This window comes from Malaya genurostris, chromosome 3 (genome assembly GCF_030247185.1).
Source record: "Malaya genurostris strain Urasoe2022 chromosome 3, Malgen_1.1, whole genome shotgun sequence".
Taxonomy (NCBI): Eukaryota; Metazoa; Arthropoda; class Insecta; order Diptera; family Culicidae; genus Malaya; species Malaya genurostris.
Window position 1 is genome coordinate 42,666,324 of NC_080572.1, and position 144,179 is coordinate 42,810,502.

Consider the following 144,179-nt stretch of genomic DNA (forward strand, 5'->3'; position numbering starts at 1 on the left):
CGGAGCTGTTCACCAAAATGAGCTGTTTTGCACGCCTCTAATGCCGATTGGGTACAAACCAGAGATGCCATTTATACAGTTTTTTACATCCTCATACAGATCTAATACAGAATACAGATTTTATACAGATTCCCTAAATTTAATACAGATTTATACAGATTTCACAAGAAGTAATGAAGAAAAATTAAACTGTTTTCGTCTGAGCTATCTTTGTTATGAAGTTTATTAATCAACGGACAAATCACAAATTAAAGTAAAAATTTGTGTGCATATGTTTGATGATCAACACAAAAAATAAAACATTTATATTACAATTTGAAGCTTTATTGTTAGGCTAAGGCCGCAGCCAGAGTGAGCACGAGAAAGCAGAGCCAAACTTGGTACTGACCAAAGCGAGTAATGTACTTACAGAAAATTAAAGGGACCTTGTCAGAGGGAGAGCTGAGCAGATTTATCGCTTTATTCTGTCTGCGGCCTGAGAGTTGTATGATCTGACTAGAAGTTGCATATTAAGTCAACTTCTAAATCTAGAAAAGTATATGGAATTGAAAATAAATTGTGGTTAGAAAAACATTCATATTAAATTTCGTCTTTACATATTTTTGTGAACTACGAAGATATGAAAATTAAATGCTCATTGAAACTCTCATTCTTTTTGCTGTAAGAATTTCACATTGATTGGAAGTGCGATGCGCTTCAATCGAAGATTGTCCACGTAGCGCAAAACATAACCCACCGTACGCAATAATCTGGTCCATCGCGAAAACCTGTCCCATGAAATAAGCTTTACTGTTTTCATATGCTGAATTACACAAACTCGCCGTTCCTCTATGGTACCGGAAATCACTTCCGGTTGTTTTGGCCATCGGTTCTGAGAATCATATAGAATACTGGACCCTCGAAACCATCGACTGTCGGGTTCTAAATTAGGGCCGGTTCCCCATTTCGTTGCCTCGTCCGCCACGTTCTGCATACTAGCGATCCATCTCCATTCCGCCGGGCTCGTCAGAGTGAGAATTTCACCTACGCGGACCGAGACAAACTGACGGTAGATACGTTGATCAGATACAATCCACGAAAGCACTGTACGCGAATCGGTCCAGACAAACCTCTGATGGATGGGTAAAGTGTGAGTGGAACAGATACTTTTAAGCAACCGCGCACCTATCACTGCCGCTTGCAGCTCCAACTTTGGAATCGTCAAACTCTTGAGAGGGGCTACTTTCGATTTGCCCGCCACGAGTGAACGTTGGATTTTTCCCGAAACAATAGCACGAAAGTATGCAGCACAAGCATACGCTGATTCGCTCGCGTCCACAAACACGTGCAGCTGAATAGACTCGATTTCTGGCGATATTTTATCGGGAAAATAACAACGTGGAATCCGAACTAAATACAGCTTACGAAGCAGCTCTGTCCATTTTTGCCATCGAGCCGTTAAGGCTTCCGGTACGGGATCATCCCATCCAGTATTACTACGCCAAATGTCTTGTATGAGAACTTTCCCATGAACAATGAGATGCGAAAGTAAGCCCAAAGGGTCGAATATTTTCATAACGGTTGACAAGACCTCTCGTTTCGTCGGCCAAACTGGCACTGGATCGGACGCCGCTGTATATGTGAAAACGTCCTCCGTTGGGATCCATTGCATTCCCAACACTCGCTCCATCCCGTGCGGATTACTGGATACCGCAAGACTTTTCTCTGTGACGGGCTTAGTATCTCCGACCCGTTTCCGAAACTCCTCACTGTTCGATAACCAAAAGTGTATCTCAAAACCTCCGCGGGAGTGGATGTATTTTACTTCCTCCGCTCTCTTGATGGCATCCGCTACGCTGTCTACGCTGTCCAAATAGTCATCCACATAGTGCTTGCGTTCAATCGCATCTGCCGCATGTGGAAACTGATTTGCAAATTCTCGGGCGTTAATGTTTTTAACATATTGAGCCGAGCAGGGCGAACTAGTCGACCCAAACGTCGCAACATCCATGAGGTAAACTTGATGTATCATGGATGAGTCGTTTCTCCAAAGGATTCGCTGAGCATGTCTGTCCTCCTTTTTCATCAAGATCTGGTGGAACATTTCCCGAATGTCGGCGCAAATGGCCACCTTGCGCTCTCGAAAACCGCTGAGTACGCCGGAAAGAGAAGTGAGAAGATCGGGGCCCTTAATTAACATAGTATTAAGGGAAATACCATCTACGGTAGCCGCTGCGTCGCAAAAAATCCGTATTTTCCCAGGCTTTTTTGGATTTAGTGCTACCCCAAGTGGAAGATACCAAATCCTCCGCGGATCGGCGTCATTCAATTCTTCTGCGGTAGCCAAATGGATATAACCTTTGTGCCGATATTCATCCATTTGCTTTGTAACACTTCTTCCAATCTCAGGATTCTCTTTCATTCGTCGTTCAAAACATATCAGTCTTCGGAAGGCCATGGCGTAACTATCTGGCAATTCAAATTCGTCGTATCTCCATAATAAACCGGTTTCATACCGTGTTCCGACGCGCTTCGTGGTTGTCTGTAGAAGGTGTAGGGCGCGTTGATTTTCTCTGGAGTCGGGAGCTTCTTGCAGCGATATTCCCAACAATTCCACCGAAAAATAGTGCTTGACAAGCTCGTGCAAAGTCGCCATATCCTCCGCACTCTCACGTATGTACAAATTGTAATCGTTTTTCACACCTAATGTAGCAGTTCCGTGCACTGAACATCCTAATCGTGTCTTTGTAGCGACGGGATCACCCATATTTCCCTCGCGCGTCTTGAGCGGAACAGCCAAATGAGCGTTGTCGATTCCAATCAGAACCCGTGGCGTAATATTTACGTAACTTTCGATAGGCAATCCTTGCAGATGCGGATACCGTTGAAGCAAATCACCATAATTGAGTGACTGCTTTGGTAAAGCGAGATTATGCACAGTTCGTGCATTCGAAAGTTTATAAACTCGTGATGAGTTAGACCCGGATATATGACAGTCGATTTTCAGCGACGCCTCTTCAACCCTTTTGACGCTCGCAGTCCAAGTAAGACACAAATCTTCACTTTCGCCTTTCACGCCTAACTGGTCGGCAATACTCTTCTCCATGAGTGTTATCGAAGAGCCATCGTCGAGGAATGCGAACGTCTTTACTACACGGTCTCTTGCTTGCAAAATTACAGGCACAATCAGGGTTGCTGAAATTCGCCTCACGCAACTCATTAACGTTCATCGCCTGCGAACGATTCAAGAACGGAGACAGCAAAGCATGTAATGCCGGACGAGGCAAAAGCTATGCTCAATATGTGACTGCCTGAGCGACTCGCAAGAGAGAAGAGATCTTGCTTTTCATGCTTGTTGCTATTCCGCCGTGAGCCATTCTCTACCATTTCAAGAGCAGGTATCATCAGGCACGAGTAGCGCTTACATTGAGTCAATTTTTGACTCACTGCGAGTCAAAATGCCAGCAATCATGAATGCAAGTGTACGAAAAAAATTGAAGACAAAAATTAGCGATGCGATGGAAGCAATTTTTTATTTTGCTTAGTTTATTTGTCTCGTAGATATTGCCCTGATAAAAAGTGTGCGTTGAACATCACAAATTAGCTTGGAAAACTTTAAACGTAATATCATTACTTATTATTGGAAGATGGCGAAACGATTGGGGTGGATAAAAATTAAACTGATAAATAAAACTGATAGTCTACTTCAAAACGTCGTTTAAAATCGTATACTAATGTACATATAATGTACTTCCTACTGCAATAAAACTAATGAAACAGTTTATTCAGATTTCACCGAATACTATTCTCACGTTCGTACTCCGTGCTGTTGAAATTTTGCGGCAAGTAATGGCAGATAGATTTTAAAAAAGCTGGAGTTGAATCACCTGAGGGCAATCACTTTTGTAAAGTGAAAATTTTGCAGTTTATATGGCTTATATAAGAAATAAAATAAAAGGAATTATTTTCCACATATAACTGTAGCAACACTTTTGATTCTCTTTCGGGTTGGTTTGATATTTATTTTATTTATGATTTTGAAAATGGACTGAAATATCTACAGTGATATTTTTTAAATCACATATGATTATGAATGATCAAGTCCAATACGCAATATCAATATGCAATGCAAATAGAGTGACAAAAATATATTCTGAATATTGATTATAGAGGCAAGTCTAATCTTTTAATTCCAGGGATGATTTATTTTCTCATGTTTTTATTATATTAAACACAATTTAACGCTTCTTCGCATAGATTTGATTTATAGAAGTAATAGGAGTGCAGGGTTTTCCACAACGTTTGAACCTACTGAGACGCCATGTAACTGCTTGCTCTGCAAAAATCAAAGAAATTAAGAAGAATGGCTAACAAAGAAATAGTCATTACTAACTAAATTCTCATTCAGCATCTTTTACCATACATCTACGCAAATTATCGATTAGAATAACTGTACTACGATCAGGAAATTAAGACTTTTAAATTGAGAATCACGGTTGTGGTTCCGGCCAACTGCCACAGGATGTCGAAGCATTTTGTAAAACGCAACATAAAATTGGAGGAATAGATGTTCCATTGAAATTTACTTTTGCATTTTTGTATCGCCTTATTAACTTAGTCCTATTTTAATGCATTCATTAAATTTTTGCATTTAATATTATCATTTTTGGAGTTTCACAAAACTATTGCCTCGTAAGTTTTGCTTCCAAAAGCAAACAGCAAAATAATAACGTAATGTGATATCAGTTGAGAAATTGATGAGCTGAAATCAAATTAAGATTACAATCTGATATTGCTGTCAAAAATGTATTGAAAATAAAATGTTCTACAATTGACTCCCGAAGTGATCGGTTTAGCTTTTTTTTAAAAAAGAACATCCGCTAGAAGAAATTGTAAATTCAATTTCATAACATTTTACAATATTCATATTACAGAGGAAACGATTTCAATTTGAAAAATAACACAATCCGCGTGGTTTATCGATTTGTCAGATAGTGCGATTTAGAATTTTTGTTACTCATATCACACATTCAGTTTTGAAACTACTCATTGTATTATTTACCTTAAAACTGTGTTGAGCAAAAAAATTTTTACGTGAATACTTCAAGGATCACATACAAAGAGTCCAAATGAAATATAATTCTGTTATCACATAATCAGGAGATAGTAGGAGAATATAGGATCAAGAAAAAAAATATGCATTTAATTCCACTTTATTTAACGTCACTAATGTCACGAGACAGATAATTTTGTTGTGTTTGATTGTATGATACTTGATTTTTAGATATTTATTTCGTTATTGGAAACTGCGGAAGGTCTTCATTGCACGATTATCAATGGCACAGTTTCCAACAAGTAACTGTAGAGAGTTTGTTTGTTTTTGATAATAATAGAAATATCATTCTTCAGTAAAATCTTATGTTGGCCTCCAAATTAGTGCCTTATACAAAATTATAGAAGTTCTATTTCGGTTTTAGTTTCTATTATATTGTAGCTCTAACGCCCTGTATATTGAATGTGACGGAATTATTTGGTGTTTATGGTTCTTCTAGTGTTTGTACGAACTGATAGTGTTTATCATCAAAGTTGGTCTCAACTTTTTTGGTAGTTGACTTGGTTCGACACAACTTGTCTCGAAGTCAATACAAATACTATTAGTTTATTATGAATGATTAACATGAAATTAAAAGCAATCATCACATATGTTTATAATTATTAAGGAAACGATCGTCGAATGGCTTTGTAATCGGTATATAAATAGTTTCACGATCATGAGAAACAATAATAATTGACAAAAACTTGGGACTATTACTTCTCAGGCATAATAAACAACCCTACATTCGACCGAATGAAAAATACCAATTTGGCATTTCGAATGAGGTATAATTTGTTTGGAAAAGTCGAACTCGATCGAAACACAAAATGAATTTATTATAGAACTACGGAATAGGAGTGAAAGTTACATATTTACGACACACAAAAACGCTCCATTAATAACCCTTTACAGTTTGATGTTTAATCAATAACATATTCTGGTAGGTATCAAAGTTGTCCCTAACGCTACAAATCACGATTAAAGTATAGCAAACACCGAAGAAATGTGCAGTGAAGACAATTCAAAAAGATTCGACATCTTTCTTATAAGCTTTATACAGGAATAAAATTTTATCCTGGGCGGTCATTCAGTTGTACCGCCATACGTCGCAGAGAACGAATCACCGTGAGTAGAAAATTCGACTCAACGCGAGTCATCATCACCACCGAATAGCTTTCTACCTAAATGCTTCGAAACGAACTCACTGTGAGTCAACAGAGTGCATATAAGATGCTTGCTTGCTTTGCCAAGCGGTTCAATTCTCTGAGTGGAAGAAAAGAATGAATAAAGCAGACACGGAATATATACAAACTGCTCGCCGCACGGGTAGAGCATCGCCGGTGAAGAGAATAGTTCACGAGTAATGTTTCATTGATAGGATCAGCAACCTTGGGCACAATGCGGAATAATGGTGAAAATCCTTCCCGATTGTGATTGTTAACATTAGCATACCCGCTCAACTTCGCACGCATTACGTTCGTCGAATGCAGTAACGGGTGATGCTCGTATTCGCAGCCGCCAATGCCACAACGCGTTTTCATCTTACAGGGACGACGTCCATGCGAAAACAAGCAACATCTACAGAGAGAGTGCTTCTGAATTGTTTTCCATCGTTCGTCTATATCTAATTTCCGAAAAACCTCACATTCTCTGATTCTATGGTTGGGGTCATGACAAACTAGACATTGTTTACCTACTACCTCGGGTGTAGTAGGAAGCCTAACCGTTTTGGTAAATTCCTCGTTGTGTGTGAATACAACATTCTTCTTCTCCGTCCTGTCGTGTTTACTGACCGGTTTAGAGTCAATAACGAGAGTGACGTCCGATGCGGCAGACACTATAGTTGTCATATACTGCGCAAAAACCCGAAGATCGACGACCGAATACTGCCTTTTATACAATGCCCGGTTGAGTTTTAGATGCGCTGGAAGTTTCTTGACCAATTCGAAAAGCAATGTCGGATTACTCAAGTGATCATTTTGATTACAAGCCGTAAGATGATCACATAGATTTTGGACCGCCATGCCAAAAGAAATAAGCGTCTCTAATTTTTCGGGTTCGGGAGTTGGAATATCTCTTAACCGTTTTAACAAAGTGTGTATTAAAAGTTCCGGTCGCCCGTATAATGTTTGAAGGGTATCAATTACATGCGGCACTGAGGACGGCAGCAGAAGTCTACTGCGCACCGCCTCCAACGCAGGCCCACGTAAGCAACGCTGTAAACGAACTAAATTTTCGGCATTCGTGTAGCCACATGCTTGGGTTGAGTTAGAAAATGAACTAACGAATAGAGGCCAATCCTCCGGATGGCCAGTGAAGATCGGCAGATCTTTCGGCATAACCTGACGCGCAGCAAGTTGCTGCGGTCCGAGATCCCGTCCCTGAGACAAGGTTGTTCAAAAAGTGCATGTCGTGCTGGCAAAGCAAATGGTGGATCATAATGAGGCTTCGGGAAATTGCTGCGTTGCCACTATCAGTTGCAGAATAAGGATTGGTACGCGGAAGGTTCGAATATTGGTATTCGTCATACAATCTCGGCATCTGTGGTGGATAGGATATATGCTTCTCCCCTAAGTACTTATCTGATCCAGCTGGACGCGTAGAGGCAAATTGCATATTCGCTCTAGGGTCATTAATCTCGACAGCATCTTCCTGTTTCTCTCCCATCCGAAAGGGTACAGTTGTCGAAGTCGTCATTTGGCGAGGTGCTGTATCTTGGCTAGTTGGAACCATAGAACTGGTCTGTCCTCCAGCGGGTTGCTTCCATCCCCACCATCTGCGTTGGCTTAGTCGTGACATCCATTGCTGGTAGAGTACATCTGGTTCCCCTAAAGGCTGGCATTGTCCAGGAGGACGAGTAGATTGCATATTTCCAATAAGCTCTGAGTTTGCGATTGATCGCAGCGGAAAAGTTCTGACAGCTCCTTCAGCAGTCATTTGCCAGTGAATGTAGCTAAAAGCTAAAATTTTATTTAATTTTATACTTTGTTTTATGAAATCAATAATACTTTTGCTTACATTATATATAACCTCAAAGTTTTAATTGCAGTACATCCCAACAATTCAGTCAAGTAATATTTAGCTATAAATGTACGATAGTTTAGGTGTTTAACTTAGAAATACAAATTTAGTTTACTCACTGTTACAATAAATTCAGTTCACTTCGTAGTAAATTATTAAATTAAATCTAACCGAATTCACGCGTCTTACCGTAATGAAAGTTCAACGTATTTTTTCTTTCGTTATTTATCCGATCTGCCAACTAATCTTACTCTTACAACTAAGTCACCTTTTGAGCTAACACTTCCCACATTATCAGAACAAATTGGCTCAAATGGCACGTTCCCCTTGATATTTGGAGTTTGGTTCTTTTTGTTTTGTGAATCAATTCCGAATCGGGGAGAAATTTTCATTCGGAATTTCATGTGGAAATCATAATGAATTCCGAATCAATTCCAACTCCAGTGCAACAACCGATTCCGAATGAATTTCGCCTACAACCGGTTGATTCGGAAATCAGTCGGAATTGAGTGAGAAGATGCGGACTGAATTGTCAATTTGTCTTCTTCTTCTTCTTCTTTCCCGATTTTGCACGTTTTCGTGCTGACTTTCAGTTTATTTTTAAATGAAAACATTACATAACTGATTATACACATTGAAATCTTCATGTTTTTCGGATATACAGAACTAGTAAATAACCAGTTCTCCTTAGAATTCCAACCTAAACTGTTGAAATTCGCTGGAAATTAACAAAACGGCCTACCTCAGTCAGCATCATCCATTCCTCTAGCTGGAGTGTAATGAAATTGCTTAAGTCGCCTAAATTTTACACTAACACATTCATAAAATGAGCGAATATTCAATGACATTTATAATGTCACTGTCAATCAGGTTGATCGAGCAGCCAACTCAGGCGAAAATTCTAGCACTGAACCGATCGAGCACTGAAAAATCATGCAGTCGAGTAAGAATTCATTACGCATTCCGTCATTTCGATAATGTGGGTTCTTGTTCTCGCTCGCTTGAAAACTCAACAGACCGAGGGGGCTCGTTGGGACCGGCCGCGCAAACCGTAACACAGATTTTTCATACAGGGTAATACAGATTTTCTCTGAAAATATTTGGCATCTCTGGTACAAACGTACTATAACCCACATTATCAGATCCGAATGAATTCCGAATGGATTCCGAATCGGCGAGAAATTTTCATTCGGAATTTCATGTGGAAATCATAATGAATTCCGAATCAATTCCAACTCCAGTGCAACAACCGATTCCGAATGAAATATCTCCAATAACCGGTTCGTTTGGAAATCATTCAAAATCGAGTAAGAAAAGCTAAATGAATTGACGTTTAAGATTCTTCTTCTTTCTTTTCTTTTTGTTTTGTTTTAGATATATATATATATATATATATATATATATATATATATATATATATATATATATATATATATATATATATATATATATATATATATATATATATATATATATATATATATATATACATATATATATATATATATATATATATATATATATATATATATATATATATATATATATATATATATATATATATATAATACAAATAGAGCAAAAGGTTGTATTTAAACGATATTTATTTATACATAAATTCACAATAACTGCAAAATAACATGTTGAGTTCATCTTCCCATTTATATTTTTATTTAACACGGCTCTACGTTGATCGAGTTAGGTAAAGAAGGGCAAATACCTTGGCGAAACCATTTCAATAGATCATTTACTGCTATTGTTGATATATTGTAATGTGAAGACCACGATATGAGTTTGTTGGCTACATCATACACTTCTACAGTAGCAGATTCATCATCCGAATCACTGTCCATTACGTATTCATTCTCTTCATCCCGATCCAATAATTGATCCATAACATTATTATCATCTTCTAACGGTCCAGTCTCGTACAATTCCACTGTTTCGTTCCGAAAATCCATAGAATCACCGAAATTTTCATCGTAGACAACAATGTCGTCCATTAGCACAGATCTTTCGTCATTACGTTGTCTAATTAGTAGAACCCCACTTTCCTGTAAACGTACGGCTCTATCGATTTCACGTTGCACTCTTCTATATCGGGTGCTTCTCGACATTTTTATAACTAATATAGAGTTTTATAATCATAATAATAGTAAAAATCAAAATTTACCTTCGAAGCTGAACGAACACAATCTTTTTTTTTACTTTTTTCACGTTTTTCACATGTAGTTAATGACGTTTAATACAGTGGTGTCAGACGAAAATTCTAGCACTGAACCGATCGAGCACTGAAAAATCATGCAGTCGAGTAAGAATTCATTGCTCATTCCGTCATTTCGATAATGTGGGAATGATTGGACAGTGTGTTCTGGTACACTAAAAAAAATCCACACGTTAACCTTATGTGAAAAAACACGTAGATTCCAAAAATGGCGTTGTCATCGAAGTTTACGTGATCTTCTTTTCAACCAGAGGATCATGATTGGATATGTTGTCACACATATATTTTATGTGACACGCACTTACTTGAATTCATTTTGTCATGTTCATTTTGTGCTCGCAATATGGCGTCAGTTGAACCTAGCTAATTTTTATTATACTTTCAGATCTAATATTAGTACCAAGCAGTGTATATATATATATATATATATATATATATATATATATATATATATATATATATATATATATATATATATATATATATATATATATATATATATATATATATATATATATATATATATATATATATATATAAGCGCGGTGCGCTGCATCGAGCGTATGAAATGTCCAACAAAGTGTGATAGCTTACAAAGTTTACAATTTTTTTTTATTCAATATTATAATATAATTTTTAGGCACACTGCTTAAGCTCTAAGATGCCAAGGGTATTTACTAATCTTAATTACGACTAACTTAACACTAGAATAGTATCATTATGTAATGTAGCGGTAGCGGATTCTCGAGAAGCGATCGGTAGTGGCCGGTGAATTGAATATTGCATGAGGGTCTTCCATATGCCGTTGGCGAAGATCCATGTTGGCCGCATCCTTCGGTCCGTGGGGGTCCTACAAAGTTTACAATGGTCTCTATTTTCTTCATTTACATAAACGCAACTGGAATTTTGAACACTTCTGTTCGCATTATCTGCAAAAACCAGATTTTTTTGGTGAGTTTTCATAATATTTTTGTGAATATAAAAAATTAGGTATAGGATTCGCTCGAATTTTGGGAAAATTACCCGATACCCGGAAGGCCAACCGATTCAGCACGACGAACTGAGCAAATGACCATGTGTGTGGTTAGTTATGTGTTGTTCACAAAGAGGTCAAGATCTCAGAGATGGCGAGACTAGTCACAAATGAAAGGTCTTTTCGTCAGCCAATACGCAACTGATTGGTTTTGCGATTTGATGTTTAAAATTTTCAGTTTTTTGTATTTGCAATAATTGGATTGCATAGTTTGAAGTCATAGATTGTAAAAATCCATTCACTTTTAACAGAGTGCTCAGTGGTCCCAACCACATCAAAATACGTTTTCTGTTTGAGTTTCAGAGATTGATTTTGGGACTTCATTGCATTCAGAAAAATTTTTGTTTGGAACTGTCTTCTTCATTGAATAAAATCAAAGTTATCATTAATCCACTTAGAAGTGAGTTATAAGTTTTAATTTGCATACTTTGCGTGGTAGAGAATTCAAGCCTTTTGAAGAACATGTTACTACAAGAAAATATGCCGAACACTTGGGCCCTTTAAAATGCATCGGTGTCGATATAAGGAGCATAATTGATATGAGGCTCCCAAAATGTAGTTTTTTCATCATAACTTTCTTAAACACACAGATGAAAAAGGGAATTGAGGGAACCACGTGGTATATTCACAATTTATACGCGACCCACTGTGCTCAGGCCTTAAATAAATATGAAAATACACTTTTAGAAATGAGTGTCTTAAGATTCGTTACTAAACGTAGCACTCTAATATGCGTTAGTTGTTTTCAAAACCTGTTGGGAGGTGTAAAAATGTTCCTTCATTATTTGTATCTAAAACAAATGATAACGAACGAGTCTAAAATAAAACAATCACTGGTAGATAAAAACTGACTCGTTGTTTACGTCACTTATATCATCATATCTCTGGAACTGGTAAGGATAGCCACTTGATCTTCAAACTTCACCAATAACTCAATAGTAGATTTCAAACGAACCTAAGTTTGTTTCAACTGATTCAGGATTCTACACACACAAACACACATATACACACAGAGAAACATTTTCCGATCTCGTCGAGCTGGTCGTCTGATCGAACTCGATCAAAAGTCGTTTTTTTCAGCAATTCTATTACCCTTTATAGAAGAAGGAAGAAACAGAATATTCAAATGTATGTAGTGAGATATCGACAAGTAGTAAAGATACCTAAAAAACGGGATAATACAAACTTTCGCCTTTTAGCGAACTATTGGTGCGCAAAACAGTTCCCTGGAGAAACTCATTGTCATTTCGCTCTTCCTTATTTTATTCCCTTCCTCAACGATTTATGACGAAAACTAGAAAATTTTACGGTTTGAAAGATATTTTCAATAACCTTGCTCGTATTTCATCTGTTTATGCAAAAAATATTAATTAAAATAGTCGAGTTTAGCTTGTAAAACCAAGGCTAAGGATATTAAAGAGTACCGCGCTGACGACGCCAGCCCTCACAAGGTGTCGCTTTAATCGCTATTTCGAGATATGCAGTTAGCCTATAAGATTAATATCTGAAGAATTCCCGGCTAGTCAAGAATGGTGACTTTTTTCCTTCCTAAATACGTTGATAAACGTATAAAACAGTGGAATAACTGTTAAACCATTTTTATATCGTGGGAAGTAACAACAACATTTCAGAGTAATATTAATTTTTCAGCATTGGTTTAATAATTTGATCAGGGACTGTAGTTGGGGTCTCAATCATAACCTCAACATTGTTCAAATTTTGTGGATTTTATTAGGTTTTTTACCGTCACTGCTAACCTCAATCGGATGAACACATTTTTATCAAGGATGAATACTTGTTCATTTGTGTCGTCACGATAAAAAAGCTAATGGATTAGGACATATCACGAAACAGCGACAAGGCAAACAGTTTCTAAGTTGATGTTTATTTTCTTTCGTTTCTTTCTTTTGAGACGTCAGGGAGGGCCTTTCATCTCGGTGCAAACAAATAACTTGTAAATAGTAAGTACTCTACGTTTGCTTAACGAATTATGTTGATGCGCGACGCAGCATTAGCAGATCAACATAATCTGCTAATGAACTGATGAGACGGAGGCGAAACGAAAAAAATGATGTTTGATTATTTGTTTCGATTATTTTCTGTTGTATGAAATGGGGTTTCACGACTGGACCATTAATCAAAAATAAGAATAAACGAAGAAAGGTTTCCATTAGTTAGGCTATGTGTGAGTACAAACTAATATATAATAATCAATGCATTTACCATTGCGGTGGGACAACAACTTTAGATCAATTTGTGTCGTCTTCGCTTGATGCCAAATCTAACCCAGTTACCGCCCTTACTGCTATCAAACCGTTTGTTAGAAGCCATTTTCGAGCCTAATTTCAACGTCGTAGAACTGAAAACTGAGTAATTTTCAATCCTGATTGTTAATCGGTCCATACACGATGATTTAAAGTGTCATTACTAAAAATAAATGTCATATTTAATGAACGTATAAGGGCAGCAATGACGAATTCTTCATACAAAATTGGAATGTCATTACTTAGTAATCATTATAAATGGCATTAATGATTCTCGTGTAAGGGCCGTTTTATATCGTGTTTGTTCACACCCTCCGCTTGTATGTGCCTTGCAGATTTCCCCCAGGTACCTGGTAGCGTCTGCCAGAAAATTTTACCGGAATGCTGGCAGAATAACGGCAAGAGTCTGGCAACAATGCAACAACCGTTTACGACAGAGAACCCACTTAGAAAAAAACGTTCAACGGTGGTCCTTCATTGGTCCAATACGTTGAATCATTGGTCCAATGAAAGTCCAATCAATCGTTCAACGGGAGGCCAACACGGGACCTTCGTTTGCCGATTTTGAAACAGACCGTTGAACCGAATGCCATTTTTTTCGTTCAACAAACCCGGCAGACAGAGGTCCATTGTTGAGCCATTTTTAACATGAGGAGTTGGAGCCCCGTTGGACTAGTTTTACTGCAGAATTTCTGAAGTTTTTTCCACTTATTTGTTTAAACTAACAATACATACCTGCACAATACTTCTACTTCACGTAGAATAACAACAAATTTTCTTTCTATGGAAAGCTAACACTTAATTTTCACGCTATTTTTGCAAGAGAAAAAACAACAACAAACCGTTCCAGCAAATTGAACGAATATTTCGTGCAATATATCGTTCAACAAGCGCTCAAAAATCAACAAAATTGAACGGCCTGCTGAGAGGGAATTTCGCCTAGCGGTAACAAGACTTCATTTTTGGATGCACACTTTTCGTGCAGTCGGGCAATCAAAACAGGTGCACTGTGTTTCAATGATTTGCACCGCACGAAAAAAAATGCACTTTCGGGGCAATTCTCGGGCAACTATTTTGCACCCGTTTTCTTTTCAGAGCAGCAAGCGTGCAAACCAAACTTTACAAAACCGTTTCATTGATCAACTGTCAGGGCAAAACACTGGCACCGAGCGAGTGGAATCAATGAAAAACGACATAAGTTTGATGAAACTACCTACTTCCGGTAAAACCTTCAACGACTGATAATTCGATCTTCGAAGACTGTACTCAGAAGATCGATCGTAGCGGTGTCCAAGTCTTCCTCTTCAAGTAACGGGAAGAACCAATCGCTAATCATGGCGCGGTTGCACTCGCCATTGACCGTGGCGGCGGCTCCTGCCTCATTTTCGAAGAAAAATGGCCCAATGATGCCGCCAGACCAAAATCCGCACGAAACCGTCACTCTCTGAAGATGCATAGGCTTTTCCAAGATAACGTGCGGGTTTTCCTTCCCCCAGATACGACAATTTTTCTTATTAACATACCCGCCGAGATTCTGGCACATATTCCGCAACATTACCATGATTTTCAAAGTAAAACTGCACTATTTTCACGCGTTCTTCAAGCGTATACACAACCATTTTCGTTCAGCGGAAGGATAAAACTAAGTGTCTGTCAAATCAGAAGTGACATTAAGGTTAAAAATGTCGAAATAGCCGCTAGTTAAAAAAAATTGGATGGCGGACCCTGTAGTAAGTATCTAATATAGTATACAAATTAAAACAGTTTTGAGCCAACCCTCAAAGAACTTTACCCTTTTTTTGCATCGTCGCTCTAAATGACGGTACGCGATTTCAAATATGTAGACTATAGAAAACATAATAAATATGTAGACTATCGAAAACATGAAAAAACTGCAAGAAAAATGCAACCATATTTTTCGTAGATACTAGATATTTATTTATTATGTAGCATTCGTCACTTCCTTGAAGCTTGGAATCTTAAAAAAACTACCTGTGCGGCCGATCCTTCTTTTGCTCAGGGATTGCGTTCGTACACATTCGAGTGAAAACAATAATGGCTTGTTGGCATTCGTTCGAAAGTATGTGTTCGTCAAATAGTTGATACGGACGTAAAGAAGCAAGATGATCAACATGGAAACAACTTGACACATTAGCGTCCCTTACACGAGTCATTAAAAATGTCATTACTAAAAAATAATATCATTTTAATGAACGTGTAATGGTGCAATGGACAATAATAATGCTCGTGTCAGTCGGTGTTGAACAGTCGTTCGCACCGCACGCGTATAGCTCTTGGCTCCTGGAATTTTTTTCTGGCTACCTAGAGTTTCATTGATTCAAGGCTTCAGTCTTTTTCAAGGCTACCTGAATCACTAACTAAGTGACTAAGTGATACAAAGAGTGACTAAGTGATACAAAGAGTGATATTAGAGTGACTAAGAAATTAATCAGCCTTTTTTAAGGCTAGCTAGGAGTCTAATCGAAGACTAATTTAGCCTAGTTAATTTAATTTAAAATTTCATTAATTTCAAAAATGCCTGCGTCCAACCGGAAAGGCAACAAGCCTAAGGCTAAAAATAATTCAATACGGAATAAATCACAATCCGTTATTCAACATTTTTCTAATAACATTCACGATCTTATAGAATCTGAATGTAAAAATAAAAGACAACGGACGGATTTCCCTTCCGTTGATCCTATGCCGTCTAACAATATTTACGAGATTCTTCCTGAATCCGATTGTAGCGACATAGAAGAAAATTCTTCAAAAATTCCCAAAATGGACGCTTGTCGTTCTGGGAAGAAACATCAATCTATGCCACCAGTGACGGTGATGATTTCCGACTTCAAAGCATTCCGTACTGAGCTTTCTACTTTTCTCCCGGAAGTAAAAGTCTCATTTCAAATCGGACGAAGAGGAGAATGTCGAGTCTTGGTGGATGGATTGGAAGATTACGAACGTCTTATTCGATATTTGTCCGAAAAACTTCATAAATTTTATTCATATGATATAAAATCAGACAGACCCTTCAAGGCTGTCTTGAAAGGATTATCAAATGATCAAAGTATTGATGAAATTAAAAATGAAATAAAAGAATTGCTTGGAATGGTACTTCTAAACCACGCTCTGGAATTTCCCATGAACTTTACCTAATACACTTCAATCGAAGTGATGTAAACAATTTGAAAACTTTAGAAAAAGTACGTTTCATTTCCCACATTAAAATTCATTGGGAACATTATAAACGGCATAATCGTATTGCAAACTTAACGCAATGTCGTCGTTGCCAAGGCTTCGGCCATGGAACCAAAAATTGTCATATGGATATACGGTGTTTGAATTGTGGTAAATCGCATTCGAAAGACGTTTGTCCAATGAATGAAACCACTGATAAATTTTCATGTTCAAATTGCAATGGAAATCATAAATCCAATTATTTGAAATGTCCTGTCAGGGAAAAAATTTTAAACGCTCGTTCGCTTAGACAACAAGTCAAATCAACGACCTTAAATTTACAGAACATACCTGAAAATTCTTCTAAGGCACCTGCCAATTCGTCTTCTAACGAAAACAATTTATTGACAGGTAGATCGACCTCGTCATCATCTTCTTCTAATGTCAGTTATGCTGGTATATTAGGTAGAAATCGATCTCCTATTTCTTCTAATGTAAATAATCAAAACACAGGACCGCCTTGCAGTTCTTCTTCTAACGAAAACAATTTATTAATAGGTAGACCGGCCAAATCATCTTCTTCTAATGGCAGTCTACCTACAAATATTCCTTCAATGCCATTCGCTTCTTTAAATGAAGTCGATTTAGGCGATATAACTGAAAATAAAATGATCTACCTACAAGATCAACTTTTTCAAATGATCATCCAAATGAATTCGACTTCATCACTTTTTGAAGCATTTCAAATCGGATGGAAATTTGCAAATAATATTATAATGAATTTAAAATTTAACAGTGATGTTAAATAATTATTTGAATATTTTAAATTGGAATGCTCGATCTTTGAAATCGAGTGAAGATGAATTTTATAATTTTCTCAAAGTTCACAAAATTCATATTGCCATTGTGACAGAAACTTTTCTTAAACCAAATGTAAAATTGAAAAGTAATCCACATTATGTGGTTCATTGATTTGACAGGTTTACTGGAATTGGTGGTGGAGTTGCCATTTTTGTCCAACGCCAAATTAAACATCGAATTTTACCTTCTTTCAATACTAAAGTTATTGAAAGCTTGGGAATCGAAGTTGAAACCATTCATGGAATTTATTTCATCGCTGGAGCATATTTGCCATTCCAATGCACCGGCGAACAATTAAATTTCTTTAACGGCGATTTGCAAAAACTTACAAGATATCGATCGAAATTTTTCGTAATAGGGGACTTAAATGCTAAGCATGTCCAGTGGAATTGTAGGCAAAATAACAGTATTGGTAATATACTTCATAATCAACTCTCAGCTGGTTACTTTACAGTTCTTCATCCCAGTAATCCTACTTGTTTCTCTTCCGTGAAAAACCCGTCTACAATTGATCTGGTTCTAACAGATCAAAGTCACATTTGTAGTGAACCGATTACTCATGCTGATTTTGACTCAGATCATCTTCCTGTAACATTCAGACTTTCCAACGAAGCTATAATTAATCCAATTAGTTCTATTTTCAACTATCATAGAGCTAATTGGTTGGATTACAGATCTCACATTGAAAATCATGTGGATCATGAAACTATTTTAGAAAATTCTGCGGACATCGACACAGCAATTGATAATTTGAATCATTATATTATCGAAGCTAGAAATCTTTCAGTTCCCAAAGCTCAAACTAAATTAAATTCTCCTATCATCGATGACAATCTTCAACTGCTCATTCGGTTGAAGAATGTTCGTCGACGACAATATCAACGTTCTCGTGATCCTGCTATGAAAAACATAGTTAAGGATTTACAAAAAGAAATTAAACATAGATTTACTCTTTTGCGAAATGAAAATTTCGCTAAAGAAGTTGAACAAATTAAACCATAATCTAAACCTTTCTGGAAACTTTCTAAGGTTCTTAAGAAACCTCAGAAACCAATTCCTGCTCTCAAGGAAGGAAATCAAATACTTCTTACAAATGGTGAAAAAGCTCAAAAGCTAGCTCAGCAGTTCGAGAGTGTCCACAATTTCAATTTAAACGTTGTGAGTCCTATTGAAAATGAAGTCTCACTGAAGTATGATCATATTTCAACCCAAGTGTTATCACACGATGACATTATTGAGACGAATTTTGATGAAATTAAATCAATTATTAGGAAACTCAAAAACATGAAGGCTCCTGGTAATGATGGAATTTTTAATATTCTTATTAAAAATCTTCCCGATGTTGCCTTGAGACTCCTGGTTAAAATTTTCAACAAGTGTTTTTCATTAGCTTACTTCCCAAAAAGATGGAAAAACGCTAAAGTAATTCCTATCCTAAAACCTGATAAAAACCCAGCAGAAACATCAAGTTATCGCCCAATTAGCTTACTTTCTTCAATCAGTAAACTTTTTGAAAAAATTATCTTGTTAAGAATGATGACTCATATAAATGAGAATTCAATTTTTTTACCAGAGCAGTTTGGATTTCGTCATGAACATTCAACTACTCATCAACTTGTCAGAGTAACGAACATGATAAAATCAAATAAATCTTCTGGGTTATCCACTGGAGTTGCTCTTCTAGACATAGAAAAAGCATTCGACAGTGTTTGGCACAAAGGTTTAATAGCAAAAATGTCTGATTTCCAGTTTCCTATTTATTTGATCAAAATGATTCAAAATTATTTAACTGATCGTACTCTTCAGGTTAGCTATCAGAATTGTAAATCTGAATTGCTACCCGTACGAGCCGGTGTTCCGCAGGGTTCGAGTGTAGCTCCAATCTTGTATAATATTTTCACTTCTGATCTTCCAAATCTACCCGTTGGTTGTCAGAAATCGCTATTCTGTGACGACACAAGTCTGTTAGCCACAGGTAGAAATCTAAGAGTGATCTGCAGTCGCCTACAAAGAAGTTTAAATATTTTCAGTGATTATCTGTCAAAATGGAAAATTAAACCAAATGCAGCAAAAACGCAATTAATTATCTTTCCTCACAAGCCAAGAGCTTCTTTTCTTAAACCAAACAATAATCACATTCTCAAATTGAATGGCTTGGAATTGACATGGTCTGATCAAGCTAAATACTTAGGTTTAACGTATGACAAAAAACTCACTTTCAAGGATCACATTGAAGGAATCCAGGCAAAGTGTAATAAATATATTAAATGTTTATATCCTCTTATAAACAGAAATTCTAAGCTCTGTCTAAAAAACAAATTGTTAATTTATAAACAAATTTTCAGACCAGCCATGCTTTATGCGGTACCAATTTGGTCAAGCTGTTGTTCCACCAGGAAGAAAACGCTTCAAAGGATTCAGAATAAAATTCTGAAAATGATTCTGAAGCGTCCTCCCTGGTTTAGTACAAATGAGTTACACAGACTCACAAATATAGAACCATTAGATGTAATGTCACATAATATTATAAGCAAATTCCGACAAAAATCGATGCAATCTTCAATTGAATCGATTCGCTCTCTGTATTAGTTAGTAAGTTAGTATATAAGTTCCTTTTCCCCATTACACAATACAAGTAGGTTTAGAATTTTCCCTACACAAAAATCTCAGAATTGCGGAAGCAAATGATGTCTTCATGGTAATAACCAAATCATATATATATATATATATAACAGGGCTGAAAAGTCACCACTTGTGGCTGAACACCCAATTTAAATCTTAATAATTTAATTTTAACTCATATTCCAATAAATAGTTATTTATAAAAAAAAAAATGCTCGTGTAAGGGCCGCTATTAGCTGAGTTTCGCGTAACCACTTTAAAATTGTAGATGTCGCGTCTGAAACTGTTGTTTACTTATATAATGGAACGCCCATTGAGCACGTGTTTCGTGGAATTTCAGGGGCAAACAGTTGTTGATGAGCGCAACATCTAACTAACAAAATGAATTGTTTGAAACTAAAGCATTATGTTCGGTAAGACTTTGGGAATTACCTATGCATTTTTAACTACATAACTATTCAGTCAGCTGTCCGGTCAGCCTGTTACGATTATACATTATACTATATTAAAAACTGTGCTAGAGAGCGAGAGCAAAATCTATAATAAATGTGTCATTCATTTCGATCGCAAATTTTTCTCGGTAATGCTTGGTCAAAGTTGTTTACAAGTCACATTATGTTATGATGATTTTGTCCTCAACCATACTATATCGTGTATAGTAGTGGATGCCAAAAACAATTATTACAAAACATCAAATACGAAGATTGCCTATCCGAAATTATCAACGATACTAAAACATGGGAGCTCATGCAGGAATAGTATCAGTCTGGAAATTAACGGAAATGGAATTAAAAGTTTTATCCATCACAAAAGGCAGCATCAATATCGGTAACTTCTATGATTTTCTGATGAGCAGATCGCTATTCCGACCCTCTTAGAAAAAAAACGGTGGTCTTTCGTTGGTCCAATACGTTGTATCGTTGTATGCTGAGTGGGGAGTGTTGAACCACGTTCCTGATGTGTTTAATGGTATGTCCGAACCCATATTGGACCAAAATACAGTGAACAATCATCGTAATGTTTTACTAAAACTATGTTTCGATCATTTTTCAAAACTTTGCATGGAACAACTCGCAAGATATTTGAACTGTGCGCAGCAATCAATGCGAAAGAAACTCACGAATCTGATTTTGTTCCGAAATGAATCAATTTGGAGATGTTCTTAAAACATATTTTTACTCTAATCATAAAAACTCCCTTTTGAAATGTAATAAATCGTTTGACAGAACCAGAGAGCTAAAATTTTTGCAACGTTTGAAAACAATGGGAGCTGTCAAGTTGTTCCCCGGTTGATGATGATATAAAATCAGCGAAAAAACAAGTCAAATAACAAATGGTATTGTTTTTATGCATGTACCATGATTAAACGTGTGATCGATTCGAACGTAAACGGGAATACGAATTTGATATACTTTCGAACGTATCACATATGGCCGTAAACAGGAATGAGGGTGTATGAGATTTTTTATTTGAGCCTAGGTTTGTGAAAATCGGTCAAGCTACATACACACAAACATTGCTCAGCTCGATGAACTGTGTCGAATGGTATAGGACAATTAGCCCTTCGGGTCAGTGAAACTAGTCAATTTTTATAATTTTCCTATATGAGAAAGGCAATAAGTATTCTTTTACGAAATAGAATCGTTATCATGACTTTGTGATAATACTAACAAGTAGGTACAAATTAAATTAAAGCGAATATCAAAGATGGTAGACACTACAAGTGGTTCTTATCATTTTCGTAAACAGATTTTCAATACAGAATTTTGATCCTCCGATACAGATTTACAACATTTGCTCCTGAAAAACTCATCGACATATAATTTCGGAACTGGAAATCGGATCTGGATGAAATTGTACAGTAACTTTTTAGACAATGAGAATTTTAATTAGAATCTAACACTAACTAACAATATCTACCAACTAGATGAATTTACCAGTAGGTTTTATAAAAATTTTCACCTCGTTTCGCCATCGCTTGTGGAAAGAGATCCATTTCCAGCTTTATACTACAACTGTTCCATTTCACTTACCTGTTAGGAATACTTGGTACTCAGCAATTGTTATAAATTTCGGGCGACACTGTTGATATTAGTAATGATTCAAAAACTCAATTAATTATGTAATTGTTCAATGTAGACAACAAAAAACGATGTATTTGTGTGTGTGTTTTTTTTTATTTGCCGTAATATTCGGGGGACAATTATTGTTATATAAAATCAATTCGAAAAAACACCATGATGTGGTTCACAGTGAATCAGTGCTGATTATTTAAAATCAATTGTTAACCTATTGGATTTTCACGTTCATATACGGCCCGACGCTATGCCATTCACTAATGCGCTTCACTAATTTAGTTGCTATCCTACTGTTTTACCGTATGTTATGGTTATGTTTTTGTTTATCTTTCAATAGTATTATGTTTTAGGGATGACAGCAGAGTATGCCTTTTTCTGCCTACTAACTATGGGGTTTGAAATCAGTTTGTTTCAACTGTCTTTTGTTAGTTTGGGCTTTATATTTTAAAACTTATTGTTGCTGATTAGTTGCACTTTCTATAGTTAATGAATAATTTATTATCCTAGTTGGTTTATGTGTAAATTTTAAAGTCTTAACGTGTGTGTTATTGGTTGTTGATGCTACAAAATCGTGGACAATAGGATGCGTGAATAATACTTTGAGTTTTTCTTGCGTGTGGTACAGTTTTAATATTCAATATGAGAGATTATTAGTTAATGTTCAATATAGGCATTTTCTTTTTGGAGGAGAGTTATTTAGGTGATGTAACAAATTGTAACGTTTTCCTGTGCAATCTGTGACGATAATCGGAGTATGTCCTGTGTTCTAGTTCGGTCATTCAAATTGTTTAAAAGACTTTCTCAGACCGACGATAACTAGTCGTGTTTTCTAGTTGCAAAACTCACAAGGTTTTTTTCTCTATAGATTGGGTTGAAATGCTAAACTACACTGTCAATTTTCTACTGAAATGTGGTAATTTAAAGGATTTACGTGACATCGCTCAAACACAGCTGATACCGAACATAGATACAGTTTTTTTTGTTTCAGCCAAGCTCACTTTTGATGAGAGAATAATGGAGTATTAGGTTGAGTTTACGGTAATTGAAGATATAATATACAAAATTACATCATTCCTGTTCATAGTTCATAGAGAACTGCTATTATATAATTGAATATTGAGTTAGATCCTATTCTCTGTAATTTTATTTAATGAACTAATTTACCATTTTCAATGCAAATGTACTACCTCTTAGCAAAGACATCATATGAACAAGCTCCAGCTGTCACATTTCCCGAGAAAATCATTGGTAACATCCTGTTTTGCCCTCAAGTGAGTCCGCATCGAATCTCGTACATAGAAGTAGGGGAGAGAAATGTCAAATTCGTGCGCATTAAAAATAGCAGCACTGCACACCCATACAATTAGCATGATATGTTGAATGTGATGCCATGTCATATCATTAATTTCACAGTTAATTTAGCTGAATATTACATTGATACAGACGCAAAATTTATTTTTACATGTTGAAAGATGTAATACTCTGGCACAGGGCCGCTTTCACAGAGGGGCAACGGAGGCACGTGCCCCCGGACCCACGGTCTTAAGGGGCACTTGACGAAACTTAGCGAGCAAAAAAAAAGGTCATTCAGTCTGTTCTGAGCACCCAAATAAATTTTGCTCTCGGGCCCATCAATACGTGAAAGTAAGGCTGCTCTGGCATAACCCAAGAAATTACAGTATGCTTGACAGCACAGCAAATCATCTTAATGAAACGAAATACAGAAATTAGTGTTCCAGTTGGCACCGACAGTAAAAACAAGCTCTCGCTCTTCAGAAGAAGCGTTCTGTTCAAATCCTCTAGGGATACAGTTTTTAACTGAACAAAAATGAAATCTGAAAAAAGTGTGCGAAAAGCGATAATCCTACGTGCTGCGAATCAACGGTATTATGCAGATCGAGAAAACAGATTGACATTGTTCCTCTTTGATTTGCTGTATCGCTATGTATATAATAAAGTCATCTTTTTTCTTCACTCTCGCGCTCGCCCTGACACCGGACTTAGCCAATTGAGCTTGATCCTGACGCAGTCGAAAAGTAGAATTTACTTAAAGAATATCGACTACTGCTTTGTTCTGTACTTTTGTGGTTGCTCGCGTCGAGCACAGTTGGTTTTAAGTCATCGACATTTTTGACACCTCGAATCACTGGACTTACTTAGCAAGAAATGTTTAAGAAGTTTTTTTTATTATGCGGCCGATAAGTGTGAAAATTGGGTCCGTTTTTTTTTGTTTATAGAGAATATGATTGCACTTCAATCGAGTTATACCTGTTGCTCTCCGTTGTTATGTTCACTTTCTTATAAAAAAGACTGCAATGATAGGTGCGTAAGTTTCATGGCTGCACTGAGGATGCAACCGTCGAACACCGCACAAAAAGGAAAGTGCACTTATGCTCAGTGTCCAATAGACAGATTTTAGGTGTGAGCTTGCGGCTAAAAAAGTCAGTCATTTAGGAGTTAGCCAAGTTTTGTGCTAGGGCACATAACCGTTTTTATTATTTTTATGTTTCGTCTTTGACTCATCAGTGCAGGGCAGTTCAAATTGAACTTAACAGACTTAAAGATTCTGCTGTTTACAGAACACTTTTTGTTTTGCAACGAAATGCAATGCCATTTCTGAGGTGCACGTAACCTTTTCTGTAAATAGCAAAAACTTTACGTCTGCTTAGCGGTTCAAATTGAACTGCCGAGTTTAGCTCTAAGTTCTGCACTGATGAGTCAAAGACGAAACGTAAAAATAATTTAAAAAAGTCAGTTCGAGAGAATCATATTCTCTTCGCCAGAATCGCTCGCTCGTGCTCTCGCCTAAATACAGCCATGTGTACACCGGTATACGCACTAGCGCGCGTTTAGTGATTTTTAATGATTCGTAGAAAATAGAGTTAGCCTAGCTCTGATAATTTTCATCACAATAGCAAAAATCTAGAATTCAACAATAAGTTGTATTTTCGTTGAACATGCGAAGCCCCCAAAAACTTGTTCGCTCCTTGGGGAACCAATTCAGAGTAAACTGCAAATGAATGCTGTATGTGCAACGGTATCCGTTTCCGAAAAAAAACTTTTTTTCAGGTTTAAAACTAGCTTTCTATTTTCTCCGAGGTCGTCTCTACTTCTCGTGTTCACTCTGATAGCAGCTTAAGAGCTCTAGCAACCAAAAGTTCCACAATTACAGGAAAAATCCATTTTCTTGTTGCTTAAAAGTACACACAGAAATTTTGACACCTTGCTAGTACAGATAAATTCTGTGTGCACTCTTTCGCTGCATAGAAACTGAAAAATTTATTCTAGAAGGACCCGGTGATCGTCCGCAACTAGGTTAAAGCCAGGTTAAAATAAACAATATAAATGAATATATTATAGAAGCTGTTTAGTAAATAATTACTTAATAAAAATGGGTTGCTCAGAGTTTTGTTTCATGAAGGCTGCCTAAGCAAAATCATCAAATTTTATTCGGAGTTTTGGTTAGTTGGGTTTTATCCGGAGTTTTGGTTAGTTGGGAGAGAACATTTTGTGATTACTAACACGAGTCAACTACAAATGTGAAATACCAACCTGCGACCTTGAAACCACTGCTATGTCGTAGTCACGTGAGAAAATGCAACGACCGAGCTGAAGGAAACGAAGTTCGTCATTGAACCAAAGTTGTTTTTTTTCGATGAGGCAACTTTTTGGGTGTGGGTTTGTCTGAAGCGTGCTTGGTTCACCCGCGGTATACGTTTCACCATAAATCAAGTAAACCTAGATTTCTCACTGTAAGGAGACACTGACAGCACCTCTAGTGAGAAACGGGTGTACTTTTCTTCCCATTAGCTACTGTCATAAATAAAATAAACCTAGATTCTCCAGTGTAATAGTACTGTAGTTGAGCAACCCGTGACACCAAAAGCGCCGTCTGGTGTAGAATGGGTGCGTAAATGCTCCTTAAATGAATGTACAAAGTTACCTGCGCATTTAACACAACCACAGTAGCTAATCGAAAAAAGTACACCCGTTTCTCACTTGAAGTGCTGTCAGTGTCACCGTACAGTAGGAAATCTAGGTTTACTCAATTTATGCTACTGTGGTTGTGTTAAATGCGCAGGCAACTTTATACACAGTCACGTACCCAGAGGGGGTGCCCGAGGGGCCCGGGCCCCTCCTGAAATCAAAAACAGATATATAATTATTTAGAAGGTCTAAGGCATGTGTTGCAGAGATAACAAGACAGTAAACGTAAAGAAATGTAATACAATAACAGATCCAGTGGAAAAGTTTAAAGTGTCTTTTAAAAACACCCGTAAGAGGCACACCGAGAATTAGGTACATAAGCAGTCTTCAGTAACATAATTTTTTTTACCTTGGGCCCCTCCCGAAACGAAATCCTGGGTACAGGCCTGTTTATACATACATTTTAGGAGCATTCACGCACCCATTTTTCACCATACAGCGCTTTTGGTGTCATGGGTTGCTCAACTACATTACTATTACACTGGGGAATCTAGATTTATTTTATTTATGGTTTCATCTAGCGTTTCTGCAACTGACTCCTGTAGTAGGTTGTGAAAATATTCAAGATCTACTATAAGTGTTTGTTCTTATGAATGGTGGCGATTTTGTTCAAATAATAGCGGCTTCCTTTTTTTAAGTCCTTTAATTCTAAAATGAATATTATACGTATTTAAATGTAAAATCGTATAAACTATTTTCGTAAACAGACGATAGTCATCAAATCAATAGTTAGTAGATCAACATTAATATATAGTTTCTCAGATTTTACTGGTTTTTTGTTTCGTGATTTCTTGTAGTATTTTCTAGCCGATCGCGCTCAACATCTTATGAATCCGGAACTGTTGGTTTCAATAGCGTTATGATGGGTTGAGCAACCTTTAATTTGAATTAGTTTACACGTAGATCAGTAATTCCTGCAACTGATACATGATAAATGGCAACACCAAAACAAAATCTGTATTATTTATTCAGTGCCAACTTAAAAAATTACCTGTCCAAATTTCATGACATTCTGATGTTTGGCCCGCAAGTTACAGTGATTTAATTGACGCTATTCTCCATATTCCTCAAACAATGGATTCGGAACAATTTCGTGTGTTGATTTATCATTTCTTTTTGATAAAAAACAGGACATGCTTGAAAGGTGCTACAGGGACTCTGTCTCATCAAAAACAACCATCTGTCGGTGGTATGCTGAGTTTAAACGTACTCGTACTACCACTGAATATACCGAAAACCGTGAAAAATGTCCACCAAATCATTTTAGAAAACCGTAAATCGAAATTGCGTGAGATAGCTGACGTCTTAAAGATATCTTACTAAAGCTGTTGTCAGAGTGGGTGCAGCGTTTGTTCACGGTGAACCAAAATCGACAAGGGGATAGATGAAAATTAAGGCATTTGTGATTGAGAACGATCTGACAGAAACCTCAATAATGTAATAAAATTTGGCATTTATTAAGTTACTCATCAATAAATGATATAGGTTAACACTGTTCGATTGAACAAATTATGAAACGTCCATCGAACAGCAGGATCAAGAGAGATTATCAATTAAAGTCCATTTGAGCACTTCTTTACTGAGTGACAATCGTACATTCTGGAATTCGATAATTTAAGGACACTTATGTAGTTTTCGCTAGATAAACCTGGAACTGACCGAGAATAGATTCATTCAGATTCAGTAGAGGTTCGGAATTGACTAGAACCGGAAATTTTGCGCCCGGAGCAAAATAAGATCGTTCGTTTAGTGAGTAAAAAAAGGCTAAACTCCATCTCCGGAAAAATGAGATGACATGGCCACTGGACTCGAATTTCATTTCATTTGGCTTCGAACAAACGGTTTGACAGCAGTAAGGCTCTTAACTGGGTAAGGTTTTGCATCAAACAAAAAAGAGTGTGTTTATGCGATTTGTTTGGCAACCCTTAGCGAGAGTAAACACATAAATAAACTTTGCATTACCGGTTCTAATTATCACTGCAATCTCATTAATATAGTTTTAGCAATCTCCCTTTATCCTTTTATTTTTTCAGCCAAAAACCTTCTATATTATTCCATTAAGTGCCTCACTTCGTCCTCAACTCAATCCGAACCGAGCCGTGATGGGAGTGAGTGGAAAAACATTCTAATTGTAAAAGGTCACACCCATTTCCAGTATCGCCCTTTGCATGTAGTGACGGAAACGAGATGAAAAGGTAAATAAAACGTCAAAAATGTCGAGAGGCCAGTAAAACATGTCCAAATATGTCGAGGCAGGAATATTAATGGATTTCTGCACCGTTGCACTGTTTGGCACAAAGCCTAGATATCGCCCGTCTAGATCGGTGAGTGAATCAATGGAAGAAGGGGTGGAAAATGCTTCGGAAGAAAGCGAGTTGACGCCAGTATCTATTTTGTATAAACTAATAAGCTCATCATTCGGGATGAGATGGGGGGTTGTGGGATAGAATGGGCTTCAATAACTTTTGATCAGAACGGCTTACTGGCTTCAGTGAAAAGCTGCATCTGTGTTCGTCTGCTGTATGTCAATGTTGCTGAATTCATTTCCCATATACATTTACTCAACTAAATTAAGGCAATTTGTATGGGCAGAGATTATTTGCATTTTCGTTACATTCTCTGTGCTGTATTGCATCTATCAGTAACCGTTGTTATGGCCATAAAACTTTTGATTCTGATTAACATTATTCTGAAAAAAATTTATCAATGATTCCGCCTTCCTGTAATTAGGTGATATCACACGGTTCAATAACCAACAACAATAGCTACAAAAGATTTGCACAATTGATTCACAATCGATGGTTGAAACAATTTTACTTCTGGCAGAAATTAATCTGATAAACCAAATATCAAATGTTCGATGTATCGTCTTTATTGGAATTGTCCGTCGACGCGTCACTACGATCAGCTACCGTTGTTGCGACCACTGAAGACGCGGAATTTCCTGAAGCGTTCGTACTAATTTGCTGTTGAAATGTGGCTAGTGTTTGGGGATCCAGTTCAAGTGTGATTTGCTTACCACTGTTGCTGTTGCTGCCTCGCCTCGCACTATCCAGCTCGTCTGTCGCCGGTGTAAGGTAACGGACGATGCCAACACCACCACCTAAGCTACCCTCCACGCAGTCATTACGGTCATCTTCATCATTATCATCGTTGTTGGTGGGCTCACCCCCGGGGATGTTGTGTACGATGTTCGGGATGGAAGCCTTCTGTTTAGCGATCAGCTTTAACAGCTCAATTGCGTCAAGAGCCTGTCGCTTTTCATGCAGGATTCTGTTCGAGAAAGATGGAATATACAGACAGGGAGAAGAATGTGAATGTTGGCGAAATAGCATCGCTATCAGCAACGTTCGAACTACAACGGTTAGCAAAACACCTGAGTTAATGCATATATTGTGTGGGCAATTGTTAATTTTTGAAGCATTAGTACAAATTCCAAAATTAGCACTATTTTAATCAACAACAGAAAAAATCATTAATTGGGATAATTATGATACACAACGTAACAGAAGTCATAAACTCAATTCAACGAGAGATTTTCGCATGATTTCCGTCGCATTGATTACTACTGATATGTAAACAAGAATCACCCAAAAAATATATTATCACTACACACAACAATTTGTCGCTAGTGATCTATAATTAGTATGTACAAGATAAGACATCTGTCAACAAAACTGACGAAATTGTTTTCATTCTCTGCAACTGTCAAAAGATGTATTGAAAATGGTAGGTGGGTAATGTCAGAGACATGACATGAATGTGAATAAAACTGGCATGCTTCATTCACACATCCGAGTATAGAAAGTCGTTCTCATTAGTTGATTTATTGTGTGATTTGTGTAGGCTTTCATTTCTTTATTTCCAGAATTGTATCGGTGCACCTATCCTAAAGCACATAGAACAAACTTCCATTTTAAATATTCAATTTGTGTAAGAAATTCAGCTGCCGTTTCATCAAATAGCAATTCGCCTACTCAAAAATTTAAACTCAAATTTTTATGTTCGATTTTTTTTTACATTAATAAATTGAAACTTAATAAATCTAAACTACCATTAGAAAAATCTGAGTTTTGTTTTTCACGCTGATGCTTATTAATTGTATTATTTTAATTCAAATAGGAAGTTTTGTATTATTCAAAAATTCCAAAATTTGTATTTTCACAATTTATTCATAAAATTCACCAAACTTCAATATTAAGTGATAAACCAGTCTGTAAATTTTGACAGTTCAGTTGAGTTGAGATGAATTTTACAAGTGATTCAGTAAAACGAACTGTTACTGAACTGTTTACTGACTGTTTAGTTGTTTGAAAGTCAGTAAAATTTTACCGACATCCGTAAATATGATTTGGTGAGTCGAGCAGTCGATTAAGTTGCTCTCGTGTGTTTACTATTCTAATACACAATTGAATGTAGCGGGGCAAAATATAGTAACGACTTCCGGTGAAACTCTCAACGGGTGAGCACGTTGCATCGTGATAGTCCGGAGAAAATTCGTGTATTTCGCAAGAAAGGATTTTCAGCCGTACTTTGACGATTCGATGCAGCCACACAGCGAGATTTTCGCTTGTAGTCCAGTGAAAAGAAAGTCCATTGGACTATAAACGAAAATTAACTGGCAATATAGCCTTAGTTGCTGTGCCATCAAATCGGTTTCATCTCAAGTAAGGTGACGCCAACCAGAAAAGGAGAAGAAGAGAAAATATAGTAAAAACTTGCCCGGTCAACTGTATACGATGCGAATTAATTAAATACTGACACCAGCTGTTTTAATCCACCTAGTGGTATGTTTTGTCGGACATAAACTAGCATAGCATAACCTACTATAGTTTTGAGCCAAATTTAGCAGAATTTTTCTCATTGTCGCTCTAAATGAGGGTTTGCAAGTTCAAATACCCTTCACTTTGTGAATCCGGAAGTCCGATCTGGATGAAAATCAATGGCTGTCTATGGGATCGTAAAACCTATCATTAGAACCTAAGTGATTCAAAATACCTATTCTGAACAAAAGAATCTTTAATTATGATATTTCGAGTTACGTGACAGCAAATATACAAACTGTTAGATAACTTTGAGATTTTCGTATAGTCTTAAATTTTACTCCATGTATTGGAAATTGCATTACTACATGCAAATGCCAATTCATAACACAAAAGTGAATCGAACCAAACGAACTATATCACATTGTGAATATCGATATTAAGCTTGTGCAATTAATTCAACAGCAGTAAATAATGTTCATTTACAACAATTTACAGCGCTAGATTTTTTTTTTGCGCAACTAATTAGCCACGTAATCTCGAAAGCGATGCGAATAAAGGGTGATTCGATAATTATTGCGACCATTCAAAGCTTGTGTAATAAAAATTAACGATATTTTACCAAGTTTTTGTTTGGAGTGTATTAAGTAGATAGTTGGTGCAGATGAAACAAAAATCCGCTAACCGTTCGCGAACGGAATTTATTCACACACATTTCAAAGTAAGGAATGATATGTGGTTAGTTCTGTGAAAGTTGTTCCAAACTCGAACCCGACCTCCCGTACCCGATGAAAAACAAAAATCTTTACCCGAACCCGAAAAAATACCCAAATACCCAAAACTCGACCAAATTTAAAACCCGTTAAAAATGAAAAAAATCGTGACCTGTACCGGACCCGAACCCAACAAACAAAATTTTTCCTGAACACGAACCTGACCAGTACTCCATCTCTAATATTAATAATCGATTTAATAAATACTTTCAAGTGTCACAAAAATGATCAACCTACCCTGTAGTGTCATATCATTCCCAGTAAAAACAATTCTACAATATATTCGAACCATTCGCTTTTCGATGCGTACAAATAACTCTAGCAACATGCTGTAATCCCAGCAATGTAAATAAACGAATAAAAAAATAGTGATCTACATAACTGAGGTTAAGCCGCCATCAAACCAAAAACTGCAACTATAAATTCTACCGTCCAAAATCCAACTCAAACAACACAAAAACAAACGTCATCGAAATGACCGGAAAATATATCCCAAGAGAGACGGTAGGTAGATGGGGGGTTTCTAGAAACCAGAACCTCATCCGGTCTCCTGGCCCCCTAACCTGCCTGATGCTTCCTTGAGCTGCTCAATGAAATCTCGTCCGGTAATGTCGGCAACCGAGTTGGGGTCCATGTTTGACAGCAGTTCCAGATCCGGCTCACTTAGCACCGACACATTGCACAGGTTAGACTTCATCTGGGCCACCAGTTTCTTTAGGTGTATTCGTTCCACTTCGGGGCTATCGGTGATGTCACCCGATTCCTTATGGGTCGCTATAGTTACGTAATGTGTGGGCTGCAGAAGAAACGAGAATAGACGAAAAACTAGAATGAGAACCATAAATTTTGTTTTTTTATTAAGGAGGCATTTTACACAAGAACGGTTCATTAAAGGAGTTTGATTGTACAGTAGAATTATTCATATTCTTGGATTATAGTAGGATGTTTCCTGTGGATCGGTTTATCTAGATCCAAGCCATGTCATATCTACTATCATCTAATATATTTGAATCATTGGTTAGAGTGAGTTTTGGGGCCGATTCGAAAATATTGGCCTCGATCCGAGCATTTTTGGCTGAGTAATCAACAAAATCATGCGTCGACTGGTGCTCCAATTAATTATTAAACTACTAGCTGAATTACCCGGCGAATTCTAGACATTGTCCTGCTCATTAAAATACTCTACTTAAAGTGAAAGATAACTTAGACGGGAACTCCGTACATGTTCAGATTACGCCCTTAGTAAAAAACCCTCCCTAATCCACCTAGTGGTGTTATAATGCCTTTTTCTTCCTTCATAACAGCACAGACTAACAGACATGACAGTATGAGTAAATTCTTATAAAAATAATTTTTCGTGATGCACTAGTTCCACCTATATTGTACTGCGCGAACTATTTACTATCTGTACACCCCTTGTGTTATGTACAAGTTTTTTTACTAGTTGGTTTCCCCTCGTTTGTCAACACCGATCAGCTGCTTGCAGGGATGCCTGATTTCATCAACATATACGAGAATGAATCGACACAATAAATTATTGGATTATTATCTACATTTAACTTTTTCGCGAAGATAACCATTTATTTGACTCAACGTTGTTCATCAAGACAATTTTTTAGTGTGTTGGTAGTTTTCACCCGAAATTAAGTGGCGGCACACCAGAAGCAAGTAAATATTGTAACAAAACGGGTTCGATTTTGTATTCCGTTGGAGGATGAGAAGTAGGCACAATTATGTATATAGTTTTGGCAATATGTATTAAATCTGTATCCTGCATGAAATTCGCATGGACGTAAACAAATCAATACATTACAGGTAATTCTGTATGAATGGCAACTCTGTTGGTAAATGAAAAAATAAACACAGTCTAGATGACAGACAGGATGTTTTTGATAGGGTAACGTGGCGCCATCATGACACATGTGAGTACTGTCCCAAATAAAGGAATATTCGAAATGACCGTTAAAATGATTGAAGAATCTAATTTGAGTGTCCTGTCTGTTAGTCTGTGATAACAGTCTCATGAAAATATTTTTTATCATTTTAATAAATAATTTTGGATACTAATTTTGACACCAATTGATTCAGATTGATTCGAGTAGTTTACAAAAGCATGCTCCAGTGTTTATGTCACATAGTCGGCATCATTTTTTCAGCCTAGTGCTTAACTTGCAAATAGTCCAAATTAATAAATCATATATATATATACAGCTCTAAAAAATCTCATAAGACGAACATAAATGGAGCGTCGTATTTAACGCAAACTTATATTCAATAACATGTAAAATTGAATGATTTGAAAATTACATGGCTTGAAATCGAATGAAATAAATAACAAAAGATCGATAGCAATAGCGCGACTTGAACCGAGAAACATTAGAACACAAAGCACGCCATTTAATCGACTGAGCCACAACTTTTGATGTCTTTTTTTTGGAAAGCACGAATATTCATATTTAACAGAAAAACAATTTTTTCCTGAAATAATAATTAAAGTCAAACAAGTGCACCGTGCATATGAAACATCATTTGGTTGCAAAAAATCGAATTTCTCCAGAAGGGAAGAATGAACTCGACGCAACGAATGTTTTTGATTTTTGAATTTATTTTTACACCGCGATTTTAACTGAAATGTTGCTAACAATAAACTGTCCAAATTAGGATTCGATCAGTGATCGACAAGTTAAGCCCGTATTCGAGAGAGTTGCGCTGCGGTACACTCCGCGCGTGTGGGTCGTGATTGGAAAATTCACTGGTCCGAAAGTATTAATTTTTCAACTCTGAAACTTTGCCATTTTTGAATTCATTTTTACACCGCGATCTTAACTGAAACGTTACCTTACCTTACCTAACAGCTATAGGCCTGGGGTGTCCTTTGCTGTATCAAGAATACGTCTCCACATAACTCGGTCCATGGCTGCTCGTCGCCAGCCACTCAAGGCACGGACGCTTCTGAGATCACCCTCCCCTTGATCGATCCACCTTGATCGCTGCGCTCATATTCTTTTTGTACCAGTCGGATTAGATTCAAGAACCATTTTCACTGGGCTGTCGTCCGACATCCTTATGACAGCTCATCGTAGACGTCCGATTTTAGCTGTCCGTACGATGGGTGGTTCCCCTAGCAGCTGTTGCAATTCGTGATTCATACACCGTCTCCACGTTCCGTCTTCCATCTGCAACCCTGCCATAGATGGTCCTCAGTACCTTTCTTTCGAAAACACTGAGGGCGTGTTGGTCCTCTGCCAACATAGTCCAGGTTTTGTGGCCATAGAGAACAACCGGTCTAATGAGCGTTTAGTAGATGGTCAAATTTCGTGCGGTTGCGTACTTTTCTCGATCGAAGGGTTTTTCTGACTCCAAATTACGCACGATTCTCTGCCAAAATACGTCTCTGTATTTCTCTGCTGGTGTCATTGTCGGCGGTCACCAGTGAGCCCAAATACACAAACTCGTCAACGACCTCGATTTCGTCACCGTCTATTAATATTCGTGGTGGGAGGCGTAGTGTTTCTTCTCTTGAACCTCTTCCTCTCATGTATTTTGTTTTTGACGCATTTACGGTCAGTCCGATACGCCTAGCTTCAGCTTTCAGTCCGATGTAGGTTTACGTCATCTTCTCAAGGTTACGTGTTACAATATCAATATCGTCAGCGGAGCCAAAAAGTAGTACGGACTTTCGGAAGACCGTGCCACTCGTGTCGATCATCGCTCCTCGAATCACACCTTTCAAGGCAATATTGAACAAGATATAAGAGAGCCCATCACCTTGCCGTTGCCCTCTCTGAGATTCGAAGGGACTAGAGAGTGTCCCAGATACTCGGACGTAGCACATCACTCTATCCATAGTTGCTTCGACCAATCGCGTCAGTTTATCCGGGAAACCGTATTCGTGCATGATCTGCCATAGCTGTTCTCGACCGTTTTGAAGTCAATGAATAGGTGATGCGTGGGTACGTTGTATTCACGACACTTCTGGAGTACTTGTCTTATCGCGAATATGTGATCCGTAGTTGCGCGGGCTCCAGTAAATCCCGCTTGGTACGGCCCTACGAATTCCTTAGCTATTGGTGATAGACGACGGCAAAGGATTTGGGAGAGTACCTTGTAGGCGGCGTTCAGCAATGTGATTGCGCGGTAATTGCAACAATCCAGCTTATCGCCCTTTTTGTAGACGGAACATACCACTCCATCCTGCGGTAGAATCTCCTCCTCCCAAATCTCAGAAATCATCCATTACAGCGGTCTAGCCAGTGCCTCTTTTCCATGTTTGAGCAGCTCGCCTGGTAACTGGTCACTGCCCGCGGCTTTGTTGTTCCTCAGCTTGCCGATCTCCGTGCCTGTCTGTATCGTTCCTCGTTCGCTCTAGTGCGGTGTTGCAGCATCCTCGCCCTTGCTGCATTCTTCTCTTCGGCCAACTGCTGACATTCGCCGTTAAACCAGTCATTTCCTCGATTCGATAACCTCGTACCTAGTACGGTTGAAGCAGTGCAACTCACGGCGGACCTAGTATTCCTCCAGCCGTCTTCAAGAGTCGCCGCGCCAAGCTGCTTTTCCGTTGGAAGCACTTGCTCCAGTTGTTGTGCATATTCCTCTGCAGTACGAACGCTACGTAGCTGCTCGAGATTGAGTCCCGGCGTTCCTGTGCGACGAGTGTTGTGCACCGTCGATAGTTTTGAGCGCATACAAACCGCGACAAGGTAGTGGTTAGAATCAATGTTGGCACTGCGGTAGGTGCGGACATGGATGACCTCGTAGAAGAATCGTCCGTCGATGACAATGTGGTCGATTTGATTTACCGTATGTTGATCAGGTGATCTCCAGATCTCCAGGATCTTTGCGGGGGGAGAAAGTGCTTCGAACTGCCATTCCTCGGGAGGTTGCAAAGTGCACGCATCGTTGACCGTTGTCGTTTGTTACCGCGTGCAGGCTCTCCAGTCCGATCACGGGCCTGTACATTGCCTCCCGGCCTACCTGAGCATTCATGTCGCCGATGACGAGATTTACATCCCGCCGTGGACAGCTGTCGTAGGTTCGTTCCAGCTGCGCGTAAAATACTTCCTTCTCGTCATCGGGTCTCGTCTCATATGGGCAGTGCACATTGATGATGCTGTAATTGAAGAATCACTATCACTGATTGGCTGCCACCCAATCACGCGCTGGCGCATCTTTCCCAACACTACAAATCCCGTTCCTAGAACGCTGGTTGTCCCACAGCTCTGGTAGAAGGTAGCCGCTCGATGCCCACTTTTCCACACCTTCTGTCCCGTCCAAAAAAGTTCCTACAGTGCTACGACATCAAAGCAGCGGATTTGAAGCTCATCATGCAGCATTCGGTCGTATCTTTGGAATCCAAGCGATTTGCAGTTCCATGTGCCAAGCTTCCAATCGTAGTCCTTATTTCGTCGCGTAGGTCTTTGCCGATTATTCCGAGTCGTATTTCTTCCTTGATTATGCGTAACAAGTGTTTTCCAGGTGACTTGTTAGGCCTGCACCAACCTCCTGTTTCGCCGGAGGGCCATCGTGTCAGCACTGTTTAGAGTCCCACACTGACACAATGACGGTAATCAGCCGCTCCTAACATGGAGAACAGACACTGTTTCGAGCCGCCCCAACATGGGGAACAGACGCTCGGGTAGGCTTGCTATTTGTAAAGAGAAAGCAAGCCCCCCCTTCCCTGTCAGCATACGACCAAGGTCCCACCGGGGTAGGTAACCCGATATTTCCTATGGTTACTCGTACCCCAGCCGGCACCGCGGGGAGGTAGGGATAGGAGTTACTGGACAAGAGGTTATAAACCACATTGCGCATTGTCCAGTCGTTTACCAACCGTTGAAACGTTGCTAACAATAAACTGACAAAGTTAGGATTCGATCAGTGGCGCGACAGGTGTCGACAAGTTAAGCTCGTATTCGAGCGAGTTGTTCTGCGATACACTCTGCGCGTGCGAGTCGTGATTGAAACATTCACTGCTCCGAAAGTATTATTTTTTCACTCTAAAACTTTGCCAAGATTGAGTTAAACCCCAAAGGCTTCTTTTTTCAACAAAAAAAAATAGGCTCAAGTTTGATTTGTTTTATTTGTTTATTAGTTTTTGACTTTTTTCATTACATAAACTATAAAGGTTGTTTTATGAAAACGCTTATTTGAAAGTTGAGGAAAAGACACACTTTTCATGTCTTGGACGATTTTTTGTATCTTTATTAGATTTTACAGTATAGGCAGTTGAAAAAAGGCTCTTTTTAATAAAAGCGAAACTTCAAAAAATCATATCTTGAAAATTCCACATACCATATTGAAATGAAAAAAAAAACGTGTCGAATATTTTCGGGTTTTTTACCGAAAAACATAGTTAGATGATAAAAAATTTTGGGTGGCTGATTTTGCGTGGAATGCCTTATATATATATATATATATATATATATATATATATATATATATATATATATATATATATATATATATATATATATATATATATATATATATATATATATATATATATATATATATATATATATATATATATATATATATATATATAAATAAATATATGATTATATAAAGACAATTAAAATTAAACATCAAATTACCGGGGCAAAGCTGGGACATTTTGATTTAACGATTATTTTTACATTTTAAATGAGATATTTGTTGCGTATTCAAGTTTGCGCTGCCTTTGGTATTTAAAAATCCGATAAGAAACTATTTTCATATTGAATTTTCGTTACGTTCAGTGATTATTCAGAACAACTTAAAAAATAAGATTAACTGCCCCGGTTTACCCCTCGTAGCGGTTTTACGCGGGGTACTCTAAAAAATCTCACGATAATGTCGTTTACATTAACAAATTATAATGAATGTTTATGAAGTCAATATTCCATCAACAGTCATCCCCCCGGTGAACGACCACAAGGTTAAAACCGGGGTAAAATAAATAATATTAATATTAATAATAATCCATCTACAGTTGATGGCTACAAAATCATTTATTTTATTTGTACAACACAAATTAGTATAGTTACGTACAATTTTGTCGACAAAAGATCAATGCATACAATGAGTTTTATATTTTTATCTGCGCATACAAATTGAATCAAAAGGTTTGTTTGAAAGTTTTCATCCACTCAGGTAAAGTGAGCGCTGTGCAATGTCCCGCTTTGTCCTAAAGAACATTTTTCACTTCGAATCGCAATACGAGCACCATGAAATATTACGAAACTTGGATTGAGATAACTTACGCGCGATTGAAAATTTCGAACGATTATAACGACACACCAAGCCAAAGGCTCATGTCCTGAACTTAATACTTGTGCAAGAAAACGGACGAAAACGCATGGTAAATTTCAAGAGGGTTTCAAAACGAAATTCCTTATTTTTTCGGTAGAAAAGATATCAGACATACCCCGCTTTACCCCGCGTTCCCCTAGTCTTAATTATTTTTCTACATAAAAACATCATACAATTTTAATTACCATTTGATTTGCTCCAATAATTTTAATCTCAATATCAGATAGAATCTTTCGAAATGTTTCTCTATATATTTTCAAGGTGAACGATGACCTTAGTTACGACAATATTGAACTACACAAAAATATTGCTAGCTGCACATACACCTTTTCATAACATAATGGATGAATTGGTTAGTTCCTCATATTATAGCACTGGACTAATGGCCGTTATGGCACCTATTATTTAAACTTATTTCTATAGTTTTCCTCGTTTTTGCTCCTCTAGAAGGCATTTTAGATTGTCCGATGTCAGCACCACTGTTGAATGAACTTGGAAATAATGCGGAAAAAACAGACTGAAAGTTTTTCTTCCATCCACCTAGCATGACTGCACTTGAGCCGATGAAGCCAGATTGTGAAAATTGGAATTGCGAAGTATTTTTGTTCCTACGAAAGGTGAATGAAAAAGAGCCGGTGAAGGTTAACAGCTGGAGAACCTCTCAACAGCAAACGTTTTTCCGGGTGGGCACTTACATACCTATTCCACCGTACCACAATAGTGAATGTTAGCCACTCTTGGAAGCGCCAGATGACATTCGAAGGATATTTGTGGGTTTATGACGATAGCACAATTTTCATTCGTACATTAAAAATGTAGAGAAATTTAAATAAAACAAAATTTAACCTAGATAAAAAATTAATTATAATTAGTTTTAACTCATAATTGTAACGATTAGAAAAATGAATCGCAGTCATTAACTAAACAAGACCCATAATACGATCGCAGAAGCTGTACCTGAGGGTGTTGGCGAGGTTTGACCTACGTCAAGACTTAAACAGTTTCCTAAACAGCAATATTATACAACAATTGGATAAGATAGAGATTTTCAAATATATTCAGTCGTCGAAGTTAAGTTAAGTTAAGTTAAGTTCCGATCTCATGCCTCTTCTCGTGTCTATGATGACGTTTGTTCAATAGTACCTGTCGACTGGGTGCTATCTCTTTATGCGTTAGTAGCAGAATGAGAGGGTGCGGAATAGCTTAAAAGTTATAGCTATCTTACATTGTAATATATCATAGTACAGGGTCCGCCATGTAACTTTGTTTTTTAAACATGCAATAAAACACAAACGGTTCATCCGATTTCAAACTTTTTTTTTCATATTAAAGTACAATCCTTCCGGTTAATTGTGGAACATAATTTCATTTAAATGGCTGCCTCGATTGGCCATGCAGTACGCCATACGGTCGGTTCAGTTTTTTAATACATTTTCGATTGTATGCAGCTTTATTTCAGCTATGGCTGCACGAATGTTGTCCTTCAAGGCTTGAATTGTCTCTGGCTTGTCCACATAACACTTATCTTTGACAGCCCCCCGAAGATAATAGTCTAACGGCGTCAAATCACAGCTGACGGCCAAACGACATCCGAATTTCGACTGAGCCGGCCAAACGACATCCGAATTTCGACTGATAATTCGATATTCGAAGACTGTGCGCAGAAGATCGATCGTAGCGTTGGCTGTGTGGCACGGAGCGCCGTCTTGTTGGAACCAAATGGTGTCCAAGTCTTCCTCTTCAAGTAACGGGAAGAACCAATCGCTAATCATGACGCGGTAGCGCTCGCCATTGACCATGGCGGCGGCTCCTGCCTCATTTTCGAAGAAAAATGGACCAATGATGCAGTCAGACCAAAATCCGCACCAAACCGTCACTCTCTGAGGATGCATCGGCTTCTCTATGATAACGTGCGGGTTTTCCGTCCCCAGATGCGACAATTTTGCTTATTAACATACCTGCCGAGATGAAAATGTGCCTCATCCGAGAAGATGATTTTTTGCACATATTCCGCAACATTACCATGATTTTCAAAGTAAAACTGCACTATTTTCACGCGTTCCTCAAGCGTATACACAACCATTTTCGTTCAGCGGAAGGATAAAACTAAGTTTCTGTCAAATCAGAAGGTGAAGGCAACTCGATGACTAACTTCGAGGCAACGGTAAGCCTAGTCGCATTCCTTGCTAAATCCTTGAACTGATGGTAGCTTCTCATCCATACATACATATATACATACATACACACATACATACATACATACATACATACATACATACATACATACATACATACATACATACATACATACATACATACATACATACATACATACATACATACATACATACATACATACATACATACATACATACATACATACATACATACATACATACATACATACATACATACATACATACATACATACATACATACATACATACATACATACATACATACATACATACATACATACATACATACATACATACATACATACATACATACATACATACATACATACATACATACATACATACATACATACATACATACATACATACATACATACATATACACATAACAGTTCGGCTGAAAAGTTCGTATCGTTTAATAGAAACACACATTTTTTTGCCAAAATTCGTTTTTATTATTGAACATAATTGCCATCAGAGGCGATACAGCGATTATAGCGATCTTCAAACCTTTCGATACCATTTTTGTAGTACGATTTGTCCTTTGCCTCAAAATAGGCCTCAGTTTCAGCGATTTTAGAATCCGAATCCCAAAATACAGACGCCATAACCTTACCGGCCGATAGTTGAGTCTTTCCACGCTTTGGGTTCGGTACATCGCGTGCAGTCCACTCAGCTGACTGTCGATTGGACTCCGGAGTGAAGTGATGGAGCCATGTTTCGTCCATTGTTATATATCGACGAAAAAAATCGGTTTTATTTCGATATAACAGCTCCAAACACTGCTCAGAATCATCAATTCGTTGTTGTTTTTGATCGATTGTGAGCTCACGCGGCACCCATTTTGCACAAAGCTTTCTCATATCCAAATATTCGTGAATAATATGTCCAACACGTTCCTTTGATATCTTTAGGGTGTCAGCTATCTCGATCAACTTCACTTTACGGTCATTGAAAATCATTTTGTGGATTTTTTTCACGTTTTCATCGGTAACAGCCTCTTTTGGACGTCCACTGCGTTCATCGTCTTCGGTGCTCATATGACCAGTACGAAATTTTGCAAACCACTTACGAATTGTTGCTTCGCCCGGTGCAGAGTCTGGATAACACTCATCAAGCCATTTTTTGGTATCGGCGGCACTTTTTTTCATCAAAAAGTAGTGTTTCATCAACACACGAAATTCCTTTTTTTTTCATTTTTTTCACAATAACAAAAGTAGCTTCACTCAAAATGCAATATCTCACAAACTAATAATCAGACAGCTGTCAAATTTATACACGTATCTTTTGAAGGTTGGTACTAACTGAAAATGGTATGGATTTAATTCTAGTGGCGCCCTCTCATAGAAACGATACGAACTTTTCAGCCGATCTGTTAGTGCCTAAAATATGATAAATCAAAGTAATCCCGATCAGATGCACATAACAAAATCATTACACAAGTATATCAACAGTTGATATTTATAACAATTTCTGTTATTTTAAGATGTTTAACAAATGAAAACAGTTGAAAGTTAAAACTTATGATAACAATATAATAACAAAATCAGTTATGATGTTTTATTTTCGTTTGCAGAACTCATGAAAATCAACTTCAAAAAACTAAAACAAGAAACCAGATCTCTAAATGAATTATTCATTTAATAAAAAAATCATTCAACAATTTTGGATTGAAACGATGCTAAACCAAAACTACCATGGATACGAGCACATACAGGTAAAAAGTATTGTGTAACATTTTCTGTCATTACCTATTCTCGAAGCTTTGGTTAAATATCAATACTGCACAGTAAACGATTTTCACTGAAAATGATTGAACACAGTTTTGAAACTACTATTTCGCGTTTGTCGTTGAACATGAATCTCGTTCTCAAAACTTGAAAGCGGAGGTAAGAGTGATATCTACACATTTCTCTATCATTTTCGTCTATTTTGCATAAATGAAAATTATTTCAATTAGATCTGGTACACGATGCATTTTGAAGCTCAAATTATCATTTCAATCGGCTGCTGAATTAGTCAAAAAAAGTTTTTGGTTGCGAATGGGGTCCTTGATGCGAGTAACTACAACACAAAATAACGAATCGTTACACGGTGACGAATCGTTACACGGTGAGGAAAGAAAATTTAGTAAAATTTTCTTTCTTTTCTACCCCAAAACTTCAGTTACACCTACTTCCGGATTCTGAATGGAGGCTCGATTTGTAGAACGGTAGAAAACGTTAAAAAGTAGATTACAAATTTATTCAACACGAATAATGTTTTTCCGTATTGCGATTGAAACAAAGATGATTTTTCCTTAGCAGCAATTTTTTATGCGGGAGCTCTCCTGAAGGTACATGTTTCAACTGGGTTACCTTAAAACACCCCCGGTTTCTCGTAATAGAATTATTGCGCGATAATAAGAAGTTACTACAGTACGCATTAATTTTATAAAACCTAACCTAAAACCAAACTAACTTTGTGCTGGTAATTTCTCCTTGCACCGTAAGTAAATTTACAATTTTAAATTAAACGAAATGTCGTTCTATCGCTCAAAATGACATGGCAGTCACTAAGACTGTGTGGGAATTTCCCGAGAGTTGTTCACTTTAAAATCAAAACTTCAGTATAAAATAATCACGAATCGTGTGACTATTGGGAACCGCTGGAATTTAGTCAAAACATGTGCTGTAAATGGTTTTTTCAGGAACAGTTTCAAATCAGTATAATGATTTCATTGAACTCACATCGATCCACTGCTCGCCAGGGAAGACTACTATCAGTTCAGCATTTGCTTCCAATGTCTGGAAGTAATCCTCGTCATCCACTTCGGTTCCGTCCGAGTCTAGGTGGATGTTTGGCAGCTCGGCACGGCCAAACTTCTCTGCCGCCTTGGCCCGAACTTCGTCTAGTGTACCGGCGACCACAGCTTTTTTGATAGCTCGGGTGATGTCTTTAATCTGAAGAAAGGAAAAAGTAGAGAATGTTGTTATCATGATGCTAGCAACCTCAAAACAGAAATAAAAAATTTGAATTCGAGCAACGACGGGTAGAAGTTTTGGTGCTTTGGGAGAAGTCTTGGAACGATCTTCTGCTAAAACAAGTTTCCAGGGGTTGTTATGTAGAAGACATTTCAACACAAAATTCAAATTCATTCAAAAGGTTTGATTTATTGGAACACGTTTAAAAAAAAGATTTATTGTTCCATCCCATCATGAAAAAGTGACAAAATAAACAGTTTTATGTGTGTTGTTAAATATTGAAAGATGGCTTTTTGGAAAAATGTCTAAAACGGGAACGGCTCATATACAACCGACACATCCCACCACGCACATCAATCATCAATGTTCCATCAGGATTGATGTGCGAGGGAAGTTTCTGTAGTAGAAATTCGCCCTCGGTGAAAGACCTTAAGGTTACTATCGAAGTGAAATAAATTTATATACAATACACGTTTTCGAACATTTTCAATGTTAGAATTAACTTTTCGGGAAATATTCGCAGTCGTTTTACTCCGGAGATGAAGATATATTCCTTCGAAACATCAGCCTGTAATACAAAAACATTTGACCAAAAAACCATATGTATTTAAATGAATAATTATGAGAGAATGTTTTTTTTTCAACAAGTTACTGTGCAAATACTAATATTAGTTTCATTATAAATGTTATAAAGTGTAACTCTTAGTAAGGGTAAAATCTGTTATCTCTATTCAATAATGGGTGTAATTTCGAGGGATTGCATATCCACAACAGATTTATTGATCGAATCACAAATTGCAGGACAGAAGCCCAAATCTTATTTTCCATTACGACGGAATCCGTTGAAGGTTGACCGAGTGATTCGCAAATCAATAATATGACTATTGGTACAATTACCCTACACAATTTTTCAAATTATACCGACCAGTGTCGTGCTTCATCAGTGAACAGATGTTTCATTTTGTATACCTGGGGTGGAATCATGTAAGGTGATAAGTGACTATCACCTCCAGGTGATAACGAGGTGATCACCAGAATGTTTGGAATCACCGAAGGTGATCACTTTTACTATCACCATCACCGGTGATTGAGCCAACTTCACTCCATTTATCACCTGTCAAGAAACGTCAATTTTTCAGGAGTAAAATATGAATGTGGCGTATACCGTTGATATTAGGAGGAGTAACATATGAAAGTGGCGTATACCCATATAATATTTTAAAATCTAAAGTTTTATTCCTTTAGAATAATTTGAATTCCCTTTGGGGGCAGATTTCACATGCTTATCCTGCTATAGCCTTTGACATACATTCATCGCTCATGGCCGTAAACAAGAATGAGAGTGACAATTTTATAGATCACGTAACCGACGATTCGAGTGTTTTTAAATGAGCCAAATTTTTTCTTAGATGCCCTAATTAAGTTTTGAAGTCTTAGACACGTTTGAAAGCTACTATTAGGCTATTCAGAATCCTCGCAATGATAATGGCAAACACTTTTTGTTTCGAAGATACAATCGTATGAACGCTTCAATGATACTATTTCGATGGCAAAAGGAAGGTATTATCATACCAACAGGTGGACGAGGAAGATGTTTTTTTTCTGTTTAGTTTATTGAATTTCAAGCCATCTAATTTTCAGACTGCATGCAAATTTTTTTTATACAAAATAGACGCCTTTTGTTGCAGCTTTTTATTCGAATTATGTAGGTATCAAACGACTTAGATGGGTACTTGTCTGAAGCATATGTAATAATAACTAGACTTCTTATAGCGCATACGCAACACTTGTACACCATACAAATAAGTAAAAATGACCTACGTTTTTTGCATCGACCATTCCTCTAACTGAATTTGGATGAAATAGCGTATATCCACAACAAGAGCGAAAACTAAACTTCAATTCGCATTTCCCTGGTCGTACGAATCGGATAGGAAACTTAAATTTGCGCTTGAATCCAGTTTGATGTTAAAATTGTGTGTCGTTAGATCAAAAGAAGGTAGCAAAACGATGCGATTTAAGGTTTACGCGGTTGATGCAAATGGTGCAAAATAGTCCGATAACGGCCCGAAAACAGCGCTCACCTACATTACCCAGTCCGTAATATAGACAATGTGGGATGGTTTGCACGGTTTTCGTAATTAACGCGATATTTTTTGCATTGATTAAGGAATTAACACAATGTTTACACCATTTGCTTTTGCAGGATGCGTACTTCCGTAGAGATCAGAGTAAGTGTGAGACGATAGTACATACTTCGTAAATTTCAACATTAAATGAAAATATTTGTGCATGCCGCGTGCTGAAATGCTGCTACGTATAAATTTTATGCGAACCGCAAATTTGCACGTATCTGCACAGGGGCAATAGCTGTCGGGTAAGTGGAAGACGTATCGCTCCGGTATGATGGCGGTTTTGGAACATAGATTTGCCGGAATTGGGCTGACGGTTTGACGCACACGAGTGTGTATATGACTTGTTTTTTCAGCATTAGTTAGGCGAAAATTGAGCGCCCGAATTATACACACCTTGTTCACAGGCGAAATTTCCGAGCCAAATGTTTAAATACGATTGCGTGCATGATGGCAGTGGATTATGTAGCTTTTAAAATCTATCCGCACTATGCAGGGACGGCCAATCCGGGACTATCTGGGACGTGCATGCACCGATATTCCTCGCCGAGTTTTTCCCGGTGCCGACGGTGCGAATAAAGGACTATTCACACATTTCAGTTCCGTGACGGTTCAGTGAAAGTGCCTTCAGTGCGCCGTCAGTGTTCTTTTTTATCGGAGCCCTTCCGTTCCGTTTCCGTACTGTTTCCGTTCCGGCACAGCCAATGTAATAACATACCGACTTCAGTGAAAATAAAAAATATCGGTGACGACGAATTTGAGTTTGCCGGACGGACACTACACTGACGGCGAGCTGCACTGAAACGGCACGGTGCCGGATAGGTGTAAATGCGCGTATAGAAAACGAATGAAATAATATCAGTATCCGTGCACGGTGTCGTGCCGGCACTGAACCGGACCGGATATGTGTGAATAGTCCTTAACTCGGTGAGGAATATCGGTGGCAACCAAATGGATTTTATGCCGGATCCGGTTCTCCAATACATGCACTCGCCGGCAGCTCAGTCATCGCCGATGAGGAAAAAAACGTCTCGGATAGTCCCGGATCGGCCGTCCCGGCATAGTGCGAATAGACTTTAATGCTGCTAAAATAAACATTGCTGGCGAATCATGACTGTCCAAATATTTTTGTCAGTTGGAAGCGGCATCTCTGTGCTTGGAATATATAATGTTGCAAATCAAACTATGTAAAAGTGTGTATGTGCAGTATCACCACATTTTGCCCAATGGTCCGCATTTTTCCCAATGATCTTGTCAGTAAATAAGGCAAAAGTAGATCCGGCCCAATTTATCTAGATATCGCAAAGTAAATAAACAAATATTAAAATGACAACAAAACCAGGCCAGAAGGCGGAAAACGTTGTTCCCATCAATCTTCCATTTTTCGCATCATGATAGAAGCTTTTTCGGATGACATCGCTAAAACACTTCAAGAGACACAGTTTTCCTTTCACTTATTCAATTACACGATAATGACAAGACACTATCACGCTAGTCAGATGTGACGGTGAATTGACTTATGTTCTTGAGATTTGACCGCATGACAGAGAATCCATTATAGGAGCAGCTTAAATGTCATAGTGAAATATCATAAATAATATCAATATCGCGCTTTGAATCCTCCTACATGAAGTATCGCAAATCCATCTTTCTCAGTATGCAACACCTTAACATCCGCTGCTACGGTGCAAAATTTGATTTTCAATTTATACTAAATATAATCGCAACTCAGAGTGGACTCCACAATTGCATTGCTAACAAACCGACACTTCGAATCAGCGGAATACAAACCTCAGCACCTCGTATATGTGCCATCAAGCTACGGAAATAGAAACAGTGTTTTACTTAACTCAGGGTGAAATCGGAAATATAAAATGGATTACGAATGGAGGATGAATAAATTTCTAATAAAATCATATTTATAAACAAACAAAATGTTTTTATCGGTAAGCTACAGTTGGCCACATATTTCTGCTGTATTATTTGATTATAAAGCTGGTATGGGGCGAATGTACAACTGTGCTAAAAGAGTGATATTTATAGACACACGCAAACTATTTCCTCAATACCAGGGCTGTCCTTACAGAACTTGGTTGTATGGATACGCCCAGTACTTTGCTTGTGCTTTTTGAAAACTTGAACTACTTGAAGCTATTGTGCTTTTTGAAAACTTGAACTACTAATTTTAATTAGAGGCACGATAAATGGAAAAACTTTTCCATTACAAATTTTATAAGTTTGTGGTTTCTCTGAGCATTTTCTAGTTCTGTATATAGGCTTACAAATTATTTTCGATCGATTGTACACATGGCTAAGCTATGGTCTTCAATGTTCCCTATCCCGGAATTTCGTATCGTACAGCAAGGCAAGACTTTGAAAGTTGCTGCTTGGCGAAAAGAGATAATTTTTCTCGAGTGGCTTGGAGGTCATATGGCGTTGTGCTGATGATATTGCATAAAGGTGTCAAATATCGTTACCTAAAGATGAAAATGAAATATAGGTTCACGGTACCCACATTCATCTCAGCTCCAGTTGTCATCTCATATACGGAAACCATTAGTTTTAGTGATATTTGCATTCCCTGTTCGATAGATGAACTTTAAGAGTAAGAAGAAATTAGGTGCATTCGCTTCGAGTTTTCGTATCGTTATAATATCAGTATTGAACCATTTTCGATCAATTTTTTTCTGCTGTGTTGCTTCTTAGAGCCGAAGCAAAGATATTGTTCACGAATTTATCACAATTCATTGATTGGAAGTTGAGTAATCGACAAAATAGCATGGCGACTGTACTAATGAGATGACTACACGAGCCCTACGCGAAATAAAATAAATCTGCTTTTGTCTGCCTAGCTACGACGTTGTGGTGCTGAGCTTTGTCGTTTAGAACTAATACTTAGTAGTCTCCAAATACATTTTTTTGCGAATTTGATTTTTCCGTGTGTATAAGGCTAATTAAGATGGAACCATCCGCGATAGAAATACAACTACAATACGGGAGGTTTTTCGGAATCAAATTTGGATTTGGTATAACTAATTGATTGTTGTTTTTTCATAAACTGCCATATGAGGAATTCCAGAAATTAACGGCAGAAGGCATTGTAAAATCACATGGAAAACTCTCTGATCATAAAATTGCGATATCGCTGTTGTTGATTTTTGCGATAAATGATTCAACTAATTTCTTTTTGATTCAACCAATATAGTTTTTGATTTGCCTTTATTCAAGTAGTTGAAAAATGTGTTGTTTTGAATGCTGTCAAATGCCGGAGACAGCTGAAAGCAAAACAATAATTGCAATGGAAAATCGACATTTTTTTTAGTTGAAATCTGTTCGCGTCGCTTCAAAATGGCAATGAAAACAACAACGATGATTAAAGCGTTTGAGAAAATTATGTTCATTCGATTTGAAAAAAATTATGATTCCATAACAAGTGTTTATCGAACAGCGGTGTGGTGATAAAATCAACCTTGTTTAAGATGGAAAATATTTGGTGACAAATTAGAAAACGTTTACTGATTTGGTGTTACAAAAATCAAACAATTCACACACTTTTTTACAGAGATATTGAAATTAAAAAGATGGCTAATATTGAAATGTCCCCAATAAAATGTATATTCGGGTCGTGCGTAGAGTACCGTGACGCCAGGTCGAAGCTACTGGAATCCCTTAGGGCTCGAGGTAGACCGCCTGAGGTTCCGGTTCGGGATGTGTTGGCGAGTCGGGATAGTTTATATATGTTTCTCATATACCAGTACCTTAAACACATTGATATACAAGTGTAATGTGTTATTCCTCGCTCAGAAAGTATAAACTCCACCTACAGGTTCGACACTAACATCCGCCCGATTCTCACGATCCCCGTCCCTGTCCACCATTTTCATTGGAACTAACAAGATCTTTTTTTTGTCACTAACTTTTTCGTTCCCCCTTCCCTGTCTCTTCACTATCTCCATGGCAACTAATTAGATCTCTGTCGTTTTAAGACATTTTGTTCTCACATCCCTTTTTTACCACGTTTTCCACAATATTTACTTCTCTTCCATTCTCTTCGGCAATATCATCATCACCGCCCACGGAAGACCGCTCCAGTCGATGACCACCATGCGGGCCACCCGCCAGGCCTTCGTAGCCTGGGGGTGTTTCCCGCGGACCCACACGGACCGAAGGATGCGGCCAACATAGAAAATTACCAACGCCATCTGGAATCATCTCATCCTAAATTCAATTCACCGGCCACTACCGATCGCCAGCTGAAAGCTGGATTCTCGAGAATCCGCGACCTCGATACTACATTACATAATGATACTATTCTAGTTTTAAGTTAGTCGTAATTAATATTAGTAAATACCCTTGGCATCTTAGAGCTTAAGCAGTGTGCCTTAAAAATTATATTATAATATTGAAAAAAAAATGTATATTCGTTCGTCTATACCAAACCGTTTTTGTTAAATCTATGTTAATGAATGATCAACTCGTAATCTTTCAGGTATGCGGAAAAATTTTATGATTCAAGCGACTGGTTCAATGTTAAAAGAAAAATGTCCATCTTCTTTCATGATTTATAAAAAAAACAGTTGCTTCGCTCCAAAAAATGAAAACAAAGGTTCTAATACGTAGAAGCTCTACGCGCAGAATTAGACATGAGCGCACATTAACATATAGTTGATAACATGTCCCGGGTTGGCGGTTCAATGCATAGGACGCTGGTCTTACAAGCCAGTTGCCGTTTGTTCGAGCCCCGATCTGGAAGGATTTTTAGTGTCAGTAGGATCCATAGTACTAGCCATGCAATGATTCTGTACACTAAGAATCGGCTGCGAAGTCTGTTGAAACAGAAAGGCCAAATTCCACAAAAGGAATGTAATGCCAAGACTTTGCTTTTTGATAACAGTTAAGAATGCATTTATTGATAGCCTGGGCTGGAAAAGTAAGATTAAAAAATCGTCCTATCGAGATCATTGCTAAAGAAGATCACTTGTAATTTTTTCCAATAAGGATCACTACTGATCTGATCTTTTTAAAATCAGTTGATCATTAATCTTCAAATCACATCGATCAAAATCGGTACTCATTTTTCATCACACAAAATCGGTAGTCATTTTGAGCTAAAATGATTATTGATTTATTAAAGATCATAGGATGATTCGATCAGCTTTGATCTTTGTGAAAGAGAATCACATATGAATCAATCAGATTTTCAAAATCATGGGAAATTGTGAATTTTGTATCTTTGGAGAATGCTCCTCTAACACTATTTATCACCAGAGTTGGGAAAAATACCGGTTTCGTTACGGCACGGCTTATGTAGTTTCCACATATGTTCTCGTTTGATGCACTCCGTGTTCGAATTCACAACCGATTGTTTGATTCACTATAAGAAGAATGCTAGATAAAGAGAAATGAATGCTAGATGAAGGTTTCATGAAAATAATAATTTTTAATCGTAATCACATTGTTAATTCGGCAGCATTCACTTCGCAATAACAATACCCAATGCGAAATTAGTAAAAAAAAATAAAAAAATTCACACCACGTATATTCATTAGAGCGACAAAAGATAATGTTCATGCACTGACAATAAAACGCTTTTTGACATGAATTTAATTTATAGAAGTATCAGGAGCGAAGGGTTTCATAACCACAAAGCACGCGCAGCGTTTGAATGGCGCGTTTGAATTGCCGTAGCAAAACCTGCACTCCTGTTTCTTCTGCGTATGATATTCAAATAATAAAATAAATTCATAACATGCTTTGTGATTGTTATTTTAAATATTATTAATCACAGCATATATGTTATTAGCTGGATTCAAATTCTTTCAGCCATCCTTCTAGTACAGAGGCTATGATTTTTCTCAATCGTACCGGCACTGCGATTCTGTTTGTTTTTCAATACGGTTGAAAACTCGTGTTTTCAAAACCAAGCTTCGGTATCGGTTATAGTTTTCATTACCGCGTGTACGAAATCGCTTTCCTTAACATTATCAACACATGTAACACATGGATCAATAAGTCCCGAGACTAACAATGGAAACAACATTTTTTTTGCAAATTTTTTTTTTATTCATCAACATAATCACCTTTTAGGGTGATACAATGGTTCCAACGTTTTTCCAATATTTCAATACCATGTTTATAAAAAAAAATATCTTTTGCTTCAAAATAAGCTTAAGTTTCAGCGATGACCTCCTCATTTGAGCCAAATCTTTTTCCCTGGAGCATTTTTTTAAGATCAACAAAGAGCCAGTAGTCACTGGGGCCTAAATCTGGTGAGTATGGAGCGTGGGGAAGCAGATCAAAGCCCAATTCGTTCAATTTCGCCATTGTTTTCATTGTTTTGTTCATTGCTGTTTTTGTTCCATCGAAAGCAACCGCGGCACCCACTTGGAAAACAACCTTTTTCATGCTCAATTTTTCATGAAGGATATTAAATACACTTCCATATGATATCTATGTCATCTCAGCAATCTCACGGAGCTTCACTTTACGATCTTTCATTATAATTTTTGTCACTTCACTCACATTTTCCGGTGTAACGGCTTCCACAGGTCTACCCGAGCGTTCCGCGTCATTTGTGTCGGTACGACCACGTTTAAACTCGGCGAACCACCGACAAATCGTTGCTTTTGATGGACAAGAGTCCGGATAACATTTTTCAATCCATTGTTTCGCTTGCACGGTGTTTTTACCCATTTAAAAACAATGTTTTATCAAAACACGAAACTCGTTTTTTTCCATTTTTTAAATAAACTACAAAACGACTTTACTCCAACCTCGATAACTCAGCTGTTTCTGGTCGGATCGACTTAAAATTTTGACCCGTTTCAAGCAAAGGTTAGTACTCTAGAAAGACGTGGTTATTGGTTTACTACGAGCGCCATCTATGCTTTAGTCTCGGGTTGATCCATGTGTTACGTACCGATGTAATTTATAATCCTGCTTACTATTATTAGATGCCCCAAAATTAGAAAATTCCTATTCCCAACGGTTGATGCACCCAAGCTCATAAAAATGTACTAAAATTATCAGTGCATAACTTTGGTTCAACCGTTAAAAGGCATCATCTTTCAATACTCATATTTGGCATTTTTTTTTATTTCGCTAATTTACTCGCCCCTCCGTACACGTTTGCTGCTTAAAAACGTTTTTCTACATCAATCATTTCCGATCGAATAAGTAATGTTTTTTTTAATTTAGATCTTTACTGATCTCGTTCTTTCATATTGCCGTCACACACGCGCACTTCGCGAATTCACTATTGTGGCGGAAAACTATCGCACTTCTCACGAACAAAATTATTCGCAAATTTTACTACACCTATTTAAACCTACAAAATCGTTCACACAACAAGAAATAAACACAAATTACTGGAAAATGTGAACAAACATAGGGAACAGTGGTGAGTATGACATTGCGTAACATACTTATACGACCATATAGCCGAAAGCAACAGCTGGACAGAGACCGATTTTTTACGGATGTGAATGTCATATTACTAATATCGGTGTCTTTGGTCACCAATTTGACAATCACTGGGTAGTGAATCATACCGAAATTAGCTCATATTATTGCAGAAAATTCCTTTTAGTGACCTACGGTCCAACACGAGACAAATATAGCCAAAATTTGACAGCGTGTTTTACAAAAACTGGACGGACGTTTTCCCCCAATTGATCCGATCCGGATTCCCAGGCCTTGTTTTCAAAATCAGGTCCACTAAATTTTTGGCAGGACGATGAAACTCAATGAATGAACAATTTGGGTTGAACGGTTAAGGTGTCAATGGAGCACGTTTGAATAACGATTTAATTTCGCTTGGTAATCCGTTTACTGCTTCCATGAATGACTGTTCATCCGCCTCTCTCATGAGTGAAGATGCGAATTTTCTAACAAATTGGCGCAATCCAAAACATTTTTTTTGCGATGCCGTGAAACATGCATCTACAGTAGCTACGATACATAACTGAATCATGGTTCGTAATAACCTGAATGCATTTTGCACAATTTCATTCCATATTCATCGTTTTTGCAGGAAAACGCATTCAATTAGGCTTTACCCAAAGCTTTCATCGCATATATACATATACAATTGAAGTGCCGGCACGGCGCCGCGCGTTTCAACCGTTTCGTATCGGTACTAGGTCACAAAAGTGTGAATACACGCAAATGAATATTCGTTACTGAGCATGAATCAATTTCAAAAGGTTACTATGAGTTGAAATCTAATTAGGACGGTACGACAACTTTTGAATTAATAGTTGAAATCTAAGTTCTGTCCTACTATATTACGTGTGTGTTTAAGGGGCGGGTAGGGTCTAACATATTTGAAAAATCTTTTTTTTTTCTGTGTATTTTCTTATAGTAAAACATTTCAAGATAATTCTGTAAAATTCAAGCCAATCGAAACCAAACTCAGTAAGTTATTTATCTTTGCTTATCTCATACTACGAAGAAGTAAGAGTTCGGCTCACAGGCCAATAATCTCTGCTTCGATTGACTAAATGCAAAAGAAAAAACCTGTTTTAAACCACCTAGGGGTGTAATGATGCCTTTCTCATATATAATATTGCGGTATTCTATTCAGAATTTCTCTCTTCGATTTTTGAAAGAAACCAAGAGATTGTTTGTGCATTAACTAGAATGAAACAGTGCTTTGCTCGCGTAGGTCATCCTTAAGAAAACGAAGTGGGTTCACTATTGTATGCACTTCCGGCACCGGAACCCGAGAACCGGTATAATCGAAATCGGTTCGTACGGCCACCAACTAACATGACTCTAGTTTTTATTTAAATTTTGCAGATTTTATACAATTTTGCCATGGCTCTAAACGATGATTTAAATTTTTGTTATATCCGATAATATGCAGTAATTTTTGGTATGACCATAAGACCTTTCATTTGACCCCAGGCCCATACACAGGATTTCGTTTCGGGAGGGGCCCAAGGTCAAAAAATTATGTTACTGAAAACTGCTTATGTACCTAATTCTTGGTGTGCTCTTACGGGTTTTTTTTAACAGACACTTTAAACTTTTCCACTGGATCTGTTATTGTATTACATTTCTTTATGTTTACTGTCTTGTTATTTCTGCAACACATGCCTTGGACCTTCTAAATAATTATATATCTGTTTATGATTTCGGGAGGGGCCTGGGCCCCTCGGGCCCCCCCTCTGGGTACGTGACTGTTTGACGGAATAACGGTTTTGAGTCCAGTTTACAGACCGTGAGACTTTTCAGATGAATTTAAGTTTGTGGAAATCGGTCAAACCATCGCTGAGTAAAGTGAGTGAGATCCGTTTTGGAATATATGACAACTATTTCCGGTGCTTCCGGAACCGGAGACCGGGAACTAGGATAGCCGGAATCAGTTTGTTTAGTTGCCTACTGATAATGGCTATCGATTTGTGTAGTTTTGAGACCAGTTTAGAAATTCTTTTACGTTTTTGTTTCGCCGGTTTAAGCGACGGTGTACAATAGTTAATTCACTTTACCCTATAACTCCGGAACCAAAAGTCGGATCCGGATGAAATTCAGGAATTCCGTATGGTGAGACCTATTGTTCCGGGATTCCACGCACTTCGCACTGCATGGATGTGTCGAAAAATAAAGTTGAGTCAGGGACATTTAGGAGGCTGTCACGGATAGGAATATATCTTGAAGGACTGATTTCCTGTGACATATGGTTAAAATATACTGTCATGAATCTTGTTTGAGATTGAATCTCAACTAGCCGTTCGAAGTTATTAATAACCAGGGGATTCAGTACCTCACATCTTATTAGTAGTCGTGATGAAAGCTCTCAATAGCGATCTTTCAATGGATTAAATCCCGCCAGAACTTCAAGACTCATTGTATGTGTCGAATACATGTAGCCTAAAGCAATTCGGAAACAACGATACTGAATTCGCTCAAGTTTGATAATATGAGAGTTTGCAGCGGAACGAAAGCAAACGCATCCATATTCCATCACTAAAAGTATCGTTGTCTGATACAATTTTATTAGATCATCCGGATGAGCACCCCACCAAGAACCTGTTATTGTTCGAAGAAAGTTTACTCTTTGTTGTCATTTCGTTATCAGATACCAAATGTGTCCTCCCCACGTGCATTTGGAATCAAACCACATCCCGAGGTATTTGAAAGTCAATCTTCCCATTCGATCATTCTTCCCATCATATGAAGCTGATGCCGCGCGGGATCATGCTTTTTTGGAATGACGACCAGCTCTGTTTTCTCCGCAGAGAATTCGATACCCAGATGAACAGCCCAAACGGACAAGTTATCTAAGTTATCAGCTGACAGTTGTCAATGTCGTTCACGTACAAATTATAGAGGAGCAGACTGAGGCATGGGCCTTGCGGGAGACCCATGTAACTAATTCTGAATGTTACCAAATCGCCATGTGAAAAATACATGCGCTTCTCTGACAAAAGATTGTGCAAATGATTACTTATAACCGCTGGAAGTCCATGTTGATGGAGCTTGTCTGAAACTGCATCCAATGCTCTTTTATGTCTAACAATACAGATGACATTTGTTGTTTTTGTGCGAAGGCAATTTGGATGTCAGACGAAAGCAATGCAAGGCAATCATTTGTCCCTATGAAAACCAAACTGTGTATCTGACAACAAGACGTTCGTCTCGACCCAAGTGTCGAGACGTCGAAGAATAATTTTTTCGAACATTTTCCAGATGCAGGACAATATTGCGAAGGGTCTATATGAGTTGTAATATGGCGATAACTTTCACTTGCCTCCAAAAATGATACAAACTCTGAGAGAATTGGCCATTGAGCTGATAACTGCTTCAAAAAAGTTCTAGCTATTGGCAGGAATGACATTATAAGAGTCTTTAGGGGTTCCGAAATATTGAATGCTGAGAAAATCCAGTCTACAATTTCCGAAAACTTCAGTAATCCTGTTGGTGGCTGTGAAACAGAACCCACTGGATTATTATCTTTTTTGTGCTAGTTCCTGGATTGGTTTGTGAATTTGACAAACCAGGAGGCACAATCGTTGTTTTTGAATGTGTCTTTTTTGGTTTTTCACGGGGATCTTTTTTAGAAGGTGAAATTTTAGGTGTCTTTTTTGGTAATTTGGAGGACGATTTCTTTCTCTTAACTGATCAGAGTCAGAGTCAGATTCCTCTGGCTCCTTAAGATTTGAAAACCCGTTTGATTTGATCGTTTAAGAATTTCTTTATATGTGCGCTTAGACCGTGCTTTTAAAGATTCAATCATTACAGAACGATTTTCAATCCTTTGCAAATGGCAAGTAATCGACCCGTATTTAGTTTATGTTCTTCAGTTTTGTATAAACAATTAACATTTACAGTCTGTTACAGAAGAGCCTGGTCACAATTGTGTGAAAATGAAAAGACTCACCACGAAAATATTTTTGAATATTGTGACCACGCTCTTATGTAACAGACTGTACCAATACTTCTGTTTACATTCAATGACCTATTTCACACCAATTGTATCAAAATCTTCAGTCTTCAGAACCAGCCATAGTATGATATCGCATACATCTGAATTTTTTCCCCATAGACGCATACATTATTTATATCCAAACAGTTATTCATAAGACGTATTTTTTGTGTGTCGAATTCTTTAAGGATAACATTTAAAACACTAGCCTATGAAGATATCGCAAGGAATGTTTTAGACGGTTTTTATGAAAACAAGTTGACGTAACGACCGGATTAAATTAACGTCCTTGACTTAGTTGATGGAGTTCAATTAATTTTCGCATTTTGAATGAGTTATGACAAACAAACCAATTCTCACCCTCTCATTCTGCTACTAACGCAGAAGGCGATAGCATCCAGTCGACACCGTTCTTTTGACCAAATGTCATCATGGACACACGATGAAGCATGAAATAGGGCCTTGTGAGCACTTAGTTGGCGACCAGCTCAGTCCTACTCCTAATATTATATTTTAGGATTCGAAGGGTCGTAGCGTTTGTCCTGTACAATTACGAATTGACTGCGAAGCCTGTTGAGGTCTTGATCCACATTGGAATATAGCACCCTTATTATATCTTTTACGAAGAAAATATGAACTACTATACCGATGCAGAAAGGCTGTGTTTGCAGACTTTAAATTAGTGTTTATTTCGTACTGCTTTTTGCTTTCGTTCATTACTGCATTGACCGAAAGTAAATAGCGTTGAAAATTAATTCAGTCCGGTTAAACTAAATTGAATAAAACTCAAATTTCGTTCACATTTACAGATACTCATCTGACTTCCCCAGAGTGTGTGCTATATTTCACTAGACATATTTACGATTGAAACACTTTTGGAATGTCCCGGACTGCTGCACATATACTGCAACGAATATCAAGTTTCAATCGCCTATGAGTTGAAAAAGCTTTAAGTTTTCATCCGAGCTAGTATCTAAACTGAAATATTTTTATTATTCCGCTCCATCCCATCATGTCGGTACTTGCGGAACCCTCTACTCATAAATGACCGGACTCTACCTTGATATCACCATTACACCCCATATTCTGACGTTTTTTATCGCCTGTAAAAGTTTCCGATGGGATTTAGCTTCCCTTGAGGATTGTAATCGTGGTCGGTAGACTCACCAAATTAGACCGCACAGAAGTTGTAGTATGACCCACAGATTAAGAAAAACAATGTAAATATGTTGCAACCTACGCCCAAACGGTGTTATTTGTTTGTAACACATAATATGTAACTAAATTACTAAAAAAATATCGTCAGCTTAACGAACGCCGAATATTCCCGGAAACAGCCACACAAAGTCATTTCAATAATATTTGCCTTATGCATGGTTTGAAATTTGGAAACTTGCCATGGTAGAGAGTAGGCACAGTAGTCATGAATTGTCCAAGGATCAGACACAGCACAGAAAGTTTAAATTACAATAAATGGCGTTCTGTCGGGCATATCCAACGACAACGTGTCATTTTCAGAATGTACATTTATTTGAAAGTGTAGAAAGTTTATCCCCTTGGTGATGATGTTTTTGATGCATGTGCGGCTCATGGCTTCAAGGTGGATAGAATTTGAAACGTGATACTATTTATTTGCTTTACAGCACAGGATGATGAAAAATTGATCGATTGATTTTTTTCTGTGGAGCTCTGCCATCGAAATATGTCATTTACCAACATCTCCAAACTGTTGAAAAGAATTCCAACGTACTTAGAATGTATCATATATCACAAAAACTTAATGACGTTATACTGAGTAATAATGTATATCAATCTATTGATGCTGGTGCGCGTTAAATCGTATTTAGAGTTGGCAGCACACTCTCAGATATTAAAGAATCTTTCTGAACATGTAGGCTTTGTTACTTTGCATACTTTATTTTTCCAGAATTGATCTAGATTACCTTTTGAAAAGTGCCAAAATTTTTTTATCGGTTCGATACTTTTTGCAAATATCGGATAGCTATCTTGTTACCTTCTTGGGACGCGGCTGCTCTTAGCCCCCGAGGATGAAATTAACCTGTTCTGGAGGAGAACGAGTTCTAAGCCCCAACGTCTGGTATACACGTTCCGGGGTGGGCACACATGGCCTCTTTTTTTGGTCCTCGAGTCCCAGGGTCGTATTTGAGTTGTTTGGGGGAGCTTTCGGATCTGGGTTCAGGCAAAGATGATAATGTGCAGTTAACAATAATATAATTACCCACGTGATTTGCCTAACTCTAGACTGCTCCTATCGTATAGTTAAACGGTGTGGTTAGGGCGGTACCGGTAGCGATATTCCTTGCGCACATGGATTGTGATGGCTCGATAGATGATCGACGAATTCTGATGGCTCCGGGCGATGACGAACCCTTGAGGCTAGATAGTCCTCTGCCACACACTGGCAGATGTCAGATTCAACACGGGTGGGTGTACGATGGTCGTCCTTGAGAATTAGCGGGCGGAGTGAAGTTTGCTGCTTGACGGACGGACCCGCGACGACAGCCTGCCGGGCTCTTTTACGGTTAGCCGTGCTGGAGAAAACCAGACAGGGCGAGAACAGGCGCTTTTCCGATCCTTAACGGTTAACTGGTGTCGGATAGAGACCCAGTGATCGGGGCTTTCTTAGCCGGTTCGACCGTCCGAAATCACACAATTTACTCAAGAACTTTATATGCTACTATCGAACTGTACTCGTAGCCACCTTTTCACTTCCACGGTCAGAACCCAAGAGAGCTGTAATTCGAGATCTCTCCTATCACCAACCATTCATTCCACTTTTCGACTGTCCCAGTTCTTGTACCATTTCCGCCTTAGTATTTGCACCGCGACAACTCAGTTCCCTAAGCCCTACTCCTACCAATCAGGAGAACTGACCCAACAGGGTTGTATTTGTATATACATATTTATTTGTTTATAGCAACGATGTACTTAAAAATTTACTCCTATCCATCTATCGTTATCTATCATTATTTTACCCAAAACCAGATATTTTGCAATTTTATTGGTAACAACGGTTACAATCCGCCCATGGTCGGTGAAAAAAAAGGGTTCTTGTACATAAGAGACCTTTTTTTAACATTAAATATCTTTACAATACAGCTGCAGTACCCACTCACCTTAACAGTAATTATATAATATGACGGCTCATCAAAAATGAGAAGAAAACAGAAGACTTCTTCCAGACACGCACCTCGAACATCACCACTGACCTTCTATAGGTTTAATATAATCAATTCACAGATTGGCAGAAAGATAAGCTTTCTAAACCCTGCTCACAAGAAATACTGAAAATTCAGGATGGAAACTCCTTCCATTTTTTTCACTTCTTCATTTTCTACACTTCCCAAAACCTCAACGCACGGAACGCGTACGACCGCGATTTTACTTTCACTAATGTACTCCCGCAGTATGCCGAATCATAACTAAATAGTCTACGCTACAATCTTCTTTATAATCGGCTAGTCTCGATTCTCGACCATCTTACCAAGGCTACGCGATCAGTTCTACACTGACTCAAAAAATGCCTTAGTGTGTTACGATCACTAGTGAGACTGCTCGAATTTTGAAAGCTAGTTGTCGACCGTATAATTTCCCTACACTTCGGGTTTCGGAGATCGTTTTATTCGAGGGATTTTATTCAAGGACAATGTCACGGATACTGGTTGAAACGTCTTTCAATCTCAGTATTCGTGGAACGCTCACTTATTTTGCCACGGCAGGTCTATACTCGCTATTAATAAGCTCGAAAAGTCTAACGTAAAATGCAATCGTGGGTGCATAGGTATTTGTTGTTAGTCTAGAACACCTCTAAGCGAACCCAAGCTTAAACACTCCGCGGTAAGTGTATAAAATGGGCTAGGACGAGAGGATCATAGTCGACGGTAAGTACTAAACACCTATTGTTTTTGCCTTGAGGTCATGAGTTCTTTGTTTCACAAGCGCTTTCGCTACAGAGACTGGGAACGACAATCCCGATGACTACCCTTGAATAAACTTCTTTTGTAATTTATTTTCAGGTTTCAATAAATTGGCTGGCCAAACTCCAATATTTCGACCGGTGGAATCTGCCAATTCATACGATGACGTACCGTGCCTAGCTAATACGATACAAGGTAAATATTGTGCACCCAATTTGGCATTGTAGTATTCATTCGAACTTGATTGTTTAGTGTTCCGTTTATAAACATGCGAACCCACTTCAAATGGTTTTGCTGCCTTACGATGGCGCAAGTTATAGTTGTGGGAAGATAAGTTGTGTGCTTTAGTGAGATTCTTGGTGACAATTTCGAAAATTTTTGGAGTTTTTTCTCTAATTCGGGCGATGCGGGATTCTAACGTTGGTTCATCGTCATCGTTGAACAACTCGTGATCGGTTCCTTTTAAAACCACTTCTTCACCTCGAGTTACGAATAATGGACTAAATCCTGTCGATGTATGTACTGTAGAGTTGATAACCAACTCGATCTCGGACAGACGGGTGTCCCATGATCGCTGGTCATGCCTAGCGTATGAGCGTATTGCGGTGTTAATTGACCGATTTAGACGCTCCACTGGGTTTGCTTGGGAGTGATATCTGGACGTTAGCCAGTGCTTCACACCAAATTGATCCAATAATGAATTGAACTCCTTTGATATAAAGGTGCTTGCATTATCAGTGAGGAGGATTGAAGGTATAGAATTTCGATAAAACCACTGATCCCGCAAAACGGTTATAAGGGTCGTGACTGATATGCTTGGAAAAGCATGCAATTGCGTCCACTTGCTAAAAAGATCCATGATCACGAGAATGTACTGTTTTCCTGACCGTGTCCGGGGCAAAGGGCCGATATAATCGATTGCTATAATCTGCCATGGACGGTTGGACACTCGCATGTCTCCCATCAATGGAACAGTGGGTGTATGAGCAGGCTTTATTTCCTTACATACAGAGCATTTTTGCACATATGCTCGAACGTCACGGGTCATTTTTGGCCAATAGTAATGTTGGCGAATTTTAGCAAGTGTTTTGTCAATACCTATATGCAGGCAATCATCGTGTGAGGCAGTTAGAATTGACCTTCTACCCTCTGGAGCGGGTATTATTTTCCAATCATATCTGGCATCGGAAATATCATTCGAAAAAACGAATTTCATTAGCTGATCGTTCTGAATACGAAAATCAGGATAGTTTTCAGGACATTCCACAACTTTTCGCTTAAGATTATTAAACCAGTCTGATTCCGGTTTCACTGTTATTACGGCCACGCTCCGGGAAAGAGCGTCTGGCACAACGTTTTCTTTTCCCCGTCGGTGCTGAATGGTTAGGTCGTACTGTTGGAGCGTCAGGCTCCAGCGACTCAATCTAGATGACGTTTTCCACTTCGTCCGCATTATAAAGGTTAGTGCCGACGAATCGGTCACTAACGTGAAATGGCTTCCTTCGATAAATCCACGAAAGTGTTCAATCGACAAGAGGGCCGCCAACCCCTCTTTTTCGGTGGCATGATAATTACGTTCAGTGGTAGTCAATTTTTTTGAGAAGTACTCAATGACATATTCGTGACCATCAATTTTTTGTGTTAACACACCTGCAATCGCATGATCACTGGCATCTGTATGAATCAGGAATTCGAAGTCAAAATCCGGGCTTTTGAGTATGGGAGCCGTTATGAGCCTTTCTTTGATATTTTGGAAAGCCTCTTCAGCATCCGTGGTCCATTTCAGAAGTTTTGTTGTGGTTTTCAAAAGTTCTGAAAGGGGGGCAATAATGCGGCTAAAATCGGATATGAATCGTCGGTAGTAGTTGGCCATGCCGATGAATCGGCGTAACTTTGTTATGTTGGTTGGGCGTTCATATTCTACGATTGGTCTGATCTTTTCAGGGTTCGTTTGCAAACCTCGATAAGACAGAATGTATCCTAAAAAGGGAATTTCTGAGCGGCAAAAATGAGATTTTTCTAATTTGATTGAAAGGTTTGCTTCCCGCAAACGCCTCGCCACTTCTTTGAGTAATTGGATGTGTTCTTCAAACGTCTCTGTGACTATGACGATATCGTCTAAGTACACAAAGACGTTTGGTTCCAGAGCGCTCTGTCCTAATACCCGGTTCATTAGTCTGGCCAAGGTGGCAAGGCCAAAAGGCAGGCGGGTGAACTGGTACATTCCTTTGCCTTGTACACTGAATGCACAGTATTTGCGTGAGGTGCGAGACAGTGGAATCTGCAGAAAAGCTTCTGTGAGGTCGATAGTACTGAGATACCGAGCTCGTGGTAATCGACCCAATATGCGTCCAGGATGAGGAAGAGGGTAACCATCGCGACTCGTGCGCTCATTAAGCTTACGAGCATCGAGACATAAACGTATTGCGCCGGTGGGTTTTCGAATCGGTACGATATTAAGAGACCAATCTGAATTGGATTCTTCAATTATGCCTCTTGCTAATAACCGATCAACCTCCGCAAACAGTCCTTCCTGGATCTTTGGTGCAATGGGATATGGATATTGTCGAACAGGTTTCTCCGATAGGTGTTGGTGTTTGAGAATGATTTCATGTTCAATCAACGGTGTGGTCTCTAACTTATCCGGACTCGCTACTTTGAAATCTTTTACTACTTTGAAATTTTACCTCTTCTAATTTTCTTTTCTCAATTTCAGACAAAATCATCGGGCTATCTGGCCGCTCGATTATGGAAGGTTCAGAAGTGGATAATAGGCATGTGGAAATCGAAGGACGGATTCCAAACGCATGCCAAAAATCTATTCCGCATATGCAATTATGGGCTAGCTCGGGGACGACCAAGGTGGGTATGACTCTCACACGTCCCTCGAATAAAAATGGAACTAAAACTTCTCCCGCAATGGCCAGGGGGCTCCCACTGGCCGTCACCAGTTGAATGGACTGAGTCAGCTTCGTCAGATTCACATTTCGAAGGCGATTAAAGGTTGTCGCATTAAACATAGTGCGGTGACTTCCACTGTCCAGTAGGCCGAAGATTGTTAAATCAAATAAACCTAATTGGATATGAGGACGGTCGTCCATGCCATCGGGTGAGGTTAAAGTGATTTTATTAACTTGTGTTGGAAGGCCTTCTTTATCCACTTCATTACTCCTTAACCAGTAATGGTTACCTAAATCTAGCAGCAGGTTTTGGAAAGAGTTTAAAATATGCGTTTGTGGAGAACCCGACGACTTTAGGGCTCTCGTCGGATGTTTTTTTTACAGTATGGGCAATATTTCGATTCGACCCCTGGGAACGCACATGCGGTGCAATACAGTCTTTTCGGGAAAGGACACTCTATGCCCTTATGATCGTCTAAACAATTGAAACACTGATTATTGCTGGGAGGGCGGTAATTGCTTACTAGTTTGGAGAAGGCCTCGGGTTTGTTAGTATTATTTTTGAAAGGTTCATTAGGTCTGCTCTTGGAAGTTCCCGGGGTCGGCTCCATTTGAATCAAATTTCGTGGTCGGTCTTCGATTTTCGATTTAGAGTTTCCAACATTATCCTTCTGTTTCGGGTTGAGGTTCAATTGACTCTTGTTATGAAAAATGCGAGAGTATTGTTCATTGTTATTTTTGTTACTGTAGTTCGCAGCAATCGTACATGACTCTTTTTTTGGAATGCCAAATACTTTGGAAAATGCCGACGAATCAGCGGCATCTAGATCGTGACCTAAAGACACCAACTTCGACAGTGAGGTGACTTCTTTACCCACCAGTAATTTCCTATAATCATACCTCAGGTTCATTTTCAGAACCTCGAGCTTGTCCGTGTCAGCCATGGGCTGGGACATGCTTCTAAATAATTTCTCCATCTGGAGGTAATATTGTTGGAATGTCTCATTTCGTTGTTGTCGGTTTTGGTATATTTTAACTCGCAAAACAGCATCTAAGTCGGGATGACGAAATGCCGATCGGAATTGGTCCACAAGGTCTTTCCAGTTAACTAAGCGATGTTGGCTTCTCATAGCAGTATACCAATTCAAGGCTGGACCATCGAAAAGATGAATGGCTGAATCAAACAGGTCAGCTTCGGAAACATGTTCCGAGATGGCTAACTGAATCACATTATCCAAAAACTCATTCATTCCTAGTCCTTGGTCGTCTGCTTTATATTTTTGAATTTTCCATTGTGAAACGGGTGTTACTTTGCGACCGGGAAACTCTAAACGGAGTGGGTCAGCGGATGGTAAGTTCATCGGTCGAAAATTGTATGGATCGAATGGAGGAGACCTGGTGTTTGGAACGTTAGTATATGAAACGGGTGGGTTTAGTGACGGATGAGATAAAAACTGATTTCTTTCTGCCCACGAGCAATATTGCTCTGATGGCTTATGGAACGTATCATACCCCGACCAACGTGGTTTGGGGGTTTGAGAAGTTATTGGAGGAAATTCATTCTCATTGAAAACATTTTTCGACGGAAAATAGAAAGGTTTTGTAGTAAATATTTCACTATTTGACCTGGGTATCTGTGGAGGAAAGGGTATGCTTTTACTCACTGCGGTAGTAACTACATCGGTTGACATGGGGTAAGACCACGATATGCTTTCGCTTACGTCTGCGTTGGGGGTTTTCGTGGGGTTCGTATATTGAATACCCGATACGGAAACTGGCAGTTCAGGAATAATATCGGAAATCTCCATGTCCTTCAAAAGCGATGATGAAGGGCGGGACTGAGATCGCAAATCTTCCCTCACGCTTTTTAATTGATTTGTTAAGTCTTGGAATAACCCTCCGATTTCCTTCATGGCGGAAGTGAAATCCTCTTTAGTGATAAAATTTTGTTTTGACCGTTTACGTATTGCCCCCATGCAAAGAGGAAATGATCTACTTCTCACATCATCAGCGGACATCAGTGACTCGTCGCTGCTAGAAAGTAAATCATCCTCAGAACATAAATTAGGTTTAACCCAGAAATATTCTGAGAACAGTTGTAAGACTTTTTTGAATTCTTCGTTACATTGTGCTTGCACATGTTCGCTGCTGTGGTTTTTAATTAAAACGATTCGGTTACCTAAATGGAGCAATCGTGCTTTGCAATAATTGCGATTTTTTACTTTAGAGGATAGGATACGAAGTATTTCGTTAGATATTTTTTTGCAAATATCAAGATCGGCTTCAGGATCTTGCTCATAGTGAACAACGAACTCATGACCTGCTCTCTCTTCTTTTAGGATTTGGCTTAATCGACGACGACGTTTGCACCGAGAGTCATCATCGACGATAACGATATCGCGCAGAAGCAGCTCATAGTCCAGCTCATCCGGCGTTAGATGATCAACGCGCATGGTTCTGTATAACGATAACAAATCGGGATCGGAGAATCGCGGCATTGTGAAAACAGATTTTTAATTGCGTTAACAGACTCGAATAAACACTTAATGCGACTGGTGTAAACGCTGAATGACTCACAATCCGAAATTCCAGTATTTCAGTGATTTTCAACTATACTTCTTATTTAATTAGAGACAGAAGCCCTAAAATCGTAACGATATGCGTGTCTTCGACAATTCCTCTGTTCCTTGCGTGTTTTTAATTGTCACGACCGCGGAATCGGTAATTAGGGGTTCCACAGCTATATTTTAGTTTACTGCTCTTGTTTTTTTTTTCACCAACCAATCGGAAACGAACAGCAATCTATAGTCTTTTGTGAAAAATGAAATTTTGCAGCGAAAACTCCCCCACAACTGAAAAGTGAAAATATTCAGAGAATATTTTTACTTCTCCTAGAAAACGTTAAGAAATCTTAGTTGGGCGCCAAATGTTACCTTCTTGGGACGCGGCTGCTCTTAGCCCCCGAGGATGAAATTAACCTGTTCTGGAGGAGAACGAGTTCTAAGCCCCAACGTCTGGTATACACGTTCCGGGGTGGGCACACATGGCCTCTTTTTTTGGTCCTCGAGTCCCAGGGTCGTATTTGAGTTGTTTGGGGGAGCTTTCGGATCTGGGTTCAGGCAAAGATGATAATGTGCAGTTAACAATAATATAATTACCCACGTGATTTGCCTAACTCTAGACTGCTCCTATCGTATAGTTAAACGGTGTGGTTAGGGCGGTACCGGTAGCGATATTCCTTGCGCACATGGATTGTGATGGCTCGATAGATGATCGACGAATTCTGATGGCTCCGGGCGATGACGAACCCTTGAGGCTAGATAGTCCTCTGCCACACACTGGCAGATGTCAGATTCAACACGGGTGGGTGTACGATGGTCGTCCTTGAGAATTAGCGGGCGGAGTGAAGTTTGCTGCTTGACGGACGGACCCGCGACGACAGCCTGCCGGGCTCTTTTACGGTTAGCCGTGCTGGAGAAAACCAGACAGGGCGAGAACAGGCGCTTTTCCGATCCTTAACGGTTAACTGGTGTCGGATAGAGACCCAGTGATCGGGGCTTTCTTAGCCGGTTCGACCGTCCGAAATCACACAATTTACTCAAGAACTTTATATGCTACTATCGAACTGTACTCGTAGCCACCTTTTCACTTCCACGGTCAGAACCCAAGAGAGCTGTAATTCGAGATCTCTCCTATCACCAACCATTCATTCCACTTTTCGACTGTCCCAGTTCTTGTACCATTTCCGCCTTAGTATTTGCACCGCGACAACTCAGTTCCTCAGGTTACAATCTATAGAGTATTCTGTGAAATTTCCTCACAAATTTAGTTTAATTGGATTCTTGGATGATTATAAATTTCAGTTTTGTTTAGTTTTTGATAAAAAGACAAGGGAACATAATTACCTATCATGGAACAAAATTTTACAAAAATACAATGAAAATAAAACATTATGCCTTTTTTTGTAAATCGACAACAAATTTTAAAAAACGATTTTTTCAGTGTACGAATGAATTTGCGATTTTTAAACCTTTTTGTTCGAAAATTTGACTGAATTTCGAAAAGCCATGAGTACAACACACTTTTATTGAATTTGTCATTTTTTGACTGTAACCTTTTTTAATCCACCTAGTGGTGTAATGATACCTTTCTCATATTAATTATATTTTCAAAAATATCACCAGAAGATTTTGCGACGAAATTTTTTTTTCAATCTTGAATAAAATAAGATACTTTTTTTGTGTATGAACTAACATAACCTTTAACAGTTATGTCAAGTTAATGAAAACTTTTCTTTATTTTGCATCACCGCACTAAATGATTAAACACTCTTTACCCTATAGTTCTGGAATCGGAAATCGGACCCGGGAAAAATTAAACAGCAATCTATGAGTCTATAGGAACTTTTATTTGAGCCTGTTTGTGGGAATCGATTAAATAATCTCTGAGAAAATTGAGTAAGTCTCGTTTTAAACTTTTTGACCACTATTTACGGTACTTCTGGAACCAAGAATTTGGAACTAGTATAGCCGAATTCGGTTCGTTTAGTAAAGTAACTAATATAGGCTAGAATTTTTATCAGTTTTAAGCCAAATCTAGAAAAATTTTACCCTTCGTCGCTCTAAATGACGGTGTGAAATTCAATAGCAACCTATGGGACTACGAGATTTTTTTATTTATACTTACACATACACACACAGCCTCATACATTGCTCAGCTGGATGAACTGTGCCCACAAACGAATTTCCAGACATGACAATCACGATCTTTTTTTGGCGCACATCTACGGTCCTCCGCGAAACTGGTCATTTGTATATATTGAGATTTTATGGCACACTTTGGTTGAAATGATAACAATGCAATTAATCTCGCGCTCCACCAAGCGGTGAGTGCGGTCATTTCAGAAGGTACCGGGAACGAACCACATTTTTCAAAAACATTTATAAGCACATACATGTCTTTATTATTTATCTTTGCTGTGCCGAATGATATAGAACACTTAGCCCTTCGAGCCAATCTCCACTAGTCAATTTTTAAATGATTGTATAAACTTTCTATATTAGAAAGGCAATAAGTGTACTTTTATAGAAAAGTATCGTTTTCATGATCTTGTAGAAATACTAACAAGTAGGTACAAATTGAATACAAGAATTTGAAATTTACTTTTTTCAACTTAAAAATATAAATTTTAATGTGGCAACCCTGCACTCTATACGAAATTGATCGACGCGTACCAATTTTACATCGTCATTTTGAATGACGATTTGAATGTTTTGACACTCATTGCCCTATAATTTCGGAACCAGAAGTCGGATGTGGATGAAATTGCACAGTATAGTTAAATACAATGACAGCTTTGATTTGAATCATGATTTGTGAAAATCGGCTTAACCGTTGCTGAGAAATCGAAGTGAGTTCCGTTTTATGAGATTTTCTTTACTATTATCGGTGCTTTAGGAAGCGGAAACCAAGAACTAGTAGTCCCAAAGTAGTTTTATATATTCACTAACTAACAAGATCTGACAATTAGTCGAATTTGTAGTAAGTTTTATAAAAATGTGCATCTCGTTTCGCCATCGCTTGTGAAAAAATACTCATGAAATTTATAATTTTCACTAATCGCACTATAATACTGGAACCGGAAGTTGGATCTGGATCAGCTTCTCGGGAACTTTTTAAAGAATTTTAAAGCCTCTTATTTGCTTCTTAGTTTTTGAACATCGGTTAAGAAATTTACGATAAAAGTCGAATCCAAATGAAATTCAGGAAAATTGTATGAGGCCATAAGACTTTTCATTTGAATCTAAATTTGTGAAAATCGGTCACGCCATCTGTGATAAACGTGTGTGACTATTTTTTTAAACTTTTTTTGGTGCATGTCACCCTGTAATTCCGGAATCGGAAGTCGGATCCAAATGAAAATCAGGAACTTTATATATGACATTAAGACCTTTCATTTGAATTTGAGTTCGTGAAAATCGGTTCAGCCATTTCTGAGAGAATTGAGTGACATTATTTGTCACATACACACACATACATACATACATACACACATACATACACACATACATACACACACAGACATTTTGTTATCTCGACAAACTAAGTCGAATGGTATATGACACTCGGCTCTCCGGGCCTAGGTTGTAAAGTCGGTTTTCACAGCGATTGCATAGCCGTTCTATATGAGAAAGTCTAAAATTGGTATAAGACAAGTTGCACAAGTGTTTTATTATCGTAACAAAGTCTACATATTCATTAAGTTTCGTTGAAATCTAAGAGAGTGCTGCCAACTAGGGATGGTATTCGGAAGGCAAATTATCGATACTTAGGGTATCGAGATACCAAAGTTCTGGGTATCGATACAAGGTACCAAAAGGCAATAAAGTATCGATATCTGTAAGTATCAATTGAAACTTGCGCAGCAATCATTTCAAAATAAAATAAAATTGTCCACTGTGGCGTTATTTTATGACGTACAGAAAGGTGTTTCCACACAACAACAAAAATTGTAACAATCTCAATGTGATTATTAATCGATTACATCAGCTTGACTGAATACTTAGACGATTCTGATAGAATGTTATGCGTCTTTTCGTGTAATATTACAACCTTTAGAACGACACCAACACATTTGTGACATTACATCAAAACTGTTGCACATCACTACTCACTAGTGATCCAGTTTAGATGAAACGTCTGCAATACGACAAATCATTTATTCTGTAAGGATAGGGAGACCAATCTGACTCAAGGCTGACTCTTAAAGCGGACGAATAAGCACTTTTTCCGTATCACTTCAGCTCGGAAACTGTTAATTGTACAAAATGGAAGAAGTTTTAGGAAATCAATTAAGCACTCTAGAAAAATATGTAATCGAAATATATCGAATATTTTTCAAGCATTACACAATTAACCGAAAAAAAATAAATATAAAAGAAAACATCTGCAAATATTTAAATTTTGCTTTAAACTAAAACTAAAAATCCTTATTTCATGTTAATTTAATTAGTGTTAATTGAAAAGTGAAGATGTTACAGCTGAAATATTTTTTAGATATTCCCCTTTTAAAGTTTTTACCTTTTTTTATATATATATAAAAAATAGGTATAGAATTCGCTCAAACTTTCGAAAATTTTTCCGAGGCCCGGAGGGCCGAATGACATATACCAATCGATTCAGCTCGACGAACTGAGCAAATGTCTGTGTTTGTGTGTGTGTGTGTGTGTGTGTGTGTGTGTGTGTGTGTGTGTGTGTGTGTGTGTGTGTGTGTATGTGTGTGTGTCTGTATGTGTGTTGTCAACTAAGAGGTCGAGATCTCAGAGATGGCTGGGCCGATTTTGATCAAACTAGTCTCAAATGAAAGGTCTCCCCGTCACCCAAAACGCTATTGAATGGTTTTGAGATCGGATGTTCACTTTTTGAGTTATACGAAGTTTTATGTCAAAATTTTCAGTTTTTTGACAGTATCTGTCACAATTGACCTTGAAAACAGAATATGTTTTCAGATTTAGATTCCGCACGATAATACCTATCCAACAAGCCATAGATTGTTGAAATCCGTCCATTTTTAACGGAGATATCGAAATTTTTGTGTAAACGACTTTTCCCCCTATTCCAGCAGTAGGAGTTTTGAGCGCTGTATGACAAAGCAATGCTTGGGAGCAACGGAAAACACGATTTTTTATTCTGTTACATACAATTGTTTCTAAGTACCAAAAAGACTGTGTACAGCATCCTTTTCCATGACATTTAGCCTCGGACCGATTTTAGCACGGCTCGTTTTTGGCAACATAATCGTTCGAATATGACATATATAAACCAGATGATTTTTTTTTTAATTATATTTTTTTAAACTACTTACAGCAATAAATGCTGGAAGAACATAACATCCATATACCATTCGAATCAGTTCACTCAATTTTCTCGGAAAATTTCTTTTCTACAAATTCAGATTCATACGAAAAGTCGTATGCTCCCAAACAAAGTTCCTGAATTATGTTTGGTTCCGACCTCTGGTTCCGGAACTACAGGATGATATATGAAACGAAATCAAAATTGTGTAACTCATTTTACTCGTAGATGGCTGAACCGATCTAAGATTCAAATGAATTCTAAGAATCATCTAAGATTCAAATGAAAAGTTTCAAGATTTTATAAAACATTTTGCTCTTCAGCCAGATCCAACATCCGGTTTCGGTGATACAGGTGATTGGTATAAAAATGTCTATTCCACATAAATTAATCAGGTTTATCGGGTTAGCAGATTTGGATAGCCGATAAAAAAATTAACTTTTTGTCGATTCAGAAGGCACCTAAAAATTTAATTCGTGCTATGATTTCTCAAAGATGTCTCCACTGATTTTCAAATATTTTGAAACAAATGTAAACCATACAGCTATTCAGGTGAATTTATCTGACCTCGGCCATACCGATTTTAGAATTCCGGTTCCAGTATAAAATCGTTTCTCAAAGCTCAATCGTTTTCTCAAAAAAAGCCTAATCAAATATCAGAAACAAAAATTCAAATTAAAATAAACTTATATACAAAATTAATTAATTTTATACATACATACAAAAATTAATTAATTTTATCCAATTATGACTTCCGGTTCTCGAATTACATGATGATGAATTTTTAAAATTCAAACCGATATAGAAGATGGGATTGAGCTTCAAAGTTGGACTCAAAACTGTTGTAATTCATTCGTCATATGGCCATACGAATCGGTTTGGGTTATGCTGGTTCCTGAATACCGGCTCTGGAAGTACCTTAAATTACCGTAAACTCTAAAGTGGAACTTACATATCATGGCATCTTTAATCGATTATCACACTTCTAGATTTAAATTCGATCCGATTTGCAGTTTCGACATTACAGAGTAATGAGTGATTAAAATCTCAAACTGTCGCTTAAAACGACGGTCATTAAAATAATGTCAACTTAAACACTTAAACACCGAAGAATATTCATGCAAAAAACACATGCAGATTGGTAAAAAAAGGTATCATCTCACTGCTAGGTGGATTAAACACGTTTTTTTTAGATATTCCCCTTTTAAAGTTCCTGATAAAAAGTAATCGTTTAAATAATAGAATAATCGTCCCGGGTTGGCGATTCAATGCATAGGTTGCTGGTCTTACAAGCCAGTTGTCGTATGTTCGAGTCCTGACCTGAAAGGATTCTTAGTATCAGTAGTAATGATTCTGTACACTAAGAATCGGCTGCGAAGTCTGTTGAAACAGAAAGGCCAAATTCCACAAAAGGAATGTAATGCCAAGACTTTGTTTTGCTTTAAATAATAGAATATGATTCTATGGATAAAATGCAATAAATTTACACCAAGTGACCTACCTTCTAAAAGTACCCGTTTTCGAAATATCTAGACACGAAATTCAAACAAGTTATTAAGATGTCGGCCAACTATTCAGCGCAATGGCTTAATATGCTGTCTAAGTCTGAAACGGGTTGTGTTATGATGGTTATCTGATCTAGACACTGAATCATGGTTCAAAAGTCAAGAAAATTTTACTTTCAATTAAAGTAATTTTTCTTACAATTATCTCAAATGAGCATCATTTTATTTCTATCAAGCGTTTGTTTTCCTCATTAAATTTCAGAACATATCATTATTATTCTGATTTATCATTAAAAATTGTTGTAATTTATCTTGAGAAAATTTTACGTGCCAGGTAAAATTCTCTCATTCGTTAAGAAAAAACAAGTTTCAATGAATATTAAAAGTGGAATAACATGATAAAAAAAGAATTAAAGCTAAAATAATGAGATCTTTTTGTTTCTGCATACTTGGTTTTTTAGAATATTATTATTGTTGTTTTGCGAATAGTAGATTGTAATTCGAACCTTTGAAGACAAGAATAGAGTTCAAACTGAACACTGCAAATTGAACCAAATTAGCTGAACTAGAATTGCCGAAAGGAATCCGTGAGTAAAATCACCAAAAATTACCGACATAAAAGGTGTAAAAATCAAGGTGTGCTCGACTTGTTCTTATTTGAATGGAGCTTTGCTCACATATTCAGTATAGAAAACCATTTGTTATGCACGGATGTAGAGATCGATTCGACTTAAGTTACAAAATTAAATTACAGAAAAACACATATCTAGTATTATTCAAATATGCTTGCTCAAAATCTGATAATCACAAATAACTCTTGTTGCATCTTTCTACGTCGCTCTAGTGTTCCCAGATCAATCAGGCGACATTGGTGTGAACACAGTGGTAGGTGTAATGATTTCCGCCAGGGAAGGTCTCGCAAAGCGAATCGAATAAACCGAATAATTTTGCTCATGTTACATCCGAAAATTGCAAAACCAGCTGGTAAGGACTCCAAATAACAAACAAAAAGTGCACAAACCAACTAGCAATACTACGCCTTCAGACAGCACGGATCCTTGAACTGCTTTGAACTGCTAATACACTGATAAGTCAAAGACGAACCCTAAATAAAAATGAAAAAAAAAATGTGCGCCCTTGCACAAAACGGTCAGTAGTGACTGAATTCCCTGAATGTCTTAAAATATTACAATGAAATTTTCAAAAGCAAGGAACGAAAAGTGAGCCAATAGCTCCTCAAATCTCGTTGGATGACAATGAGAGGCTCTACAATTTGAACGTTTTTTCATCATCAGCAATTATTACTAGCAAATATTGGGTAAATATACAATCATTCCTTTTCGCATTACAAAATGCCATATATTGAATTCCGATGTGTTCAATTTCAACCGCATCAGTTTGACCAGCAGAAAGACAGAAGGGAAGGTAGGGAAAATTGTTTCTCGGATATGAAATTATGAGCTTCATTATTACACCGTGTGTTATTATTATGCTGCGATGCATGATAGGGAGGCACACAATTTATAAGAATCAATATTGAAATGTTTTCTAGGTTGAAACATGTGAGTTTTGAACACTGAAAATAAAAATAGGGTTTACTGTCAATATTAAAAAGAGAGGCAAGACCTTTTTGGGAATCATCGAATTGGTTGAAACTGGTTGCAAGCTGATGTTTCTGGAATAATTACAAACTCTATGAAATATTTAAAAGCAACTTCTGATATTATTGTCATTTTTCATGACGAACATGCTATGTCATTATAAACAGGGGTGGAATCGTTGCCATCTTGATCAAATTTCACTCTGTTACCACCCACATTAGGCACAAATCATAACAAAACCAATTGAAATACATCTCACTAAATACGTTAAAAATTTGTTTCATCACCCTAATTATAATGGTTAGTCGAAGGTTATCTCTTTGCTTCGACCAACTGAGACTACGCTACAGGTGCTGTTGTACCATCCATTAGGGAAGGTAATAAGGAAGCACATAAAATGTAATGAAAATGCGCAGTGCTGAACTTTTAGAATATTTCCATCGGTGTTAATGATTTTTATGAAATAATAACAATTCATCCTTTCATTCGTAACCGAATGTTCGAAGTGAGCACACGCGTTTTTTTTTAACAATCGACATCGGTAAGACGAAGGTGCCTATCACAGCAGAGGCTGTAGTATAGGCATTAAACAAAAGTGATAAAAAGTAGCATCCCCGCAAGTGAGTTCTGTCTGTGCACCGGTTTTGTATCGGTATCGACAGTAGACGCTATTGTGCTATCCTCGGGCAGCAGTTATTTCTATTGTTTGCTACCCGCATCGCAGCAGCCAAATCCTGAGTCAAGGTCACGCTGAAGCACAACGAAGGAGTGAAGGAGCAACTCACCTAACAGCTTACCGTGACATACTGTTAAGTATTTTCTCAAACTTTTTCTTTCAACTTTTACTATTCATATATTTTCTTTTCATTTTATTTCTTTCTTTCTCATTTCAAGTGCGGGAGACTTCTTTACTCCCGCACTTTAAATATGAATATTGATGACAGTGGGGGTGTCTCGGAGGAGGGCGAAGCTGAACGAATGAACGAAGAACATTTAGAGGCTGAGTTTGCTTCCGAGATGCCATCTACCCCTCCTATACCATCTCCCCCTCCGATACCATCTCCCTCTCCAATGCCCGTACCGCGTGTACGTCCCGTCTCATGTGGTGGAGATCGACGGTGTGGTCCGTGACGAAAGTCTGACAATCGAAGATCTGATGAAGGACGGGGTAGGCCGTTTCAAAAACCCCGACCTTCAACCAGTGAAAATTTTGGAGTGCAAGCAATTGCACTCCAAATCGATAGATGGTAAATTTTACCAATCGGACTCATTTCGCGTGACTTTTGCCGGATCTGCACTTCCAAATTATTTGGTAGTGAGTGGAGTTCGTCTACCTGTTCGGCTGTATGTACCGCGGGTAATGCATTGTACAAGCTGCAAACAGCTAGGTCATACGGCAACCTATTGTTGCAACAAACTGCGATGCGGCAAATGCGGAGAGGCCCATGAGGACGATCTCTGCAGAAGAGCAGTGGAAAAGTGTTGCTACTGCGGGGAGAATCCTCATGATCTTTCGGTGTGCCCTACGTACATACAGCGTGCGGAGAAATTGAAGCGATCCGTGAAAGAACGTTCCAAACGTTCTTATGCGGAAATCTTAAAAAGAACCACTCCATCGACCCCTGAGAACCCGTTTGCAATCTTGCCAGTTGAAGAGGATACCTCTGACGACCCAGGCGAAGGACCTTCCTACACACAGGTTGAAGGAAGCAGGAAAAGACAAAATCTGGCTTCTCCCAAGCTTCCTCGTAAAGGCCTCAGACTGTCCTCTTCGTCACAAAAGAACCAAACGGAAACAAAAAGTGCTGACTCAAAACCGAAGCAAACACCTCCTGTGTTCAAAAAACTTAGGGATGATAAGGAGTACCCAGCACTTCCTGGGGCATCAAAAAACCCGAATGACCCCAAAGCACAACCAGAAAATCCAACAAACGCTGGATTATTGAAATTTTCTGATATCGTGGACTGGATGTTAACAGCCTTCAATATTACTGATCCTCTGAAAAGCTTCCTAACTGCTCTACTGCCAACAGTAAGGACATTTTTAAAACAGTTGACTGAACAATGGCCCCTCCTTGCAGCGATCGTATCTTTTGATGGATAATTTACCACTGAGAATCGAAGATATGATCATTGTGCTTCAGTGGAATTGCAGAAGTATCATCCCAAAACTTGATTCTTTCAAACACTTAATACATACTCATAATTGCGATGTATTCTCCTTGAGTGAAACTTGGCTTACTTCTAACATCAACCTCGACTTCCATAATTTTAACATAATCCGCCTGGACCGAGAAGACTCTTATGGAGGGGTACTTTTAGGGATTAAAAAGTGCTATTCATTTTATCGTATTAACCTCCCCTCGACACCGGGAATTGAAGTTGTTGCTTGCCAAATTAATATTAAAGGCAAAGATCTATGTATAGCTTCTATCTACATTCCTCCCAGAGTCTCGATAGGGCATCGTCGGCTTGCAGACATCATAGAACTTCTTCCTTCACCGCGGCTGGTTTTAGGGGACTTTAACTCGCATGGTACAGGATGGGGCTGCTTATATGATGATAATCGTTCTTCGTTAATCCAAGATCTGTGTGACAACTTCAATTTGACAATTCTAAACACGGGAGAAATGACACGGAACCCTAGACCGCCAGCACAACCAAGTGCGCTGGATTTATCCCTTTGCTCGACTTCGCTACAGTTAGATTGCAAGTGGAAGGTAATCTGTGATCCTCACGGTAGCGATCACTTGCCGATCATAGTTTCTATCACCAACCGTGGAAGACCATCGGAAACAATCAATGTTTCGTACGATTTCACACGAAACATTGATTGGAAACGTTACGCGAGCTCGATGTCTGAGAAACTAGAAACATCACAGGAGCTTCCTCCGGAGGAAGAGTATACATTTTTGGCTGGCTTGATTCTTGACACCGCAATTCAAGCTCAGACGAAACGAGTACCTAGCGCGCAAACTAGTATGCGTTCTCCCAACCCATGGTGGGACAAAGAGTGCTCAGAGCTGAAAACGAAAAAAGCTTCAGCCTTCATCTCGTTTAGAAGGAACGGAACTCCAGATAATTATCGGAAATACGCGGCGTTAGAATTTCAAATGAAAAGTCTGATTAAAGCTAAGAAACGCGGTTACTGGCGAAGGTTTGTTGACGGATTAACGAGAGAAACAGCAATGAGCACTCTTTGGAATACGGCCCGTCGCATGCGCAATCGAAATCACGCGAACGAAAGCGAGGAATATTCTAACCGCTGGATATTTGATTTCGCTAAGAAAGTATGTCCTGATTCTGTTGCGGAACAGAAGATATCCCGCGTCGCGACATTGAATACAAACGAAACACCGTTTTCGATGGTAGAGTTCTCACTTGCGCTCTTGTCGTGTAACAATAGAGCCCCGGGGTTAGACAGAATTAAATTCAACTTGTTGAAAAATCTGCCCGACTCTGCCAAAAGGCGCTTGTTGAATTTATTCAACAAGTTCCTCGAGGGTAATATTGTCCCACACGAATGGAGAGAAGTGAGAGTTATTACTATTCAAAAACCTGGAAAACCAGCCTCCGATCACAATTCGTATCGGCCGATTGCTATGCTTTCCTGTATTCGGAAATTGTTGGAGAAAATGATTCTCTTCCGTCTAGACAATTGGGTCGAAACAAATGGATTGCTTTCAGGTACACAATTTGGGTTCCGCAGGGGCAAAGGAACGAACGATTGTCTAGCGTTGCTCTCAACAGAAATTCAAATGGCATTTGCTCGTAAAGAACAAATGGCATCAGTTTTCCTCGACATCAAGGGGGCATTCGATTCAGTTTCCATTAACGTTCTATCTGAGAAGTTGCATCAGCATGGTCTTTCACCAGTTTTGAACAACTTTTTATATAATCTATTGTCCGAGAAACACATGCATTTTGAGCATGGTGATTTGACGACAAAGCGATTCAGTTACATGGGTCTTCCTCAGGGCTCATGCTTAAGCCCCCTTTTATACAACTTTTACGTAAATAACATTGATGAATGTATCAACACATCTTGCACGCTAAGACAACTTGCCGACGACAGTGTTGTGTCTATTATAGGACCCGAAGCTGCCGATCTCCAAGGACCATTGCAAGATACCCTCGACAACTTGTCGACATGGGCTTTTCAAATGGGTATCGAGTTCTCTACGGAGAAAACTGAGCTGGTTGTATTTTCAAGGAAGCGAGAACCTGCGCAACTACAGCTTCAACTAGGGGGTGAAACCATAGCTCAGGTTTTCACATTTAAATATCTCGGGGTCTGGTTCGATTCCAAAGGTACCTGGGGATGTCACATTAGGTATTTGAAACGAAAATGCCTACAGAGAATCAATTTCCTTCGTACAATAACCGGAACTTGGTGGGGCCCTCACCCAGGAGACCTGATCAGGTTGTACAAAACGACGATATTGTCAGTAATGGAATAAGGATGTTTCTGTTTCCGCTCCGCTACGAATATTCATTTCATTAAACTGGAAAGAATTCAGTATCGTTGTTTACGTATTGCCTTGGGTTGCATGCAATCAACCCATACGATGAGTCTTGAAGTGCTGGCGGGCGTCTTACCGTTGAAAAACAGGTTCTGGGATCTCTCATATCGACTGCTAATCCGATGCGACATTTTGAATCCGATGGTGATAGAAAACTTTGAAAAGCTCGTCGAGCTTAATTCACAAACCCGTTTTATGTCCTTGTATTTTGACTACATGGCTCAGAATATAAATCCTTCTTCGTTTGTTCCCAATCGTGTTCATTTTGTGGATACTTCTAATTCTACTGTGCTTTTCGACACATCCATGAAAGAAGAAATTTGTGGAATCCCGGATCCTGTACGCCCTCAAGAGATCCCAAAAATTTTTAATAATAAATTTAAAGAAGTCGACTGTAATAAAATGTTTTACACTGACGGATCATATCTAGACGGGTCCACTGGCTTCGGTATATTCAATGTAAATTTCACCGCTTCCTATGAACTCAGTGATCCAGCTTCAGTTTACGTCGCAGAACTAGCTGCAATTCAGTATACCCTTGAGATCATTGACACTCTGCCCACAGATCACTACTTCATTGTATCGGACAGTCTCAGTTCCATTGAGGCTCTCCGTTCAGTGAAGCCTGGAAAGCACTCACCGTATTTCCTGGGGAAAATACGGGAACAATTGAGTGCTTTATCTGCAAAATCATACCAGATTACCTTGGTTTGGGTCCCCTCACATTGTTCCATACGGGGCAATGAGAGGGCGGACTCGTTAGCCAAGGTGGGCGCACTAGAAGGTGATATCTATGAAAGACCAATCTGCTTCAATGAATTTTTCAGTTGCTGTCGTCAGAAAACTCTAGCTAGCTGGCAGAATACATGGAATAGTGGAACTCTGGGACGATGGTTACACTCAATAATCCCACAGGTATCGACGAAAGCTTGGTTCCGGGGGTTAGACGTGAGCCGAGACTTTATTCGTGTAATGTCAAGGCTCATGTCTAATCATTATATGTTCAGCGCGCATCTCCGTCGTGTGGGGCTCGCTGAGAGTGGTGTCTGCGTTTGCGGTGAGGGTTATCATGACATCGAACATGTTGTTTGGACATGTGTCGAGTATTGTGATGCCAGGTCCCAACTCATAGGTTCCCTTCGGGCCCGAGGTATACCACCCTTCGTACCAGTCCGCGACGTCTTGGCAACTCGAAATCTTCCTTATATGACTCTCATCTATAACTTCTTGAAAACTATCAATGCTCAAATTTAGTGCTCTCCCTATCTCTTTCTCGTCTACAGCTCTACCGCACTCTTCTTTACGTTGCTGGAAGTATGGCCTGTGTAAACGATGCTTCGGAGCATGCACCTGCCTTGAACTGACTGAGTTGCTGGAAGCTACCCAAAAACGTCACATCAACGTCAGAACACACCAACGAAGCATCCCAATCCAGAATAATCTCTTCATTGCTACAAGCTGAAAAACATGAAGATTCATCGAACGCAAAATGTGTCTAAAAGATGTATGCCACAAACCAATGATGTATTCAAATTTCAATTCAATACTGTGTAGGTCCCACCCTCCCTATGTCCCCTTACTAACTGGGGAGTATGCCGCCCCGTAATACGGCATCCCTTTCTCTCTCCCTAACAACAAGACAATCGGCCACGTTAAGCTAAAGCAAATGAGCCTAATAAAAATTTTATTTGAAAAAAAAAAAAAAAAATTCATCCTTTAGTTGCTTGTGACTGATTGTAAGCAGGAATAAATATGAAATAGAATGAAACTTTATTTTTTAAATTGTCAATCGCTTTGGTAACTATCGATCCCTACTAGACGAGATAAACATTGAAGGATATTTGAAAAGAAATTCCTACATTTCAATTAAGACCTAAGTAAATATAAATGGTTCTTGTAAATGATTTTGTCTTCATACGTTTCATGTAATCATGCTTTCATGAACATGGTGAGATCTCATATTATAAAGGATAGAGTAACTCAATTCACCGACATTCATTTCTTCGAATCGTTTTATTGGTAAAAAATCTTAATGAAACTTTTACTATTTACGTTGATTAAAGACTAAATTATATCTGATATTTACCTTTTGACAAACTTTGGATATACTGGATAATTTTTTATCCCTTCATGGGCTACTCTGATCAAGGTTAGAAGTTCATAGGCTACCCAAGTAGCACAAACTGTTTTTGTATTGTTTTTCTTACTCATTTCGTAAATATTGGATTGGAAAGCGCTCTTGGATTGTATGAAGTGCAACAAGCTTCTTGTTTCTGAAAAGTAGCCACTGTACAAATTATAGAGCTCTATGGGATGTTCAATATTTTTCATAACAGTGATGTACATAAGTTTTGTGAAAACCGAATGTAAAACTACTCGAATCAACAAAGTGCACAAATTTAAAACTGATTTCGAACATACCTCATTCAGACTTTTGGGTAATTTTCTCGAGCAGTAATATGAACTCCTTTAATAAAGTGCGTAAATTAATTAGGAAAATGTTATTTCGAAACAACTAGTTTTATGTTCGTTACGAATTCGTGTGAAATTAGTTATGTAGCAGATTAAAAAATTATGTAACAATTGTGAATCATACAAATTTCATTTGCTACTAGTGTATACACATTTCATACCAAACAAACTAGGCTATTTTGACAACGTGATCATTGGCTATGCTGGATTGAGTAGTGTAGTCAGTGTAGTCGCTCATGTGTATGCCAAGGTGATTACTGCCGCGTGCGAATTATACCCAGAGAACTCGAAAATCGAAGAAAAGATTGTTTAATTGCATATTCGCCCTAATGTTTATTCTGCGCCGTAAAAGTTTTGAGCTATATAGAATTGCTAAAACCCCGGTTTTGGTCAAAGTCTCAGCTCGACGAGATCGGAAATCTATCCTACGGTTTATCTACCCGCTTAATTTTCACGGGGATTGTTGAACCGATTTCAATAGTGTTATGGGGTTGTTTGCAAGCTACTGTTGAATCATTGATCAAGTTCGAAGATTGAATGGTGAACACTTCCAGTTCCGGAGATATAATCGTAGAAGTAACCGTACCGACAAACCACATGTTTTCCTTTCGATCATTTTCTCTAAACCATTGTTTGCAAATTTAGGGTCATTTGAAAGCTACTGTTGGCTCATTGAGCAATTTCGAGAATAGATGGCGGATACTTTCTGTTCCGGAGAATTGACGTAACCGACAAACCGCACATAGTTTCTAAAAACTCAGCCCAATCGGAGGCCTCCTGATCCAATCTCATCAAACATAGGTTTTGGTTCATGGTACAAGCTCGAAGGGCAAATTGCGGGAAATTACAGTTCCGAAGATATAGTCGTAAAAAGAACGTAGCCGACAAATCGCTTTTTAGAGATAGTGTTACGGTTCATAGAATATCAATTGATAACCTCTTCCAGGCATAAGGAAGCTAGCCACTATCTGGCAAGGAATTGTCTATTTAAAGCGCTTCGAGTCAAATTCAATCCGCTCTAGGATTGAAATGCATAACGATTCCTGACTGGCCACCAAGTCAAATAGAATGCATTTTTGGCCGATTGCCGCATCCTAGTTGGACTTCAATCAGAAACCACAAATAATCACAAACTATCGATCTCGATGTGGTCTGATTGGGTTATATCACGTGATTGTTCGATTTGCAGAGAATAATATTTTCTTGAATGAACTACTCAGAGTGATTCATTGTGCTTAGAATATCGATATCAGGAAATTGATCTAACCCATTTTATTATAAAATTATGCCAATCGTCAAAACTGTAATAAAATGCATTGGGTTGTTAGCTGAGTAAATAATTGCTTCGGTTGTTCGACTAAGACATGGTCTTCAGTTTTGGAGAAAATGAAATCCGAGACAAATATGATTGATTTGGATCATCGCCGACGATTCAACTTCAACTAAAGGATTTATGAAAAACCTCCAGTAATCGGTATATCATTAGATTTGACTTACCCATGTGTACCAATTGATTCAGCTTAAAACATATTTAGTTATAATGAGTTAGTGATCTCAAGGGAAATTACACTTTTGAACTCACATTAGGTTTGTTTTGTTTCAAGGTGCAGTTTCAGTCTTTAATGCCCGTTCACTTTTGACTTTTGTAAATGAGCGATGCGAATAATATTCATTATAGGTCTTATGCAGAGAATTTTCATTCACCTGTGCTATTTTCGTTTTTCGATTCGAAAAAATCATTTTCTTATTCCAACTCGGAAAGAGTATTGCATGGTGCAGGACTTTTCTCGAAAATAGTCTTATAAAGAATTTAATGAGTGATATATCAAATTATTCGCCATGGTTTGAAGAAATGGATGAACTACTATCATGATGATATAATTATTATATAATATGTGCATTCGTTTGTGTCATTTTGTTACAAATTGTAACTTGAATTATATTTTAGTGATTCACCTTTCCTAATATGCTTTTGAAAGCTACAGTCATACAGTTTCAGAATCAATATGAGTCACTTAGCTGAAGTGTAAAGAACAATACTTTTTCACTATGAAAATTTCGAGTTTTGTGGCGAATAAAGTGTTTTTGAGGGGAGTTATTTCAATATGAAGAAAACAGCTATCAATCATATTTTGGTTTGTACGGTTTAGGAGTGGAAATGTTGATTCTGTAAACGAAGAACGAACCGGAGCGCCACCACAGTTTGAAGATGGAGAATAGAAAGGTTTGCTAGATCAAGATCCGTGGCAATAATCAAGAATACTTGCAAAATCACTCGAAGTTATTAAGCCAGCCATTTGCCAACGTTTAGAAGAAATGGGAATGGTCCGAAAGGTAGGCAATAAGGCCTCAGGACAGTGGATCGCGTTTAGATTTGTACCGCGTTTAGAATTCAGTTCATGTAGAACTGTTATGTCATCTAGCAGTCCAACATAAATCGCAAAGAAGACGTAAAGTTTTTACTTTTTGCAAAATATTTTGTGTTTGGCCCAGAAGTGCGAACGTACGATATTAGACTTTTACTGGCCGATACAGGTTTGGTCATTTAGGAATATGCCTTATTTTGTACATAAACGATTAATTTTAAGTTTTGACTCATACTCCTAATATCAATTTAAAAAATGTGAAGTCAATTTTGTCACACCATATGTTCCCCATCAATCGTCCATATATTGCAAAATGGGATCTTTCAAGGAAAAATAGTTTTTCTAAATAAATCTTTTTCTTGTCTAGTTTGATACTATTTGCAAATATGAGGCAACTAGCTATAAAGTATCATTGGTTTAATGGATGATTATGACTTTCAGTTTAGTTCAATTATTGATAAAAATACACTGGAAACAACTGGTTCTGATAATAAACGGTTTTTTACAAGAACTTTTTTTTAACAAAATGCCTTTAGTGCAGTTTTTGGTAGGGAACATAATTATCTATCTTAGAACAAAATTTCATCAAAATTTAAAATTGCGTTTTTGTGTAAATCGACATTAAATTTTTTGAATCTTTTTTATTGCCTTTCTCATAGAATCGAGGCCCGGATGTCATATACTATACGACTCAGCTCGACGAACTGTTCTTACACTCTTAGTTATTCAAATTGGTGACCAATTCCAGGCATAAGAATGTTCGAAACCACCTAATGACCTATTGTCAATTTCAAGCAGTATTAGTCTTGTCCACTCCGTGATCGATCCAGACAACATAATAATTTTCAAGTTTTACATTTATAAGCTAACGATCGATCTCGGTATGGTCCGACTTTGTCAATACGAAGTATAAATTGACTCCCACCCCCATCCGCCTAAGGGGGGTACGCGCCCTGTAGCTCATCATCCAAAGCCTAGGGAAGGTTGAAACCTCTATAATTAATGGAATGAATGAGCGACATTATATAAGTACTTGATAGCCGGAGGATGACTGTCCGGTAATGTTTTTAGTTTGCGACTGCTACTTTTGGTTCTGCGAACCAAACCAAGACCCCATCAATATAAACGGATTGAAAGAGGGTTTAGACGAGTAGCCGTTGTAAATCGATTTTTGGAATCTTTCAATATACAAAATGGCTTTTCACAAACTTTGGCTCAAATAAAAAGTCTTGTGGTCCCATACGGAATTCCTGAATTTCATCCGGATCCGACTTTAGGTTTCGGTGTTAGCTGTTCAATTGATAGTATAGCTCAGCTGCTCAACAGAAAATCGTATAGTACAACTGTACTACTAATACTACTAAATAATTAAGCAATGATCCTAGCTGACGTCTTAGAAAGACATTTTACATTGACCCGTAGGTCTACCAAATAAAATTCATGTAGAATAATAGCAAAAGGAAGAACTTTTGGTTCAGCACCGATAATGATAAGGAATATAACTAGTTAGAAAACCCTAGTGGTTAATTTATACTATTGCCAGGCAGAAGTTAATCTGTGCCTTCGATTCCATTTTTTAACTCGCTGGAACGTAACTCTCAGTATCTAAGCAAAAATTTTGCATCGGTTACTGTGTAATTCCTCGTTTACATGATGAGCAATCATCTGAACTCTAATACACCGATTGATTGGCTGAATATAAATATAAATTATCTTACAGGATTCAAGTACCGTTGAATTGTGTTCAATAGAAATAAAATACCGAGAAGTTTCATCTCAAACAAAAACAAATGCAGATGTAAATTCTGAATGTTTTTTCGCAATTGTGTATAATAATACACTTCCTCGAAGTCTTCTATTCTCGTTAGAGTCGTCACCAATTAGGTTTTCTTGGAAAAGGAGACCACCGACAGTAGACAGAAATGTGAAGAGCAAACTGTTGCCACACTTGACCTTGAAACTGAGGCGACACAAGAGACTCGCAGCGTTGGATGATTGCTCGACGTTGGGAAAAAAGCCAAATTTGATGACTTTCCAGATCAAAGCCATTGATGTGCAATATAACGTTGATGTGCAATCATATTGGTTCGGTTGCAAACATGAACTTTTAAAAAGTATATGCTTTCCCTTGTGATCCGTGCAGTCAAATACTATCTCTAATAAATACATCTTTAAAACAATCGAGGTTCAGAGCCACAGACAATATTTTATCCATCATGCTCAATCATGCTATGAATGGATCCTAAAGAACTATTTTCGATATTTCCAAAACTCTAATTTCTTGAATCTACAGAAACGTATGTACTGACTTATGATATATTCCGTTTTCCAGTTGTTATATTTTAATCCTGGCGTTAGCCATGCTTTTTTATGCTTTATGTATAGCAGATGTAATCATTTTGAAATATTGTTTTATATCAGTGTTAAATTGAGAATATGACACTTTCGAGTTAGATCATATAGGCATGAAAATATATGTGTTGGTCGGGTGCTGGCACTTCTAACTAGAACGTTAAATGGCCCTAACAGAATAGTAAGCTGAATACACGTCTAGGTTCGTGACATGCGAGGATTCCAAGAACAAGAACGCCTAAGAGTGGACAGACCGTTGTTGGTTGTTGGCAATTTTCAAATGAAAATTGGAAATCTTTGCAAACTACAGCTTATTTTCTGATGACCGATTGCAAAAGGGATACAGGCGTTGCAGTTGGAGATGAAACCTTAGTGGAACAGTGCATCCAGCGGAGAGTTGGTCGATACGGACAAGTGCAGATATATAATAGATCATGTGCTGCGTCGGTTGAAATCCCAATTGGGAATAAATATCGTATGTGACGAACAATTTTGTCAGAATTCTGAACGTGACGAGGATACAAACCAAGGAAAATAAGCAATTTTTTTCAAAGAAACGGCGATGGTTGAAACAAAACCGAGGTGTTGGAGGACGGCAAAGGCTGATAATGATTGTGTGATTGTGAGTTAAATTTGAATTTTGATTCACTGAGGGTATATGTCGGGCTAAATTTTGATATAATATTTGCAAGGATTCTAACTTGTTCAGATTTTTAATTGCTTCGTATACTTTTTCGTTAAAAGGGGAAGTGCTGTTATGTATAGCAGATGTATTGAAATATTGTATTATATCAGTGTTAAATTGAAAATGTGACACTTTCGAGTTTTTTTATGCCCACCACACTCCCCGACACCAAAGAGCTTTTGTGAAGCACCCTGGTAGTGGACGCAAACTAATCTCAGCTAAAAGAAAAAAAAAATAATCTGGCAAAATACTACTAAAAGAAAATCGAAAAAAAAATTGATGCCAAAAGTGTTAGAATTGCATGAAACGTCGAGATTTAGTGTCATATCGAAAAAAATTTTTTTTTTTGATATCGACTTTCTGGTCATATCGACTTTCTAGTCATATCGAAAAAATTTTTTTTTGATATCAAAGTCCCAGAAAGTCGATTTTTTCAAAAAAAAATTTCTTTTGAGATAACACTAAATCTCGACGTTTCATGCAACTTTAAGATTACCACTTACCCATGTCCGATTTAGCTCAAATTTTGCATGAGGACTTGTTAAAATCGGTTCAGCCATCTCCGAGAAACTTGCGAAGTAAATAACAACACGTTTTGTCGGTTACGTTATTTATACCATCATAGCTCCGGAACCAAAAGTCACAGCCATTTGGTCTTCGAACTTGATCAATGGCCCGACAGTAGCTTTCAAACGAGCTTAAGTTTGTTAAAATCGGTTCAGCCATCTATGAGAAAATTGAGCGGTAAAAATATCTTCGAAAAGTGCACACACATACACACACAGCCGTTTTCCGATCTCGTCGAACTGAGTCGAATGGTATATAATACTATGGGTCTCCGAGGCTCCGTTCGAAAGTCGGTTTTCCAGCAATTCCAATACCTTTCTATAGAGAAAGGCAAAAACGCTGAGATGTTTGTATTTTCATGATGTGCAGTTAAACATTATTAAAAAATATAGTGGAAATGATTTCCTTTTAAGGGATCCACAATGATACAGACTAACTAAAAAAATACACAAGAATGAATTACTGTTGACAGTTTGTAAAACAAGGAATACATTAAGGAACTACATTAATTAAATATCTCGCTCAGTCTAAAGTGACGCTTCAGTCTAGCCCCGAATAAGGCACGGCTGGATGTTCTTTGTATGTCAAGTGGAAGTGCGTTATAGTTTATTGGACCAACAAAAAGAGTTCTTCTTTGACCAATGTTTGTAACTGCTCGAACGCAAAGCAGGTTGTTACTACGACGTGTAGTTCAAGAGTGGATTGAAGTTGGAAACTGTAAATTATGGTGAGTTGATGGGTTATGTTCTGTTATGGGTATTATCGGAGTACAACAATAAGCATGCAAACAGTAGGGGTTTATTGAAGATGATTTTGAGACACCTGTTTTAACGAGTTTGATTTTTTTATAGATGACAGCTAGCGGCGTGACCCCACACCGATACCAAATAAATGAGGTGTGAATGAATGTAAGCAAAATAAAAGTTTAGGATGCCACATGTTTCTCAATAGATTGAATATGGTGAATCCAGCTTAACGTGAGGTCAGAATATATATACCCAAATATTTGAAACAGTCCACTTTTCGATAATAGAATGTCTCATTTTAGGATGACGATGGATTGGTATTATTTTTCTTATAGACCGGAAAACCATATTTTTAGTTTTTATGAGATTTGAGGACAACAAATTTGCACTAAAAATATCTAACTATACTTAAATCGCTCTCCATTGAGTTTATAATAACATTGATGTCATTGTTATAATAAAATAGAACTGTGTCGTCGGCAAATAACCGTGGAGTCCCTGTGAGTTGCAGGTTACCTATATCATTAATATACGAAAGAAATAATATTGGTCCTATATTGCTACCCTGTGGCACTCCAATGTTCATGGCAGCAAGATTGCTACAGTCGACCTCGATGGGCACGAACTGTTTCTGTTTGTCAGGTAGCTACTGATAATAGAGTTTGCGATGCCCCTGATACCGTAGTTTGTCAAAGAGGATATTGTGATCCAAAGTGTCAAAGGCTTTTTTGAGATCTAAAGAAAGGCACCAATCATGTTTTTTGGTCAATCTCGCTCATTATATTGTCTACTAATTCTATGATAGCGGTATGTGTGCTAGAACCTTGTCTAAAGCCATACTGAGCGACAGAGTCGACATTGGACGATATATATTACAATCACAACGATCACCAGACTTATAAACAGGAATAACTTTAGACACTTTGAGGCAGTCAGGGTAATAGCCAATCTGAATAATTACATTGAGTTACATCAAATAAGCAATATATGTGTTGGTTGGATGCTGGCACTTTCAGCTAGAACGTTAAGCTGTGCAGTTAACTTTGTTGAAACGAACAACTCCAAAATCATGATTCTTCTGCATATTGAATGCAGTGATGGCCTTTACAGAATAGTAAACTGAATACACGTCTAGGTGAGTTTGTGATATAACAAGGTGTTGACGGTAACATAACACTAATAAGACCTGCATGCTAGAAGAATTTACTGGTTATTTTTAAGGAATTTGTTCCATTTTCTTTAACAATAAATTCTATGGAAAAAATACGTCATTCTGAATATTGTTTATAGAGACAAAGTCTTTGTTTTAACTTCAGTTGTTTGAATTAGTTCTCATGTTCAATTTCAATTGCACCAATTACTCCTAAACAAACGATCCAAGCGAAATCCTGCACTTCTGTTACTTTTGTATGTGCAATTCTAGCTAAACAGGGTATTATTTTTGAATCAGTTGCATAAAACATGTTTTGTAATTGGATTTTTAATCCATTTTGTTCACAACATGCAGTTTTTGACATCACTACACCACCGTTACGATATTACTGTACTTTATAAATTTCATACATATCGCGAAGCATGCCATTTCGATGCAAATATCTTTTCAAATAAACTTGAATCCACTGCAATTTTTTCTATCTTTCGCGCACATCTCTTAAGGTAGCTATGATTTTTCTCTACCACAGTCTCTACCTCAACACCGTATTCACACACCGGTAACGGACATTCGTACCTGTGTCGTGATTTTGTTTTCTTCAAAACAGTTGAAAATCGAGCCCATGTGTGCTCGCTGCCGAAGGACTTGCTTGTGTTTTCAAAATCGAGCCTCGGTGTTGGTTTTTGTTTTCTTTACCGCGTGTATGAAATCGAACAGCACCCCAGTCTGCTTCGTTTGTAGAAGCGGAATTGTGTTTTCTTATTCCGTACCACAGCATGTACGTACCAGTACGCATCATCTTGTAATTCCGGAATCGGGAGTCAGATCCGGATAAAATTTAGGAGTTATGTATGGCGACTTTTCATTTGAATTTAAGTTTGTAAAAATCGGCCAAGTCATCGCTGGGTAAAACGAGTTCCATTTTAGAGTTTGTGACCACTATTACCGGTGCTTCCGGAACCGGAAGCCGGGGACTGGTGTAGCCGGAATGGATACAATTGGTCGTCAACTGACTAGGCCTATCGACTGGAACTGAATTAAGCCCCCAGTAACCCCATTTTTTAATGTTTTGTATCACTGCTCTGTATAACTACTTGAAATGTTCAACACTCTTAATCCGGTCTTCCAGAACCGGAAGACGGATCAAGATGAAATTCAGGAATTTGTATGGGACCATAAGACCTTTCCTTTGAATCCAATTTTGTGCAATCGGTTGAGCCATCTCCGACAAAAGTTGGTACACATATATTTTTTGCGCACCCCACAATTCCGGAACCGGAGGTCAGATCCAAACAAAATTCAGAATTTTTGTATGGGACCACAAAACCTTTCATTTGAATTTAAGTTCTTAGAAGGATTCTTAGTGTCAGTAGGATCGTAGTACTAACTATGCAATGATTCTGTATGCTATGAATCGGCTGCGAAGTCTTTTAAAACAGAAAGGCCGAGTTCCACAAAAGGAATGTAATTCCGAAAGTCGGATCCACATAAAATCTAATAACCTTCTATAGAAAAATAACACCTTTCTTTTGAATATAAGTTTATCAGAATTGGTTGAGCCATCTCCGAGAAAATTGATGCATATTTTCCTGCATTTTTTACACATATCACCTTTTATTCCACAACTAAAAGTCGGATCCGGATAAAATTCAATAACTTTTTATGAGAAAGTATGACCTTTCATATGGAGCTTATGAAAATCGATTCAGTTATCTCCGAAAAATCATATTTTTTGTACATACAGAGTCTCGGTCCTCCGAACCTCGGTTCAAAAGTCGGGTTTAACAGTTATTGCATATAATATTTTACGAGGAGGACTAAACACACCGTTCGCACTGAACCAACGGTAATTATTATCTTCAATGTTCAGCGGATAAGTTTGATAGAATGCACTCAACACTGTTTAACACCAAAGAAATGTTTTAGGAAGTGTATCACTTTTTATGTATACACGTCGATCCGATTATGTATCTGACATTACCAACCCGGCGCTTTTAGACGCGCCATCAGATCTCTTCCAAGAATAAATAGTACCAATGTTGAACATGAATTTCTGATTTATTGTTGGATATCTAGAGAGCTTTAAATTAGAGCGAAGGAAAGTGTCAAACTAGTTTGAGTATTCAGTGCTAGCAGCATTTATATTTGGTTTAAACATAACTTTAGCATTCTGTTTGTGGTGTATGGAACGTTGGAGTTACCATTTTCATTTTTTTTAACTTTCTGAAGTTAGATTCCCTACAGAAAGACAAAGTTGTTTGATTTCCCTGATTGCGTGAAAATAAGTTAATCGTGATAATGGTTATAATCGTTCATCGGAAATTCAACATGCTACGTCGTGAAAAGGACGACATTAGAACAACTTTTCCTGCAGACCGAAAGAGCTACTGCACACTTGTTTCCAAGGATATCGTTAAGCAAATGTCAAGGATACTGCGATATGCATTACTCATGGCACACGTCGCCGTCATTATTTGTCATCGAAATCGAACGAATCAAATTAGTTCGTAATCGAATCAGACATCCTTTCGTGTTGAAACGAATCGAGTTTGGCTGTTGTCTGGAGAACCCAAAGTCTTCTTCGAACTTCATAATGGTGGCACTGTCATGGTTTCTTCTTACCCAATGGGATGAAGGACGGAAACTCCATGTGAAAGAGAAAAATTCAATCAATCATCTTTTGTATGCTCGTGTTTGTTAGTATTTACATCTTCTCTAAGGAGCGAACGGTCTTGATGGTTCAGTTATCCTGCTTGCCAGCACAGGGTCGATGCAGGCAAAGGGTTCAATTTACAGTGGAAAAATTATCTTCCTTCTGTTAGGCCCATAACACACTGAAAAAGTGAATGCAAAAACTTTCCTAACATTGTGTAGGCAATGGTCGTATGTACGGCAGAGCAACGAGGCCTGGAAGTTTTTTTTCTGGCAGTTTTCACGCAACGATATTTAATTACTTAACCGGAACTCTGACGTGCTCAGATCGTCTCAAACAGGCATTGTGTTCTTTGGTTAGCAGAGCGCCCCACGTTTTTGCTATTTATTTCCAACATCATTTTCTTCAATTTCCTACCACTTTCAATGTTTATCATAGTTCGGGTAAGCTTAGCATTTCTCGGGAATTGTGATTCGTGTTGTCGTGATTGTTGAAAACATGAAACCATGGATATAAATATCAGTGCATGGATTTATAAGCAACACGTACATAATCGTTGATATTTGTCTTTCTCTAAAAAAGGTAATAGAATTGCCGAAAAAACCGACTTTCGAACGAAGTCTCGTAGACCCATAGTTTTACATACCATTCCAATCAGCTCGACGAGATTGGGAAATGGCCAATGGGGTGCCAATATTTTGGGGTCAACTCTATTTTCGTAAAGCGGTTTTGCTCAAAAGTTACACGGGCAAAATTCCGATTCAAGAAATGAGCAAAACGAGTCATGATTTGGGGAAAATAGCATACTTTTATGTTATGATAATACACCATGATTAAAAGCTCTCGGATCATGATCCATTTGGACTGATTTCGTTGAAATTTAGCGTAACGCATTTGACGTTGTTGGGTATAACTTCAGGCGTGTTTCTGCTACGATGGTAATCTTTGCAACATAAATTCAGGCGTTATGTTTTCAAATATGAAGATTTTGAATATGAATTAAATGGAATGGTGTGAAAGTGTGTGGCGTATTGTTTATACGATTTCAACTAATGTCTCAAATAATGTACATTTGAATAGCAAAACAGTGAAAAGCACAACGAATTTCTTATAATCTGAAGCATCAACAATTTAAATATGTTTTTGAACAACCACGACACCTAAAATAACGTGTTTACTTGCGTTCATTGCTCCAGATTTGCTTATTTGTTTCAAGATTTGGAAAACATAAACGAACTGCATGAAAATACACGTGTGAATCAAACCTCTTAAAAAGATACTCTATGTTGAATTCTTGCAAATACCGCGGATCGATTTTTCCTTTTTTGTTTTTAAAACATCGTTTGCAAAATCGTCTTATTTGAAATATTTAGGTGAATCAATACAGCTTGTGTTCTTATATCTATGAAACAAATTAATCAAACTGGTTGAACAAAATAAAATATTATTTTCGTTAGATGGTGCTCCTAATTTACAGTCGAAATTATTTTTCGGTTTACGTTATCTCTCGGAATATTATTTTAACAACAACAGTCACATCGAATATGTAAGAATACATTCAGATATATTCATACAAAATGTAAAACTTAGGATGCCAATTTTCGGTTCATTATCTCTATGTTGTCAATTCTCTGTCAGCCGGTGGGTAAACCAACAATGAATAAAATGAATATGCCTCAGGATCAAGTAAAAATTTTCAGTAGTTCTTGCTTTTCAATGTCGGCTTTTTGTCTTACCATTAATCACATCACTTGAGGCAGAGGGTTCAAAGTGATATCCGGATAGAAAATTGGAGTTACGAGCTTTAAAAGAAATACATTCCTCAAGTAACGCATTTTCGGATCATGATTAATTTTCATGGGAGAAGACTTTCTGCTCATGGTTTCATGAGAAGTTAAAATGATTGGTTTCATGATTTTCTAATCATGACAGCAGTAACGGATTTCTTTCCGTGTATAATACCACAAACAAAAAGTCCCTATGCAAAATTTGAGCTAAATCGGGTACGGGATACGCCCGGCAGTTAAAGTTTGAAAATTTTCGATTTTGAAAAATCGCCATAGAGTAGGGCTAGTTTCAAAGCAACTATTGAATTATAGATCAAGTTCGAAGATCACATGGCTGGCACTTCCGGTTTCGAAGATACACGGTATCCCACGAAAAAAATCATATTTGAAAATGCAATCATATCATGAACCGAGTTCGTCAAGCTCGGGTCAAGTTTTCGTTTTCGTCGGATTCGAGTCGGGCACGGTTAAAGATTAATATTTTTGTCGGATACGGGTCGCGTTCGGGTTTGAAAACAAAATATATACAGGCTCAGGTTGGGTACGAGTAGACCTTATGATCTCGATCGGGTACGGGTCGAGTTTGGGTTCAAGAATTCGCATTCGACGATCTCTGTTGTGTTATGCCAGAGAAAGATTTTGGGAACAGTTAAACAAAATCTAACTAGTTAGTGTTTCTTGTTGAACAATATTTGGTCATCATTGGTTTTGGAGATAATGTCAGGCAACAATGTTAAGCGCACCCTAACGCCTAGCATCTTTTGGAAATGAATGATTTCCCATAATTTTCCTTCACGATGATTTTCTGATAAAATTCGTTTGCATTGTATGAGCAAAACTGATAGATCCCAAATTTTTGAACAAGAATTTCACACCTTGTTTGATAGGCATAGTTCCGAAAACCCCTCGTTTGGCAAGTAATTTGTAGGTGCGCACTGAAAATTGTCGCTTTCGTGACTTCAGGAATCCTGAACCAAAAAAAAATGAACTATTGTTAAGGGCTGAAATTTAAACTGCAACAGAAGAAAACGGATAAGGTCATACGCAACAAGCCGTATTTTGGAAAAATAATTTTAAATTTCAAAATTTTAATACTTTGAGACATAGCGTTAAGATAGGAGGAGTTTTGGTTGAATGAATTTTCAATGACAGAATATTTATTAGCATCTAAGTTTGTAAACCTATTTGTTTTATTCAGCTGGGAAATTTCGTGAAACATTACAATCTTCGCTATTTGATGCAAAGGTCTCATTTGGACGTCTGTCGTTCGATGAGATGAAACTATGGAACAAGGTAAGATTCGTTCGACATGCATCTAATCTATAATTAATTCGTCTCATCTATCGGTCTCCGACAAGCACACATCGGTTAGAGGGAAGGATCTCGACATCTATAATTAATCAAAATCCATTTAGTATTCCAGAATAACTTTCGTTTTTTCCCGTTACGAGGGCTTCCCATAGAAGTCATTGATAATTTATTCATGCATGCATCTTCAAGCGACTAAGGCTAAAGTTGTCCTTAGGCTAAAATTATCCGAGGACGTCCAGAGAAAGGATTACATGCTATAAAGTTGGCACCTTTGGTGAATAGGAAAAATCGATTGGGTATTGTGTGCGTGATGTGTTGTAAATTTTGTAATTAGAGAATTAGCTATAACTGTAACGGAATATTGATATACTTCATACCTGTTATGAATACATTCTTTCATTTCTTGTATATATAATGCCGATTTGCGATGATACTTTGTTCCAAGAAACGGTGTTTCTTTTATAAGCGGTAGAAGCTCAAAAGTTTCAATTCACGGAAAGTGCTAATCGGAAGAATTTATTCACTAGCAACTGAAGGTTACTACTTCAAATAATATGTGAAAGTTTATAAATAATTGAGAAAATATTTCAACTCAGTATGTTTTAACATTACATTTTCTGGTCTGGGGGTTTCCTTTTAAAGAGTCGTGAAAGTTTCAAATATTTGATATTTTTTTCAGAAAGTTGAAACAAGCAGAAATATTTGACAACAAGTAGAGAGGTTGGTTTCGATCGCTCTCCCAACCACCTGCTCAACGAGGCACGATTTTTGATAACCACCAAATGTAAAATGAAATCAAAGGTATGGAATTTGTTTTCGGTTGGGCGTTGAATGTAAGTACTACCATAAATAAAATCAACTTAGATTCCCCAGTGTAATATTAATGTAGTTGAGCAACCCGTGACACCAACAGCGCCATCTGGTGTGAAATGGATGCGTAAATGCTCCTAAAATGCATGTATAAAGTTGCCTGCGCATTTAACACAACCACAGTAGCAAATGGAAAAAAGTACACCCGTTTCTCACTTGAAGCGCTGTTAGTGTCACCGTACAGTGGGAAATCTAGGTTTACTTAATTTATGCTACTGTGGTTGTGTTAAATGCGCAGGCAACTTTGCACATGCATCTTAGAAGCATTTACGCACCCATTCTACACCAGACGGCACTTTTGGTGTCACGGGTTGCTCAACTACAGTAGTATTACACTGGGGAATCTAGGTTTATTTAATTTATGACAGTAGCTAATGGAAAAAAGTACAACCGTTTCTCACTAGAAGCGCTGTTAGTGTCTCCTTACAATGGGAAATCTATGTTTATTTGATTTATGGTACTACTCTGGTTCAACTTTAGGATCAACATAACCAAACTGGGGTAAACTAAAAGAACTTATTGACCACTCTCAAGTAATTGATCTATTGAACAGACCAAAAATTCTATAGCAGAGGATATATCTAGAATTCGGTACTCCTCGATAACAGTAAACGAATAAGAAAAGTACGAAATTTAACAAGGTTGCCATTCGTCATTTCCATTAAAAAAATGTATGAAATATTAAATCCAGATACACACGGACGCAAAAAAGCTATTGAAATCCATAAGAAACGCTTATGATATTTCGCTACAAGTTTCCCATATGGAAATCATAAGTCAATCTTATGATCTTCAAAACAAAATTTTCATTGACCTACTTATGGATTCCATAAATCATACTTATGAAGTTCGTTAGGTAGACTTATGACTTATGCATAACCCAACTTATGAAATTCATCGCTACAATCTTATGGTTTTCATGAAGATTTGTACTGATTTCCAAGGTGAATATATATATATATATATATATATATATATATATATATATATATATATATATATATATATATATATATATATATATATATATATATATATATATATATATATATACAACTGAAATTCACTTAAAATTTTCATGACGCAGAATTTATTCTTTTCATTGTTTATTTGTTTACATTATTTATTAGTAAAAAGCACCACCTAATTGCTGTGTCAGGCATAAACAAGGTGTTACTATCATGAAATAAAATAATGAATAGAGACTTACATTTCTTTTCTTTCAATCCGCAATCCAATTCCAAACAATTTCTGGAAGAACGGGATATTTTGAATGTATTTATTTCTTCATCTTCACAGTCGATCAACTCTATCAATTGTAATTTCGAATTATAAAAAAAATGTTTTGCACGCTTCAGATGGTGCGCTTTGCACAAAGTTTTGAAGCAAAACAACGGTGTCTTCGTATCCATTTTTATGGTTTGACTGTTTTTATAAGGAATGACATTTTCACAAGGTATAGACTGTTATAAAAATCATAAATTGTGTTTTAAGGAATGCATATGTCATTGATATGAATTTCATAAGTCATGCTTATAAAGTTCATATGTGTGCTCACTGAATGCATAAGTCTTTAATGAAATCAATATTGTGCTGGTTCATATGTCACAACTTATGAAATTATTAAGTTTATTTTCTTCGGTGCACTGCGTTCAAAGGAATGCTATTTATAAACTGCAACATATTACACATAAGATTGTAAATGTTTTTATGACTACCATACACAGAAAAAAATAATGGAATTCACATGATATGTAATTCAATGTTACTTTGTAATAGACATCAATTGAATCAAAAAATAGATTAAAGACTATCATCATTATAAAAGTAAATTAGAATGCCTTGACTTTTTCAATGAATTATACAACATGTTTTAATTTACGCTTGTCCCGGGTTGGCGGTTCGATGCATAGGACGCTGGTCTTACAAGCCAGTTGTCGTATGTTCGAGCCCCGACCTGGAAGGATTCTTAGTGTCAGTAGGATCCATAGTACTAGCCATGCAATGATTCTGTACACTAAGAATCGGCTGGGAAGTCTGTTGAAACAGAAAGGCCAAATTCCACAAAAGGAATGTAATGCCAGAACTTTGCTTTTTTAATTTACGCTTAGTTTTGCTTTTAAAATATATTGAAAAGTAATGATCTGAGGAGTAACTTTATATTCATTTTCCTGCTCCAAACATGTGCATGAAAATAGATTTAAATATTTTTATCTGTGTACATGCAGCATGCCCGAAATTAGCTTTCCGTTTCCATACGAGCCCATCGGATTGCATACTGGTGGTTGATTAAAAATTATTTCGGATGACTGAATGCAAGGCATTTTCAAAACAATTACAAAGATAAAATCCGAGAATTGGATATGGATTTGGCAAGAACGTAATTACATTTTGGTAACCATTATTGTGGTAAATGTCGCAATATTGAAAAAAGCACCGTACGCGACTCGGTTTCTGATAGCGGCAGCATAAATTGAATTGCCCTTCATAGGAAATGTAACTGGACCTTCACTCCATCAGCATCAAATTCGTTTGCAACTTTTTATTTTACAAAGGTATGCAGTTTTCATCCACTCGCTTGAAATAGATAACGTTAGATAAAATCTCTAAAAATAATTTTAGGTCTGTTTTTTTTTTATATCTGGAAAACAACAGCTTTTGAGTAAACACGATACACGGTGCTTCTGCGATGAAGGTTAATTTTTTATTCCAAATGTTTTTTAGATTATTATGTAGTAAAAGAAATCGAAGTTGCCCAAATAGTGGACGTATCTTAAATTAAAAATGATGCAAGAGACATCGAATATACCTTAACCGGCACGAAGATAAAGCAGTTGAATCTGCTGCTCAAATAAAGGAATATATTGTCTTTAATATGAAAATGTTAAATACACAATTCTGGCATTTGTGGAAGATTGTACCGTAGAAGCGTGAATACAAGATCTTCCTTGCGATAACCAGGAGCTATTTGAGGAAGCATGTCGCAATGCGATGAGATTCTTTCCTTTGAAAGAGAAATATTCGCATTCAGAATGGCGAATGGCGAGTGGCGTATACTTGAACTTACTTACTTTTCTCATATAAACTTACACAGAACAAAATATGAATTTTACAAGTAACGTTATTCCACATACTTAACATTTCAATGCGATTCAAAAGAACTTAACATGTCAAACAACAAAAATTCTATTCGTATTCACTCTATGTCGCAGTTGCTTAAATTTTAACGTGTAATTTGCACAGGGTGGGCAAGTGCAACTTCATGGAATTAGATGTACCAATTATCTGTTTCTGTGACTCAGTTGGCTGAAGGACTTACTTTGTTTTTTAATGATTCTTAGTTCAAGTCGCTGTCGGTACCGATGTTTTGTTTTTTATTGCATAGAATTTCAAACCATGGAATTTCAAACCATGTAATTTTCAAATCACAGTTTTACTACATAAATTAGCGTGAACTGCGACGCTCCATTTATGTTAATATTATCTGTTTTCTAATTATAAGAATGATTCGAATTGTGTAGATTAGACAAGGTGTTAGGATTGATAACACGCATTTCCCTGTCTACCAACTGTATTGGTTTTTAATGTTTCTCGTACAGTTTCCACTTGTCTAGAACTCGGCTAGCTAGTGTCACTGTATAAGCTTGTATGTATCTACCTGTCTAGCAGATAAAGCTTCTGAGGCTCAGTTAATAAACAGACATACTTTGTGGTCTTATAAATGTCGTTTCAAGTCCCAACCGCTACCTCATATAGAAAGTTTATGCAATCACTGTGAAAACCGACTTTTGAACCGGAACCCGAAGGGCCGAGTTTCATATACCATCCGACTAAGTTCGTAAAGTTCCCGGTTTCCGATTTCGAAAATTTTCTCAGAGAAGGCTTAACCGATTCTCACAAACTTAGGTTCAAATCAAAGGTCTTGTGGTCTCATACGGAATTCCTGAATTCCATCGGAATCCGACTTCTAATCAATTTCGTAATTTTGTAACCAGACACAGATTGTATGCTATTTGCAACCTTCATAAGCGACGAAACGTAAAGAATAGTGAAATCGGTTATGTGTCGAAATCACAATAACCTCTTTCTGTCACACCTATAAATAACCAAAGTCTGTGGTCGGCCAGTTCAGCCGCCAATTCGTTTCCTTCGGGACGTCAGGAAAGACATTGCGGCGCAATAAAAAAAAGTGTTTCGCAAATAGCGTTACCTTCGCGTCTGCTAAGCGGTATTAATAGAACTATAAGTTTGCACGTAGCAGTTTGATTTGAACCGCTCTGCACTGACAAGTCGAAGACGAAACGTAAAGAATAGTGAAATCGGTTATGTGCCCAAAGCACAAACACGACCTTCAGCCAAACCCCTGAATAATCACCACTAAAACACAGGTTTTTGTTTTGTTTTCTATTATATTGATTCTGGCTTTTTCTAGCTCTCTAGCAGCTCCACTACTGTCTGTGTTCGGGGCACCTCTGCTGTCTTCTGTTAAGGGTGAGATGAAAATAGGTGCATTGACTTCAAATTTTCACGTCGATATAATAGCAGTTTTGAACAATTTTCGGAGTATTTAATCGGTATTGCTTCTATGAGCCGAATCAAAGATATTGTACCCGATTTTATCACAATTCGTTGATTGAAAATCGAATTATCGATTAAATAATATGACTATTGATACAAAAGCCCTATGACAAATTCCTATTGTTATAAGTGTGTGTAGATGTTTGTAACATCTATTGAATCAATTAAAAATTAATTACCACAAAAACGTTGATCGGTGTTGATAAGAACTGCATGAAAATGATGGGAAAAGGATTGAATTTTCACCGTGCGCGGTAACAGGCGGGGAAGTCTTTGTGTTTTGGAAGCCGTTAGAGCTTCCTAATATTGTTTGGAAGTTATTTACGTCAATTAATTGTATGCTTTTCTTCTTTGGTCTTCTTGTTTCAGGATACTAAATAAATAGGTATAGGATGACCGTCTAATTAATTAATTTTTTTTGTAGGTCTTATATTCCTGAAAACATACCTTAACAACAACAACCATAGATCAGTTGATTATATATTTTATCACGTTTTGAAGATGTATCGGTACCTCTCCCACTTATCGGTGTACTGATAGACGAGTGTTCGTTCGTTTCATTCATCGCGCTGATTCTTTTATTACACTGATACCGGTATTGTTCAATTAATTCAACATGTCAAACAGAGTAGTAGATCGTACACGGATAAAAATCCGTTGCCGGTACCATGATTAAGAAATTACGAGATCATGAAACGTGTCTTCTCATGAGATCATACCTATTATTAATAATATTATGATCAAAATAATTCAAATCATGGAATTTTTTATGGGATTCGGTCACAGCATCATCAGTAATAGGCATGGTCTCATGAGAAGTCATGTTTCATGATTTTCATGGCAATGGATTGGTATCCGTGTAGAGTCAAACAGAGAACACTCTACCTGTTTAGCAATGCACCTTCAAACAAGTTTGCGTTGGGAAGAGGCAACCATCAGCTAAGCATGTATTCGTTTTCTGTTTATGAACTAAGTACAATTAAATTAATTTGTTGTTTACATGTGTCATTTCGAAGCGAATGCGTCTTTTTTTTAGAATATTAGAGAACTTATTCATGAAAACAAGATACGAGCTTGTTACAGGTGTAGTGACAATGAATTGAGTATATAATATCGGTTACATAGATAGCGTAATTTCTCAACACTGCACAATATAACTGGCAACTTTAGAAGAAAGAAAAAAACGCACACTCGATGCGTTCCAATCAGCCCTCTGCTGGGCCACCATTTTCTTGTGGCCATCATCTTTTCCGTGAAGACGAAAACAACGAAGTAGTATGTAAGAATGAATAAAAGTTTGTTGATGCTAAATATCTGTGAGATTTTTTGAAACAAAATTTATTCTATATGCATGATTATAAAAGCCTATTCGCACTATTCCGGGATGACCGAGACGGCGATGACTGAGCTGCCGGCGTGTGCATGTATTGGAATCTCGGATCCGGGATAAAATCCATTTGGATGCCGCCGATATTCCTCGTCGACTTTTTCGCACCGTCGGCGCCGGAAAAAACTCGGCGAGGAATATCGGTGGCAACCAAACGCCGCTATAGTGCTATTCGTCCCGGTATAGTGCGAATAGCGTTTAACAATTTCATACTTCTGTCACAGACTAACAGACAGGACACTCAAATTGGATTCTTCAATCATTTTAACGGTCATTTCGAATATTCCTTTAGTTGAGACAGTACTCGCATATGTCATAATGGCGCCACGTTACCCTATCAAAAACATCCTGTCTGTCGTCTAGATTGTGTTTATTTTTTTTTTCATTTACCAACAGAGATGCCATTCATACAGAATTACATGTAATGTATTGATTTGTATACATTTATGCTAATTTCATGCAGGATACAGATTTAATACATATTGCTAAAACTATATACAGAATTGTGCCTACTATATACAGAATTGTGCCTACTATGATATCCTCCAACGCAATAAAAAAAATCGAACCCGTTTTGTTACAATATTTACTTGCTTCTGGTCTGTCGCCACTTAACACGGGGTAAAAGTTACCAACACAATCAAAAATAGTCTAGATGAACAATGTTGAGAAAAATAAATGGTTACCTTCCAACATCGCTAATTTATTGTGACGATTCATATTCAAATATTATGATGAAATCAGGCATCCTTGCAAGCAGCTGATCGGTGTTGACAAACGAGGGGGAACCAACTAGTAAAAAAACTTTTACATAACACAAGGGGAGTACCGATAGTAAATAGTTCGCGCAGTACAATATAGGTGGAACTAGATCATCACGAAATTGTTTTTTATAAGAATTTACTCATACTGTCATGTCTGTTAGTCTGTGCTTCTGTAACATTCCATACTAACCTGTAATATTTCAAAATCGGTCTGAAATTTAGATAGACAAATCAATATCATAGTTTTGCTCCGAAATGATTTGAAGTTTAGATAATCTTCTATAGTTGACTTAAAATAGAAGTAAATTGAAAATAATTGTTTTTGGTCAAATGTTATCTAAAAATAAAGACTGACAACTAAAAACCAGCCATGAAACGGGTCTAGTCATCCTAGATTAATTACATTAAATGACAAGGTAAAAAAGAACACTCGGTAGAAGACGTTGGTATTGATGAAGATCTATGCACCTATGTTGGAGACAACATTGAAGAGGAAGAATCCATAGAGATGAATGCAGATCAAATTAAAAAAGGTATTGATGTGTCATACTGAAGCAGTCCATTTAATGGACGTAGATCCTAATACTGATAGATTCAAAGCGGTATAAAATGCTCAATTGTTCGATATAAGGTATAGTTGAAAAAACTGGGGAAACCGATTGCTTCAGAGACTACTTCTTAAATTCTCGAAGATGAAAATGACGATACCGGCAATATATCATCCGCCACGACAGAGCGAAGCCGACGTTGCCGTGTAATTTACGACAGGGACTGAAGATCACATCTGAGTCAACATTTTATGGAGCGATAGTCAATACTCCCGTGAATTGTTAAATGATTGTTTTTTTTTTGTTAACTCTCAAACTTTTTAGTAAATTAGTTCTCCTAATCATTTTCTCGCATACAGTCTGTTACACTTTTTCAAATTCCATATACTATAGATATCTTACAAACGTTTAATTTTATTCAGTATGAAAATAATGGATTTATTGAAATGGGTGCAGCTCTAATAAAGATTGTTCCACAAGTTTTCGTCTTCAACTCTCCAGTGCATAGCAGCTCAAATTTAGCTGCTCTGTAATAGTACTGGAGATTCAATTTGAACTGTTTTGCAGTGACGAGTTGAAAACGGAATGTAGAGAAAAAAATTAAGATAGTTGTATCCTTAGCTCAAAACAATCACTTTCAACCAAAACTCCTTAATAATCATCATTATTCCAGTTTTTAATTATTAAAATGAACGATAATCTATCTCTACTGAGTATATTCTAAAGCTTGTCATCTCAAAGTTTAATATTAAACTCTGCATACACTTTAATGTCGTTTTCACTTGAGACAACTAAAACTGACCCAGGGTAGTTTAACCAAACAAGCGCTTTTTGCGAAACTGTGTTAGGTTCGATGATCGAATTCTCAAAAGACATGATTGCTGGATAATAGAACGTACTCGTTTGAAAATGTTATGTTTGGAATGGAAATGCACATTGAATTTTAACAACTAGTATAGTGTAAACATGCGATTGGAAATGAATTGAAACTACGGATCAAACATTTAAGACGAAAACTTAAATGTCAAACAATGTCTCATCATTTATATGTAAACACTTTGAGATGATATTCATATCATCTCGGCTTATCAAGTGACATCAGTGCCAATGTGAATATAAACTTTTGTTTTATAATTTAAACTGAACAAAAAAAAAGCTGGCAGCACGGCAAAAGTACAACTTTCCTGATTGATTTCCAGAAAAGGAATAGAGGTGCATAGATTCATTTTGATACCGTTTATATTTGAAAAGCAGCTTGTATTCCTGATTTCAAGTAGGATAATTATAGTAGCATAAATTTAATTGGGTAATAACATTATTAATATTGGAAACTTGTTTCCTACAGTTTGCTGCATGTTATTCAAATTCGAGCAATACAGAAAATATGCACAAACAACACTAGTTTTATGCTGCCTTGCTGAGTCCAGCATAGTTTTTTACACATCATAGCGATCTACTTTCGGAAAGCAGGTCAAATGAACATAATTCGCAATAAGGAGCAACATTTGGTTTCCATACCTTGTACGGCTTTTTGTTATCTTCCTCCATTTCAGTTAGTTTGTTGTCGGTTTAATTTTTCACTCACCACGAGCACCGATCAACATAAACTGTGTTGATCTAAACCTTGACACACAATGCAACAATTGTCTTAATTTGGTTGTTGTTTCGGTTCACTTCTCTATTGAAGTCCCACTCAACTTATTAACAATTTCCGCACTCACTCGACACTTGTCACCTTTTCACTTTCAATGCACTCACGAGAATGCCTTCGCCGAAGCAAAGATCGTCCAAATTATATTCCTTCTTTCCTGACAGGCAACCCAATAACCGATATATCTCTCGCACTTTATACACCAACAAAGGCCAAGCATGACCTCACAAGGCTCTTGCAGGAATGGCAATAAAATGTTCAACTTTCGGACCAGCCAGACGACTCCACCTAAATTTTCGAGAACAAAGAGAACATTGCATGGAGACGAGCGAGTAGTGATGACTATGTTCTCGCCATCAGAACCTTCTCTATTGCAATAATGGGTACCAGATACGCAATCACAAATACATAGCGACGAGTTTGCTATTGGCAGTCGTTACTCGCGAGAGTGACTGAAATATGTTCAGCTGGGCACTAATACATGTACGTTGAAAAGTAGCGCGAAATAAACACGTGTTTCTCTTTCTCTGCAGAGAAATTGCATTCTCAGCTGTGATGCATGGTACACTAATGGAACGTTAGTGTCTGTTCGCGAAGTAATAGGCCCTAGTGCATGATAATCTCACTACTCTTGTAACCATTATGACACATTTTGTTGCGATGATTTTTTCCCAAAAACAAATCAATGAAAAATACCCATATTTTTTTCTAATCAACTGATTTTCGCAACAAACTTTGTGCTATTCAATGCATCATCCCAAACAACCAATCAGTGTTGGGAAAATCATGATCAGAAAAAGTTCATTTCACTATCACTCGTGAAACAATCAGTTGAAGAAATTTTCTAAAAAAAACTCAGTGACTGAAAAAATCACTTCCGATATTTTCATTCTTGAAACAAACATCCACAAAATTCTGAACGTTCACAAGTGATTTTTAGTGTCAGCGATACTTGATGACGAATTTTCACCCACAGAAAGAAATAATAGAAAAGAGATAATACTCATTCCTTTCGTGACCGTCGTATCGATCGGATGGTAGTTTGCATTAGAGCAGCTGTGCGTTAATCCATTCTAATCCGTTTCAAGGTCATTTAATATCAGATCTTTTGTTCGTGAGCTTGTGCAGTAGATCAATACAGTATAAACAATAAATACCGTTAGACAGTGCCGGGTGCTATTGTGTTAAAACAATAAGATCAGTGAACCGACGTTCAGTGTGGTGCCGTGAACCGCTGCTGTGTACATATTAATTCTCGGAGGTCGTAACTAACGCTTGGCCTCAGCGGCCGAGTTGCTACGGATCATTAGCTAAGTATAATATATTTTTCCCTTCGTGTCCCTTTATCGTCTTATATTTTGACTCCCCCTATAATTTGCGCGGAACCTCAACCGCGCTATGGCAAGTCCATTAAATTCTACCCTGCCCCCCGAAGATAAAATGGAAACAGATTCTAAATCTGCTCCAAATAGTAAGACTCACCGGGTTAAACAGTATCCCGAAGAGCCTTCACCCTCGGCCGGCCTTTATGTGGTTTATTTTCGGACCAAAGAGAAGAATAAACCGCTTAATATTTTGAAAATATCTAAAGACTTGGAGTCGAAATATGCAACATTGAAATCTATTTCAAAAATTCGTCCCGATAAGCTCAGGGTCTCGTTGACCAGTCTGAAACATGCTAATGAGATCGCTCGAAACGATCACTTTACGCGGGACTACCGCGTTTACATACCAGCTCGCGAAGTCGAGATAGACGGAGTGATCACGGATCCAAGTCTGACATGCGAGGACATTCTCAAACATGGGGTCGGATGTTTTAAAGATCCCTTGCTTAAGAATGTCAAGATACTGGACTGCAAACGTTTGCATTCAGTATCGATCGCCGCGGATGGGACAAAGTCTTATCCCCACTCGGACTCGTATCGGGTGACCTTCTCCGGCTCGGCTTTGCCGAAATTCGTTCTCCTGGCCAGGGTTCGTCTACCTGTACGACTTTTCGTACCACGGGTAATGAATTGCACTAGTTGTCAACAACTAGGACACACAGCTTCCCATTGTGGAAATCGGCCCCGCTGCTCGAAGTGTGGAGAGAGTCATGCGGATGGCGTTTGCGATAGAGACATTGAAAAGTGTCTTTACTGTGGGGCGGCCCCGCATGACCTCACAGCATGTTCTGCGTATAAATTGCGTGGAGATCATTTGAAACGATCTCTCAAGCAACGATCAAACCGCTCGTTCGCAGAAATGCTGAAAATCGCCACACCACCTGAACAGAACCCCTACACCTGTTTGTCTACGGACGATTGCGACTCTGACGATCCTCAAGAAGGTACATCTTCAACTGTCCCTCGTAGTTTTAGGAAGAGGAAAAATATATCATCTCCTAAACTCCCTAGAAAGGGTTCGAAGATATCTCTTGAAGGCCCTCCAAAAGTAACAGCAGAAGGAAGTGTTGGTAAAAAAAACGAAAAGAAGAAGCCAAAAGCTCCTAGTTCCGGAGACTTGAAATCGGAGAAAGAATATCCAACACTTCCGGGGACACCCAAAACCCCGAAAGTCCCCAAGGAACCAGAAAACACATCAAGTGCTGGACTTGTAAAATTCAGCGACATTGTGGACTTTATATTTTCCGTCTTCAACATTTCTGACCCCCTAAAAGGTATTTTGATGACTTTCCTGCCAAAAGTTAAAATGTTTTTGATGCAGCTGACTGCAAAATGGCCCCTCCTCTCAGCAATCGTTTCCTTCGATGGCTAATTTTTCGAACGAGGTCAAGGATTCGATCACTGTTTTACAGTGGAACTGTAGAAGTATCATCCCGAAAATAGATCCTTTTAAATACTTAGTAAATAATCTGAAATGTGACGCATTTGCATTGTGCGAAACTTGGTTAACTTCTGATGTATCACTAAACTTCCACGATTTTAACATTATTCGCCTGGATCGAGATAATCCCTACGGAGGAGTACTTTTGGGGATCAAAAAGTGCTATTCCTTCTTTCGAATTAACCTCCCCTCGATATCAGGTATTGAAGTTGTCGCATGTCATGTCACAATTAAAGGCAAGGACCTTTGTATTGCTTCCATCTATATTCCCCCTAGAGCCTCAGTTGGGTACCACTGGCTCAGCAGTATCATGCAACTTCTTCCCACACCGACGTTAGTTTTAGGAGACTTTAACTCTCACGGTACGGGATGGGGTTGTCTTCATGATGATAACAGATCAGCTATGATCCATGATATTTGCGACAACTTCAATATGACAATCTTGAATACGGGAGAAATGACACGAATTCCCGCACCACCAGCAAGACCAAGTGCGCTGGACTTATCCCTCTGCTCGACATCGCTACGGTTGGATTGCACGTGGAAGGTAATCCCTGATCCCCACGGTAGCGATCATCTGCCTATCGTAATTTCAATCGCCAGCGGATTAAGACCATCGGAAACAATCAATGTTTTGTATGACCTCACACGAAATATTGATTGGAAATGCTACGCAATATCGATATCTGAGAAACTAGAAACAACACAAGAACTTCCTCCGGAGGAAGAGTATACGTTTATGGCTGGCTTGATTCTCGACACTGCGATTCAAGCTCAGACGAAACGTATACCCGGCGCGAATACTAACATTCGTCCTCCCAACCCGTGGTGGGACAAAGAGTGCTCATCACTGAACGCGAAAAGATCTTTAGCATTCAAAAAGTTCAGAAAATATGGAACACCTGATAATTATAGAAATTACGCAGCGCTAGATAAGCAAATGAAGAACTTAGTTAAAGCAAAGAAACTAGGTTACTGGCGACGGTTTGTTGACGGATTAACAAAAGAAACATCGATGAGCACTCTTTGGAACACAGCCCGACGAATGCGCAACCAAAACACAACGAACGAAAGCGAGGAATATTCTAACCGCTGGATATTCGATTTCGCTAAAAAAGTATGTCCTGATTCTGTTCCGGAACAGAAGATATCCCGCGCCGCGACTTCGAATACAAACGAAACACCGTTTTCGATGGTAGAGTTCTCACTTGCGCTCTTGTCGTGTAACAATAAGGCCCCGGGGTTAGACAGAATTAAATTCAACTTGTTGAAAAATCTTCCTGACTCTGCCAAAAGGCGCTTGCTGAATTTGTTTAACAAGTTCCTCGAGGGTAATATTGTTCCACACGACTGGAGACAAGTGAGAGTTATCGCCATTCAAAAACCTGGGAAACCAGCCTCCGATCACAATTCGTATCGGCCGATTGCTATGCTTTCCTGTATCCGGAAGTTGTTCGAAAAAATGATTCTCTTCCGTCTAGACAATTGGGTCGAGACTAATGGTTTACTTTCAGATACACAATTCGGCTTCCGCAGGGGTAAAGGAACGAACGATTGTCTTGCGTTGCTCTCAACCGAAATTCAAATGGCATTTGCTCGTAAAGAACAAATGGCATCAGTATTTCTAGATATCAAGGGGGCTTTTGATTCAGTTTCTATAAATATCCTATCTAAGAAGCTGCACCAGCATGGTCTTTCGCCGGTTTTGAACACCTTTTTACATAATCTATTGTCCGAGAAACACATGTATTTTGCACATGGTGATTTGTCGACAATACGATTCAGTTACATGGGTCTTCCTCAGGGCTCATGCTTAAGCCCCCTTTTATACAACTTTTACGTAAACAACATTGATGAATGTATCAACACATCTTGCACGCTAAGACAACTTGCCGACGACAGCGTTGTGTCCATTATAGGACCCGAAGCTGCCGATCTCCAAGGACCATTACAAGATACCCTCGACAACTTGTCGACATGGGCTCTTCAAATGGGTATCGAGTTCTCTACGGAGAAAACTGAGCTGGTCGTATTTTCAAGAAAGCGAGAACCAGCACAATTACAGCTTCAACTAGGGGGTGAAACCATAGCTCAGGCCTTCACATTCAAATATCTCGGGGTCTGGTTCGACTCCAAAGGCACCTGGGGATGTCACATTAGATATCTGAAACAAAAATGCCAGCAGAGAATCAATTTTCTTCGCACAATAACCGGAACTTGGTGGGGTGCAAATCCAGGAGACCTGATTAGGCTGTACCAAACAACGATATTATCCGTAATGGAATATGGGTGTTTCTGTTTCCGATCCGCCGCGAACACCCATTTCATTAAACTGGAAAGAATTCAGTATCGTTGTTTGCGTATTGCCCTAGGTTGCATGCAGTCGACTCATACGATGAGTCTCGAAGTGCTCGCGGGCGTCTTACCGTTGAAAAACCGATTCTGGGATCTCTCATATCGATTGCTAATCCGATGCGATATCTTGAATCCGATGGTGATTGAAAACTTCGAAAGGCTTGTCGAACTCAATTCTCAGACCCGTTTTATGTCCTTGTATTTTGATTACATGGCTCAGAATATTAATCCTTCTTCGTTTGTTTCCAACCGTGCTCATTTCTTGGATACTACTAATTCTACTGTGTTTTTCGACACATCCATGAGAGAAATAATTCGTGGAATTCCGGATCACGTGCGCCCTCAAGTGGCCCCAAATATTTTTTATAATAAATTTAGAACAGTCAACTGTGAAAAGATGTTTTACACTGACGGATCAAACATCAACAGGTCCACAGGCTTCGGAATCTTCAATCAGAACATCACCGCTTCGTACAAACTCAGTGATCCGGCTTCAGTCTACGTCGCAGAATTAGCTGCTATTCAGTACACCCTCGAGATCATTGAAACCTTGCCCAAAGACCATTACTTCATTGTCACGGACAGTCTAAGTTCAATAGAAGCTCTCCGCGCAGTGAAGCCAGGAAAGTATCCCCCATATTTCCTGGGGAAAATACGGGAACACTTGCGAACTTTATCTGAACGGTCTTATTTAATATCGTTAGTCTGGGTCCCTTCGCATTGTTCCATTCCGGGCAATGAAAAGGCAGACTCATTGGCTAAGGTGGGCGCATTAGAAGGTGATATTTATGAAAGACCAATCTGCTTCAATGAATTTTTCAGTATCTCTCGTCAGAAAACTCTCGAAAGTTGGCAAACTTCATGGAGCAATGGCGAACTGGGACGATGGCTGCATTCCATTATCCCTAGGGTATCGACGAAACCTTGGTTCAGGGGGATGAACGTGAGTCGTGACTTCATTCGTGTGATGTCTCGGCTCATGTCAAACCATTACACCTTCAACGCGCATCTCCGGCGTATTGGAATCGTGGAGAGCGGTCTCTGCGCTTGTGGTGACGGTTATCAGGACATCGAGCATGTCGTATGGACGTGTACGGAGTATCGTGACGCCAGGTCTTTATTAAAGGACTCCCTAAGGGCCCGAGGTAGACCACCTGAAGTTCCGGTCCGAGATGTGTTGGCTAGTCGGGATATCTCTTATATGCTTCTTATATACCAGTACCTCAAACACATTAATATCCAAGTGTAATCTGTTATACCTCGCTCAGAAAGTATAATCTCCACCTACAGGTTCGACACTAACATCCGCTCGATTCTCTCGATCACCGTCCCTGTCCACCATCTTCATTGTAACTAACAAGATCTTTTTTTGTCACTAACTTTTCGTTCCCCCCTTCCATGTCTCTTCACCATCTCGATGGCAACTAATTAGATCTCTGTAGTTTTCAGACATTTTGTTTCCATACCCCCTATTTACCTCGGTTTTCACAATATTTACTTTTTTTACTTTTTTTATTTTCTCATCTCTTCGTAACATCACCATCACCGCCTACGGTCCTACGCTCCAGACGATGACCAGCATGCGGGCCACCCGCCGGGCCTTCGTAGCCTGGGGGTGTTTCCCGCGGACCCACACGGACCGAAGGATGCGGCCAACATGGACATTTGCAAACGCCATATGGGAGACCCTCATGCAATATCCAATTCTCCGGCATTACATAATGATACTATTCTAGTTTTAATATAGTCGTAATTAAGATTAGTAAATACCCTTGGCATCTTAGAGCTTAAGCAGTGTGCCTTAAAATTGTATTATAATATTGAATAAAAAAAAAAAAAAAAAGAGATAATAATAAAGGAGAAGAATCTGCGATGATATTTCGATGCTGAATTTCCACTACGTTTCAGTTCGACACCAAAATGATTCGCGAAAGATTTAATTATTATATTTTCATCCATAATAAAAATCCCTACTGAATGTATTCGCAACTGAGAAATAATAACTGCGATCTTTTTGATGCACGTGGTCAATATGAAAAATAATATTTTTTCCACATTCCAAACAGTCCAAACAGTGACGAAAGGGTGCCTCAATTCCAACTTGCTGATTACACTGCAGTATTTAGATTAAAGCCAATAAAACACTATTTAGCATGAATTTGATTCATAGAAGTAACAGGATTGTCAGCATGTCTCGATCACACAGTAGGCGCAGTGTTTGAATGGCCCGTTTGAATTGGCATAGCGGTAGTCTGCGCTCCTGTTACTTCTGCGTATGATATTCATTGAGATGAGCGTAAGAGATTGATTGTGTTTATTATATTTTTATTATCACCCTAACTTGCTGCTTTTACTAATGATATTACTCCAACACCACGGTAGTGCCGAATAAATTTCAATCACATCACCACTATTGATTCACTTATCAACCACCCTAAGCACAACGAACATTTTCAGAAACACTAAAATTTTAATGCTGAACAAGACAGTGAGCGGATTTATGGATTTTAGTAGTTTGACGTGAAGTCTGCATAACTAATTTGAGTTATTTGTTAAACTGACTAATAATTAATAATTTAAAACTATCATAGATACTTGTCCATGGTTCAAGCCCTACTTTGGATAATTTATTTCCCGATGACATCCTTTCTGTGTGTTTCCATTCATTCATTATTTCAGTCTACTTTCTCGCCCAGACTCTGCCCAAAATTTATGACAAACGATTCATGCATTTAGAAAAGATGTTTCTGTCGACAAACTCGTTCAGCCGGCATTTAAAAATATGTCAAATCGTTTAAACTAGTGAAAATGTGCGCACAAAAATAACAAAAAAAATTGTTGTGATTTTCATGGCCTATTTAGAGGAATACTTTTTCACATATTTTTGTTCTGGACAATGTTCGTGGTAAACCACTCCATGGAATTTTCCCCGTAATGCTACCTGCCACATAAGATATTTCTTCGTAAACATCAACAACTTATAATTTTTTCGAAAATATCTGCAAATTTTACTTTCACAGAAGCTGTATAAAGTCTGGCTAACGTAGAATTCATCATTCATAACAACTTTGTTGAGAACTTTTTTACGTTTCGTCTTCGACTCATCAGTGCATAAGTAGTTTAAGGGGCGGGTAGGGTCTAACACTTTTGAAAAATCATTTATTATTTTCTTAATATTTTCTTATAGTAAAACATTTGAAGAATTTTCTGTGAAATTTTCAAGCCTATTGGAACGAAACTCTGGAAGTTATGGACCTTTATCTATGGCTATCTCATTCTACGAAGAAGCAAGAGCTCGGCGCACAGGCCCAAGATTTATATTTCGATTGACTTCAAAACTTGACAAAACATTCTTGAAATGTTTCGTTATAATAAATTTTTAAAGAAAAAATATGATTTTTTGATCATGTTAGACCCTACGGGTTCCCTGGAGTAATTAATTGTCTCCATTGATTTAATTTTTTTTATACAGGGTGATTTTTTAAGAGCTTGAGAACTTTTTTAAACAATAAAACGCATAAAATTTGCAAAATCTCATCGGTTCTTTATTTTAAACGTTAGATTGGTACATGACATTTACTTTTTGAAGATAATTTCATTTAAATGTTGACCGCGGCTGCGTCTCAGGTGGTCCATTCGGAAAGTCCAATTTTGGGCAACTTTTTCGAGCATTTCGGCCGGAATAGCCCGAATTTCTTCGGAAATGTTGTCTTCCAAAGCTGGAATAGTTACTGGCTTATTTCTGTAGACTTTAGACTTGACGTAGCCCCACAAAAAATAGTCTAAAGGCGTCAAATCGCATGATCTTGGTGGCCAACTTACCGGTCCATTTCTTGAGATGAATTGTTCTCCGAAGTTTTCCCTCAAAATGGCCATAGAATCGCGAGCTGTGTGGCATGTACCGCCATCTTGTTGAAATCACATGTCAACCAAGTTCAGTTCTTCCATTTTTGGCAACAAAAAGTTTGTTAGCATCGAACGATAGCGATCGCCATTCACTGTAACGTTGCGTCCAACAGCATCTTTGAAAAAATACGGTCCAATGATTCCACCAGCGTACAAACCACACCAAACAGTGCATTTTTCGGGATGCATGGGCAGTTCTTGAACGGCTTCTGGTTGCTCTTCATTCCAAATGCGGCAATTTTGCTTATTTACGTAGCCATTCAACCAGAAATGAGCCTCATCGCTGAACAAAATTTGTCGATAAAAAAGCGGATTTTCCGAATGGACCACCTAAGACGCAGCCGCGGTCAACATTTAAATGAAATTATCTTCAAAAAGTAAATGTCATGTACCAATCTAACGTTTAAAATAAAGAACCGATGAGATTTTGCAAATTTTATGCGTTTTATTGTTTAAAAAAGTTCTCAAGCTCTTAAAAAATCACCCTATAGTTCGAGCCCCGACCTGGAAGGATTCTCAGTGTCAGTAGGATCCATAGTACTAGCCATGCAATGATTCTGTACACTAAGAATCGGCTGCGAAGTCTGTTGAAACAGAAAGGCCAAATTCCACCAAAGGAATGTAATGCCCTTTGGTGGAATTTGGCCTTTTTTGATTTTATAGACAAAAACCTTTAAATGCGTTTTCCTCGAAGGCAGGTTTTGAAAATCCGTGTGGATTCATTCAAAAACTACTGAACCAATTTTTTTCAAATTTTGCACACACTTTCTACATATAAAAAAACAGACCCCAACGTTTTCCATTTCGTTGTTCGTTACTTTGGGGAGGTTTAACAGCTACAAAATGGCGGATTTTTTCTTAAAAATCGTTGTTTTCAGTTTGAACAACCACAAAAAATTTTAAAAATTCAAAAAAAATCAAACAGAAACGTTGGGGTCGAGAAAAACTTCTACTCCAACTATGCTGCGTTCATTTGTTTACTTCTGATTAGTCTGCGCTGAGATACAGTGGACACCGCCAATCATGATTTTTAAGAAGTGTCTTCAAAAATACTTCTTCACCGACTTATTTCTCTATATTTTTCCACGAAAAAATTACGAAATGTTGTTTTAATGATGGCCCTTATTACCGTTCTCACTTCCACTTTCACATTCACTTCACTTACATGTCACCAGAGATGGCATTTCACCAGAGAGATACTCGCTAGAGTCAGATTTTTGGCACACCGAGGATGAAAAAAACGAAGCACCGCACAAAGAGGAAAGCGCACTTCTTCTCAGTGTCGAATAGACAGCCTTTCAGTGTGTGCTTGTGGTTAAAGCAGCTGGCGCGAGTGAAACACATTCTCTTCGCATGAATCGCTCACACGCGCTCTCGTCTAAATACACCCAAGTGACCACTGGCGCGTGATGGTGAGCGAGCACTTATGTGAACTTCAATTAATAGAGAGTAGATCTGGCCTTGGATCATGTTAGACCCTACGGGTTCCCTGGAGTAATTAATTGTCTCCATTGATTTAATTTTTTTTATAGTTCGAGCCCCGACCTGGAAGGATTCTCAGTGTCAGTAGGATCCATAGTACTAGCCATGCAATGATTCTGTACACTAAGAATCGGCTGCGAAGTCTGTTGAAACAGAAAGGCCAAATTCCACCAAAGGAATGTAATGCCCTTTGGTGGAATTTGGCCTTTTTTGATTTTATAGACAAAAACCTTTAAATGCGTTTTCCTCGAAGGCAGGTTTTGAAAATCCGTGTGGATTCATTCAAAAACTACTGAACCAATTTTTTTCAAATTTTGCACACACTTTCTACATATAAAAAAACAGACCCCAACGTTTTCCATTTCGTTGTTCGTTACTTTGGGGAGGTTTAACAGCTACAAAATGGCGGATTTTTTCTTAAAAATCGTTGTTTTCAGTTTGAACAACCACAAAAAATTTTAAAAATTCAAAAAAAATCAAACAGAAACGTTGGGGTCGAGAAAAACTTCTACTCCAACTATGCTGCGTTCATTTGTTTACTTCTGATTAGTCTGCGCTGAGATACAGTGGACACCGCCAATCATGATTTTTAAGAAGTGTCTTCAAAAATACTTCTTCACCGACTTATTTCTCTATATTTTTCCACGAAAAAATTACGAAATGTTGTTTTAATGATGGCCCTTATTACCGTTCTCACTTCCACTTTCACATTCACTTCACTTACATGTCACCAGAGATGGCATTTCACCAGAGAGATACTCGCTAGAGTCAGATTTTTGGCACACCGAGGATGAAAAAAACGAAGCACCGCACAAAGAGGAAAGCGCACTTCTTCTCAGTGTCGAATAGACAGCCTTTCAGTGTGTGCTTGTGGTTAAAGCAGCTGGCGCGAGTGAAACACATTCTCTTCGCATGAATCGCTCACACGCGCTCTCGTCTAAATACACCCAAGTGACCACTGGCGCGTGATGGTGAGCGAGCACTTATGTGAACTTCAATTAATAGAGAGTAGATCTGGCCTTGCTATGAAAAATTTGCAAGGAAAACCGAAAATTTTACGATAAATTGTTTTATTTTGCTGATTTTGCGTGTCCACGCTTCATCTACGAAAACCATACAGCAGAGTGCTCACCGGCGTGTACACCTCTGTGAAAGTATTTGCATCCACCTCAGAGAATTTATTAGCTAATGCTCTAGCACTTTGGTGCGATTCAGTGGAAGAGGTAAAAGGAAATTAACAAACGCACTCATGATGCGTGTACGCTTTACACAACAGTGGTGTATAAATGTGAAAGAGAAGAGCTCTCGTTGAAGTTGTCAGTGCGAGGGGAGAAATTTTGCTTGCTCTTCGTCACACAGAGGAGATAGACATCTCTGCATGTCACTTCACTTGATTTTACATATTACAAGTATCACGCATAGTGAAGTGATCACTGTGGTGGAAAAAACTATTTTTTTCAACAAAATTTTGGTGGCGTGATGTTCATAATGACATCAAGTTCATCCAAGTATTTACTTTTGTCTCTGAAGCGACTTCCGTAATAAGGACCTACATTCACTTCACTTGATATCCACCGTGAAGTGATACCGGTAATAAGGGTCGGTGCTTTTTATCATGCAAAACATTTGAAGTTATATTGTTGCACAATAATTCTGGAAAAAAATCGCGAAAATGATGTTTTTTTCATCGTTTAAATCGTTTATCATTTATATTGGGAAAAATACAAAGCTATCTTATGCAAAAGAAAATTTTATCACAAATAACTGAAACAAATTCTGATGGCAAATTTCTTTATTTTATATTTTTTTTAATCACAGTATCAAAAAAATCATTAGCAGTACACGAGATATTCATTTTCCACTTTCAATTCCTTTGAGCTGCTACCGGTTATAAGAAACCATTGTGATCAATACTTTTCGATTTCTCAACTTTTTACCGAACCGAACCGATACTTCGAAATCCGAAGTCGGATTTGGATTAAATTCAATAGCAGTCTTTAGTTAAAATCGATCCAACCATATTCGAGAAACCAATATGAATCCAATTTCAAACTCTTCTAAACGATATTTTTCTAACATGCGGGGCCGGGCATTGGAAAGCAATATGGCAATTGAGAATCCGGTTGACTCTTGAATCGATGCAATTTGTATCATATTTTGGCAGATTACTCCTCTTTCTAAACATTTATTAAATACATTAATTTAAATGATATCAAAATAATTAAAATGATTCTAGTCTATCCTAATCAAAATTTTTTTTAATAAAATATGTTTGTATATATTTAGTCCAACTTGAAACCTGAAGCTTAGTCTATCGTTATCCAGACAACGTAAATTTTTACTTCCCATCTTGCACAAAATAGTCATTTTTTAAGTAAATATTTATTGGAACATGAGTTAAAATTAAATTAAAGTATCTAAATTTATATTCATTTATGAGAGTACCTAGAGATTGTTTTTATTTTCAATGCCATTGTGATCAGGAGCTCAAAATTTTGTTTTGTCTAAAATTTGTCTGATTAGGCAGAACTGAATCTAATCATAACCAGTGGACATCAATGTTGGTTGTGGTACACGCTTGCATTTTTTTTAATCATGAATCTCTCTCTATTTCCACCAATTCTGTTTGGACTGTTAAAACGAGCATCAAGGGGACGAATACCAGCATAGCGGAGAACATCGATTCGGAAGATTTTTATGTGTCTGGGATTGTATTTGAACGGTGAAGCTTGAACGGAAAATTTTGGCTAAGGTTAGGTTCTTGCTTTGTTCTGTTATGTAAAGTGTTAGGAACAAAGAAAATCCTGTCCTTTAACCTTTCTCAACAGACAGTCTTATGTGGGTTGCTCTTGTCGCGTCAGGTCCCAGCACAACTTGTTTTTGGTTAGTCCAGCACCGATGTTGGTGTAAGCGAGGGTTCATTTGGCTGTTTCTGTAACAGTTTCTGGCTGCGCGAGACAATCGATGCTTGACTAACTAGAATGGAGAGGTCATTTAGAATGTACCGTGTGTAGCTTGATGATAAGGACTATCGTCGTTCACGTAGTCAACCTAGGTTCGATTTGAGATGTTTGTCTTAGGTGACAGTGTGAAAAACGAATACCATAAACTAAATGTACTAGACTGATTACACTGACTACTCTGTATTACACTGATTAAATGGTACCTTCACATTCGGGAACATATATCATATTAGCGTGTACCTAAATTTGACTTCGAGTATATGTTATTCTACTGCCAATATAATACTCATTCTTGAGTTTTCAAGATTTCAGATTCGCCATATAATTTTAGGATTTTTGTTGAATAAAAAATGTTTGTATTTAGTCCAACTTGAAACCTGAAGCTTTGTCTATCGTTATCCAGACAACGTAAATTTTTACTTCCCATCTGGTACAAAATAGTCTATGTTTTTTAAATAAATATTTATTGGAATATGAGTTAAAATTAAATTATTAGGATTTAAGTTGGGTGTTCAGCCACAAGTGGTGACTTTTCAGCCCTATTATATACATAATTTGGTTATTACAAATAATACATCCTTTGCTTCCGCAATTCTGTGATTTGTGTAGGGAAAATTGTAAACCTACTTGTATTGTGTAATGGGGAAAAGAAACTTATATACTAACTTACTAACTAATACAGAGAGCGAATCGGTTCAATTGAAGATTACATCGATGGCGTCGAAGGGGGCACTCGTCCCCTGACATACGTTTTTAGAGGGGCGGCAAACTAATTTTTTGCTCGCCCAAGATGGAGTTCAGCTTTGTTCTTTTTTTGCCCGGGGCGCCAAATTTCCTCGGTACGCCACTGCATTTCAGGTATTATAATTTTGAATCGTTATCATCTAGGGAATGAGAATTAAGAAAACATTATTTAATTTAACCATTGAGTTGAATTAGATGGTGACACCAATATGATTCCGCGGTCAAGTCTTATGGTAAAGTGAACTAAAAGTGACATGGATTTCGAACGAGGGACTTATTTTTTTAAATATCTATTATCATTAAGGAATGTCTAAACCGTGCCAATTGTTTTAAAATAACAGTTCGGCTGAAAAGTTCGTATCGTTTAATAGAAACACACATTTTTTTGCCAAAATTCGATTTTACTATTCAACATAGTTGCCATCAGAGGCGATACAGCGATTATAGCGATCTCCCAACTTTTCGATACCATTTTTGTAGTACGATTTGTCCTTTGCCTCAAAATAGGCCTCAGCTTCAGCACTTCATTTCTTCTAATTTTTTTACCAGCGAGCATTCTCTTGAGGTCTAAGAACAGGAAAAAGTCACTGGGGCCAAATCTGGAGAATACGGTGGATGAGGGAGCAATTCAACAGATCCAAACACTGCTCAGAATTATCAATTCGTTGTTGTTTTTGATCGATTGTGAGCTCATGCGGCACCCATTTTGCACAAAGCTTTCTCATATCCAAATATTGGTGAATAATATGTCCAACACGTTCCTTTGATATCTTTAGGGTGTCAGCTATCTCGATCAACTTCACTTTACGGTCATTGAAAATCATTTTGTGGATTTTTTTCACGTTTCATCGGTAACAGCCTCTTTTGGACGTCCACTGCGTTCATCGTCTTCGGTGCTCATATGACCAGTACGAAATTTTGCAAACCACTTACGAATTGTTGCTTCGCCCGGTGCAGAGTCTGGATAACACTCATCAAGCCATTTTTTGGTATCGGCGGCACTTTTTTTCATCAAAAAGTAGTGTTTCATCAACACACGAAATCTCTTTTTTTTCGTTTTTTTTCACAATAACAAAAGTAGCTTCACTCAAAATGCAATATCTCACAAACTAATAATCAGACAGCTGTCAAATTTATACACGTATCTTTTGAAGGTTGGTACTAACTGAAAATGGTATGGATTTAATTCTAGTGGCGCCCTCTCATAGAAACGATACGAACTTTTCAGCCGATCTGTTAATTATCGATATCTTTAAACGTTTTTAGCCATGAATTCTGAGTTATTCACCACTCAGCTGCAATGAGATACAATAAATCTCAAACGTCTTTACCGAATGGCCGATAGGAAAGTACATGTGTTTCCTCGTAGAGTAATGAGAAAAATTTCACGGGTTGGAGAAAGAGTGTATGTTGGAGTTCAGCCTCGATGATGTTTTTTTTTCTTCAAATTATTCTTCTCGCAATTTTAATCATTTGCCAATTTCGAATCTTTTGTTTGGTAAAGCAGAGCTGATGGCGGTTTCACGTCAACCATTTAGACCATTTAGATGTTTCAGAACATATTGATCAATTTTCATACGAATGAAAATGTTTATATAATTGTTTACAAAATTTTTGGTTATAAAGTCGTTTGTTGAGAATTATTTAATTTATCAATGACTTAAATATTTAAAGACAAGAATATGCATATGATAATTTCTAGAGTTTCGGAGGGGGCTCAAACCCCTAAGACACCCCCTTTATATGCTCCTTATTTCAAACATTTTTTGCTGAATATTTTCTAGATAGAATTGATGGGCCATCACTGCTACCTTCTATCTTTACTGGTTAGTGAACATAATAGCGTTCTCAATTTATACCATGTGCCCTTTCTCAAATCGACATCACTTATTCCCAGCCATCGAAGCATAAAGTAAAATTCATCTGGATCGACTAGTTTTTCACTCGGGCTTTGCTCTCACGACTGCACAAGACTTAAAGAACTTGGTTGAACATCCTTCTTTGAAAAGAGTTCACACCATATCAAAGATAAAAGAAGCTATGTTTTTGTCTTTCTCATATAGAAAAGTTATGCGATCACTTGAAAAACCTATTAGTAAAAAGTGGCTCGGAGGGCCAAGTGTCATATACCATTCGACTCAATTCATCGAATTGAGCAATATCTCTCTCTCTCTCTTATTCTCTCTCTCTCTCATTCTCTCTCTCTATGTGTGCGTGTCAAATAATTCCACTAGATTTTCTCGGAGATGGCTTACTTTTCTCAGCGATGGCTAGACCGATTTCCACAAACTCAATTTTAAACGAAAGGTCTCATGGTCCCATACGAAATTCCTGAATTTCATCCTGATCCGACTTCCGGTTCCAGAGTTATAGGGTAAAGTGTGTTCAATATTGTACGCCATCACTTAAACCGGTGAAACAATACACGTTAAAATTTTCTAAACTGGTCTCAAAACTACACAAATCGATAGTCATTATCAGTAGGCAACTAAACAAACCGACTCCGGCTATCTTGGTTCCCGGTATTCGGTTCCGGTAGTACCGGAAATAGTGGTCATATATACCAAAATGGATCTCACTCATTTTTCTCAGTGATGGTTTGGCCGATTTTCTCAAACTTAGATTCAAATGAAAGGTCTTACGGTCATACGGAATTCCTGAATTTCACTTGGATCCGATTTTCGGTTCCGGAGTTATAGGGTAAAGTGTGTTGAATATTGTACACCGTCAAAAAAGGTTGTGAACTTGACTCGAAACCGTTATTCCCAGTCTCAGGGTCGAATGAAAGGTTTTATGGTCCTACCAAAAATTACTGCATGTTTTCAAAAACAACTAAAATTTAAATCGTCATTTGGAGTGCGATATAAGTATAAAGTACAAGTAAAAATATAAAGTTTAAAACTTTCATTTTAATCATTGAATAAAAACTATTAGAGTTTGTACGTCATGTTAGTTGGTGGTCGTACGAACCGACTTCGATTATTCCGGTTCTCGGGTTCCGGTGCCGAGAGTGCATATAATAGTCAACCCACTTCGTTTTCTTAAGGATGACTTACGCGAGCAAAGCACTGTTTCATTCTGTATGTTATACCAATTAATGCACAAACAATCCCATGATTTCCTTCAAAAATCGAAGAGAAAAATTTTGAATAGAATATCACAAAATTATACATGAGAAAGGTATCATTACACCACTAGGTGGATTAAAACAGTTTTTTTAATCTGGAGGCGAAAACAACTCTATCAGTTTTACTAAAGCATCTTGAATTCTTGGGCAGTTATTGAATCTTTATAGTATCGCTTATGAATACTTTAGCAGATAAGTACGTACTTATCTTTCTATTAGAAACCTCCCACTGTCTAGTCAAGCTATCCCCAGGAACCAAGCATAAACAAAATGGCAAGGGTACGTTGCGAAATTGGAACATTGCACTCCGTTTGCCTTTGCAGCATCTTGTTATGTACATTTACTTGTCTCGCCCAGTTTTACCCATAGCTAGCTATACAGTATATCAACATTTTCTTTGAATTAATCTACTCCGTCGTGTCTATGTAGGTTATCTTTTTTCAATGGTGTATGTATTAAGAGATGATTATCATTCCAAATGGAAATGGAATTCCAGAATTAAGGCACAATTTCGAATAAAACAAATCAGTTTGAAAAAATCCTTAATCGATTTCTATCAAGAAATCGGTTAACGCTCAATGACAATTAAAACCATGTTATTAATCGTTAAGATTATATAAACGCACTAGATGTGTCAATGGATCTAAAAATACACTCCCTCACTTTGAAAGCATGAAACAAAGAACCATTAATACCGTCTCGTCAACAGAAAACTTGTTTAAAATCAGACATGACTAGTCGCCATGCTTCGGTAAACAACCCCATATCTAAGCCCGTTGACTATATCAGATGGGACGGAAAAATAAAAAGCACTTGAATTTCAAGCTACTCAATATCATCGTTGTTTGTCTGGTTCGGATTGAGCAACCATGCACCAGCCAAATGAGATCGAATCCTGATTTCTGCAGCTGCTCTACTGAAAGACGTTGGGAGGTTCGGTTAGCAACCCAACTACTCCACCGGCCGCTTTCCTTTGGCAGGATCCTTCGTTGAGTTTACATTGTCTGGCGTAATGTATGTTTAGATGTCATCCCAGAATGAGAGCAAGGACTACGACCCAATAGAGAAGAGCGCATCCTTTTCCTATTTTGCTCATTTTCTCCGGTGAGAAAATTCTTAGTTTGTAGTAGTGATGTAATCGGTATTCTAGTGGAATATTGCATATAGAGCGAAAAAACACAAAGGAATGGTTACCGTGCTTGTCGTTGAACTAGCTACTGGTAACCTACTTTCCATCGTGATAGAAATTGGTAAAGTGGCTATCGAACCAGTGTTATCAGAATTTATATAAATTATATCAGTATTGACAAACTGGAACGAAAAACATGCAATCAACTGGCGTCACCTTATTGGATGTAGGACTCATATCAAATACGTAAAAATAAATATACTCGTAGATATTTGTTTTGCAATCGTGCTATTGTCCTACGAAAATTTTACCAAAACCTATGTATGTATGAGTATGCTACGTGAATTTGGTTTTTAAAGGGGAATATAGATTGGATGAAGAGAATCAACCGGAAACTATCATAAATTGGAGTAGAATCTCCTTTCTTGAAGCATATTTTTGAATCCAGGCAAAGAGGTAGTAGTCGCTGGAAGCCATTTCCGTTGAAGAGCAGCAATTGAAAGCGAATTCATTCAATTTTACTATTGTTGTCATTTTTGGTTCACCGTGAGCTTTCCCATAGACAACAGCTCATTCAAAATCTTGTACAAACTGCCATATGATGTCAGCAATTGCACGATTTGGTGGACTTTTTTTCACAGTTTTCAGTGTAATTACTGAACCGGCACCACCAAGTGCGAACATCTCCGTAATCATTCATATTTCTTAACTTAGTTACTAAAATGTTTAAACTAATTTACTACAATGTGAAATGTGCTACACTTTTCCACTTTCAAATATTGGTTATTACTGGAATAGTAGGAAAAATGTTTCTGATTTTTACTTGGTTGCCATGCAAGTTCAATGATCTGTAGATTCGAACGTCAAATTGAATATTTTACATGATGAAGATAAATGTTATACGAATATCCCTAAAATGAATATAACCATCACTTACTATTTACGTGAATGAACCAAATGTGTGATTTTGTTTTAACTACACTTTTCAACTTTACACGATCTATTAGTTGATAGTTAAGGAACCCCACTTCCACGATCTTGTCGACTGCTATTGATGTTTGTCAGGATTCGGTTCAGGAGTATTCGTGTTAATGTTTTTGTTTTAATATTTTTTTGTCATAAGAGTCTTATCATATGAAAATGTGAGAAAATCTCTCGTTTCGCCTGTAGGTGATGTGAAACAAACTTTCATGCAGATTTCTACAAAATATCATAGAAGGTAACATGACTTGAGATAAATTTTGCCGCAATATTATGTGAAATACCTTTTAATTACATGTGGCATCTATTAATATTTACAATAACAAAGGTTAATGAGATATGAACATCTACTGCATTATATTTATGAAACACGTAACTATGAGGTATGTGCTTATTTACTGACAAGTATCACTGTGAAAACCGCCTAAGAAAATCATTCAGCACAGCGTGCCTAATCGTGATCTACACTCATACCATAAATCAAATAAACATAGATTTCTCACTGTACGGTGACACTAACAGCACCTCTAGTGACAAACGGGTGTACTTTTTTCCATTAGCTACTGTGGTTGTGTTAAATGCGCAGGTAACTTTTTGCATGCATTCTAGGAGCATTTACGAACCCATTCTCCACCAGACGGTGCTTTTGCTGTCACGGGTTGCTCAACTACATTACTATTACACTGGGAAATCTATGTTTATTTGATTTATGCTCATACCTACCTCTCCGAAGGACTGCTTAGTGAAGAAATGGCCGAAGAGCGCGCCGCTCGTGTAGGAAACGCGCGAAAGCGAGGCGTTGCCAACATTACGTGGCAGTGCTACCAACATTGCATGATAGCATTGAAATACTAGAGGGATATGACTGTCAGTAAATAAGCACATACCTCACAGTAACTATTACGAAACACGTAACTATCTCCGGGTTGGCGGTTCAATGCATAGGACGCTGGTCTTTACATGCCAGTTGTCGTATGTTCGAGCCCTGATCTAGAAGGATTCTTAGTGTCAGTAGGATTCATAGTACTAGCCATGCAATGATTCTGTACACTAAGAATCGACTGCGAAGTCTGTTGAAACAGAAAGGCCAAATTCCACAAAAGGAATGTAATGCCAAGACTTTGCTTTGCTAACTATTACGGGATTTCGCATCAAATAGTTAAAAAATACCAGTCTATTAAAAACTACATGAAAAGTAGAATGGAATGGAACTTTTCACGTAACGTGATTGTTTTTTTGAGTGCACGAAATAATAAAATTTGACGTCAACATTTCAAATGGATCTAAATCCAATGACAGATTGTCTTCATTTACTTTCTTTTCTGTTAATAACTAAACGGTATTCATGTTTACTTACTAATAGATAGTTAACGAACATTTGTATAATAACGCAGAAATAAGTGATTTTTGAATTGATGTTGACTTCAGGCAGAGCAACCATCCATTTCAGAACTTGAAGGTTTGCATGAGAAGCAAATGCATCTCTCAAACGAGTGCATTTTCTTCTTCACCCAAAGAAGGCTCGGTCAGGATACAAGGTTTCCTAGTAAATCACTTGTTACCTACAACCATCGAATAGCTACATGTCCATATTGCCAAAACGCTGTTCACAATTGTAAGGCCTGTGACAAACTGTGGACAAGAAGACATCTACTTCAAAGGACAACGGTACTTTCTCTACACCGGTCCCAAATAACCTCGGTACCTCTGTGACAGCCATCAACAACAACGAAATCCTCTCCTAAACGAAACCATCAGCTGAGATCAGTGAGATTCGCACATTCCTTCAGGCGACCTTCAGCGGCATAGAACGGCAGCGGAACATGAACATTAATTGTATGTCTATATATTCTGGGTTGGCGGTTCAATGCATAGGGCGCTGGTCTTACAAGCCAGTTGTCGTATGTTCGAGCCCCGACCTGGAAGGATTCTTAGTGTCAGTAGGATCCATAGTACTAGCCATGCAATGATTCTGTACACTAAGAATCGGCTGCGAAGTCCGTTGAAACAGAAAGGCCAAATTCCACAAAAGGAATGTAATGCCAGGACTTTGCTTTGCTATATATTCTGGGTGTTTCCACAATGTCAGTACAGACCGTATTGACGTCTGGCACGTGTAAAATTCCGGTAAAGTAAGTATTAAACTAATCGTGACGTACAGTTGGCATTGAAGAAAGTTAACTTATCATCTGAATGAAATTTAAAACTGCTGTAGTGGTCCTTTTTTTATTGCTCAACCGATTTTTCTAACCTCAACTTAAGATATTCGCTTTTTTTTTCAATCCCAACATAAAATATTTGCATTTTTTTAAATGACATCTCTGATTCTATTAATCATTACTCGTCAGTGTAATGCTGTTCATGTTGGAAAAGATGTAGAAATTAAAAAAAAATTTAATTAGTAATAACTTTTTTACCTGATTGGTTTTTATCAAGAATTAAATCACAAGTAATAATTTTTTCATACATTTTCATATCTTTCAAGTCTATTTTAAATCGGCAACACTGTGCTGTACACAATAATAAGCCTACTTTGTCGGGATGTGTTTTCAAATCTCATGGTATTAACTAACACACTTGCAAATATGTAGAGATTTGTAAATTTCCCGAGAAAAGCTTTTACTTCCTTACTCGCTCAGTTGACCGCCATGGAGAATACAAAAGTTCATTGCTCCTGGATAACCCGTTACGTAAGTGGTTGTAAAATTATGTGCTCATTGCATGCCTAATACGATGGAAGGATCAGCAATCTGCAATTGACGTCATCAAAAAATATGTTATGACGCTTTTGAGCTGCGGGGGTGTGGTCAGTATACTGCCTGTCATTTTTTGTGTGAAAATTTTTCTTTCCATCCCGTTTTCGCTATTTCTTATACTTCATATCGATCCATTCAAGCTTTCTAGGTAAATAGTGGTTATGTGGATCTCAACGTTTTTTTCTGTTTACTATATCGAAGGGCTTCCAAGACTTTGAGCGGTAGGATAACGTATGTAGCAGGACAATTTCTCAATTTTTCGAATATCCGTGATTACCGAATACATCATAGTTGTGTATATTATACGTGAAGAATTATTGACTGCCATTCAAGAAGGATGTTACAATTAAAATCATCCTTCAGATTGTTTGTTAATCGTATATAATGTTTTCGTCTAGAATAGATGCGACTACCTACAGGGAGGGAGAAATTGATGCAACTACCACAATGTTACCATCTGGCCTGTCTTCGAAACTTGGATGAGCAGTCGATAAATGCTTTTTGAGGGAATTCTTCTGGGCGAAACTTTGTTGACAAACTTCACAGCTGTACAATTTCACTCCTGTTGCAAAAATAAAACTTATGAAGAAATGTTTAATTTTTAATATTTATATGACAGGAAAACTTACCGGTATGTGTACTTTCATGCTCCATCTGGAATCGTTTTCTGATGAATGATTTTTCGCAAAAAGCACATTTGTATGGTTTGATTCCTAGAACAATAAAGAAAGTGTTTAGACTTTTGTTGATTGGTACTTACTGTTTGACGTCAAATAAATGTTTGATGGCTGTCAAAAAACATAATATGTTTTGCTAATTTCATGGAGCTATTGATTTCATGAATACGCTTCTAATAATATAATTCTATGATTAATGAATGATGATGAAAAAAACCTTCTTCGACTAATTCAGATGACCAGAAATTAACAGCAGAGAAGTTAGCAAAATCAGGATAGACTTTCTCAAATTTGGCTGAAGCTTCGTACACATCTTCAGTAAGGGAAACCATTAAAACCTTTTCAAAATATTCGGAAAAATTCACCCATTCAACCAATCATCTCCAAACTTTCACAGAATTAAATCTGCTCCCTTGGTGAAAGATCATATGGTGAAAATAGAGGTCAAATAAACGTACGATCAATCAAAGATTATTTAACTTTTTCCAAGTTTGCTTCATGCAATTTCAATACAATATCCAAATGTATAAACCTTTCTCTTCACACTACTCACATATTTTTTTTGTGATGGAAATCCTTTTTTATATCTTACTTCGGTTTTACTTCCTTAGGGTGTTTTCGAGGCACCTGCTTCATGATGCGTTCGGAAGATTGAAGTCCTGCGGCAAGAAATTGACCTCATTGGCATTGTACCACTCCAGAACATCTTTCGAGTAATGGCACGAGGCTAAATCGACCGGAAAGGCGTAAATCCATTGTGTGACCATAGAAGTGGAAGTAGAGGCTTTTGGAGACATCCCTTTTATATATAAGTGCCTATTAACCGGTTGTCACAAATGGAGTGCTCAACTTTCCACATGAGCAAATTAATTCCCAAATCATGTATTTTTTTGGCAAACTTGACATCTTTTTTGGCAATTTTTGACATATTTTTTGGTAATCTTTAACATCGTTTCGTCATCCATAATGAACCAATGCGGTTTTGTCATCATCTGTGTGTAGTGCTTCTATGAACGAGATTTTTTTTTACCATATTCTACCATTCATTCCGATTCGGTGCCTTTTGAACTTTGTATGTGTGTAGTGATTTTATCGAGTTTTCCATGAAAGTTTTACTTAGATGCATCCACATCTCTTACAAAACTGTTTGGATTCCTCTTGAAAGCTTGAACTATCTTGATCCCTAGTGATCCCTTTCACTATGCGGGAATCCATTTTGACCACTGTTTTTTTTCCCATCAACAGTGATACGTTCGTTATACCGATTTAAAACTCAAGTAACAGTAGATTGTGTGATTTCCAACTTCCTGCCTGATGAGAGAGATCCGGATGTTTAAAGATGCTTGTGCAAAATTATTTTCCACCGGTTTCCACCGTTCTTCCGACTCTTTCTTCTCAACGTAAATACTACACATTGAACTAGTTTCACCCAAAATTCTAATGGGCAGCAATCGAGCATGATATACAGTAATCCTCCCTATAACACAATATGATCGTACTGCGTTGTAGGGAAGTGCGTTATAGGAGTATTTTCGTATAACGCTCTATGGTGGAAGTTCTCAAACCAAAAACTACTAATTCATTAAAAAATCAACGGATTTGCAATTTTTCATTTCTTAAAAATCTATAATGTGTGTTTCTGTAATCAATTCAGGCCGCATAAATTTATATATAATCCTAAAACCTCAATATCAATGTACATTCGCCCCGAACGCAACAATTTCAGGGGGGCGGCGAAGTCATCCTTGGGACCTTTTTTTTTTTGCTCACCCAAGTCAGCTTTACGGAGATGGAGTTCAGCTTTGTTTTTTTTTTGCTCACTAAACCAATGATGGGGGCGGCAAATCTCTTATTTTGCCCCTGGCGCCATATTTTCTTGGTACGCCACTGACTTCCGGTAAAACTCTCAACGGGTGAGCACGTTGTAACGTGTTAGTCCGGAGAAAATTCGAGTATTTCGCAAGAAAGAAAGGATTTTGATCAGTGCTTTGAGTCGTCGTAGCCACACAGTTTTTTCCTCAATCCCCCAGACAACCAGATGCTGAGAGATAAATATAGAGTCATTTTAATTGAAGGCCATTCATGTTAGTGAAACAATTTTCTGGCTGACGAATAGTTCGAAAAAGAGACAAATGATGCGAACAAACTGAACTCACACCCAAAGGCTTACAATGTGCATTACAAAACTAAATTCTTAAAATAAGTTACTATAAAAGCATGTGAAATAAGAAAAACTACTAACAAAAAGGCGATACAATTTCAATAAAAGCTCCGCTAACATATCACCCCATGAGAATAAGCGATGAGAAACGCGTATGAATTGAGTTCACGAACGAAAAATATCATAAAAGATGAAAATCATTTTAGATTAGACTATTCTTAATAACTCGAGGAAATAGATAAAAAATTCTCTCGAAGTGATAGTGTTCTGATAACTGAATGTAACTCCTGCAATTCGGAGAAATATAGTAGGTTTCATCAATCAGCCATTGAGCTCCATCCCCCTCAAATTAAAGGTCTATATGGGATACAATTACTGCTATTGTAGTTTGTTAAAAACCGACTTCGGATTCCGGAGATTTGAGTCGAGTATAAATATCAATTTGATCAAGTGCTTCTACAGGTGATTGACTGAAGCTCTGTTGACCCCATTGGTTTCCAATTACCTCTTCCAGAAGTTTCGAGAATAGCAATTCAAAGAGTTAGAAGTGGAATCGATCGATTTCTCAAAAATATCTCATGAATTGAAAATCAGTACTGTTTCGTTTCGTTGACGACTAACCATAGTGCAATTGATCGCTTTGATTTTCGATACTCAAAATTAAGGTAAACTTTCATTCATTTTCTCTGTGGCTTAATATATAAATTTCAGTTCAAGATTCAAATGAATATTCTACTATGAACCCCATATTAATATACATATTTTTGTTTAATACTTTAGAGCTTTATAGTCTGTAAATAACCCGATTCACTTTCCGTCGTCTTCCATGATGATTAAAGGATATCTTCATGGAAGACGACGGAAAGAAAGAAAGACGACCTACTGAGTTAACATGACCAAAGTAAACTGATTGGTCTAGATTTATTATTTTTCCGTCGAGATGTTTGTAAGTATACTAGCTAGTACAATTGTTACAATTAGGCATTCGATGCCGTAATCTTCGAACCTTTTCTTTGATCAGTACTTTGCCGGCCAGGCCCGAACGGAGATCGACTAAGGACTGAGAAAGGATGTTAGAGCAACACTTGTTGTTTCTAGAGGCCGTATATACCAAACACAAATAGATTCTATAACATTTCCCCGAAAACTATTCTCCAGAACATAAAAAACCAAACCCTTTTCCCCAGGAATTCATTGCCCAGAGAGTACTAATCTCCAGAAATAAAAACTCTAGAAAGTAATAAAATCCAGATAAAAATTCCCAGAATGTACCAAAGTCCAGAATACCATACACCTGAAGGCATTAGTTGCTAGAATATTATTATTGGTATAATACCGTTTAGCATAATGGTTATTTGGCATAACAGACCAACATGCTGCTTAATAGAATTTGTTCTAATTTACTGCGATTTTGAACTTTCGTAAAAATTTACAGACTTTTGACTTTTTTCTCGCCAAGTCAGTTTGACGTATCATACTTTATAGAGAAATAAACTGTCTGACATATTTGAAATTTTTACCTTTTTACCTGGCATCTCTGGACCCAAATCATTTCTACCGCGTCATCTCCAAGTGAGTTCACAAAGTCAATCTTTGAATCGATATAATAAGATATTTAAACTGTCCGGTCTAGCTTCTGTCTCCCCTAATAATTCATTGAGTTTCGGGGGGTGGTGGGAGGTTCCAACCCCTAAAACTCCCCATGTATACGCGCCTGATTCTAGTAGATGCTTTTCTGGTAAAATATCTATTCATATGTTGTTTCTGTATTATTTTCCATTCTGGGGAAACAGTTTCTAGGAGATGGCATTCTGGGGAATGGTAACACATGGATCAATAAGTCCCAAGACTAACAATGGAAACATTTTTTTTGCAAATTTTTTTTTATTCATCAACATAATCACTTTTCAGGGTGATACAATGGTTCCAACTTTTTTCCAATTTTTCAATACCATGTTTATAAAAAAATTCTCTTTCACTTCAAAATAAGCTTCAGTTTCAGCGATGACCTCCTCATTTGAGCCAAATCTTTTTTCCCTGGAGCATTTTTTTAAGATCAGCAAAGAGCCAGTAGTCACTGGGGGCTCAATCTGGCGAGTATGGGGGGTGGGGAAGCAGATCAAAGCCCAATTCGTTCAATTTCGCCATTGTTTTCATCGACTTGTTTCTGTTCCATCGAAAGCAATCGCGGCACCCACTTGGAAAAAACCTTTTTCATGCTCAATTTTTCATGAAGGATAGTAAATACACTTCCATGTGATATCTGTGTCATCTCAGCAATCTCACGGAGCTTCACTTTACGATCTTTCATTATAATTTTTGTCACTTCACTCACATTTTCCGGTGTAACGGCTTCCACAGGTCTACCCGAGCGTTCCGCGTCATTTGTGTCCGTACGACCACGTTTAAACTTGGCGAACCACCGACGAATCGTTGCTTCTGATGGACAAGAGTCCGGATAACATTTTTCAATCCATTGTTTCGCTTGCACGGTGTTTTTACCCATTGAAAAACAATGTTTTATCAAAACACGAAACTCGTTTTTTCCATTTTTCAAACAAACTACAAAACGACTTTACTCCAACCTCGATAACTCAGCTGTTTCTGGTAGGATCGACTTAAAATTTTGACCCGTTTCAAGCAAAGGTTAGTACTCTAGAAAGACGTGGTTACTGGTTTACTACGAGCGCCATCACTGCTTTAGTCTCGGGACTTATTGATCCATGTTGTGTGTCTTCTTACTAATTAGTACCTTCGTGAATATGGTTATCTGGAGAACGGTACGTTCTGGGGAAAATACTTCATTGCTTTATTTTCTGGGAAATGGTTTTTGGAAGTCGTACAACTATACAAATAATAATAATACCCAAATTGGAGCGAACATAGTCGGTGAAACTAGTGATGTCTGATTTTTTCGTATTAATCGATTATTAGGTATTCGATTAATAAAAGAGGAGTCGATTAGTATAATCGATTACTATTAAGCATTAATCGATTAATGCAATTAATCGATCAAATTATTCTGAACAGAATCAGAGCTGCCGAATGAAAATCTGTGTTGAATATCAAATCTTTACCATGAGTGTATCATACAGTAAGAAAAATATGAGAAAATGTGGTTGAAATGTCTACAAAATTCAATAATATCTATGATCAAACGGATGGAAAGTTGCATGAACATTGTAACCGTGGGCAGAATGGATAAAAAATCATTATTTAAATTGAAATTCGTATTTCCTTGAATTATGACAGATGAAACTGCAACTCTCATCATAGCAACGTATTTCGACTTAGGCTGCCGACAGAGTGAGCGCGAGAAGCTGAGCCGAGCTTGGTGCTGTTCAAAGCAGGAAACGTACTTACAGCAAAACAGAGGGACTCTGTCAGAATGAAAGTTGAGCCGATTTCCCACTTGTACTCTAAAAGAGTCCTTTTGATTAACTACTTGTATCATTCTCGCATTTGATTTGCCACTGTTAGTCACCAGCTCGGCTTCGCTTCTCGCGCCCACTATGTCTGCAGCCTAAGGCTAAACGTTATCTACTAAGGTTTTGAACCATTTCGTGGTTAACTTTAACTTTTTGTTGATTTTTTTCAGCATCGGAAAATAACCATCGATCTGTCAAAAATATCCATGCTCTCGAACAGAGTTATTTTTGATAACATCAAAATAACCACTCAAGTGTAAGATTTCAACCAAAAGTTAAAATAAACTGCCACATGGTTCACAGCCTAACTGATATAAATCTCGATTAATTGATTGCTATTAATCGATTAGCTCGATTAGTGGTACTGTCGTTAAGCGATTACAAATACTCGATTACTTTAGCATCTTAATTGATTATTTTGATACAAAATACATCACTAGGTGAAACAATAGAAAATGCTCAACTCACCAGTATGACTCATCTCGTGTCTCATACGATTCGTGAAGTCCGTAAAAGCTTTATCACAGTAGCGGCAAGGAAACGGTTTCTCTCCGTTATGAATACGCATGTGATACCTTAAATGTAACTTGGCCTTGAACATCTTCGAGCATACCTGAGCCATTATGAAAGCGGAATAGTAACAAAGGAATAACTACAATTGTAACAAAACGACTTACTTCGCATTTGAATCTAGGTTTTTCAATATGATTCGACATATGCGTTTTTAGTCCCCCCTTTTGACGGAAAGCCATTCCACAAACAGTGCACTGAAATATACCAAAAATATGTAGATCATTTCTCGCACAAGAATTCAGTTTAAATCCTAACCTGATAGGGCTTTTCGTTTGTATGTACGGTCATGTGCGTTTTCAGATTGCCCTTTTGGGTGAACGCTCTACCGCATAGCTCGCATTTGAAGGGTCTCTCGCTTTGATGCGTGAGTTCGTGTTCGTTGAGACGTCCACCACTGTTGAACTGCAGTCCACAAAGGGAGCATTGGTACTTGTGTAATCGATAGAGCCGCTGTTGGTGATTGATTAGGCCATTCTTGTCGAGAAATCGTCTGTAGCACACCTGACATTGCACAGGTTTTTCTCGGTTTTCTTCCAGCTCAGCTTCTTGTTTATTGATCTGGTGAGCCTTGTGGGCATGAGCAATTAACTCTGCTTCTGCAGGAAACGATAACCCACAAGCCTGGGCACAGCAAATCCAACCTAACTCTTGTTGAATCAGCTCTTTGATAGGAGCCACAACGGCCATAGAAGCTATTCGACGTGGATGCTTCTTAGCGTGTGATCGTCGTCGCGTTGGTTCTGAAAACCGATTTTTACATTTATTGCATTCCCAGATAGTTTCAAGTTGCCTGACACGTTCCTTGTGATAATTAACTCGTCGTTTCGATTTGTACTTTCGTAAGCATCCATTACAAAGCACCTTATCGGTTGGATTCGCTGTCGAAGAATCTCTTTTCCGAGTATGAGTCTTGCTACGATGGGACTCTAGTTCATTTGCTGTGTCGAAAATTAGCAAACAACCGCAACACGTGTGCTTGTTTTTACCTACATGAATAACCGTATATAATTCTTTTTCATAGTCATTCATGGCCAGATCAATGTCTCTCTTGGGACGTCGTTTGTTTAATAATGGTTTGTCATCGCTATTCATTGGCTTCGGTTTGGGTTTTCTACCACGTCTTTTCGTTGTCTTGGGTTCTTCCTTTCCTTTAAAATCATCGTCATCGCTGTCGTTCCAATCGCTATCACTACCACTGTGACTTCTGCTGCAGTTGCTCGAATCGTCGCTATCTCTGTCGTCGTTAGCGGCATTTTCACTTCCGCTTGAGATCGCTTGTTCTGGTTCTGAATCCAGATATTCTGCTAATAATTCTTCGGTTGGCTCAATTTTCACTTCAGCAAACTGGAACGAATCATTTTGCTGTTTTACCAAAATCTTATCATCATGCGTTATATTAGAGTTTATTTCCTGCAAAGTTACAGCTTCCTGCTCGAAAAGTTTGCGCAGCTGGCGATCACAATTCCGTGCTGTTCGAACAAACACAGTAAGCAGCTTCAACGCTTCCATGCACTGGAAACAGATGTGAGTCGGAAGACCGTCGTTTTCACGAATCTGCGAAATCGGGAATAGAAGACCACAAATAGGGGGTTAAAAAGTAACAATCTTCATCTATATAAGACAATGAGATTTGACATGAAATCACTCGAGACCGGATTTACTTGACTTCTTTTTTAATGTTATAAGTCTCAATTTTTTACCGAGAAAGTGGAGAAAATTCCATGATTGATATGGGATTTGAATTTTCTACCTGTGGTAACAAGATCATCTATAATTGTTTGGTGCAAAACACATAACTTCGTGCGTCCCCATGGAGGAAACAGGATTTAAATGCTTCAGTGTTTCACAAAAACTAATAAATAAATGACATAAGCAGACTAAATACCATCGTAATCCGCGACATTCATTCAACATTGCAATTTAAAATTTTAAAACACGCGCGTGGATTTAGTGGTTCACAAGAATTGCTTACTTTCGTGTTGATATTTATCTGGTGACGACGAAATTTCATTTATTATTATATTTGAATGAATATTGCAAGGAATACCTATTTGATATTCAAAGATATAAGTTTGTAAGCGTATCTCAAAATAGTTTTACATTACGCTAGTTATTAGATCGACAGATTATAAATAAAACTTCTGTTATAGTAATACAAGACAAAATAAATAAATTAATTATGTGTCCTCTTGACAGCAAGATTGGTCTCACGGTCCCATACTAAAATCCTGAATCTCATCCGGATCCAACTTATAGTTATTATCCAACTTATAGTTATTATCAGTAAGCAACTAAACAAACCGATTCCGGCTATCCTGGTTTCCGGTCTCCGGTTCCGGAAGTACCGGAAATAGTTGTCATATATTCCAAAATGCATCTCATTCACTTTTCTCAGCGAAGGTTTGACCGATTTTCACAAATTTTCAAATGAAAGGTTTTATGGTCCTACTAAAAATTACTGCGTATTTTCGGATACAACAAAAATTTAAATCATCGCTTAGAGTACGATGGTAAAAACGTATGAAATCTTCAAAACTTAAATAAAAACTAGTAGAGTTTGTACGTCAAGTTAATTGGTGGCCGTACGAACCGACTTTGATTATACCGATTCTCGGGTTCCGGTGCTAAAAGTGCATATAATAGTGAACCCACTTCGTTTTCTAATGGATGGCGTAACCGATCAGAGAACAGTTTCATTCTCTATGTTATACTATTTCTTCGCGTTTCGCCTTCGGCTCGTCAGTGCTTAAAGCAGTTCAAATTGAACCGCCATCTCGTGCCTAGCAGTTCAACTTAAACCGCTAAGCAGACGCAAAGGTTGCACTACTTATGCAACCCTCAAACAATATTGCACAAGTGCTATATTATTTCTGACGTCTCGGCGTAAACGAGTGACGGCTTATTACTGGCCGTCGCAGATACTAGTTAATGCACAAATCCTCTTGGTTTCTTTCAAAAATCGAAGAGAAACATTTTGAATAGAATATCACAATATTATATTTGAGAAAGGCATTATTACACCACTAGGTGGCTTAAAACAGGGTTTTCTTTATCTCAAATACTCGAATTTTTATCGCTGTAACACAAGACGATTTACTCATTCGTTAAGAGTTTCACCAAAAAAGTTCAAATGTGTGTTAACTATCTAGTTGAAGTTTTTGGATCCCTTCCACCCCAACAGTTAAGAAGAAAATGGGTATTTCATCTTTTACGTTTGAGTCTTCATCGGTTAAGACACTGCCTCAACACAGTCTAAGTGTTTCAAATAGAGATAACATCCCGTCTGCTTAATAATTTATGTGATATCTCTCCCTCCGGACCGATGCCGCGATCTACCGCTAATCGATGCACATATACAGTCGTTGCAAGAAATTTCTTCCACTCATGTACTACCCGTAGATGAAGTCTTGGTTGTGGGAGATTTCAACTTTCCCAGCATAAAATGACAGACAGGTTCCGGTGGCTTCTTCTTTCCCGATCCGGCGCTCTCCACTTTCCACATTACAACCATGCTCGACGGCTACAACATCAACCTTCTTTAACAGTCGAATCCTGTCGTGAATGAAAATAACCGGATGTTGGATCTTTGTTTTTCAAATAGAGAAGATGTTGCACCAAAGATTAGTGCTTCACTAATCTTTGGTGCAACATCCTCTGGTGAATTCTGTTCGCCATCATCATCCATTACATATCGTGCTCGATTCGAATCGCTTACATAACGCCTGTATTCCAACGGACATCATCTGCTATAATTTTAGTAGAACCGACTACACCAATATGAACGAATTCTTGACGCAAAGCGACTGAGATGAAGTTCTCGACAACGATAATGTCAATGCTGCTGTGCAGACGTTCTCTAATGTTATGAGCTACGCAATCGACTACTTTGTACCGAAACGATCGAGTCGGCATACCCAACATCAACCATGGCTGACCGCAGAAGTGAGACATTTGAAAACGATCAAAAGAGCCAATCTAAAGAAGTACTCTAAACATTGAGGATTGTCCCTGCATAATCTTTACGTGCAGATAAATCAACTGTACAAGAAAACCGTTAAGCGCTGCCATGCCAACTACTTAAACAATGTACAACGAAAACTGAAATTAAATCTAAAGTATTTCTGGAAACATGTGAATGAGCAGAGGAAAGAATTCGGGTTACCCTCGTCAATGCACTTTGAAGATCATACTGGTTCGACTTGGAACATTCTTCGTTGGTTAGTTGGTTGCAGTCATATCGTCGTTTAGCAGTTAAAATTGACGATCATACTTTCGGAGAGTTCCTCGCATCATCCGGAAAACCACAGGGAAGATATCTCGGACAGTTAATATTTTAACTGTACTTCAATGATATCAATTTTGCTTTGGAAAGTCGTCGCTTATCGTTTGCTGAAGATGTCAAGATCTATCACATCATCCGCAACTTAGAAGACGCAGCCTTTCTCGAGCGACAATTGTTAATCTACGCAGATTGGTGTAAAAAAAGTTGTATGTTTGAGATTCAACCTGGATAGATTCTTAGTGTCAATAGAATCTTACCACGAGCCATGTTATTGTTCTCTACCATTATAAGTTGGGTGCCAATTCTGTTCAAACAAAAGATCAAGTTCCGCATTTGAATGTAGAATTTTGATTTAAGTCTGCTAAACGCAGTATTTCATCATCGCAGTGGATCGGAATAATTTTGTGGTGCCTCGTCTTAAGAGATTGGTATTGGCAAAAAAGCCCACTTCGGATTTTTCCCAATAAATATTGTTGATTTTTATTGTGCTTTGTGTCCCTACAGAATAAATTATACTCTTACGATTTTATTTGACACTCATCGCAAAACTCACAATTATTTATTATACTGAAATGAAATTTGCAATTATATTACGAGATAATATACGCTGCAAATTAATTATTATTATTATTAATATCATTTATTTTACCCCGGCTTTAACCTTTTGGTCGTTCACCGGGGGAGCAAATTAATTAATTTTATGTTGATAAACAAAACATTCTTACCTGGAGGGAAGTATACTCCATGATGATATTTGCTATGAACTCGTCTTCCAACTTGGAATAAACCGGAATTAGTTGAGTCTGGCTCTCTGCCATACAGGTGCGACACAATTCCATTTTTCCCGATGTCGTTCAAGTTCGTGCGTAACTAGTAAATGTAATTTTCGATAACTGCTCAAGTTTTGAATAAGTTGCTCAGCTTTGATGAAAATATTTTTCACTGTGGTGTAAGATTGTATTCTGTTTACACAAATATCTTATGAATGAAGTGAAGAGAAAACATTAAATTTTCTACTCGTCAGTTTAGACAGATGTCATTTCATTGCCATAAACCAGTGTACATAGTGCTTAACGTTGGAGATACGTTGAATGATTAACGATAATGGTTCGGAAAGTTTTGTTTATAAACAGGTGAAACTAATTTTTGTGCAAGAAATTAGTTTTTAGAATCTACTGGATTTGTGTGAAAAATGAATATTTGCCGGACCTGCATGGCTAACGCTAATGCTGATTTGGTGCCAATATTTTCAAAGCTTGAAGGAGAATTCATAGCAAATGTTATTGTGGATTGCAGTTCCATCACGGTAAGGGTTTCTATTCAAGCAAGGAATTCTACCCATACAACAATTATATTTCAATATAAGTGACATTCTGCAAATGTAGACAAAATTGAGCTCAATTGTTTTTATGATATATCTGTACAATCTGCCCAGGCTAGGTTGAACAGAAATAAAAAAGCTGGTCTCTTGAGTCAACTATCGAATGTTCGATCACAGATCTAAGATACACATCAGCATGTAATGCTAAGGCTTTGATTTACTTCACTGTACAATAATTTATTCTCTATGCTAACGCTAATGCGGCTCTATGCTATAGTAATTGTAGATCTTTATACTTACAGATCGTCGAAGACGACGGATTACCAACGTTTGTGTGTTCCGTTTGTTTGACCTACATAAAACAAATTCTTGCATTCGCGAAGAGAGTACGTGAATCTGATCAGAAGTTACGACAGCTCTTCAAATTGGAAGTAACTTTAACCGATTTTGAAAAACGAGAGTCTCACGATGGAAGTGATAGGTGTGATGTAGGTTGGATTGATGTGATGGGTACGCAGATCAAAACAGAAGAACCGTCTCAATCAGAGCATAATCATAGCGATACGCGTGATGTGGAGAGCGTGTTTGAAACAGATGATTTTCATAATGAAAATGATAGTGATGATTGGATGGATCATGACGAAAAGGATTCGGACGACGAAATATTATCGATGAAAGTTGATAAATACAAACGAAACAAAAGAGGACTCAAGCGAACCGCAAAGACTGAGTTCGTCAAAATACATTCCGATGAAGAAGATGATGACGACGATGAAAATTTGATCGACGATGTTTTGGATGAAAAAGAAAAGGAAATGTTTGAGCTAGTTGTGATAGACCCTGCTAGGCATATTTGTTGTCTATGCAGTTACGACTTTGAAACTAGAGATGAACTGGAAGCGCACGGAAAAGAAATCCACGAGAAAAAAAAGAGAAAAAGTAAATTAAACAAACCATATTTTTGTAACGTGTGTTACAAGCGATATTGTTCAGAGGAGGCGCTACAAGATCATCATATCGCGGCAGCAGGTTTGGCATCGTTGAAAATTTACCAGTGCAAGCATTGCATAGTACGATTCCATGCCCCCAAGAGACGGCGAAATCACGCGCATAATCATCCAAAATCTACTTTGGTAGACGAGCAGCATGAAGCAAAAAATAAACGCCCAGCAATTTGCTGTAGTAAAAACTGTTATCTAGAATGCGCAACAATGGATGATCTCTATGACCATGGCGTAAGCGTACATGGTTCTAAGAAACGTACTGTTATTGATCCTATGTTACCGCATGAGTGTCCGGTATGTTTCAAATGCTTTGAAACACAGAAATCTTTAGCTAGACATCGCAATCGAACGCTCACCTCGGATTTGCATCAGTGTACCATTTGCGGTAAGCAATTGAAATCACGGAACTCGCTTGTTATTCACGAACGTAAACACCGTGATGAGCGACCGTACTCGTGTGAGATGTGTGCAAAAAGATTCCCTACAATGCAAGCCTTGAAGTGGCACCATTTAGTGCACAAGGAGGACAAACCGTTCGCTTGTAACGTATGCGGTTGGAGCTTCAAGCGGGAGTGTAATCTGAAAATACACATGTTGACGCACTCCGACACCTTACCCTTCAAGTGTCAAGTGTGTCAGAAGTCTTTCAAGGTAAGTTGAGTTGAATAAAAAAACGTTTCGTTTTGACTCATTAGTGCGATAGAAGATCAATTCAAATTACTATTACCATTAAGAAGCTGTATGTATGTATGTATGTATGTGTGAAGTTACCATCAGTTCAAGGCATTACAGACTTACAGTAGATCCGAATTTGATTATTAGATAGCTTTCATATAACTGCTGTTAAGAAGGCCAACATGTGTTTTGAGGTCCGGCGCTTTCCAGCAAGAACATCCGGCAATATAATAAAGAATTTCGCTATACCAGCTTAAACTCGCCTGATGGTTTGTTTGTTAGTTGGGTGCGTCTTACTCTTTTCAGACCTACAGGGAGAAACACAAAGCTTCCCCCACGTGACTCAGGTTGGCAATCCACTCCATCATCCAGTCATTCACTTGTAAGATACCCTGATATAATGCAATACAATATACTATAATATAACATAATATAATATAATATGATATAACGCAATGCAGTATAATACCATACAATATAACAGTTAATGTTGCCGTGCAGTACTGCAGGAAATATATTTTCCTTTTCATAATATAATAATCATAAAAATAATAATAATAATTATATATAATATAATGTAATATGATTCAATTCAATATATAATAAATGATGTAATAAACAACAAAATCCTATGTTGTAATATACTGTGATAAACATGGCACTTCAGGATGGGCTTCAACTTATAGGCTATTTTGCACCCTCTCATTCTGCTACTAACGAAGAAGGCAATAGCACCCAGTCGACGCCCTTCGACGTCTGTGTAACGAAATGGCTTGAACTATCAAGTTACTGTACTGCCCATCAGTTCCATATTGAAAATCGACAAGTTGAGAAAAAGATGTATACATATCTCGGTAATAACTCACTTTTTCCGCTACTGTTATGATGTTTTCGTTATTACTTTTAAATCACATATATTGATTTCATTATAAACTTTTCATCTGGATTGAAATATTGCATGTTTTGTTATTCGTTTATATAAAATCTATTATGCAACAAGACCCATATGCGAGTTCTTCTGTTAACGAACGAAAAGATACTCGCATACCGGTCCCATCTTAGCTTGCTATGTTTCTCTCGCACGTGGCAAAACTTCATGTTTGATTCTCTATTCGTGTTAACAAAATTTAATCGTTCGATATAATTAAGTTAGTGATATCATGTCAGGTCTTTTTTTTTTTTTTTTTTTTTTTTACAAGGTGAAATGCATTTACGCACGGAGTGTGGGACTCTCCACAGGACTACCCAACTGTTGATTGGAACTACCCACTAAAACACCTTGGATCTCCAACCCTACCTCCCCGGCACCACCGCTAGGTATTACTTCGGGGCTCACAGCACCCTCCCCAGATTTATGCAGAATGGGGATCAGCATCCTGCTCTCAAGGGATCGACCAGTTGGATGACGAGGTCGGTCCAGTGATGCCGGCTGGAGGGTAACTTCCGGTTCACTGGCGCCTCGACGACCCAAAACTGATGCTACGTCGCGGAACTACTCGACTAGTCTCCGCCAAAAGATCTAGTCTACACCGACGGAGGGTTCCCCGACGAGGGAAGTCCTCCCGAACCGACGCTTACGGTACGCGTCTACGACCCGACCGAAAGGATGCCTAAGTCGATCCAATGATTCCGGTTGGAGCGTGACTTCCGGTTCACTGGCGCTCAGACGATCCTATCGGTGCCACGCGAT

General features: G+C 37.9%; 4 protein-coding genes across 7 annotated transcripts in view; 1 reads left to right on the top strand and 3 right to left on the bottom strand.

Moving 5' to 3' along the window:
• Positions 1-646: 646 nt before the first annotated feature.
• On the bottom strand, positions 647-3,085 carry LOC131433776 (uncharacterized). Its single transcript, XM_058600370.1, has one exon. The coding sequence runs from the start codon at positions 3,083-3,085 to the stop codon at positions 647-649; it is 2,439 nt and encodes an 812-aa protein (XP_058456353.1).
• A 19,434-nt stretch (positions 3,086-22,519) lies between these two features.
• Positions 22,520-106,365, bottom strand: LOC131439390 (DNA fragmentation factor subunit alpha-like). 2 transcript variants are annotated; one of them, XR_009231112.1, is made up of 5 exons: positions 105,967-106,365; positions 44,095-44,307; positions 32,441-32,673; positions 26,456-29,614; positions 22,520-26,297 (listed from the first exon to the last, which is right to left on the bottom strand). XR_009231112.1 is itself a non-coding variant. In XM_058610333.1 (4 exons), exons 1-4 carry the CDS (start codon positions 105,994-105,996, stop codon positions 29,191-29,193), a joined length of 900 nt encoding a protein of 299 aa, XP_058466316.1. In that variant the 5' UTR covers positions 105,997-106,365; the 3' UTR covers positions 22,520-29,190. The 2 variants fall into 2 exon arrangements, 1 of the variants encoding a protein (XP_058466316.1); XM_058610333.1 differs by having other exon boundaries at positions 22,520-29,614.
• A 21,730-nt stretch (positions 106,366-128,095) lies between these two features.
• On the bottom strand, positions 128,096-140,496 carry LOC131437856 (zinc finger protein 260-like). 2 transcript variants are annotated; one of them, XM_058607477.1, is made up of 6 exons: positions 140,215-140,496; positions 135,463-136,761; positions 135,312-135,401; positions 135,103-135,247; positions 128,998-129,081; positions 128,096-128,930 (listed from the first exon to the last, which is right to left on the bottom strand). In XM_058607477.1, the coding sequence occupies exons 1-6, from the start codon at positions 140,326-140,328 to the stop codon at positions 128,782-128,784; spliced, it is 1,881 nt and encodes a 626-aa protein (XP_058463460.1). In that variant the 5' UTR covers positions 140,329-140,496; the 3' UTR covers positions 128,096-128,781. The 2 variants fall into 2 exon arrangements, with proteins under 2 accessions (XP_058463460.1, XP_058463461.1); XM_058607478.1 differs by lacking the exon at positions 140,215-140,496 and adding an exon at positions 139,370-139,621.
• A 74-nt stretch (positions 140,497-140,570) lies between these two features.
• The window catches only part of LOC131438900 (zinc finger protein ZFP2-like), a 16,649-nt gene continuing 13,040 nt past the window's right edge, over positions 140,571-144,179 (top strand). The window contains exons 1-2 of one of the 2 annotated variants that reach the window (XM_058609295.1): positions 140,571-140,795; positions 141,097-142,465. In XM_058609295.1, the coding sequence (XP_058465278.1) occupies positions 140,767-140,795; positions 141,097-142,465 (1,398 nt within the window). In that variant the 5' untranslated portion in view covers positions 140,571-140,766. The remainder of the gene's footprint in view (positions 140,796-141,096; positions 142,466-144,179) is intronic. The other variant, XM_058609294.1, reaches the window with a different exon arrangement.

Bases quoted from the DNA above. Each gene is read 5' to 3' on its own strand.
- LOC131437856 (XM_058607477.1), bottom strand. From the start codon at position 140,328: ATGGAATTGTGTCGCACCTGTATGGCAGAGAGCCAGACTCAACTAATT. The intron at 135,248-135,311 runs GTAAGTCGTTTT...ATAATGGCTCAG, and splicing joins AACCTAGATTCAAATGCGAA to GTATGCTCGAAGATGTTCAA. The intron at 128,931-128,997 runs GTAAGTTTTCCT...TTTTTGCAACAG, and splicing joins GCATGAAAGTACACATACCG to GAGTGAAATTGTACAGCTGT.
- LOC131439390 (XM_058610333.1), bottom strand. From the start codon at position 105,996: ATGGAGGAAGATAACAAAAAGCCGTACAAG. The intron at 44,308-105,966 runs GTATGGAAACCA...TCCTTTCTTCAG, and splicing joins ATAACAAAAAGCCGTACAAG to ATTAAAGACATCACCCGAGC. The intron at 32,674-44,094 runs GTGAGTTCAATG...TTTCTTCTGCAG, and splicing joins CTGGCGAGCAGTGGATCGAT to CCCACACATTACGTAACTAT.
- LOC131433776 (XM_058600370.1), bottom strand. From the start codon at position 3,085: ATGGAGAAGAGTATTGCCGACCAGTTAGGCGTGAAAGGCGAAAGTGAA.